This window comes from Xenopus tropicalis, chromosome 9 (assembly GCF_000004195.4).
Source record: "Xenopus tropicalis strain Nigerian chromosome 9, UCB_Xtro_10.0, whole genome shotgun sequence".
Classification (NCBI taxonomy): Eukaryota; Metazoa; Chordata; class Amphibia; order Anura; family Pipidae; genus Xenopus; species Xenopus tropicalis.
In genome coordinates, this window is record NC_030685.2 from 22772506 (window position 1) to 22916684 (window position 144179).

General features: G+C 42.4%; 3 protein-coding genes across 4 annotated transcripts; 1 reads left to right on the forward strand and 2 right to left on the reverse strand.

Moving 5' to 3' along the window:
- Positions 1-17236: 17236 nt before the first annotated feature.
- On the reverse strand, positions 17237-31575 carry scnn1g (sodium channel, non voltage gated 1 gamma subunit). 2 transcript variants are annotated; one of them, XM_004917989.4, is made up of 13 exons: positions 31394-31575; positions 29246-29572; positions 25610-25907; positions 24842-25035; positions 24336-24439; positions 24089-24252; positions 23411-23509; positions 23132-23249; positions 21865-21943; positions 21448-21505; positions 20274-20335; positions 19108-19183; positions 17237-18588 (listed from the first exon to the last, which is right to left on the reverse strand). In XM_004917989.4, the coding sequence occupies exons 2-13, from the start codon at positions 29563-29565 to the stop codon at positions 18172-18174; spliced, it is 1989 nt and encodes a 662-aa protein (XP_004918046.2). In that variant the 5' UTR covers positions 29566-29572; positions 31394-31575; the 3' UTR covers positions 17237-18171. The 2 variants fall into 2 exon arrangements, with proteins under 2 accessions (XP_004918046.2, XP_031749443.1); XM_031893583.1 differs by lacking the exon at positions 31394-31575 and adding an exon at positions 30492-30831.
- Positions 31576-39997: 8422 nt separating this feature from the next.
- usp31 (ubiquitin specific peptidase 31) lies at positions 39998-76071 on the forward strand. The gene is made up of 16 exons (XM_002931991.5): positions 39998-40767; positions 51337-51462; positions 53142-53230; positions 53779-53871; positions 54639-54774; positions 55409-55553; positions 58010-58172; positions 59732-59843; positions 59959-60053; positions 61705-61782; positions 62186-62315; positions 65542-65661; positions 66544-66769; positions 67156-67314; positions 67747-67899; positions 69255-76071. The coding sequence occupies exons 1-16, from the start codon at positions 40243-40245 to the stop codon at positions 70649-70651; spliced, it is 3747 nt and encodes a 1248-aa protein (XP_002932037.2). The 5' UTR covers positions 39998-40242; the 3' UTR covers positions 70652-76071.
- Positions 76072-103549: 27478 nt separating this feature from the next.
- On the reverse strand, positions 103550-129732 carry hs3st2 (heparan sulfate-glucosamine 3-sulfotransferase 2). Its single transcript, XM_002931990.5, has 2 exons — positions 128781-129732; positions 103550-105445 (listed from the first exon to the last, which is right to left on the reverse strand). The coding sequence occupies exons 1-2, from the start codon at positions 129359-129361 to the stop codon at positions 104827-104829; spliced, it is 1200 nt and encodes a 399-aa protein (XP_002932036.2). The 5' UTR covers positions 129362-129732; the 3' UTR covers positions 103550-104826.
- Between the last annotated feature and the right edge of the window lie 14447 nt (positions 129733-144179).

Genomic DNA, 144179 nt, shown 5'->3' on the forward strand with positions numbered 1-144179 from the left:
GGAAAAAGTATAGAGCACTGATCCCCAACCAGTGGCTCAGGGGCAACATGTTGCTCCCAAACCCCTTCGATGTTGCTCCCAGTGGCCTCAAAGCAGGTGCTTATTTTTGAATTTCTGGCTTGGAGGCAAGTTTTGGAGGCAGACAAACTAAGGGGTATATTTATCATGCTGTGTAAAAAGTGGAGTGAAACATTACCAGTGATGTTGCTAGTAGCAGCCAATTAAATGCTTTGCTTTGGTTTTCTAACTGTTGACATCTAATTGCTGATTGGTTGCCCTGGGCAACATCACAGGTAATGCTTCACTCTACTTTATACACAGCATGATAAATATACCCCTAGGTGTGCTGTGAAACAGAGCCATCTTTAGGCTGTCAGTCCACATGGGGCTACCAAAAAGCCAATCACAGCCCAACTCTTTTTACATTTGAATGTGGCCCATGGGTAAAAAAGGTTGGGGATCCCTGGTATGGAGGATGCTGACTGGTGAACGATGAATGAATTTCTTGCGGTGACAAATTTCCTTGTCTTCAATTACCTTTAAGAACTAGAAGGCAGCAGATTCAAAAACTAAACTCCCTCCCATGTAACAAAATATCTGTGGTCATAAAAGATCCCCCAAACCAAAATTACACAATTGGGGAATATTTTTTATAGTGAGTAAAGCCGGCCATACACAGTAAAATCTGCTCACTTGTTAAGGTCACCAAGCAAGCGTGTCTTCTCCAGAGATGCCCACATATGGGTCATTTGGCCCTAGGGCCAAACAATCAGATTAAAACAGCGGGTATAGGTGCCATCAGTTCGGGGACCACTCCGGCTCATTGATGTGGTCCCCCAACCAACGGGAAAAATCAAACCTGCCCAATCGAGATCTGTCCCTGATTTCAGGCCAGATGTCGGCCGGGGAGGCCCGTCTAATAGACCCAAATCAGCAGCTAAAATTGGCCGGTATATGGCCACCTTAAGCCAACATCACCGGTGATGTTCCCCATAGCAACCAATCAGCAGTTAGATTTGAACGGTCACCTACAAGTTAGAAAACAAAAGCAAAGATCTGATTGGTTACTATGGGCAACATCACATCACATCACATAATAAATATGCCCCATACTGTAACAGGCATATTTATCTAAAGTTTTCCAGAGGGAAATTTCACAGCTCTTTTTGCACTTGTGCAGTGTCATCATTTTATAACAAGAACCCATATTAAATATTGTCCATGCCTCTTCCATAGGACTGGCTCATAACCTCAATGTTTATGTCACTGACAAGTTACAACACTTTTGATAATCAGCACAGTAATAGTAACATCCTACCATTGGCTGCATAAGACATACGTAAGTGTTGTTTTTGGGAAATGTTTATAAATGATTCCACATGATTCGAGGTACTGAATGTGCCATGCAGTTGTTAGTTGCATTCCAGTGGGGATAAAAACAAATGTTGATTTATACAGAACCAAAACATCATTTATCATTGACATCACTCTCCCCATCAGAACCAATTGCATCAGAACCCAGTTAACCTGCCTGTGTGTATGTATGTATGTATGAGGGAGGAAACTGAATAACCCCAACCAGACGTACAAACTCCTTGCAGGTAGTGCCCAGACCAGACTTGAACTCAGTACCCAGACCTGCAAATCAGCTGTACTACCCACTGAGCTGCCCAGGTTTATACTTGCAGGTCTTGAAATATCATGGCAGTGGACTGAGCTGTTGCTAGAGCATAAGATCATACATAGCAACTTGATGATCCTCGCATAGTTTTAAAGTTTACACTCTGTCCCTATAGCTTAGCGCTAGCTAAAAATGCAGAGAATCGCAGCCGCATACCTCGCCAACTGAAAACACTTTGGGTCTCTCCGCCGACACCTAACCTGCTTGCGCAGCGCAGTTGAAGCTGATTTCCTGCTACCTCCAAGCAGGTTCATATCGGTGGAGAGACCCGAAGTGTCTTTAGTCGGTAAAAAGATGTCGGGCAGGTACGCGGCTGCGCTTCTGTGCATTTTTAGCTAGTGGTTAGCGATAGGGATAGAGTGCAAACTTAAAAACTATGTGATAAGGGAGAGGTGAGGGGGGTCTAAGCAATGACAGTTAAGGGTGCTTTTTGCACCCAGGGGTATACTTTTCCTTTAAGGAGAAGGATTGGGGGATTTTTGTGGATAACAAACTGTGCAACTCTAGGCACTATCAATCAGCGGCTACTTTTGCAAATAAAGTGATGTCTTGCATAAAAAAGGGCATTGACTCAAGGGATGAAAAAATAATTTTGCCTCTTTATAGGTCTCTGGTAAGGCCTCACCGTGAGTATGCAGTGCAGTTTTGGGCTCCAGTGCTTAAAGGACAATGAAAGGTTAATATAAATTAAAGGTAAGTCTAAAGGCATTCTTTTTAAGTACTTACTGCATATCTAAATTCCCAGATCCCTGCTTGCTTCTCTGAGATATGGTGCTGGCAGCCTACAGCAGTGTGAAGCCTACAGTGACATCACTGAAATCTCTCTCCCCTTCCTGTAGGTGCCAGCGGCAGCCTTCCTATTCTCTGAGCATGTGTGTAACTTGATCCTGTCTCCTGTTCTGAGCTACACATACCCACCAGCCAATCAGAAGCGGATCTGGCAGAGGGGAGGGGGGGAGGGAATGAAACAAATGTGCAGTATGAAGCAAGGAGGGAAAGGAAGGGAGAATACCTTTTTAGAGATGGCTGCCTGTTCTAGAAAATGTGAAGTAAGTGTGGCAGCTCAATTACTCATGTGGCTTGCTAGCTGCACCATGAATGCGTATTATACCGGTACAGGCAAAACTGTTATTTTGCTTTCCCTCCTGCTCATAGAGACTAGGGGGGTGATCTTATCAACATCAGAATTAGACTTTTTTCCAGTATTTGAGTTTTTATGAGCTAAACATTTGAATCATGGTTCAAAAACTTGTTTAGTGCAAAAAAAACCCCAAACTTGAATGTAAAATGTCAACTAAAAGCCTGAGTTTATGTAGAAGTCAATGGGAGTTGTTCTAGGCAAAATCAAGCCATAGATTCAATTCAAGACCTTTGAGTTTCATTCAAACAAGCTTTTTATATTTGTTCTTTTTATAAATAAGCAAACATTCAAGTTTTTTTTTAAAATATGAATCTATTAGAATAAGAAAACCGCTCTCCATTTCACAAACTCGAAAATGAATAAATAAGCCCAATAAACAATAAATTGATAACCTTGCAGAACAATTCCTTTTTTGTTGATGGGGGACAGTGATCCCCAACCAGAGGCTGAAGAGAAAGGCAAATAACTTCAAAGAATTGTAAAATAAACAATAATTGAAAAGTCGCTAATAGGAGATTCTAAAATTCCACTCCAAGTACAGAATATTTAATATTTGCAAGTACAGGTATAGGACCCGTTATCCAGAATGCTTGGGACCTGGGGTTTTCCAGATAAGGATTTCCGTAATTTGGATCTCCTGCTAATAAAATTATAAAAACAGTAATTAAACCCAATAGGACTGTTCTGCCCCCAATAAGGATTAATTATATCTTAGTTGGGATCAATTACAGGTACTGTTTTATTATTACAGAGAAAAGGGAATCATTTAACCATTAAATAAACCCAATAGGGCTGTTTTGCCCCAATAAGGGGTAATTATATCTTAGTTGGGATCAAGTACAAGGTACTGTTTTATTATTACAGAGAAAATGGAATCATTTAACCATTAAATAAACCCAATAGGGCAGTTCTGCCCCCAATAAGGGGTAATTATATCTTAGTTGGGATCAAGTACAGGTACTGTTTATTATTACAGAGAAAAGGGAATCATTTAACCATGAAATAAACCCAATAGGGCTGTTCTGCCCCCAATAAGGATTAATTATACCTTAGTTGGGATCAAGTACAGTTACTGTTTTATTATTACAGAGAAAAGGGAATCATTTAACCATTAAATAAACCCAATAGGGCAGTTCTGCCCCCAATAAGGGTAATTATATCTTAGTTGGGATCAAGTACAGGTACTGTTTATTATTACAGAGAAAAGGGAATCATTTAACCATTAAATAAACCCAATAGGGCAGTTCTGCCCCCAATAAGGGGTAATTATATCTTAGTTGGGATCAAGTACAGGTACTGTTTATTATTACAGAGAAAAGGGAATCATTTAACCATGAAATAAACCCAATAGGGCTGTTCTGCCCCCAATAAGGGTAATTATACCTTAGTTGGGATCAAGTACAGTTACTGTTTTATTATTGCAGAGAAAAGGGAATCATTTAACCATTAAATAAACCCAATAGGGCTGTTCTGCCCCCAATAAGGGGTAATTATATCTTAGTTGGGATCAAGTACAGGTACCGTTTTATTATTACAGAGAAAAGGGAATCATTTAACCATTAAATAAACCCAATAGGGCTGTTCTGCCCCCAATAAGGGGTATTTATATCTTAGTTGGGATCAAGTACAGGTACTGTTTTATTATTACAGAGAAAAGGGAATCATTTAACCATTAAATAAACCCAATAGGGCTGTTCTGCCCCCAATAAGGGGTAATTATATCTTAATTGGGATCAAGTACAGGTACTGTTTTATTATTACAGAGATAAAGGAAATCATTTTTAAAAATGTAAATTATTTGATTAAAATGGAGTCTACAGGAAACAGGCTTTCCATAATTCGGAACTTTCTGGATAATGGGTTTTCGAATAAGGGGTCTAATACCTGTACCGCATTTTCCAATAAAGGTTTAACAGAATTCAGAAAGGTAAACATATTATGCACACAGGAACATTTTTAATCCATTAGTCACATTATCTATGGCCCAATGTCTATATCATATAATAACAGTTCAGAACATATGAGTGTGACAGCTCATCAGATAATAATATATATATAGAGATATTTATATATATTTAGATTTAGTATCAGAATGCTGCCCTACGCGCTGATGAATCATGGGTAATTCTATGTGTCAAGAGGTATATGAAGCAATGTTTGTACCATAGGATATACCTACAGGCGAAGTTATTGTACCAAGGCAACACCTTGGTACAAAAATGACCATAATTATGAGAAACTATGTGGCATCACAGTACCAATTATCCTTTTTCGTTACAGTGCTGAACTGTAACACTCTCACTGTTATGATGGCATCATAGTCATTAAATAATGAAGAAATATTTAATAGATGAAAGTGCCATTTATAGTAATTGCAGGATAGTTGTTCCTTTGAGAGAAATGCGGGGTGTGAAGATCCACAATAAGTTGCACATTTTTCAATAAAGCGCTCTATGTAATTTACTCCCTATATAATTATAGAACCCAATGCACAGAACCGGAGTGCTCTTGTTTTGCAAAGGGTCCAAACAATTTGGGAGCCTCCTATGACTGTTGCTTCACAGGCATGGATAGATAAATGAGGTTGATTTGGTGAGGTTGCCAAAGTGGCTTTTATTACATATGGGGGATACACTTTTATAGAAAGTCTACAGAAGTCAGATCCTTTTCCAGTAATGATGGGATCTAATATGATTGAGTCAGTGCATTACAGTGCTGTCCCACTGATGACATGACTGTGAGATGGGAACCATAAATACCTATAGATTTGAAACATCTGACCCATAGGCCTTGGTATATAAAAATGCAGTCCCTGCATTTCCCTTTGCTGGTCGGGTTGCATAGCTATCAGGGTAAAGGCAAAGAGGCAATTACTAATAAAAAATAATCATTCATCCTTCATTTCTGGTTGTTATGAACAATGACCCTTTATCAAAAAAAAAACCCAAAAAACCATAACAATGAATAGAAAAAACATAAAACATCCCATTTAATAAGGGTTGAACCTGATGATACCATCTAATTAGGACGTTTGATACAGAGAGGAGACTCACAACTTGACCAAACAACTGTGTCTGTAGACGTCAAGTCATAATAACATTCCATACATTAAGATTCAATAAAGCTCTCCTAATGATGTTTATATTAAATGCACGTCATATGACAAACACACCCCTTCCATTAATGCCATTCCTACGCACAAACACACACATGCATATTATGTCTTAAACAGGTGTCATCAACTCTCCATTTCAGTAATTGTCCTATGGAGCGACCTTGTCTATTCAACTTCTGTTCCTTATAAATGGAAAGGGATGGTTCCTCACTTTCCCAGGGGAATTATCCTGGCCTGTGGTGTATAACTAAGCTACTCCTATCTCTGGCCAATGTGTATATCAGAAGTTATTGCTGGGTAATTCAAAGCAAGAAGTCTACCATTGTCCAGGTCTGGTCTGGGATTCAAAATAGGCCCTGGCATTCCAAGTACACAGAGACCCAAACAGACCCCCACCAGCCCAATTAATAGTAACTGTCTATAGCATCTTACAGTAGCCCCTCTGGCATTTGCCAGAACCCACAGGTTGCTTGTCCGGTCCTGCCAATGTCCATGAATGTTTGGCCACTGAGAGCACAGAATGTGTGGGATGTACTGCTTTATCCCTCTGAATATACAGTAGAGCCATACATTATTTTAATCAATTATCACAATTATTAATAATTGATTGTTACCTTGGTTGGACCAATAAAGTTGAAGCCCCGGTAAGGCTGGATGGATCATTATGCATGCCTACTGTATATGTACTCATTGCCCATTCAGTGAACTCAGTCCCTGCATACTTCTGTGTTCTTTAGTGAGAAAGTTGGCTGCTGAAGGGCTGGCATAGAATGGAATGAAAATAACAAGTTTGTTCAGATCTCTCAAGTGAAACTGAACGGAGCCCATTATTAGCCGATCTCAGGAGGATCTCAGTACTAAACGTTCCCACATAATAAACTTTGTTCCTCTGGGAATCTAGCTGTTTTTTTTTGTCTTTTGCACCATAGCAAAATCATTTCAGGGTTTGCCATACATCTCAAAGCTTGGGGAAGAGGTTCTGTTGTGCAAGGTTGTAATGTAATAACGGTTGGAAAACTAGCAGCCGGTCTTATATCCAATAGCAACCAATTAGCAGGTTGCATTCAATGGCCTTCTGTTTGAAAACAAACTAAATCTTTTCTCGGGGTTAGTAGACATGGGCAGACATTGCAACTTCTTTTACTGCTACAGGCTGCTTTACCTTATAATATATATATTTGATATAGAAATAAAGCAATTGTCATATTCCTGCAATATCAGACTGGGATTCCTAGAACCCACCAGAGAACCAGACATCTAGGGTCCACTTTCACAGCAATTTGATTTTGCCAAATGGTATAGAGGTTATATAGGCTATTGGTGGAAATACGAAAAGACTGAATTGTCCCAGACTGGGGCCCACTAGGGACCAGCAGGAGATCCTTTGGTACTATAGCAGGCCAGTCCGAACCTGCATTCCTACAAACTGTACTCTCTCTCTCTACCTGTCTGGATAAAAAGTAGGGTTGGCACCTGTCCATTTTTGACCCGGACAGCCTGGCTTTCGGAAGGGCAGCCCAGATCAAAACCTCCTGCCCAGTTTCCCTAATTAGGGAAACCGGGCAGGACTCAGTAACATTGATGCGGTGATCGCCGTTTCAAAGCCCCGCCCTCCATGATGGTGAGGCCCCCCTTCCGCCTCCTCCCTGCCCCCATGACGTCACCCTTGCCCCCTGTCTGGCTTTCATAGCCGGCTGAGGTGGCAACCCTAATAGAAAGGCAATGTGGAACTCCTTGCAAAGAGAACAATGTACCCTGACAAAGGACTAATGGGTGAGCCTGGCATGCCCTGGCAAGGGCGTAGTGTAATAAAAGCTGCATTGTATGCAACAGATCTAGTAAATCATAGCAAAATGCTGCTTTCTGATTGGTTGCTATTAATTACAAGCTTTGACATATGATATTGCCTTAAGAGTCAACCATTGAGATTTGTGCATATGGTGCAAAACACATGCCCAGAGAGAAATGTCTTTTTTATTTTGCACACTGCCCCACCAAACCATGATTTGCTCTTACCTCCCATAGGATAATGTTTTGAGGAAGGCACATAGGAGCACTTTACCTATCACCTGTCGGGTACAGTATAAGTCTCACTTGTACCCCTGTGTGCTGTACTCTGCCCCTTGTGCTAGATATTTAATCTGCTTGCACCTATCATGGGTTCAGGCACACATGCTTTGGCTATGGACCCTAAGGCACTCCAGTACTTCACATTTAGCTGTGTAAAATGAGCCCTTATATCTATAGTCCCGGATTATGCCATATCTATAGTTCTACGCAGCATTGGGATAAGCTATAAGAGAAGTTTCTAAAGCACCATAAGTCATGGAATGAAAAAGTTATATATTAAGCTCTTTGAAGTTTTCCTTTGTTTTCCCCAGAATAATCCTCTTGTAATATAATTCTTATTCCTCTTTGTTTGTAGGTTCTAACTCTGACTTTGGCTCTGATTTATTGGCCGAAATACAGGAGGTTGTACTGTAGCAACACCTGATAGGTATTGGTTTCTACCACCTGTTACCACCCCCCCACTGAGTCTTCACCAGCAAAAGAAAACTACAGATGATTATTTGTTTAGCGTGTTTAACCGTGAAAGAGATAGAGGGGTTTGTTGTGGGTGTATAATATCATAAACCTCATACGTTTAATTGTTTGTACCCAGTGTAGATATTATAATAAACAAAGGATATCAATTACATATAAATATATTATTGGAAACAATGCTGAGTGATGTAATCAGTTATTATTGGTGCTTAGTCATGTCATGTGTGCCTGAGGTTACAACAATTTTCACTGCTAAAAAAGAACAAGAGAGGTGGGCCTAGATTGCCATAGTCACTGCTACCATGCATATCTGGGCAATTGTGAAATTAAATATCTGAAAAATATGTACAATGACAGCAAATCATATTGCCCAGGACATTAATATTTAGAAAGATTCCCCCAATAACAGTGTTATACTGTATGGAGATTTTCTCCTGGGGTCCAGTTGTTGTCCTAAATCAGAAGTTCTAAACTTGTGGGGGCTATTTCCCCCTGGGGGGTACTTGGAGCAGTGGCAGTTGGACTCATTATGAAGGCCTATTAGGGTGAGCACTGGGGAGAATGGCTAGATGCTCTCTAACATCTCTAAGATATACCTGAAAGCCCAAATTGAAGATCAGTTGAGATTTTGGAAAAATTCTAATATGTAGTGCTGCACACCTGCAAAATCAATTCAGTATGATGGGTGCTCACTGCAGGGGTCTCCTGTGAGATCCCCCAAAAAATCCAAAAAATAAGAGAGGAGCAGGGCACATCCAAAGGAAATAAAAATGACAAACTTTATTTTATATATCAAAAAACCAAATGTGTTTCAACCCCCATTCAAAAGGCCTGCTTTTTATATGTTCCCTTGACAAAGACCCCCCACTCCTTTTGAATGGGGGTCGAAACGCGTTGGGGTTTTTAGATATGTAAAATAAAGGATGAGATTTTGGGTGAATATGTATTTGGTGTCCTAAATATTCTTAAAACTATGACAGAATGACCGATACACTGGCAGGGCCGCTATTGGGGGGAGTTATGCAAACTGTGTACGTTATGTATAAGGTTACGTTAAAACACAGTTTACATAACTTCTAGAAAAGTTGCCTAACTGACGTAGCTTGTCTAGAAATTGACGTAACTTGTGTACTAAGAAAAATGCAATCTATAGGTTGACGGGGCAAACTCCACTTATCACCAATGAATTGAAAACGTAAAGTACATACCACTATTTATAGGGACTGCTTAGTATAGCGGAACATCAGCTGTTTATATTGGGATCTATTTTACTGAATTATATCAGCACCCCCGCAATATAATTGGGCCCCTACACTTACGCAATTAATGTAACTTGTGCAAAAACATATGTTACTTTTGAAGAAACTTGCATAACTTATATATAAACTCCACTGATTCCCCAATTAAAAGACTGACTTATTAGCACATTAATAATTTTTACTATTTTATGAACTGCTACTGACTAGTTATTGGACCCCCTAAACATATACAGTTTATGTAACTAAAGCAAACCTTTCAGATCAAGCGATGTCAGCACAGAGCCGGGGAAGGAAGGAAATTAAACTTAGGGCAAACTCCACTGACTGTTAATGAACAAGCTATTAATTAGCACATTAATAAAAGAAACTCTTGCTATAAATGCTTATTTTAGAGTAACATCAGCTGTTTATAACATACACACAAGGGGCATGGCCAAAAGTTTGGTACTGTGCACTTGTGTTCATTGGGGGCCCAATATAAATAACTTGTACAAGTTTCTGATGGCAGCCCTGTACATTAATATTTTATTAACATTATTATTATTAGCATTTATTTATAAAGTGCCAACATATTCTGCAGCGCTGTACAATAAGTGGGTTTCATACATTGGACATACAGAGTAACATATAAAGCAATCAATAACCGATATAAGAGGTGAAGAGGGCCCTGCCCAAAAGAGCTTACAATTTTGCTATATCTGAGCTAAGGAGGACCCTGACCAAATGTGGGACCTTCAAGGGGACCTTGGGCACAGGTTGGTCTACCAAGTGAGAATTAATGTGAGAAGGCTTAAGCCAGATGAGTGTGATATTAAGGAATATAATATATTTTATTAATAATAAAAAGATACAATAAGACACATCACAAGAAAGCATTAAGTAGATAAATATAAAGCAGTGGAGATTTGATGGGTTTGGTTCAAGTTCCCTGAGATCCTACATCAATCCTTAGTCATAATTAGGGCTTCCCTGATAACTAGGTTATAGATAAATGAAAACATTGCTGTTGGCCATTCAGCCATACTGTGAGTGTCCATCTCAGATATCACTCTAACTGACCTTCAGGCTGGATTCCAGGATTAACTAGGTGATCAAATAGACATTCTGCCTAATGTCTAGCCACCCCCAGCCGTGGCTCTCTGATTCCCTATACACCGGCAGTTTCCAAAATCATTTATATAATTTTGGTCTGAACTAAGGGGGTCCTTGACAAAACGTTGGACCTCCAAAGTGGACTTGAACTCAAAATTCCCAACGAATTTGGGAGTTGCTCTGCTTGAGATAAATGGCAAATCTGAAAGCAAAATATGATCTGGGTTGTGCTTCTGCCCCCACTGGGGAGCCGGCTACTTGTCTAATCCAATTATCTTATTACTATTCAGTTATTTCAGTGCCTCGGATTTGGATCATTTGTGTAAATTTGTTCTGCTTCCCGCACTTATAGCCCTGGTCTCAAGTGACACAGACACTTTTAAACATTATGCATCAAATTTCTAAATGGAAAACCTGACATCATAGGGGTTTTCCTACATTTACCTATGACAAGAATTGCCCTGTAATGGAGCTGGAAGGATGAAAGGGGCACGTATTTACATGAAGAATCTGTTTGGCACAGGGGATCAGTATGCATGGCATTCTTGTAACAAAGAAAAGGAAAAACTAGGCACTACCAGGAACAGTGAATATAGTATTATAGTATGAATATAGTATTAAAGGGGAAGTTCACTTTTGAACAAACTTTAAGTATGGTATAGGTTAGGGATTCTTTGTGGGTCAGGAACTGATGCTGGTAATAGAGGGGATTAATGATCTCCATTTATCATGTACAATTTTATCATACAGTAGGAGGTAATTACTAAAATGGACTGCATGCCTGGTTCTTGCTATAGATTAATCCTTTCTAAAAAAAACAAACGATATTTCATTCTAAATAACTAATGGCTGCCTGGTTGCTAAGGCAATTAAACCCTAGAAACCACATATCAGTTAAAATGCCAAGCATGACAACAGCACAACTAACTGGTGCCCCAGCCCAGTGTTTCTGGACACCTAAGGGTGCCTAACAAATTGTCACCTCCACTGAGACACCCTTTCCTTGTCTTTAAAGGACCCTGTACAAATAGATCCATTAAGTATTTTCTCTTCTGTGATTCAAAACACCTCTGCTCCATTTCTATCTATCATCTATCTATCTATCTATCTATCTATCTATCTATCTATCTATCTATCAGTTTCCCAATGCCTTCACAGGACATACCTACATCATTTGTACCAGCAGGGCACCAGAGCCTCCATGACAACTCAACAGTTGTTATTAATACTTTTTATGGCCATAGGACATTGAAACCCATTAAAGTCATTCTCATTAGTTAGCAAATCGAACCCTGGCTCATGTAGTATAGAATCTGTATTATATTATGTAACTAAGACAAATATGTAAAGAAGATTTAACCTAAATATACAATATTTTAAATGGATTGATAATATATGGCTGCTGAATGCCAGGGTCATGGGGTTGTTTACGTAAAAAGTGGCTCATCCCGTAATTACAAAGGGTTACCCATATTCATTATCTGGAGAACAAAGCCGCCTGAAACATTATAATTCATAGGAGCGGTATTCATGTTTCACAACCAGGCTATTTACAGCTTATAAGTTTAGCCTTGTTATTATTACATTGGGGTTGCATTAATTGGATGAAAAGCAATAGCCAGCTATGGGCTCTAGTGGGTGCCATAGACAGTACTTCTCCCTTTCACATGAATATTAACATGAATATTAAGCCAGGTAGCAAGGTCATTCTGACTGCTGCCACTATCCTTGAGAGGGGCACAGAAGCTATAATGGCCTTGTGCCATTGTGACCACCCTGTTCTTTGTGTATACAGCACCCACAAAATTACTGTAAAAATAATTATGGCAACAAGTGTTCTCTTGCTTGAGTCAGGGCAAACTTAGTAAACATGCATACAGCGAAAAGCAAAAGCCTGCCTATCTGATAGGACACATACAGGCCCATCTGCACAATATGTGGATTCTGGCAAATGCCAGAGGGGCTGCTGTAAGATGCCATAGACAGTCACTATTTATTGGGCTGGTGGGGGGCTGTTTGGGCCTCTGGGTACTTGAAAAGCCAGGGCCTATTTTGAATCCGAGCCCAGGCCTGGACACATGAGACATGTAAGTCCCAGAATTCACTATTGACTATAACTATAGTGCTGAGCAGGGAAACAGCTGTAATATGCATCCCTTGTAAAGCACCATATGGACATTCAGGTATATTGTTAAATAGAGGGTGGGGAATTGTGAAAGTGGTCACTGAGAACTGGTGTTTGGGGAAATCTTTTCTACTGAACCCTTGGGCCTTTAGCTACACCCTTGTGCATAATGAAAAAAACGACTACACCCTTCACAGAGATTGTTTCCAATATTATAAAAAGAGGGTAGAAAGAACATTATAACCATTTTAGCCATCTGCAGCTAGGGAAGTCATCCTTGGTGCGCCACCAATATTTTCATTTGCTGTTGATATAAAACAATCAGGCCCGGATTTGTGGAGAGGCCACAAAGGCCCGGGCCTAGGGCGGCAAAAGTTTAGGGGCGGCATGCCGCCCCGCCGCAAGAACATTTTTTAATTTTGCTCCCATACGGAGCAGTCGGGACCTCTCCCCACTGCTCCGTATGGGAGTTAAAAAGAGCGTTCGCGCATGCGCTGGCGCTTTGCGCATGCGCAATGGGGAGCTGGCGCTTTGCGCATGCGCACTGGGGGCGCGCTTGCGCATGCGCACTAGGGGTGCGTTTGCACATGCGCATGGGGGACTCCCACAGGGGCGGCCTCGGGGCGCACCAAAGACAAATCCGGCCCTGAAAACAATATCTAAATTAAATATGCTGAGCAGGTAACCATACCTGAAATACTTGAGTTTATCCCTTTTAAGACTTTACCAGCAGTTTAATGTCAAATTCATTTCTCAACCGATGGAAGATAATATTACAAATGGGAGCACTCTACTACCAAAATATATTATTACAGAAATCTGAACAGACAGGTCTTTGTGATATATAAATCTGTACATCTTATATTTCTGTGTATGTAGTTATATATATATATTGTGTATTGTTTCCAATGCCATTGCATGTAAACTGCATGTAAAAGTTTTCATGACGAATTGGACGATGGGTAACTATAAAACTGTAATGCTTGCTATGTTAAACTCAATAATGGAACTTGGGCAATGAAACTGGGTAAAATAGACAGACTGCATAAAATAAACAATGTTTTCAATATAGTTAGTTAGGCAAAAATGTAATCTATAAAGGCTGGAGTAGGCAGATATCTAACATAATCACCCGAACACTACTTCGTCCTTTACAGCTCTCTAAGCTGTCAGCAGTCAAACCAATCAGTGACTTAAGGGGGGCCATATGGAACATAACTGCTCAGTTATTTTGTATTTGAATCTGACCTACGTGCTCACAAACTAACTGAACTGTTATGTCCCATGTGCCCCCCCTAAAGTCACTGACTAAATAAGAGAGCAGAAAGCAGGAAGTAGTGTTCTGGCTATTATGTTAAACATCTGCTCACTCCAGCCTTTATAGATTACATTTTTGCCTAACTATATTACAAATATTTTTATTTTGCGCAGTTTCATTTTACTCTGAACTGTTCCTTTTGGTGACGGGGTCAGGTGCAGACCACGCAGCCACCACTCCACCCCTCCTCCGGATGCAGTTTTCACAGCCAATTCACACCGATGTGAGCACCTGCCAGGCCCTGAAGGGGTGCATGCCTGGGTGCCCTCCGGTAGTTCCACCCCTGGTTCAGCTGACAGTGATGGCCATGCATGCTGATATCTTAATAATCGATATCTTAATAAAGCAGTGGTTGGCACCAACCATTCACTATGGACACAGCCCAACTGCTTTTAAACACAGGTAATGAGAGGGAGTCTCACAGTAAGAAATGTCCAAACAATGGAATCTGCAGAACCCATAATAAGTACAACTGCCATCAAGGAAGGCCACTTAGCCAGACCCCATGCTAGTGTACTATCCATAAAACTTAAATAAAATGGAGGCTTTTAGTGTGAACACACCTTTTTTTGTAATTTGCACGTAGCGATATATATACTGTATTTTCCATACACAGTTATTCTATACTGTTACAGCTGATGCTTTGCAGCTATCTACTGAAAAGTATCATTGCAGCCTATATTCCCCTTCCAGCAATGGCAAACAATGGTGCATTGAAGAAGAATCATCTGAAATGTATCTGCATTTAAGGATATACTTTGAGAGGAAAACCCTCCCATTGAGTTCATAGCGGTACTATAATCTCTGGCTGGAAATGAATCGCTTGAAATCTTATCCAAAAACAATAACTGTGGGAGTTTCTCATAGTTTTACAACTGGGCCACAGAAATACTCTGGCCCGCAATGCACTTTAAACTGTCTCACGTGCAGGACTCACGGCACCTGATCTGGTATCCAGGTTCTTCTTGTACAATTACTTATACCCGAAAACATGGGTTCATAATCAGAGAAAGTTCCAGACCAAGTTGGTGGGCCAGGACATTTTAATAGCCACATTTCTCCTTGAAAAGAGTGCAGCAATTTAAAATGCCTGTGTGTCCTTCTCACATACATTTTTAAATTAGAAAGTTGGAATATTGCTAGTCTCCCTTATGGAGATCTCCGGTGTATCCAATTCCGTCCTTGATTTGAACTGAAGAAGCCACTTGGATGAGTGGTGAAATGTTTTCAAGAAAAAACTCAGAAACATCCAGTTGTTTTAGACTTAATTGTACAGGTATCGGGCCCCTTATCCGGAAACCCATTATCCAGAAAGTTCTGAATTACGGAAAGGCCATTTCCCATAGACTCCATTTTAATCAAACAATTCACATTTTTAAAAATTATTTCCTTTTTCTCTCTAATAATAAAATTGTACCTTGTACTTGATCCCAACTAATATATAATTACCCCTTATTGGGGCAGAACAGTCCTATTGGGTTTATTTAATGGTTAAATGATTCCCTTTTCTCTGTAATAATAAAACAGTACCTGTACTTGATCCCAACTAAGATATAATTACCCCTTATTGGGGCAGGACAGCCCTATTGGGTTTATTTAATGGTTAAATGATTCCCTTTTCTCTGTAATAATAAAACAGTACCTTGTAATTGATCCCAACTAAGATATAATTAATCCTTATTGGATGCAAAACAATCCTTTTGGGTTTAACTACTGTTAATAAAATATAAATAATTTTTATTAGCAGACTTAAGGCAGGAGATCCGAATTACGGAAAGACCCCTTATCCAGAAAACCCCAGGTCCCGAGCATTCTGGATAATGGGTCTCATACCTGTACTAGATACTATACTGTATATCTAGACCTGGATGAATGAGAATCTTCATAGACAACTTCTAAACCATTTTGCTTATCAACATCATCGCTCTATTCACATCTATGCCAACCTAAGCCAATCCATTGTGACCCCCTAACCTTTATGGTGACCTTACCTCTCATATATAAATCATAATTTACATTGTTGGGTCAGACTCTTTTCATCCCCCAAAAATCTGCCCCAGTAGGCGTGGGTCTTTGTGGCCTTTCCACAAATCTAAAACTCCTTACTATAAAGTTTGAGTTGTCACAATGAAGTGGTCAAAAGCTGAACATGAAGCCCTGAAATTTTGTTTGTTGCCCTTCACTGCTTTTCCGAGTAGAAAGAGGTAAAGGGGTAGAGTTTCCCTACCCTCCCATGAATCTGCAGTATATCCTTGTTACTGGAATCAACCAGGGCTAATTGCCTCAGTAATCATGCATGCATAGCCAAGCAAAAGACTCCATGCAGGGGAGTAACTGCAAAGGAAGCAGACCCTGCGTTTGCAGAAGGCCATGTAGTGTAGGGGGCCCAGTAAGGTCTAGATAAATTAGCAATTTCAATATATCTTGAAAGAATAGGTCATCTTACCAATGGTTTAGGGCCCTAAATTAAATTTGCTGTTGGGCACAGTAACATATAGTTAAGTCACTGACATTTGTCTGATGAGACCCAAAATGCTAAATAAGTCCCACAACTCAAATGACAATAGTCTGTATTGCTAAGCAGAAGTCGGGGAAACAACTGAAAAATGCATTGGCCCTTGTAAAGCGCCAAATACAAACACTGAAGTATATTGTTGAATAGAGGGTGTGGAATTAAGAAACTGAAGGTCACTAAGGACATAGCTGCTTAGATAAAAGGCCCAGAACAAATTTGTCACTGGGGCCCCTGGCCTCTAGCTACACCCTTGAGTATAATGAAAAATGACTTCACCCTTCACAAAGATCCCTTCCAATATTAGAAAGAGAGTATAAAGAGGATCACAAATAAGCATTTGCAGAGAGATTACACTCCACTCACTTTTTATACGTTACCTGCAGTTTAATATCAAATTAATTTCTCCTCCGACAGAAGATACTATTACAAATAACCAGTGAGAAATCTACTGTCAAAGTATTTTATTACAAAAATCAGAATCTTCGCAATAACATTTTAAATATGATGAAATCAAGTACAGACAGGTCTTTGTAATATATAAATCTGTATGTCTTAAAAAAATCTATTTCTGCGTATGTATTGACATATATATATGTATTTGTTTTTTTATTGTGCAGGAAATCCATGTCCCAAATATCCAATGACATTTTATGTGAACCAAGAGTGGTATGCCCACGAGCCTTGCTCCACGGCCTTATAGCAATCTGGATAGCGGGTACATTTATTGCTGTAATGTTACAGATTGCTAAGTTCCAATGACACCTTAATTGATGGCCATGCATGTTGATCTCGAAAGTTGAGCACTGACGTCTTGATAAGGCCGTGGTTGATACCAGTCCTTCTTCATGTTGGGGTTGCCACTTATTGAGTAGCAGCATCATAGTATGTGCACAGCACAAGTGTCTTTTAACACACAGATAATGAGATGGAGCCACATAGTAAGCAATGTCCCAGCCCTTGGGCTCCTGAACCCTTTAGTAAAGCACAGCTTTTAAAAAATCCTTCAGTTGACTGGCATGATTAAGAGAAGGCAAATATTTGGAAACAGAAGAAAGACTACAGCAACACATTTACATCAGACCATAATTGCTACCTTATAAAACATTAGTCAGAGGACCATGCTACAGTTGCAACCACTGACTTCTGAGGTTGGTCAAAGTGGTTGTGGCACATTGTGAGGGATACAGACCATAAACAAGTCCATAGAGACCTATATTCAAGCACCAAAAGATACCACGTCAGCAAGATCACCTCTCGGCAATGTTCTAAGTTTGAAGAATTCCTGCTGAGCATGGTGAGTGCAACACTTATTATTATAAAGTGTCTAGGCAGTAGGAGTTTCTAATGTAGAGATTGAAGCTTCTCTCCACAAAGTGAATACTTAGAATCTTTCTACATCATCATCATCAGAGTCCATTGTCTCCAAATGAAAAGCAGAGTGTATCCGTAAAGTGTTGTACTTTGGAGGTGGAGTTCTTGGCACTTGTGAGTCCTGGGGCTGAGGAAGCTGTAGAGCAGAATTAAAGGTAGGGGGGTCTTCTTCCCCAAGGCTGATGGGGTTGTCAACACAGAGTGGGTTGTCATGCCCAGCCATGGCTGGTACAGGGATTTCAGGGAAATCTTCTTCTTGATTATCTTTGCGATGCTTCCACCAGTTGCAAAGCTTGCGCCATTGTTGTCTCAGGACAACCCAAAATGAGTCAATAAAGAAAACTTCAACAATCTCAAGCACGCAGATCATAGAACAGCTCATCCACAGGCCAAGCTGCCCTCCAAAATTTGAGAGCAGAGTTACAATCTGTAAGGATAAATGAGAAGTTGAACATTGCCGATATATGCACATCATAAATACGTACAACATGAAGGAGGCTGCCAAGGCTGAAGCCCAGAAGAACATTTCTGAAAATAAGTTGTGGGAGTTGCTAAAACCGTTTGGTAAAAGTCAACTTTGAATAAATCTTATATCTTTATATATGGTGCATAGCGATGTCATGAATTATAATCAGTGTTCAGTGATGTAACTTCTGTCACATGACTCACTTTAACTTGTGTATAATAATAAATAATGTACCCCCTGTTGTAAAATATGATGATAATAGAAATTGTCTGATGTTCCATGGTTATGGAACTCCTCAATGACTTATAATATCCATATATTTTAAAATAGGGGGTATTTTATTCACTATATTATGCCTTCAAAGGTTATAGGCTGCCATCAGGCACAGAAGAGGCAAGGCACTAAACATACCACACCTTCTTACAAATGAAGTATAAGACCTTTATGTCAATGAGTGAAGCTACTGGTGAAAACACTTACATTGTATGTAGGACTTTCAGATATGGATCTGCTATTTAGGTCCTGGTAGAATATATTAAGATTTGCTAGGTCATTCCTGTATAGAAATAAGAAATAAATCAGTCTAAAACCAGATAAATTCTGTGTTCATATTTGTCAAAATATGTTTTACCATATAGATAGTGAGTGAGAAAGGCAAAAGATTCAGGTATATGCTGTATATTCTCTTATATTCTCCAAATATTCTCGTTTCGTATCATGAAAAGCCCTTTAGAGTATGTCATCCATTATACAAACTGACTTTTTATACTGAAAGCAGATGATGTATGGATTTTTTCAGTAAATCAAGGGGCAACCCATGTGTGTAAAACTAAAGCCTAGTACAGCCGGCAGGTATTCTGTCATATTTGGCTGCTGTCTCATTGAGGTGTTTGGATGACAGTACATTTTGCTGTATTTAAGTAGGCAGTGTGTTACATTTTACTCATGCAGCTATACATCTAATAAAGACTTAGTGGCTTAACTCCATGGCTCCATGCCCCCAAGCAATAAAATCTAGGGGGAGGGGCCTGGTGTGCACAGCCACGCCTTACCTGGCTTACCCTACCTACCGACTAGCCTCTCCGCTCACGTGCCCTGCTCCCTGTCCTCTCACAGGTATGAGAGCAGCTGGGGAGGGCGGCTTTCTGTACTGCTATAGAGGAAATAGACCCTGCAGTTTGGGCACCCCCCCAGGGGCTGCTTCCTCTATAGCCCATGGTCTTACTGTGCATATACTGTTAAAGTAAGCACTAATAATATACAGGTATAGGACCCATTATCCAGAATGCTCGGGACCAAGGGTATTCCGGATAAGGGGTCTTTCCGTAATTTGGATCTCAACACCTTAAGTGTACTAAAAAATCAATAAAACATTAGTTAAACCCAATAGGATTGTTTTGCATCCAATAAGGATTATTTATATCTTAGTTGGGATCAATTCCAAGGTACCGTTTTATTTCTACATAGAAAAAGGAAATCAGTTTTACAATTCTGAATTATTTGATTATAATGGAGTCTATGGGAGACGGGCTTTCCGTAATTCGGAGCTTTCTGGATAATGGGTTTCCGGATAAGGGGTCCGATACCTGTATATATATATATATATATATCACCTTAATAGCCTCTCTTAACTCTTTAAAACTTACTTGGTAAGATTTTTGTTTAGTTTCTCCCCCAGTTCCCAAGACAGAACTCGCAGCATCCATTGCTGTGGAAGCAAAACAAAATAGAAATGCACTTATTAATATGGGAAATCTCTATTACTAAGGGCAATGGTAGCAAACACACCTTTTATTACATACATTCATTAAAACCTTGTGTAATCTCAATGGAAATGTGTTATAATTACAGAATAAGAGAATAGAACAGTCTTGTTCAAACCATGCAAGCCAATTAGTTTGCAAACTCGGAATAGAAACTGTTTTCAGGAATGCTTGGGACCTGGGCTTTATAGCTTTCTGTAATGGTGGTACAGGTATGGGATCTATTATCCAGAATGCTTGGGACCTGGGGTTTTCCGGATAAGGGATCTTTCCGTAATTTGGATCTCCAAGTCTGGTAAAAAATCATTTAAATAATAAGGATTGTTTTGCCCCCAATAAGGATTAATTATATCTTAGTTGGGATCAAGTACAGGTACTGTTTTATTATTACAGAGAAAAGGGAATCATTTAACCATTAAATAAACCCAATAGGGCTGTTCTGCCCCAATAAGGGGTAATTATATCTTAGTTGGGATCAAGTACAGGTACTGTTTTATTATTACAGAGAAAAGGGAATCATTTAACCATTAAATAAACCCAATAGGGCTGTTCTGCCCCCAATAAGGGGTAATTATATCTTAGTTGGGATCAAGTACAGGTACTGTTTTATTATTACAGAGAAAAGGGAATCATTTAACCATTAAATAAACCCAATAGGGCTGTTCTGCCCCCAATAAGGGGTAATTATATCTTAGTTTGGATCAAGTACAGGTACTGTTTTATTATTACAGAGAAAAAGTAAATCATTTTCAAAAATTAGAATTATTTGCTTATAATGGAGTCTATGGGAGATGGCCATTCCGTAATTCTTGGATAACAGGTTCCCGGATAACAGATTCCATACCTGTACAGTATGCTACTAAAATTAATTCCAAACAATTGATGTGTTGCCATTGACATGGATTTCTGTTAGCTTAGTTACTATCAGGTACATTTTAAACAAGGCCTCCCTTGTAGCTTTAGTCATAAAAGTTGTACAAAGTACAGAGTAAGAAGGGAACAAGTTAAAAAACCCGTGACCAACATAAAATAACTGAAGAACCCATGCAGAACGTACCTCGGAGTTTAAAGAGGGCCACTTAGCCAGACTCCGTGTTAGCGTCCATTCCTTGAAACTGAAATACCAAAGAACACACTTTTTAAAATAATTTATATGTAATACAGCCTTCTCCATGCCCAGGTTTTCAATGCATTCTAATGGACTAGAACTATTTATTCACCATTATATAATATATATTCCCCTTACAGTAATGGTAAAAAATGGTGCATTGAATAAGAAAGTTGTTAGCGTTCAGTCATATATTTTAAGAAATAAAGACACCCATTCATTGAGTTCATAGACTTTCTGATGATGGTGTTAAAATTTCAGGCTGGAAATGGATCTCTTGAAATCCTATCCAAGAAAAATAACTGCAGGGAGTTTCTGGTAGTTGTAGAAGCGGGACACCCGTAGGTGCCTAATGCACTGTCTCACCTGCAGGACTCACGACATGCGCTCTGGCATCCCAGCTCCTCTTGCACAAATTGCTTATATAGTTTGAAGTAGCAGTAAACTGTAAATTAGATCATGAAAAGAAGTTAATTAGCAGGCTGACAAAGTGTGGTGTGATCCACTTTTATTAGGGCTATGACACACTGAGCTACTTGTAGCCAACTACTTGTTGCAGCTACAAAACTCCAGAAATCCCCTGCCAAAGACAATACTGAGAACTGTATCTGCTAAGGGCTCTGGCACACGGGGAGATTAGTCGCCCGTGACAAATCTCCCTGTTCGCGGGCGACTAATCTCCCCGAGTTGCCATCAGTTGCCATCCCACCGGCGAATGGCACACGCGGTGGCGCGATTTCGGCAAGTCGCCGAAAATGCCTCGCGAGGCAACTTTGGCGATTTGCCGAAATCGCCTGCGCAGCGTGTGCCATCCCACCGGCGACTTACATTTTTGCTGGTGGGATGGCACCCCGTGTGCCAGAGCCCTAAAACACACACAGAGACAATTATAAGTATTTTCTATTTTGTAGCCAGGACAAGTAGTTGGCTACTTGATTACTTGATTACTTTCAAAATTACTGATGGCATGGAGCTTCAGTGCCACTTCCAACAGTCAGCATAAGATAAATACCCCCGCCCCCCAATTATTTCACTTTCCAGGTTTCACCTTCTCTTTTTCTGAGCTGCAGAATATGCATTTTTATCAAGTGACCCAGACCCTATAAAGAATATGGTCACCCGATGGCTGCCTATCTGCTGATAAATTTCCAGAACATGGGGTGCCAGCCAAGGCTAGACTGGGATTTAAAATAGGCCCTGGCATTCCAAGTACACGGAGGCCCAAACAGCCCCCCAGCAGCACAATAAATAGTGACTGTCTTGTATCTTACAAATCGCCAGTCCAAGCCTGGTGCCAGCAACATGCCTTCTGCTCTACAAACCAGCAGTAGAAAGACCCAAAGAAAAGAAGATATAGGTATTATGCTGCATGCTATTCTTATATCACTCCATTATATTAGTCTCTGTAGGATAATAACAATTCTACAGTCAAGGTGGTCCCTTTCACGTCCCTAGGATGTGAAAACAACATCCGAAGGGGGCTGACATTACAGTAGTACGAGAGCCATACATGCCTACGGCCTGCACCTAGTCGCTAGTTCTGTACATCCTACTATGTATAAATAGCTTGTTTTCCCCAGGCCAGCAACCATAAACAGACTGGGCTAGTACTCTCAATTAGCATGCCACTTACTCCAGCTGGGATACTCTTCGTAGTTGCAATACTTTGCACCATTGGGCAAGGGTTGGTCATAATGAGCACAGCCACACGTGCGAACCATCTCTCTTTGAAAGCAGGAGTTCAGGCAGATCTGCAACAGGAAACAGGGTGCATAACAACCATCAATATATATCTCTGGGATCATTTTGTCTGTCCATCTTTGTGTCTATCTTGTGCCCTAACGGAAAGCTATGTTTCCAACCACCCAATAAGTTAAAAACAAGACGATATTAGAATAAAATGGAGATTTACCTGGAGAGTATATTTTTTACTATACAGGTTTTCAACCGAGACATCACTCCCATCCATGGTGCAGTCACTGTATGGGTCGCTCAGCTTTGTAGATTCAGTCTACAATTAAAATGGCACACTGATTAGCAGACTGTCATATAGATGATTTTAGCACTGGATTAGTTTTGTCACAGAAAAATGCTCTGCAAAATCTGCATGGACCAATCAAAAAGGCTGCAAGTAGGCAACATGGAAAGGCTTTCCTTGTCCATTAAAGCAAAGATTCCCAACCTTGTAAGCCACACTCAGATGTAAAAAGTGTTGGACAACATAAGCTTGAAAGAAGTTGTTTTGTGGATGCCAAATAAGGACTGTGATTGGCTATTTGGTAGCCCCATGTGCACTCATGGCCTGCAGGAGGTTCTGCTTGGAGTAAAAATGTGTCTCTGTGCTTCCAAAAGTTGTCTCCAAGCCAGAAGTTTAAAAATCGGCAACTACTGAGGCCACTGGGAGCCACAAGGGGTGGTAAACAACATGCTCACAAGCCACTGGTTGGGGATCACTGCATTAAAGCAACACTGCACAATAGAACCAAGTCCTTTAGTGCTAGCAGCCCAACTGATGCAAAAAGATCCTTCACTGAGAATCCTGCCTGCTCTATTTTGACTAATGTAGCCCTAGTAGGGGCCCAGTACTCACCAGTTGCATCCCTATTGAAGTCTCCGTAGCAGTTTCAAGTTCTGTGCCCAAATCTTCAATAAAGGGATATTCATCCTGGTCATGCACCAGTATCTTGGCCCCTGCTGCTGTGGACAAGTAAGGGTTGTATTCATCCTCGTCAATGTAAAGGACAACTTTGAGTCCTGCAAGAGAGATGGGCTGTAAATAATATGACACCATAAAGCACAGATCAGTTGGAAGTGTATAATATTTATTGTCTTCTCACCATATTCCGCTCCACCCATAGAAGAAACAAGTAAATTTCCCCTCTCTGCGCTGTTAAAGGTATAGCAGTTTCCGTACAAGGGGTGATGGAAGAGGGTGAAGTTCCTGTGGCCAAAATAAATACATTTTTAATATTAATATTGCTATAAAGTTAAACAATCCCTTCTTTTTTACCCTGTACACCTACATTCCACATGAATTGCAGTAATATGTATTGCAGTCATATGGTGATGCTGAAAAGGGGTGTAAAACTGACTTGTACTAACAGCTAACCCTGAATAGGAAGCTAGGCACCCCCAAATTGGGCTAGACTCTTAAGCACCCACTGACCCTGGAGAAAAACATTATTGAACGTTATTGCTTTAAGAATCCAATAAGATATTACAGGACTACAGTTGCCCCATGTGTCATTATATGCTGAAGGCTGTTACAAGTTAAGAATGAAATTTCAGAACAAGACATTTTTACTGGGTGGAAGAAGTAGAAGGAAAGTCTTAAGCTACTAACCGGGCATCACAGGACAGGCCATCAAAAAAGCAAGTGACTATCAACTCATCAGCTTTGTAGCCCATAGCGATCTTGTCTTCCATGGAAATTTTAGCAAGGACGTTGGTGTAGTGCAGACGATACCACTCTTGGATGGCGTTGACTCCAGAGCTGAAGGTGAATATGGTGCAATCAGAGCTGTTGTTGGGGTCACACTGGATAAAATAATACAAAATGAGATGTGGTGATCTATGTGGAACATATTAGGACATTAAATAGGTACTGAGCAATGCAATAATAGACAATTATAGAGACGGCAAACCAAATGGCTGTTGGGGGGGGGCAGATAATTGAAGGTCTCTCTCTCTCTCTATATATATATACTGTATAGTAAGAGAGAGAGAGAGTGAAAGAGAGAGATATTTGCGAGAAACAGATCATCAGTCTTTAAGGGTTGAGGGATTTTGCTGTGAGACCCAGCACCTTCTATTAAGGTGGAACTATCTAGAAAATGATATAATAATATGTGCAGACACCAAATAAAATTTGTTGCACCAGAGAGAACACCCTCAAACCCTGTGCGTCTCACCACACCCTTTGAAACTATATCAAAGTCAAGATATCAAGGTTCTTCTGCATCTTCTTCCTTCTGATAGGTATTACTTTTTGTGTCATAGATACTTTTAGGAGGCTTCTCCAGTTGTAACCAATATGGATTAATCTAAGTTACCAACAAATCCTGACTGCTCTATTCCCATCAATTTATAGTGAAGGAATCCGGACACTTACCAGTTTGAAGCCCACCATATTTCCAGGATCTTGAACTGATTCTGCATCTCTGTGTATGACCTTGGCACTCATTCGGGTCCTCTTTTTGGTTTTAAGGTCACTTACAACCAGCTGGTTGCCTTGGACACTCTCCAGTCGATATAGGGGAATCTGTTTGATGAATATGTCTGTAGAGTTCTCATCGACCTCCACGTCGCGCTTACTGCGGACCAGAGGCTCAGTGAATCCGTAAATGTTTTTAAGAGTCTGGCTGGTTTCCCTTTCGAGTGCAGACAAGCGATCTTTTATTTTACTGTAACTGTAGGGCATAAGCAAGAACAATTCTGAATTAGAACCAAAAATTATTTTTTGTGGGTACCAAATGCAAAGTATAGGGCATCTGGCGGGTTTACTGTTCTGTGCAGAAGGGAACATGTGGTGGTGTGGTAAACTGTGATAACGTACCCCAGGCTAATGGATTCTATAAGGAAGAAGCTCACTTGCCCTGGGCAGAAGGTTAGCAATTTGGTTCACTGTGGGGTTCCCCTTTAAATGGGATAATGCAGGTGAAACTGATCTAATCGACAAGGGCCCAGTGCCAGGATCTTCCATGTTTTCCCTCTAGAATTTTAATGTCTTTCCCAGAATGCTCCATTAAAAAAATATATCAATACATATATACATCTGGTAGTAGCATGTTGGTTAGTAAGTGAAGCACAAAATAATAGAGATCTAGCCCCATCTAACCCCATTTGGGTTATAATGATCCAGTCCTGGAGTTTTAAAAAAACAATTTTTCTTTACTCCAAATTGGAACGTGAAATAAGGTCTCTAAATTGTCCTGTGCGGATCAGTACAACCCTAATAACATGGGCTTAGTTGACTTCCCTGAAGTATTGATGGACTTTCTAGACTGGAGTTCTTTGACTACTGACAACAAGTGCTACAAGAAACCAATTTCAGACATATTCCCACTTGATTACAGGGAACAAATGACACCGCTTGTTCTAATTCTTTGCTGCTTAGGAATGTCCTTAAATGTTGACTTTATAAGGCTGGGCAAATAAGTTGCTTTAATTTCTTTATTTGCAGTAAGAAGGGGAAATCAGAAATGCCAGAAGCAGTAATTACATTATAGAAATTGATCCACTTATCCTAATAAAAGATGAGCAGCATTCTGATTTATAAATTGGGGTGGGTTTTGTGCTTCCCTGGTGAAGTCGCTTTATGGTCGACATGCCCCAGTTCACTTGGTTTTTGTTTTTAGTTTATAACATTGTTTGGTCAGGTTAAAGGTGGTGTGTGGATTGCTTTGTTGTATTTAGGACAGAATAAATTGATCTGATTGAAAGTGAATGGGACCTGTGGCCCTTCTTAGTCTGGAATCTACCAATGCCTCCTCCATGCTTAACAGATGAAATTTTCTGCCTGGACTGGTGAAACGCAAATGTGATTTTATGGGATTCCAGGATGGATCTTTCCCATGAGGTACTTCTATCTTTCTAGGCAGATAGGCAATAAAGTAAAAACTGGACATATGCAGCCATACTTAAATAATCTTACCAACTGACCTCCAGCTATGCTAGCCATGCATGTAATGCACATGTAGGGGGGGGCAAGAAAGTGCTATTGCGTCATACAGTATGTATAAATGGATGTTCCACTGATCTGACCAAAATTACTACAAAAATAAAAAAAGGACTGATAAATGATATATCCTGGCCCCAATGTTATGGGTTATTCTTTTCGGGAATATGATGGCCATGTTTCCTTATTTTTAGTGCCTGCCTAGTTTTATATTCTGGAAAATACATAGTAAGCTTTTATGTCTATATGAAACCTGCCTAAATGCTAGTTGATCCAGGGGAAGGCATCTGAAGCCTCTCTAATTTGCCGCAAAGGGGAAAAAATTCCTTCTTGACTCCAAGATGGCAATCGGACCAGTCCCTGGATCAACTTGTACTAAGAGCTATCTCCCATAACCCTGTATTCCCTCACAGGGTCGGACTGGGCTGCCGGGACACCGGGAAAAATCCCGGTGGGCCCCGGCCCTAGTGGGCCCCAGCGGCCCAGTCCGACCTTTGCCGGCGCTCCCCGCTACTGACTGTTCCTCCCCGACGCGTTCAATTTATACGCGCTCGGGGAGGACGTCAGGCGGGGGCCCTTCGGGGGGGTTAGGGGGCGCGGCTGGGGCACCTGCAGGACCCCTGGGGCGGGAGCCCCGGTGGGCCCTGCACCCCCCAGTCCGACCCTGTTCCCTCACTTGTACTGAGAGCTATCTCCCATACCCCTGTATTCCCTCACTTGTACTGAGAGCTATCTCCCCTACCCCTGTATTCCCTCACTTGTACTGAGAGCTATCTCCCCTACCCCTGTATTCCCTCACTTGTACTGAGAGCTATCCCCCCTACCCCTGTATTCCCTCACTTGTACTGAGAGCTATCCCCCCTACCCCTGTATTCCCTCACTTGTACTGAGAGCTATCCCCCCTACCCCTGTATTCCCTCACTTGTACTGAGAGCTATCTCCCCTACCCCTGTATTCCCTCACTTGTACTGAGAGCTATCTCCCCTACCCCTGTATTCCCTCACTTGTACTGAGAGCTATCTCCCCTATCCCTGTATTCCCTCACTTGTACTAAGAGCTATCTCCCATACCCCTGTATTCCCTCACTTGTACTGAGAGCTATCTCCCCTACCCCTGTATTCCCTCACTTGTACTGAGAGCTATCTCCCCTATCCCTGTATTCCCTCACTTGTACTAAGAGCTATCTCCCATACCCCTGTATTCCCTCACTTGTACTGAGAGCTATCTCCCCTACCCCTGTATTCCCTCACTTGTACTGAGAGCTATCTCCCCTACCCCTGTATTCCCTCACTTGTACTGAGAGCTATCTCCCCTACCCCTGTATTCCCTCACTTGTACTGAGAGCTATCTCCCATACCCCTGTATTCCCTCACTTGTACTGAGAGCTATCTCCCCTACCCCTGTATTCCCTCACTTGTACTGAGAGCTATCTCCCATAACCCTGTATTCCGTCACTTGCTAAAAAGCCATCCAACACCTTCTTGAAGCTATCTTCTTAATATGTTCCCTGGCCATTGTATTATGCTACAGGCTGGTCCTCACCCTCTGTGTCTTATTTCAGGGAACACAACCCCAAAACCAAAGCACAAGACCACCATTAAAGGTGCGAGTTTGGGGTGCTACAATCACACGGATGTTTGGCCTTTCTCCAGTTAATGTTTGATTGAGACATGTTTATTTCACAACTGGCAGCTGGATAGCTCACTGTTACTGATGACTATGGAGAAGGTGTATTGCCCTTCACAAAAGCAATTAATGTGATAAGTTGCAAGTTATGTCTTTCTGTGTATAATAAACTATATAGAGAGACAGGCAGATTACATATAGAAATAGAAAGAGACATCCAGCAGATTATATTTATGATAATAGGGTGTGATGGAAAGTCATATATATACATGGTTAAAATATTGGGCAGTATATAAATGTGTGTATAAACAGGTAAGACTGGTTGCTATAATGTTCTATAAATATATATACAGACACAAACACAAAGGCTGGCATTATACTGAAACCTAAATGACTAGAGAGAGAATTACTGGAGCCACAAGGCAGGAGAGGAGCAGAACTCACCTGTAGGGGTTCAGGTTACAGATGGTGACAGCGGGGAAGACCAGTTTCTGGAATGTGACAGTAATAGAGGCGCTAACGCTATAGTAGGACATCAGGAGCAGCGCACACTGCCAGAAGATTAGCGCCACGGCGCACAGGGTCAGCACAATCCATATCCACCTGCGCAGCCGTCCCTTAGATACAACGATCCTCCGGCACCCATGGGTGTTAGTGTTCAGGCAGTACCATTGCATCAACTCGTACAGGGTGGGGGCTTGCGGGCCGGTCACCGGCAGGTTCTTCTTCAGCTTCTGCGTCAGCTTCTTCCCACTTTTAGACATGACGGACCTGCGGCAGAACAGCAGTGCGTTTTAATCGCAAGGCACTGAAGCGCACATTCAGCCCAAGGTGGCCAGAAACAAATTCCAGAGATAAATTCCCAAATAAATCTTGACGATCGCTTGTTGGAACGCAGCAAAGCTTACGAAACTATAGGTAGAATTAATATGGAATGGAACAAGTCGGTGCGCAAAAGAGAAATGGATATGTATGAACGATATCAATTGCGCGTCGCTTATCCCTGAAATCCCGACTGTAGGTTCTGCTCAATAAATGATACTCTGTGCGCCTTGCATGACAATCTAAACAAGTGACATCGGAAATATTTAGCCCAGATTTAATACAGCATCATGACAAATGCTGTCGCCAAGCTATTTATGATTCATTTCTTTTAAAAGGCGTTTAAGGTAAGGCGGTGACTCTCAAAACAGAGCACTTAATGTATATCCTTATATATATAGGGAATTGGACGCCCCTGTAGTATCCAAATTAAGAAACCATCGATAATGAATACAAATCTTGGAGTTAATGATAACAGAACTGCAAGGAATTATTCTGCATGCTGCAAGAATGCCAAAAGGGTCCATAATGCTGCGTTGGCACCAATGCATTTTATACACGATAGATTCAGATACATTCGCTAGATAAATGGATTGATAGATACAAGATAAATATGAAAAACAGGTGAATATTAATGCAATATGCATATAAATAAAGCTATATATATATATACATATATATATATAATTATAGGTATATATGTGTGTGTATAATGAACTTATATGTGACATTATATGAGATATATATATATATATATGTCATTATATGAGATATATATGTGACATTATATGAGATATATATATATGTGAGATATATAGAAATAAGTCAGAGGGAGACAGGTTGAATCTATGATTTGGGGGTGTCTCACCTGTCCCAGAGATCTGACTGCATTATCCCTGCTGAATCCCAATATCTCACTTGGCTCACAGCACAGAGATCAATTACAAACGGCTGGCACTACTAACAGAGCGCACCCATTCACTTGCTGGCTCTGGCATGGACTGAGCTCTGCCTCTAACCAGAGGAAGATGCCATGACAAGTAAATTAGATCTGGCACTGTTCCCTCCACCTACACTCCTATCAGCCTGAACTCTGTGTTCTGGGAATAGATCAGGGTTGGCAAGGGAAACCCCATTGGCATTTGCTGCCTGTGGCATTTGGAAGGGTCCATAGGTGCCCAGCGCATTAATCCTCAATCATGGGTATTGTGCAGGGTCTCTGTGTATCTAACTACATGGCACAAACTGAAACTCACTAAGCCATCTGGATTCATGTCTAGTAGAATGGAATATTTAACCCATATACAAATAAACACTGACACTGTAATTGGAAAAGAAAAAAGAAATAAAGAAGAAAGAAAGAAGAAAAAAAAGAAAGAAAGAAAGAAAGAAAGAAAGAAAAAGAAAGAAAGAAAGAAAGAAAGAAAGAAAGAAAGAAAGAAAAAGAAAGAACTGGTGAGGGAGAAAATTACCCATATACAAATAAACACTGACACTGTAATTGGAAAAGAAAAAAGAAGTGGAAAGAATAGAAAAGAAAGAAAAGAAAGAAAGAACTGGTGAGGGAGAAAATTAAATAAATCACAGTAAACACAACATACTGACTCCATACTCATTTGTACTTGGCTGTAAATTGCTACACTTAACAGGAAATATAATGGAACTGGAAATTGTAAAAATGATAAATTGTAGGTTTGAAAAGTAAAATGCATTTAAAAAAAAAAAAAAAAAATATATATATATAGATGTGTAAAGTATATGAGGTCTCACCTGTATAGTTCTAGTACACTAAGGTTAGCTGTACACAAGCTCACAGAGGCTCAAACTAGCATCTAAGATTTTCCTCTTCTTTTTTTAAGTAGTATAGGTCAGTCCTGGGAATTTTCCACCTGCAGGCTGTGGCTCTCTTCATCACTGAAGTCCTTTCTTGGCTGATATTCTATTTAGCTCTGCCTACCTGCTCTGCAGATTTCCATCTCTGCCCTCTCTGCCCATTCTTGCTTCAGTCAAAAAAAAAAAAATCAAACAAAATAACTCCAGGGAAATCGCACTATTAGTATAAAGATGGTCTGACCAGTGCCTGAGCGCCACCTTGTGTCCAGAATACAGAATGAAATCTTTAATGTCTGCTGTTTAGAATTTAAGATGGTTTGGTGTTTTTGTACACAGAAATACTCATGTCGCATTGTTATTGGCTACTATTCAGCATTGTGATTCCAGGATAAAATGAGCTATCTGCATCTCTGTGTCCTTAAATAGGGGGCAGAAGAAATTTTTTAAATGCTACTTAAAGTTCAATTCAAGGGGAGCTGCCAGTATACGCACAATTTATTTTCTCAGTGAAAACCCTCTATATTGAAGGCAGCTGAGGCTAATCACTTTCAGGGCCACTATCAGGGAGGACAGGGGCAAATACCATTAGGGACCTGGTTAAAGTGGTTGATCCAGATAGAGAAGATGTTTGATTATCCTCCCAAACAGCTAGAACTTACAGAGTAATGGGTGAGTTTGGGGTGTGTAGGAGCATATTTGGACGTTTTAGGGCAGAATGGGATAGGATGTATTTGGCCAAGATTTAAAATAAATAAATAAATAAATCTACTAAATAGTTTTCAGACCTGGCCTTGCAGATGGCCAAGGGCAGTGGGTTAATAACCATAATAACTATTGGGCCGGCCCTGCACTCAACTACAGACAGCTCTAGTCCAGTAACAAAGCTAAGCTCTGTGAAGAATATACTGCTTTTCCCTCTAATAAAACCATCCCTTCGGGACAAGTATATATAATGGGGGAGGGCCCTGATGTATTCATGTAAAGTATATAAGTATCATTACATATCTATCATATGTATCCTTATATGTAAATATCATTACATATCTTTTATGCCTTTGAAACTGTTTTCTTCATAGGGCCCACAGGGTAATGGAATGGGATGCTAGCAACCAGAAAGTGTTTTAGAAGACAGAATAGATCAGTAAAGCCCATCTTTATTATATTAGTCAATATTTTTATGAGATTAGGCAAATTATAAATATCTCCCAATATTATATAGTGATATGAAGCTGAATGAAATTTTAAAAGATGGTTGTGTGTCATAGAGCGCCATCTCATGGAGGAATATTAACATCTAAGAAAAATCATTTGAATTGGCTCAGAACAGCGGGTGCATATGGCTGTGGATTAACTTGTTAGGTTAGAGTCAGACTGGGCTGGAAGAACACTAGGAAAAATCCCAGTGACCCAGGCCCGATCCCTGCCAGCAACTTAGGCCCTCCACCCTCACCTCCTCAGAATGGGTTGCAACTAGAAGAACATGATGCAGCACAGTAACGGACTGAGAACCCATGGGCCCACCAGAAAACCTTTCTCCTTTTCTCACCCAACCTCTTTATTCTCCTAGTCTCTTTTTTTTCCTGCTAGCATCTATCCTTCCATCTATTTCTTCTCTTTTTTTCCCATTCAGAAATAGGGAACGACCATGAAACAGGCCAAAGGGTCAGGAGCAGGAGGGCCCACTGACACCTGGGCCCACCGGGAGTTTTCCTGGTATCCTGGAGGGCCAGTCTGACACTGATGCAGCATGTGTGTGTGGGGGGTGGAGGAGGCACACCTGCTGGTTAAGGAGTTTGTGACTGGGGTGGGGTCCTTAATGTGGCAGCCCAATGAGTCCCCAACACTGTGTTAGGTAAAGCAGACCTTTCCTTACTGCCTGCCATAGGACAAGTAGTAAGTACAGGGCTCCACTGCAGCCCACACTCATTTGAGTTCCCTATATTGCAGGTCTAAATGATGCACCCCCACCCGCCCCCATGAATAAATTGCTGCCAAACTCAGGCAGCACTGTATTCATGGTGGGAGGGAAAGTAGGTCTCTGGACTCCATTCAGCTACCAAATCAAGTTGATAAATTATTGAAAAGTCAAATGGATTTAATTTGTTGGACCTTCACCAGCCTAATGGACTGAATTTCATGTGGAATGTAAGTAGTTTTGAATAAATAAGATGGCAGGGAATTGTTGTGGAACTATATCATGTCTCCCGCTTTATTATTGTATTAATATGACACTAGAAATAGAAACTATATCTAAGGTCAATTGATGTTATAGGGTGATTAAATGACCAATTGTAATTCCTCTTAACATTGAATATAGAATCAGTATATGAAAAGTTAATTTTGTGAGTTTGTCAGTTTTTTAAAAATGTTTTGCAGCCAAGAAGAGCAGTGGCCAGGGGGCTGAGGTAAGTGATTATAATCACAGGGGGGGGGTGCCTAACAAATTGACGATGAACACTTTCCCCCACCTTTAATCAAGCTAGGCCAATTCATATAGCTGCATCACCCCATTGAACATTAGAGGTGTTTTGTAATTGTGGTTTATGGTCGGTTTGTAGTCAGTAGGTCTGTATGAATGGGAGCAATAGCAGGGGAAGTGCATGGCATAGTGTTTTGTATGGACCTATGGAGAGTCGACTGGTGGTATCCCTGAAGATAACTGCTAATTGCTATTGTTTTTAGAGTTCTGTGTAGATAGCATTGCCAGACAGGAACCTATATAGTAGCTGTAACATGTCTGGCATCGTTTATTTCTAGTGGCTGCAAATAAGATAATGATAGAGTATTAGGACCAAAGCCGTTAGAGATTCAATTAAAAGACACTCCTGCAGATTTTGGCTAGGGACACATGGGAGATTAATTATGCTTCACCAGCATGGCTCCATATCATCAAACTAGCTCTACTGTGACATTATTGTTGATGTTACAAGAAAAGATTGGTTGTGCTGCAAAGAATAAAGGTGCAGACAGAGCAGATATTTTGCATGACCCGGTCACTGGCCAATACTGGTCACAGGGGATCAGCATCTATTGACTGGGAAATACTGCCGGCAGCATCCCCTCACCATTAGGAAAATGCTATGCCAACATAACAAGCACTAAAGCAAAATAACACTTTTAGAGTGGTTGAGCGTTTCTTTGGTGCCCTGGCGGCAAGTGGGGCAACATTACTCATTTCTGTATTGCAATTTCCATCCATTCAGACTTTCTCAATTGCTTACTAACCACTAAAGATATAATTATGAATTTGGTTATATAATGGGAATGGGGTTTCTTGCCACTTCAAATGGTCTGAGCAAATATTTGATGTCATATTTTAGCAGTTCTGTCACAAGCACTTTATTTCTGCACTTATTACATGGCATTACTACCCATACTATGTCTCTAATGAGCTCTTATTGTATTTATTTGCTTGCACTGGCATTTAGCATTCAGTTTTGTAGCCTTTTAGGAGTTGGCTATAGTCTGCAGGCATGCAGAGTTTGCTCTTTATTTTGCTATTAAGGCAATACATTGGCGCTACTGGGATTCTTTGTTTGCCTGGACCTGCTCTGTAAGACTGGTAGTCCCACCAGTCTGCATGGAGAAAACACAGTACGCTGATATCTGTTATACTGTCCATCTTTTGGGGTGTAAATATTGCAAATGTTTAGGTTACATGTAACTACTGGCCAGTACCAGACGCAAAAGACCAGAGTTAACAATCAAAAGGAAATATGAGATATAAGGTTCGTGGTTGGGCAGGAACTGGAGTAAAAAAAGTGGATATCCTCCATTAATCTAGATTTAGTGATTTCTAATTTGCCAGACAAATATTCTTTCTGTTTTGGCCAAATACTGCAGATCATAGGCATATTACTTATTTTATTCAGAGGTTTAAAAAATGTGATACTTCTCCCCGTTTCCAGTTTATTGAATGCATTCCTGTGAGTGCAGCTCTGGCCCCACCTGCTGGTAGGGACAGGAGCACACCCAATTCTCACCCCTGTTTCAAGCATGAATAACAGGAAAATCGACCACGCTGCATTTATCACTTGGATCCTTTAGGAAGCATTGTAGGGGCTGGGATGCTGATGCCTTACCATCTCATTAAACATTTCTAATTACAATCAAGGGATTGTTAAGTATAATGCAAGTAGCCTTGTGGCTGATAAATGAGGCACACCCAGAATGCACCCCCCCATGCCGAGACTCGCATTGGAACAGCAGCTGGTGCTAATGAATATTGTATGTGACATCTGTGCACTGGACCACACCTTACACTATTATAAATTGTAGTAATAACATGTATTATTAAAGCACCAACATATTACTACAGCGCTGTACCACAGAAGGGTGTATACATCACACATACAGATCACATACAAATACTGATGGACATAGGAAGTTAGGGCTGTGTTTCACAGAACCTGAAATTTAAACGGAGAGAGAGGTAGGAGACACTAGGTGCAGGATAACAGGTTAACCCACCAGCCTTGCAGGGGTTAAAAATGAGACAGAAAAATAAAGATCTTTACTAGCCCTGATCTTGTCACTGAGGCCCTGTACTGACGGAGTGCCCATTGGGGTTATAACCCATTATACTCCTTGGTGGATCCTAGGCTGCTTGGCTAGCCTAACTGATCTGGATTCTTCCCAATAAGGTGAGTTCCATAGAACTGTGTTGCTAGCTGGTCTAGGTCCTTGTCATCTTAAAGGAGACATATTGGATAAATGGAAAAAAACCCTTATTTTGTAGGCAATTATGAATAATATATGGTGCTGGTTTCATTTTGGTCTAAAATGTACAGTGGAGGAAATAATTATTTGACCCCTCACTGATTTTGTAAGTTTGTCCAATGACAAAGAAATGAAAAGTCTCAGAACAGTATCATTTCAATGGTAGGTTTATTTTAACAGTGGCAGATAGCACATCAAAAGGAAAATCGAAAAAATAACTTTAAATAAAAGATGGCAACTGATTTGCAATTCATTGAGTGAAATAAGTTTTTGAACCCTCTAACAAAAAAAGACTTAATACTTAGTGGAAAAACCCTTGTTTGCAAGCACAGAGGCCAAACGTTTCTTGTAATTGATGAGCAAGTTTGCGCACATTTTAGGAGGAATGTTGGTCCACTCCTCTTTGCAGATCATCTCTAAATCCCTAAGGTTTCGAGGCTGTCTCTGTGCAACTCTGAGCTTGAGCTCCCTCCATAGGTTTTCTATTGGATCAAGGTCCGGAGACTGACTAGGCCACTCCATGACCTTAAAGGAACAGTAACACCAAAAAATAAAAGAGCTTTAAAGTAATAAAAATATAATGTACTTTTGCCCTGCACTGGTAAAACTGGTGTGTTTGCTACAGTAACACTACTATAATTTATATAATAAGCTGCTGTGTAGCCACGGGGGCAGCCATTCAAGCTGGAAAAAAGGAGAAAAGGCACAGGTTACATAGCAGATAATGGATAAGCTCTGTAGAATACAATAGTGTTTTATCGGTTATCTGCTATGTGCCTGTGCCTTTTCTCCTTTGAATGGCTGCCTCCATGGCTACATAGCAGCTTATTTATATAAATTATAGTAGACTTTCTGAAGTAAACACACAACTTTTACCAGTGCAGGGCAGCAGCACATTATATTTTAGTTACTTTTATACACTTTCATTTTTTGATGTTACTGTTCCTTTAATGTGCTTCTTCTTGAGCCACTCCTTTGTTGCCTTTGCTGTATGTTTTGGGTCATTGTCGTGCTGGAACACCCATCCATGACCCATTTTCAGTTTCCTGGCAGAGGGAAGGAGGTTGTCGTTCAGGATTTCACGATACATGGCTCCGTCCATTTTCCCGTTAATGCGAATAAGTTGTCCTGTGCCCTTAGCAGAAAAACACCCCCAAAGCAAAATGTTTCCACCCCCATGCTTGACGGTGGGGACGGTGTTTTGGGGGTCATAGGCAGCATTTTTCTTCCTCCAAACACAGCGAGTTGAGTTAATGCCAAAGAGCTCTATTTTGGTCTCATCAGACCACAGCACCTTCTCCCAGTCACTCACAGAATCATTCAGGTGTTCATTGGCAAACTTCAGACGGGCCTGCACATGTGCCTTCTTGAGCAGGGGGACCTTGCGAGCCCTGCAGGATTTTAATCCATTGCGGTGTAATGTGTTTCCAATGGTTTTCTTGGTGACTGTGGTCCCTGCTAATTTGAGGTCATTAACTAACTCCTCCCGTGTAGTTCTAGGATGCTTTTTCACCTTTCTCAGAATCATTGACACCCCACGAGGTGAGATCTTGCGTGGAGCCCCAGAGCGAGGTCGATTGATGGTCATTTTGTGCTCCTTCCATTTTCGAACAATCGCACCAACAGTTGTCACCTTCTCTCCCAGCTTCTTGCTAATGGTTTTGTAGCCCATTCCAGCCTTGTGCAGGTCTACAATTTTGTCTCTGACATCCATGGACAGCTCTTTGGTCTTTCCCATGTTGGAGAGTTTGGAGTCTGCTTGATTGATTGATTCTGTGGACAGGTGTCTTTTATACAGGTGACTAGTTAAGACAGGTGTCCTTAATGAGGTTGACTAATTGAGTAGAAGTGTCTAACCACTCTGTGGGAGCCAGAACTCTTAATGGTTGGTAGGGGTTCAAAAACTTATTTCACTCAATGAAATGCAAATCAGTTGCTATCTTTTATTTAAAGTTATTTTTTCGATTTTCCTTTTGATGTGCTATCTGCCACTGTTAAAATAAACCTACCATTGAAATGATACTGTTCTGAGACTTTTCATTTCTTTGTCATTGGACAAACTTACAAAATCAGTGAGGGGTCAAATAATTATTTCCTCCACTGTATCCTATCTGTAAAAATGGCCCCTTTATTGGAGCTCCCTATAGATCTTATCAGTTCTCTGTCTGTGATTCAAATGAAGGGTGGGTGTGTCCTAATGGTCCCTGCCAGAAGCACAGTAGGAGGGGGAGAGCCAATCAGTGCCCTGCACTCACACAAGCAAAGACCGGCTTCAGTTCCCTATCAGGTCAGCCTAGCTGCTGATTGGTTCCTATCCTACAGTGCAGTGTACTGAGAGCCGCCGGCCCCCCCTGCACATCCAGAGAATTCAGCCAGCAGGAAGTGGAACAGATGGGCCGGACTAGTGGGGTTTTGGTGGAATTTCTCAATAAATCAGTCTGAAACGCAACTTTTTTAAGCACAATCCTTCTAAATCTAGAGGAGTATATTTCACTGGTTCATTCTTAATTCTTATACGATATGTCTCCTTTAAAGTTTCCCTGGCCATCAGCCAAAAGCATGTAAGCTGTTTTGGGCAGGGCTCTCTTCACCTCTTGTATCGGTTATTGATTGCTTTGTATGTTACTCTATATGTCCAATGTATGAAACCCACCTATTGTACAGCGCTGCGGTATATGTTGGCGCTTTATAAATAAATGTTAATAATAATAACCCCCAACACCTGTCTCCTTTAGGGTAAGAACCCATGGAGCAGTTGAGTCGCCCATGATAGATCTCTGCTATCAGGGGCAACAAACTGCTCCAAAAAGGCTTTTCACTGGCAACAATAGGAGTCTCCAGTGGAAAGCCCTTCCCATTGCTTCGGTAATCTAAAGTCGTGTGAAGTTTCCTCCTGTGACTCCTATTGTTGCCGGTGGAAAGCCTTTTGGGGGACACCCTCCTGACACACTGTAGGGATACCCTGCTGCCATCCGGAGACTGAAATATTTATTATAATCAGCAGACCCAGACTGGCAAACTGTGGGTTTGGGCAAATGCCAGAGGGGCTGCTGTAAGATGCCATAGACAGTCACTATTTATTGGGCTGGTGGGGGGCTGTTTGGGCCTCTGTGTACTTAACAGGCCAGGGCCTATTTTAATTGCAGTCTGGGCCTGGCAGTCACTTAGCTTTAGTAAGCACAACAGAGACCTTTTCTGCACACCCTGGCTCTCCAAAAATAATGGACGCCCGGTGCACAATGCTGGAGGGATCAGCACCCTCCCAAAACCAACTTGGCAAAAAAATCAAATGGCAAACCCTTTCAAAGTTTTATTGCGGTTCTGCCCCGAAACGTTGCACTTCCGCAATAAAACTTTGAAAGGGTTTTTCCCTAGTTTACAGCTCTGTGTGCCATTTGCTTTTTTTTGCCAAGTCACTTAGCTTTAACCATAAGAGAACATTATGTTTTTCAGTATTTTGTTCCCCTACAGTAATCCCCTGGCAAATTCTCTGAGGAGACAACTATGTGAAGTTTGTGGGGATTATGGACAAGGCATCCCAGCATCCATGAGTTTACAGCTATAGCATCAATTTATGGGTGTCTCCATGTGAGGGTCAAACGTAGTGCTGCCTGGAAACTAGAAGTCTATTTCCTTAATTAGGCCATATAAAAGTGTATGGGACTGTAAAAGAAATATCTTTATTTGAATGTTACAGCCTGTGTTCTCGTCACGGCAGAATGTGACACCTCCGGGCCAGAGAGCCTGTCACATGACTAGTGTGTACAAACAATCCCATCTGGCGGGAATGTGGCTCCAGCTCATTCACTGACAGGACAGTAGCAGTCTCTCGGGCGGAATCAGCCTATCCCTACGGGGAAACGTAAGGGCGACTTTTGCCCTCAACCAAAATGGAAGGCGCGTCGGTAGTAGCACGCATGAGCCCGGCGCTCCCCCCGAGTCACGTGACAGCCCTGCCAGCCCCGGCCCAGGTGCACTGTGTGCGCCGCCCGGAGCCAAATTAAAGGAGAACCCTGCCTCCCCTCTCTGTCCCCCGGTCGCGGTGGCAGCGGGAAGGGGATGCCCCCATGTCGCAAGTGTCGGGCTCCCCCGCTGCCCCGGCGGCCGGCGGGAAGGAGAAGAAGGCTTCCCTGGGGAAGAAGCTGTTCTGGCGGCGCGGCGGATTGGTGAGCCGCTTCCTACGGACCCTCAGCGCTTTATCCCACCTGAATAGCGAGCATGATCATGCCGAGCCCTCCCGCGATAAAGCCGGCTCCCCTGCCCGGGCGGAACCGCCCTCAGCGCTCCTCCTACAGCAGCAGCAGCAGCAGCAGAATGAGCGCAGCCGGCCCCCCAGCCCCCGGGTCCCCGGCCTTTCGGGCCTCAAGAACCACGGTAACACCTGCTTCATGAACGCCGTGCTGCAGTGTCTCAGCAACACCGACCTGTTCGCAGAGTTCCTGGGCCTGGAGCAGTACAAGGAGGCCCCGGAGAGCCCGCTAGCCAGCCCCGGCGGAACCCACGATCGGGGGGAGGTGACGGAACAGCTGGCCAAGCTACTGCGCTCCCTATGGACCCTGGAGTACACCCCGCAGCACAGCAGGGAATTCAAGGTGAGCCCCCAGCATTAACATTGGGGGGGTCGGGATGGGGACCAAGTTATTGCTATTCATCCCAGTTATATATATATTCATTTGGAAGTTGTAGTTTAACAACATCTGGAAGTTGCAGTCTTAATTCCAACCACCACCATTACCCCTGTTTTCAGGACAGGGAGACCAACTTGACAGGTTGTTGGCTTTATAAGTAGGATTATCTGCCTGTGTCTAAGGCTGAACTACATCTCCCAGCATTCTTTTTGTAAATTGTTGCAGCCCAGAGTTGCCCTTTTTGATTGAAAGAGGAGTAAGTGGCCTGTGTGTGTGTGGGGGGGAATTAATATGGGTGCCAGGGGTGTGCTAACTCTTTGCTTCGAAAGAGGGTCCATAAGAAAACATCTTGGACTGGGGTCCTGGTCCATGTAGAACCCACACTGACTTGGGGATGTGATATTTAGGGGCATATTTATTATGCTGTGTAAAAATCGGCGAGAAAATTCGCCAGGCTTCGCCGTGTAAAAATGGCGTAATTGTTTTACGCGTTTTTTTCTTCCACCGGAACTTATTGAAAATAATGGCGTAATATCCGGTGTTTAGATAGTGATCTTACTCCGTTGTTTCAGCGAATTAGTTTTACACAGCATAATAAATACGCCCCTTAGTCTCTGTGATTGACTGTATCTTCAGTCCTGGATGCAGCAGTTTACCTGTTCGCCTCTCCTTAGAGCAGCCCCCCCCCCCATATATCGATTTGCTACAACTCCCTGCATCCTTTTAGTGGTAGTTTTCTAAACATCTGGAGGGCTGCCACTTGGCTTAGAGACAGTGCTCTCTGGTTATCATCCTTATTTTCATCTATGGATGCCCAGCTTTGGCTATTGCCTATTACAAGTTTCAGCCCACATGACAGTAAAGTGCCAAACTGCCACCCCCCAGCCTGGAATATGTAAACAGCTGGAGAGTTGCTTATTGAAGCATCTTTGGTTGTTGGCTTTGCAGTTTGGATGTTTGGCGATAAAGTAAAAATTGGGAGTTTGCTCCACTTATGTATGTGAGGTGGGGGGTTACTTATTCAGGGGGCAATGCATATCTGTTTGGTGTTGGTTAAGCTTTGTGGCCATCATGCACCCCATTTGGCAGTAAGAATGCACTTGTAGATGGCTAAATTGCATTGATTAGTCAACTTACAGACCCAAGGGAAAAATGGGGGCTCTCCAGTGAGTGTTGAGTTGCAGTTGGAATTGATTTTATGGGGATGGAGGAGATCCATTTCTTTCATTTATATGGGGAAGGATAACTCCAAGTTATGTTCTTTGGAGTACAGGGTGTAGCTTTCAAGAAAGCTCCTTCTACCTACCAGCCTTGGTTTCTGCATTAATGCCCTACTCTAGTGCCCTTGGTATGAGAGTTAGCATAAAGGTGGGTGTCACGGGCACATTGTTTCTCTTTGATGGCATTAAGCAAGGATGGGTCTGCTATAAGCTTTTGTTTTTGCTCATTCATTCATGAGGAGCTTTGCAAGGAAATATAGAGTACTCATGTGCACAGTAGCACCCATGTTTTATGAATGAGGGGTTTGAGAGGCACAAATTAAAGTGCAATGCTCTGCCGTGGGCGCGGTGATGGGAGATGTCAGGCAGAACAATGCTTCAGATGAGTAGACCTGGTACCAATGACAGGAGCCATGGAGCATAGTGGATAAAAAATTGGCTCTGAGCTAGGGGTTGACAATTGGTGTTTCCTTTTGGTCAGTATATTTAGCAGTGATCTGTCTTTGGGAAAGCTGCCTGGGACACATCTCCAGTTGTTTTGTGCTTATCTAGATTGTGCCTTTCCTGCCGTTGTCCTTTTTCGTTATCTGAAATCCTGTCCTTGTGGCCCCTGTTGTTCTTTCCATTGCACTGTGGGGTTAGGTAACCTAGCTCATGGTTCTGATAGGGATGGGGGGGGGGGGGATCAATGTCCCATGCCCTTTCCTTTTCTCACTGTGCCAAAACCCACGCTGTTTGTTTATAGTTTAGCAAACTGACAGTCTTGGGGTGTTTCCCTTTTTCTTATTTTTTGAGTGCTAAATAAAAGTAAAACAAGCCTTTCATAGCCACTGACCAAAAACGCCGGTGTCCCATTACACGCAGAGATTTGTTATTCTCAAGCCTTTTGTTCGTGCCAGTGCTCTGTATAGCAGCTGTCGGATACCTTTCATAGAGAAGAACATGTCCAATCAATGCGACTGATGCTTGCGTAAAGAGGCAAAACTAGAAAAACGTGATGCCTGCATTAATACGTAACGCCCACCATGGGAATTTTGTTATTATTTTGTCTTTTTTTTTTAAATGTTTTTTTATCCCATAGGTTAAATATGCCCCTGGGCCCTTAGACATGGGCGTTTGTATTTGTGCAGGTTGTGTGCATTTGGCTCACGTTTGAGCACACCTTTGTGCATTTTCTGACTGATTCCTTTTATTCTGCCTGCTTGTATCCTTGAGCCTACACACGCACTTTAAGGGTGAAGACACATGGAGCTACTAGTAGCAGCTACATTTTCACAGCTACTAAATGGCAGAAAATACCCTGCCAAAGACAGTACTGAGACTTGCCTCTGGTAAAACACACGTACAGACAATGATCAGCATTGTCCATTTTAGTAGGCATGACAAGTAGCTGCTGCTAGTAGCCCCATGTGTCTTCACCCTAAATGGACATATACCTGAATAACTTAATAGCTGTATATCTGAAAGCAGTACCGACACCTTATATCTATTGGACTTCTTACAGTCACAGCGGTATGAGCTATCCATAGGCCGGCATATAATTATAAAAGTTCTCCAGCCCATGGAAGGATCACACTGCTGCCGTCTTAGCATGACTTGGGCAGCAGCTTTAGGGCACTATTGAGACCGCACAACCCTACACCTTTATATTCCTTCTAGTTATAGGAAAGTGTCAGTATTGCTTTAAGGTAAAATTGCTCTTCTGAGCACTTTTGCATCTTGCATTTTGTTATATTGATATATATTTTTTTAAAATATTTCATGATATTGACTTATTTTTATACTGCTAATATTATAACTGTGTAACATAAGCAGCCTTCTGCTGTTGTGTCTACATGGGAACTGAACAGAGTGGCAGAAGTTTTGTTAGTGATGAGTGAAATACCTCCTGACATGTCTTTGCTCAGTTCTATTGCTCCTGTCACACTGAGTGATAGAACTAAATACAGAAGTGTCAGGAGATGCTTCCTGCATTAGTAAACTGGTGTTTTGTCTGGCCCCTGCTCTTAGGGCTCTGGCACACGGGGAAGATTAGTCGCCCGCGATTAACTCCCTGTTCGCGGGCGACTAATCTCCCCGAGTTGCCGGAGTCTTTTTCGGCGATTTGCGCGAAATCGCGCCGCCGCGTCTGCCATCCCGCCGGCGACTTACATGTTCGCCGGTGGGATGGCAGGGCTAGGCAACTCGGGGAGATTAGTCGCCCGCGAACAGGGAGTTAATCGCGGGCGACTAATCTTCCCCGTGTGCCAGAGCCCTTACACACATTCATGATTAGCAGTTCAAGACTGATAATAGCATGAAATCTAAAAAAGGGGGAAAAAGTGCAGAAGTGCTCAGATGTTCCCTCTAAAGCAGTGATGAGCCATGATTTTAAATTTGCCCATGTGTAGGGACCCTTACATTGCTTAGATAACGTTACACGTTACAATTACAATCTTTCCTGCAACCAAACAATAGGTTTTGCTGGTCAAAATCTTCTGTCCATCCCGATCATCAAGATGCCCTATATCCAAGGCTTTTGCAATATAGGTTGCCTTGTCAATCCACCATACACGCACCGAATATCGTATGAAACCTCGTGTAGCGGTGAGTGTATGGCCAGCTTTAGGCTAGTTCCACATGGGGCTGATTCTTGGCCTGCGGAAAAACACAGACCCGAGAATCCGTCCCTACGCTGGCACCATCCCGCTACCTTGCCTGCACTCGGAAGCTACCTGCCTTTGCCCAGGGCCGGCAGATGTGGCAGATATCGGTAAAAGATGCAAGAGTTTGCATTTCACAGCCAATATCTGCCGCGCCTGCATGTGCTTTTTCCACAGGCCAAGAATCAGCCCATAAAAAGACCACTGTAAGGGCTGCCGTGCATTATAATTGTCACTACCTGTGGCCATCAAAACAGAACAACTCGCTGCAGATCCAATTTATCTAAACAGAAAGCTTGATTCAGACAGGCTCTCGGTGTGTCCTTCTGCACTGCCGGTTTATGATTCTTGCAATAGTGTAGCTGAATTTAGTTCTTCTCCTGGTCTGTTCATCTGCTGCATTGTTTTAGGAGTTAAAACCAGCAGTGCAGAGCCGGTCACATTTAGAAATAACTTTAAAAACCATTGAAAATGTTTATTTAATGTTGCTAAGAATATTGTTTTCTTTTCTTTTTGAAGAGGAGTTGCCCTTTCTTTCTGCTTCTTCAAAAGTAAAGGGGCCCCTTCTTTAGTGTATGCTACTGTAACTTTGCAGCCATTAGGTTCTCTGCCTTGCAGCTTTGTCTTTATCCATGCTAACGTGTGACATTTATCTCCAAGAAAGCATTGACTTTCTCTGTAATGGAATTGGATTCCACTTCAGCAGATTCTATTTGTTTATTGGGGTAGAAACCCCTCCGCATATCGGCATTGGCTCTTTACTCCCTTTGCAAGTCTCTTCATGTCAAACATTGCATTTCCTTGGTGCTGCCAAGCTGGCTGTGCCACTCCTTCCTCATTTATTGATTTCTTTCTTCTTATTTTTGGAACACTGGATATAAAACGCATTTGCTGCTGTTACACAGAAACACTAATCTTTTCTTATGTGCTGGGAACTGTAGGGTATTAGGTTCCACCTCCAATGCAGAAACCTCTGTATGGTCACTCCCTAGTGCCATATTCTGCTGACTTGCCCGCTTTCTTTTTTCATGGAATTACCCCAATGCGGCTGAGTTAGAATTTCAATCACTTCTGTAAACTCTGTAGGTAAGGAATGAAAGTGCACATAAATGCTTTTTTAGATGGAAATATTTTTGTATTTTTGTGTATGGGACCACCATTTGCATCTTTCCCAAACCTGCTGTTTTGAAGCACTAATCTATGGCTTAATGGCATCCCTCATTATCGACATCCCTATTGCCAATTACGTGTCCTTCAGCTAAAATCAGTATAGATGGGATGCTGTGTTTGGCGCTATTGATGGTTCCTCTACAGATATATTAGCTGTCTTTGTGCTGTAGGTGCAGTGACAACCAACACGTACCCTCCTTTGCCACTGAACTATAGCTCCCAAATGTCTCCATTTTTTGTGTGATAATGAATATCCCTGTTTAGCAGGTTGTACCAGGCTTTATGGGTTTTTTTTCTAGACCCACTGCATTGCTTGCCAATCATATTGGATAAAGGGTTTTGGCCCTTTGTCAGGTGATTTGTATCTATCCTGAGTCTCAAGCACAAAGCCAATGTAGACTGTAAGCTCCTCAGGACTCCAGTGCAATAACATGATATACGTAGGATTTTGGAGCTTTTTTTTTCACTTTGGACAATGTAATGGGTGCAGCTCCTGCTGCAATAGGCTAATGTCAAATATAGCACATTCTCCAACACACTCCACACCCCATACTGCAGGCTTCATGGGTGGTGAGAAGTTTGGGGTTGTTTCCCATTTTAAGTGACTGGAAATTGTTTGGGGTGGAGTAGGGGCATTTTGTCAACAGCCCAAAGTAGCATTGATAATAATGCAGTGTGCACAATAGTGCTGAAAAGTGCCTCCACCCTGTCATGTCTACATGGCCCACTCCTGATGTACCTACTATACCACCTCTACCTTCTGGTGTCTGTGGTTGAAAGCGAAATAAAGGTGGGAGGATAGTAACATAAGTTAGGTTGAAATAAACACAAGTTCAACCTTTCCTGTCTATATGAAACCTGCCTAACTGCCAGAGCCAAGGCAAAACATCCCTTCTGAAGCTTCTCCAGTTTGCCTCAGATGGGGAAAAAATTCCTTCCTGACTCCAAGATCACAATCGGACCGGTCATCGGATTAACTTTTACTAAGAGCTACTTTCAATAATCTTGTATTTTCTTACTTGCTAAAATCCATCCAAGCCCTTCTTGAAACTAATGTATCAGCCAGCGCGACTGATTATGGGAGGGGATTCCAAACCCATTTGCACATATTCTAGATCAGTGATCCCCAACCAGTGGCTCTGGAGCAACATGTTGCTTGCCAGCCCCTTGGATGTTGCTCTCAGTGCCCCCAAACCAGGGAGTTATTTTTGAATTCCTGACATGGTGGCAAGTTTTGGTTGAATAAAAACAAGATTTCCTACCAAATAAAGCCCCTGTAAGCTGATAGTGTACATAGAGGCTACCTAATAGTCAATCACAATCCTTATTTGGCTCCTCCATGATCTTTTAAGATGCTTGTGTTGCTCTCCAAGTCTTTTTACATTTGACTGTAGTTCACGAGTAAGAAAGGTTGGGGACCCCTGTTCTAGATGGGGCCTTACCAGCACTCTGTAAAGTGGAAGAATGACCCCCTCCTCCTGCGAATCTATGGGGGTGGAAAGTTTTCTTTTTTAGCAATTTAAGATTACTCCTTGTTATGACAAAGCAAATATTGATTTATTTTCCCCCGGAAAGCAGTACTGACACATTGGTGGAAAAACATTCTTTACATTACTTGTGCTTTGTAACACTTGTGTCTCACATTGTATCCTTAGAAAGATAGAGTTGCAGTGCGTTATAGGTAGAAAGTATCACAATGTAACACACAGCTGTTACAGAGAAATATAGGTAAGCAAGGGATGTTATTAAGTACAATTCACAAAGAATTCCAGATGTGCATGCTTGGGGCAGGCTGCAACGTATCCAAGCCCCTATTGAACTTCCCTATGTATTATTGCTTTCAACGCTGTCCAAAAAGGAAAAAAAAAAGATAGTAGTGTGCAGAACCATGGGGTGATGTTCCTTTGTGTATCTGCTATTGGGGTACGGATACCTGAATTTATTTAGTTTTGTTCATTAAGGGCACCACTTATTATATAAGAACTGCAATTCTGAAACTAAATATACTACATACATATAAAACACCTCCTATGGCACTGGTATGTTGGACCCCTGTAAATATGCAGTGGATCCCAAATTTACAGTAGAGGGGTGTTACTAACTGCACATCATAGCCAGGCCCTCCAAAGAGTTAATCCCAAGCTGCAGGCATACCTTCAGTTGTCTCAATAGTGCCCTTAAGTCTCCCCATACTTCACCCGTTCAGAAGATCAGAAGCCAAACAGAAAAAAAACCCACTGAGCTGGGTAGAGAATATTCCCATAATGCATCGCTCCTTCAAGACTTGGCGACTTGTTACTGCAGGTGGCGCATGCGCCAAGGGCAGGAGCATCTGGTTGCCATGGCAATGCAGCGTCGCCGAACTTAGACAAGGGGGGGGGGCAGGGGCAGGTGCTGCGAGTGGCGGGGGGGTTTGTGGAAGGAGCGGGGAGTTGCAAAATCTTTGTGACAGGAGCAGGGAGCTGGCTTGTGCTTTTCAGCCCATACAGACCTGCTGGACAAGATGGTGGTGCCGTTCACTGAAACAAGTATATAGGTTCTAGTATGTGTATCTCTGTAAATCTTTCATTAGGCAAGCCAGGAATATAGCGTTTTTACACAGCAATCTAATAGTGTGCTTCATAGATTTTGACTTTCCTTCTCCTTTAAGAGATATAAAGTAAAATACAGCACAGAGAACAATACATGCCCAACTTTTGGCCATGAAGTCAATAACTGAATGCACAAACCTAAGTTCAATATGGAAATGTTCCATTGCTGAAAACTGATGGTCTATGTAATACACTGTACAATATTTGTGCCAGAAACTGGTGCCTTTATTTAGCACTAAAGTGCCATAACTTATTCCCAAAACGCATCTACAAAGGTCCTGCCAGCTATTTAATTATTATTTTCTTATGTTATCTGTCCTCTTGCATGGCTTCTTAGACTGCCCTCCTTTGGCTTCCCCTCTTCAGACAGCTGACATGATCCTTATTGAAGCCTCAATTTTTTTCATTGATTGCTGCCATCACAATAAAGATCTATAACACCATCTTGGAAAGCCTGAAGGGTACTTAACAGAGCTGTCTGCTGCTGCCTGATTGGGATTAAAACAATGGCAATTTACTCAAGTTGGCCAGGAATAGATTCTCAGGAAGTCTGCTGTGATTGCTGTAATGGGTAGAGCTAGACAGTGACCTCTTAAAGGAGACCACTCATAGTGATCCATGGTTAATAACAATGCAGTCAGCAAGGATTATCTGACACCATATCCACATCTTCCCAGGCCATATTATATTTAACATGATTTAGCTCAAAGAAGTCTCCAGCCAGTCTGTAACTCTAAATCATAAATAATAATTGCATGTCTTCCCTGGCCCCCCGGTTGTGCCGACCTAGTCAATATTCTAAAGGATAATACCATGTATTTTTATCATGTGTATTGGATTATACCTGTCAAACTTGCTGCTGCTTCATTATTTATAGTATGCAAAGGTGTAAGGCAAATTGTGAATCATCTTTTCTGTGCAGCCATCATGTGGGGCATATTCCAGGCAATTTACTCAAAGGTTTGAATATGTAGAAGAAGGCCTATGATATCTTGCAGTGGATGTTAAGGGGCTTAGGCTGGTAGTCCAGTGTTATTAAAGATGAACAGCCTAAAAAGGTGCATCATTTCTTGCTTCATCATATTGCCTAGCCCTAGTAAAGTTTCTTGTCTCCTTGTATATCCATAAAACTCCTTTGGGTGGTCATCTCTAATGGTATGGCCACTCAGGCTTAGCAGCCAATGACATGTAGGGGACTTGGTCACTTGACATTGCCCTGATGTAGGTAGCTACTGTAGTCATAGGTTTGGGTGTATGTAAGCGTAAATGTGCAGTGCAAGTATCACAGTGCATTTCCAATTGATATATTTTGCCTACCAAAAGTGTTAGTACTTTGAAGTACCACCTAGAGACTGTCTGCCCTTAATCTTGCCCTTCTGGCAGGGATGATGGGCACACTATGAAATAGGCCATATGAGCTTACATTGACTAAATAAATTTAATGTTAAGCCTAAATCTCAGTGGCTAGAAAAGCTACAGTTTGGGTCTGAACATGCTGGAGAAACCTATCTATTGGTTTTTCAGAAAAAAAAAACCCTATAAAACCAGCATGCTGCAGGGCAGAATCCTAACCAACAACAGTGTAGAAAGTATATTGTTTCTGTGCAGAAAATAGATTGTTTTCTGTTCAGCTAATCAAAAGAACTGATTAACATTGAAAGTATTGAGTAATAACCAGCGGTGCCAGTGGTTTCCCAGTAACGGTTTCCTTTCAGAGAGCAAGCACATCAACATTTTTAATTTGCTTATGCAGCTTGACTATATGATTGGTATTTCCTAACAGATATTTAAGGATATAGCTATATTTTTGTTTTTGGTTTTATTACTGGTATGGGATCCCTTATCCGGAAACCTGTTATCTAGAAAGTTCCGAATTACGGAAAGGCCATCTGCCATAGATTCCGTTATAAGCAAATAATTAACATTTTTAAAAATGATTTTCTTTTTCTCTGTATTAATAAAACAGGACCTTGTACTTGATCCCAACTAAGATATAATTCCCTTCTAAACTTGCTTACTGTACGTTCCCTAATAAATGTGCCCAAGGCAGATGTGTCAGACGGGAGGATTGGCTTATTGTAAGTTTAATCACTGTGGCCAGTGTCTGAGCCTTTATGGGATGTCAGTACTAATATCCTATGGGCTTTTCTCTTGGCACACCTCCATGCCTGCCAGTCTCCCAAAAAGGATAATGGTGACGCAATTGCAGCAGTAATGGTAGTTGTTGTGCTGGAGTGATGTTAGCTGTGGGTCCTTACTTTATTGCTTACAGACTTTTATTTTAAATTGCTACACTTATTTGGAGTTAAGGGTGTTCCTTTTTTACTTTTGTTAAGCAGCAGCTACAGCCATGCCTTTCAAATAGGGGCACTTTGGCTTTCCCCTTATATACTGAGGTACCTTGTTATTCTTTCAGATATTATTTGCCATCATAGTGACCCTCCAGTCAAGAGAATTAACCCAACTGTCTCTTACCATTCTTAAGGTGGCCATACACGAGCTGATTGTAGCTGCCGATATCGGTCCCTTGGACCGATTCAGCAGCTTATCGGCCCGTGTAGGGGCAGGAATTAGGGGCATGCCCGAACTGATTGCCCTGTTGCCGCCATTATAATTCGATTGTTTGGCCCCAGGGCCAGATGATTGAATTAGCCTACATTTTCCCCAATATCGCCCACCTGAAGGTGGGGATATCGGGAGAAGATCCGCTCGCTTGGCGACCTCGCCAAGTGAGCGGATCTTCACGTGTATGGGCACCTTTAGTGCGTTTGAGCCACTTAGCTTGGGGCTGATGGACAGGGAAATAAAACATCCTAAAGGGCTACTAGAAAAAAACATTGCAAGAAAAATTCTACTTAAGTAATATCATTTTCTGTATGTGCTTGTAGGCTCAATGTTTCTCTTTTACAGGCAATCGTGTCCAGGAACGCTCTTCAGTATCGAGGTACCTCCCAGCACGATGCACAAGAGTTTCTTCTGTGGCTGCTAGACCGCGTGCACGAGGACCTGAATGTAGTGGTCAAACACAAACCTCGAGTGAGTAACACAAGCATATTCCAAGAGAGATTGTAGGAAAACCATTAGGTGGTTGTGAGTATTGACAGAAAAGTCATAAGGGCTCTGATCAGCCATCTTGCCCTTAGGGGCATTTTGTACACTACAGTTATGCTAATGTCCCACAGGGCATACATGTTGCTAGGGAAACTTCAGATGACTTGGCTATCTGTATGTCTTTCCACCGATGGTACACATTATTGCCAGAGGGAAGGGATTATGGGGAGATTAGTTGCCCACAATAGCAGAGATATATCACTGACCCATGGGACAGTAGCCTTAAACTGGCCATACACATTCAGATTTTAGTCTGCTTCCAACAAACATTTGTATAACAATCGTGTGTGTAAATGCAACGATCTGAAACTAACATTCAGACTGAAATTTTAGGATAAAGCCCTAATAATAACTAACTGGAGGATTTTCTAAACAAGAAATAGTTGGCAGACACCAGTACAAAAGTGACTTCCTGGAAATGTATTGTAGGTCCCCCAAGGATATCAGATACACAATACATGCGCAGATTTGTTATCCAACTGAAATTTTCTAACCTGTACGATTGACTAAAAGACAGATCGCCATGGTACGAAAATTATAGGAATGCTAATTTGGAGTGCACACACTGTCCAAAAATCGCCTGAAACGTAGTTTTGTACAATTGTATCGTTGCATGTATGGCCAGCTTTAGATGGTGTCTGTGTGTGTATATTCTGTCCCTATTGTTTTTAGGAACTGTGTTCCTTCCTGTTAAAGAAGCTGCTCAGGAAAGTGCATTTCCTTGCTGCTATTAGCCATCGCACTTGATTATAAAACATAATGCATCTTAAACCAGATAGCTGCAGAGTCTCCCCTAGATCATATACAAACATACACTGCATATATGTTATACCTGTGACAGTTTTCTTTTAAGTGTGGTGTCTCATTTGGTGGTTTGTAGCTGTGTTTTATTTATTTTCTCTAAGCAAACAGTTGTGGTACAAAAAAACAGTAGCTGGAATTATTATACCCTAGCCTAGGGCAAGTATCAGCCCAAACTGCAGAGACTGGTGTGCCATAAGGTTCTTTTTAAAATTAGCAATGGATTCCAAGATTTGGTTTGTCAGTTTAGCCATTTTCAACCATACTGCTCAACCATATTTGCATTTATGTCGGAAGCTGTTTTAAGAGATAATACTGTCGTTCTTGTGGATTATCTGTCCTGGCATTGTTGGAAGGCAGAAAGGAAGCTTCTCTTCAGTTCTTGCTTCTGTGCTTGTTCCGGAAGCCTGGCTGAACAAATGGAACAATTAATACCTTATCCGCCTGTTTGCCCATGGACTAATCAGTCAGTTAGAGCACAGGGACTAGCCCATGAATGGCCTCTGTAGGCATATTTAGTATTTCCTTTTTACTCTTGGGGAGGTTCAGATTCTCTGCCAGGAGCTGAACCTTTCTTGGAGGCATTATTTGTCTGAAAAATGCTGAAGAAAACCAAGATATGCTGGCTTCCTCTCATATTTTTGACTAGAGGTGTGTAGACAAATAATGCTTTATACAGTCTCCTAAATTATGTGATGAGTGGAAAGATTTAGCAATATATGCTGTTCTGCCCAATGTAGGGTTTGGTTTCCTGTAACTGACAATAATGGACTGACGTGAAAACTTTTTATCTATTCATGCAGCCTCCTCTGGAAGAGGATCTGACAGGAGAAGGCCCTACGTTCCCATCCAGTGGGACCTTTGTTCAAGAGCTTTTCCAAGCTCAGTACAGGTAACCCTGCTAACCCAGACATGTCTTTTCCTTCAGTTTGTTTACCTTGCTGTGTTGCTGGACTATAATTCCTATCATCATCCAACCTCAAAGATAAGAACTCTCTGGGAGATGAAGTTCTGCAACATCTACAGACTTAAAGTCTCAATGTGTACTGATCCCTTGGGCTCTTTAAAAGGGCATGCATGTCAAAATTGTATTATAGTTATCTCGGAACTCAGAGTATTGTTTCTAATGGTTTGGCCTCATTTGGATGCCATTGCTGCCAGAGATGTTGATGGAGACCACCATACTGTCCACTTTATAGGAGGTTAATAGTGAGGGATGGCTTTGTCTGATGAGGATGAATGTAAGCTAAGTCAGTAACCACTTCATAGAAGAGAAGAAAAAGCGAGTGTAAAAAATTTACGTTTTCAAATAAAGAGTATAAGAGAGAAGAAAATGTTATTATTGTGGTCCTTTTCTAATGTTGCTAACAACTCCTTTTTTCTCTTAAATCTGTGTTTAACCTGCTTTTAACTCTGTTGTTGGCTTATTGTCCCTTGTAGGTCTTCCTTGACATGCCCTCATTGTCAGAAACAGAGTAACACCTTTGACCCTTTCCTCTGCATTTCTCTGCCCATCCCCTTGCCCCACACACGGTAAGAAATATATGAAACACTTTGTGATATGAAGGGCCTACTGATCATGTCAGAAACTGTTCTACTTTTATCTTTTCGTGTGCTTCTATATGGTAAAATTAGGTCCAATATTTTTCAATGTAAACCCAAGATCCCAAGAGTACGTTGGGGCCAAACAAATACCTTGGTGGTTTGCATCTGGCTACAGAGTTGAAGTGTTGGGTTGCCCTTTGTAGTGGGACTTTAAAAAGATATAGGGCAAATGATTATTGACTACTTTACAGTAAATAATGTCTTAGGCCTTGGGTATATATATATATATATATACAGGTAAAAAGTGTCGGCACTCACAGGATTTGCATAAAATACTCACAGACAGCAAGTCATAGTCAGATGCAATAAGGTGAGGTTTATTAATCATTAATGGATTAATAAACCTCACCTTATTGCATCTGACTATGACTTGCTGTCTGTGAGTATTTTATGCAAATCCTGTGAGTGCCGACACTTTTTACCTGTATTCCAATAATATTGCTCTGGCACCCAGGTATCGTCAATATAGTTTGGTGTGCTCTCCATCTGGCATTGCATATATATATATATATATATATATATATATATATATATATATATATATATATATATATATATATATATATATATATATATATATATATATATAGGGACTTTAAAATCAGGCTTAAAGTGACAATATCGAACATAGAGCTGTTTCTACCTTGCCTGCTATCATGTTCTAAAACTATGCCTTTCCCTTGTCGTTTATTCAGACCTTTGTATGTGACGGTGGTTTACCAGGGGAAGTGTTCCCACTGCATGCGTATTGGCGTTGGCATACCTTTATCAGGCAATGTGGGGAGGTTAAGGGAAGCCATATCCCAGGAAACCAAGATTCCATTCGATCAGGTCAGTGGAAGTTTGCTTGCAGTGATTGTAATACATTTAAGGTGGCTTTACACAGTAAGATTGGCTGGCTTGGCAAGGTCGACACCCTACGGGTGGGCGATATGGGGCTAATTTGGTTGTTTTGGAAAAACCAATCAAATTGGAACGGTGCATATAGGCGCCGTCTGTTCAGGGACTTCATCAACGAGCCGATGCGGTCCCCGATCCGATGGAAAAATCAAACCTGCCAGATTTTGGTTGTTCAGACCTGTCATTCGTGCCCATAGACGGACAGATAAGCGGCCTTTGTATGGCCACCTTTACACCCTTGATTTCCTTTTAATATGAACCCATTATGCCTATAACCATGGCCCATCCCTGTATCTATGGAAGGTGGGATTTTGTGATGTCCACTGAATCCCCAATATAAATTGTGGATAAAATAGTGGTATAGCAGCTGCCAGTGAGCAACGTGACATTTATAATTTGTTCAGTCTGTGCATGTGCTTCAATTAAGAGGTAAATTAGGGACTTTCTTATTGGGAAATTTCTTGAAATGTAGTTTAGCAATGATGACGGAACAGGATTTTGGTGTTGAATGATTCATTGTGCCTGTAATTAAGGTTGGCCTCTCCTTTCTTTGCTTTCTCACTAGATAGTAATCACTGAAATGTATTTTGATGGGTTCCACCGCTCGTTCTTTGACACAGATGATTTAGACACCATCCACGAAAGTGACTGCTTATTTGCCTTTGAGACTCCAGAAACTTTCCCATCGGAAGGAATTTTGAGCCAGAGAGGTATATTTTATCCCTAGACAAACATTCTGTCCCTGCAGATAGACCTGTACATATTCACCATATTCCTTTTTCTCAAGTTGTGTGGTAAATGCCATGTGAAGGTGTTAACTGACCCCATTGTTTTCTATGGGAACTGTGCCCACCGAAAAGTTGAATGCAGATGAAAGACTATAGGGGTTATGTAATTAAAAGCACTAAGTTGGCCCAGAAGTAACCCATAGCAACTGATCACCTGTTTAAAGGAGAAAGAAAGGCATTTTATTGCCAGCAGATTAGTCACAATAGTGCAAGCTTGGAACTCTGTAATTATTCTGCAGAAAGTTTTAACCTAGAAGCTCCCTCTGTTTGTTTAAAGTGGTAGTTTACCTTTAAGTTAACTGTTAATATGTTCTAGAATGGCTAATGCAAAGCAACTTTTCAGTCGGTCTTTTTTTTCATCTTTTATACTTTTTTTTATTTATTTGCATTTTTCTTTTGCCTCTTTCCAGCTTTCAGATGGGGGTCACTGACCCCAGTAGCTAAAAAAAAAAACTTGCTCTGTGAAGCTACCATTTTATTATTATTAATATTTTTTATTACTTTCTTTTCAGCCCCTCTACTATTCATATATGAGTCACTCTCTTTAACCACTCCCTGGTTACTAGGGTAAATTGGACCCTAGCAACCAGATAACTGCTGAAATTCCAGTCTAGAAAGCTGCCTAACATAGTAAAATAATTGAAAATCTAACAATTATTAATTATTGCAAATTTTCTCAGAATAGCACTCTCTACATCATATTAAAAGTTAACGCAAAGGTGAACAACCCCTTTAAGATAGCAGCTGCCATTTAAGCTTGGTGTAAGTAACTTCTGTGCTGCAGCTCTGGCTGCTGGTAGCTCAGATTACAGCACAGTTGGGGGGATGAGAAGGAAGGGGAGGGGGAGAGAGGAGCAAACTGAGCAGCTGCCATTTTAACTTGGTCTTAGTAACTTCTGTGCTGCAGCTCTGGCTGCTGGTAGCTCAGATTACAGCACAGTTGGGAGAGGAGAGATCGGGGGGGGGGGGGGAGAGGAGAGATCGGGGGGGGGGGAGAGGAGCAAACTGAGCAGACCGTGCCCTGAAGGATTTTTCTGAGAGCAGGAAGTCCGACACAAAAGAACATATATAGGCAAAAGAAGAAAAGAAATCCTGTGTTTCTTTTGATAGAGGACTTGGTGCAGCTTTTCTGTGAGTGCTTATGGCTGTATTTACACAGACCTTTCTGATAAAGCTTATTTAGGTTTTACCTTTCCTTCTTCTTTAAAAGCATTTAAAACATGTTATTGGTTGCTATAGGTCACCGCTCCTGGGCAAACTTAGTGCCTTTTATTACATACATGCCTGCAGGAGGAAACTTGCTTGGGACTTTGGAAATCTGAAGTGATGCGTAAGCCTTTCCACCTGTGATTCCCTTTATTGCTGGTGAAAAGGCTTTTCAGGGAGATTTATAGCAGGCGACTAATCTCCCTGTGGGACATTACCCTAAAGAAGCATGTTGTCAGTTGAAAGGAGACATATCATGTAAAATTTAAGAATGTAACGGTGAATTATACTCCTCTAAACATAGATGGACTATTCTTAAAAAAAAATGTTGTGTTTCAGACTGATTTGTTGAGAAATTCCCCCAAAACCCCACTAGCTCCGCCCAGCTGTTCCACTTCCTGCTGGCTCATTCTCTGGATGTGCAGGGGAGCCGGCGGCTCTCAGTACGCTGCACTGTAGGATAGTAACCAATCCGCAGCTAGAGGCTGACCTGATAGGGAACTGAAGCCTGTCTTTTAGAAAAACATAAACATGGGCTTTTAGCCAAATGATTACTCCGTGCAGCTGCATTAATGGTGGAGCTAGGGTTCATTTGCAATTGGGTAGTGCTTTTGCTGCTGCCACCCAGCTTTGGCACCAATCTGGAATTTGCAAACGAGTTAAGGCAAGATGTTATAAACTAAAATCACTCTTATGGGCAAAAAACACTGCTGCTGGGCGGCTGTAAATGAATGTGTGTGTAAATGTCAGTATGCCAAATAAAATTACAATTCTTCATAATATCCCTACTTAAGTAATATATAACGAAGGTTGAAGCATGCTGGGAGCTGTAGTAACATCAGGGTTGTATTGCTAAAGCAATATTGCACAGGAAAACTTTTCAAAAAATGTCCACAGCCAGTGACTACTTTAAAATACAAAAAAATCCTCCAATGAGAATCCCAGCTGATCTGTGTAAATAAGGCTCCCTGTTCTTTGTTCCTGCAATTGGAGTTGGGGGCACTGAACAAGTCTGTTCTTTATTCCCATTTTGCAGCAAAATTGTTTTTGGTGAATTTTATTACATCTGTAATTAGATTTTTTGACAACTTCTATAGATGACTAGGGGACAGCGTTGCAGTTGGGTTTACAAACTTTTTAATAGAATCCCTCTGCAACATTTTTTTACCCAGCAATCTGTGTAAATAACAACCAAAACTACGTGAGGCATGGGACAGATCAGCACAGGCTTTACTCCTCTGGCTCAGTGCGGAATCCAGTAAATCGCTGCTCTACCAGTGACCGAATTGTGCTGCTGGTGTGTAACAGAGCCTACAGTGGGCAGCATGGCAAGAGGTAAGACGATTTGTTATCTTTCTCCCACTGTAACGACAGTAGCTGGGGCCTTACTTTAGGGCAGGGGTCCCTAACCATTTTGATCTGTGAGCCATATTCAAATGTAAAAAGAATTGGGGAGCAACATAAGCATGCAAATATATCCTGGGTCTGCCGAATAAGGGCTGGCAGCCCACAGACACTTTGTTTGACAGTATACTTGGGTTTTACATAGTAAGTTGGGTTGAAAAAAGACACCAAGTCCATCAAGTTCAACCTTAATGTCTATATATACCCTACCTAACTGCTAGTTGCAGGATGGCATTCCGACCAGTCCCTGGATCAACTTATTGCCCATAACCCTGTATTCCCTCACTTGCTAAAAGGCCATCCAACCCCTTCTTGAAGCTATATAATGTATCAGCCAGTATGACTGATTTATTCCACAACTTCACAGCTCACAGTAGAAAATCCTTTCCAAGTATTTAGACAAAAACTTCCCTAATAGGAATGGGTGCCCTCGTGTCTGGAGACCAAAACTAAATGGCATATTCTACATGGGGCCTTACTGTAAAGTGGAAGAATAACCCCCTACTCCTGTGAATCTATGCCCCTTTTAATACAGAGGATATACAGCCAAAAAGGAAAAGGAGGGGGTTATTATTGAACCCAAAACAAATTAGTAAAGTAAACTTCTTAATAGTCGGTGGCGGTAAGACAAATAGAGAGTTACAAAGGTCAAAACCAGGGAAATTATACCTAAAACGTTCATAAGCCCGGGTGTATAAACCCCAGGCCCGCCACTGTTGTGTATACTCTCAATGGAGGTAAACAAAATACATCTCACCAAAGTTGAAGTATGGTCCGGGTGCTGCCAGCCCCGAACCCGTAGCCTGGGGAGCAAATTTTCAGTCCACTGCAAAAACGGCTTCATCAGCACTCGGAACAGCCATGGTATTTAAAAGAAACCTTTATTTATTCCATTTAAAAGCACATAGAGGCCTCTATGTGCTTTTAAATGGAATAAATAAAGGTCCCTTTTAATACAGCTCAAAACTTAGCAGCTGCCTGACATTGCTTGCTACAGCCACGTTCATTATCTACAAGGATTCCAAGGTCCTTCTCTATTATGGATTTGCCAGTCTAAGTCCCATAAAGGGTATAAGTAGCTTGTGCATTTTTATTACCTTACATTTATCTACATTAAATCTCATCTGCAATTTAGCTGTCCAGATTGCCAGTTTGCACCTGCTTCAAGGCTCCTGGGAGCATCATCCAAGGAGAGCGAGCAACATGTTGGTTGTGAGCACTGGTTGGGGATCACTGCTTTATAGAGGAAAGATGCACAGGACATTGCCTCTGTGCCTGTTGCCTGTGTGAAATTGTTCTAAAATGTCTAAGAAATGCCTTCCCATAGCGACATAGCCAATTATTTTGTTTTCTGACATTTTGTCTTCTGTGCGGGAAGAAGTTATTGCTTTTGTGACCGAACATACTGTGTGTCACTACCCTAATGCACATATCTCTTACTTTTTATCTCCCAGCCTCAACTTGTACGTAACCTTGTTATTTTTCTCCAGATTTGGGCAGCCATTTGTTTTGCACCTTGAGAGGAATATCACATGGGACATACTTCAAAAGGAGATCCTGGAAAAGATGCAGTATTATCTGCGCCCTACAGCTTGTGTTCAGGTGTGTGCAACTGTGGGAGCTGGGAGTGGCGATTTTATTGCAGCAATGACTTCAATTCAGAGGTCAGTCTTGCATCATTTCTAAGAAACATGCTTCTACTTGTGCTTTCCTGCAGGTTTGCCCGTTCAGCCTCCGCGTGGTTACTGCTGTAGGGATTACATACCTCTTACCTCAGGAAGAAAAACCTCTGTGTCACCCCACGGTGGAAAGGTAAATACATCCACACCCCCACACATCCGCTAACAAACAGCCCACACCTTCAGTCTGCCACGATTCTCACCTTTTTCTTATTCATATTACTTGCTCACTGCGCACACAGCCAGTTTAAGTTACTTTCTACATTTGTTTATCCGTTATCTTTAATTATATTAGCAAATAACAATATTCAATGAAAAAGAAAGTTCAGCTTAACTGAAATATTTGTTGTGTGGTTTGTTTTGTGAAAGTTTGTGAACCCTTTAAAATTTTCTTTATTTTTATGTGAATGTGAATCATCTGATTTTCAAACAAATCCTAAGAGTAGACGAAGAAAACCTAGTTAAAGAAATGAAACAAGAAATATTATATTTGGTCATGTATTTATTGGGGAAAAAAAAAGACGTTTTGGCTGTAGCCACAGCCGAAAAGTCAGTTTTTTTTTCTGTTGTACTTAAGTCCAATGAGTGCGGATTCCTCGTCAATGGATACATATCTATACAATATTTTAGGACTGCACCCAGGCATATGATTGCTCCTGTGTCATGAGTGCCGACATTCCATACTTTTATTTTTCCGATATATATAGATATCAGTATCTTGGCCAAGTGGTATGGCCAAGATTAACCTTAGGATATACATACCTACATTACATGGTTTTAAAAGTATGTAGACATCTCTTCTAATCAGTGGGGTAAGAAGTAGACTCTGCAGTCATGGATGGATGGGGTGGGCAGGGGTGCCTGGACCGTGAGGTCTGCATCCTCTATAGCTGTAGAGAAATCCCGCCTCCCTGTCTGCTATCCTACCTGAGAGTGTGCGAGCGGGGTTTTAGGTCACATTCATATAAAATATAATAAGATAATAAAAAACTTTAAAGCTTTCCCAAAGTTTCAGTAGCTAGTATTTCCAGCACCAAAAAAGGTTCATACCGTTGAGGCCTTAATTTGAAATTCAAACACTAAGCAACCCTGGATTCATGGATTTAGCAGCCATTTGAGCCAAGAAAGTTAGCCCCAGGAGCGAGTTTGGACAGGCAACTGGTCATACCTCAAGCAGAAAGCCTTAATTTTAACAATGTAGTAACTCCAGCGCTGAAGGTGCATGGGGGAGTAACACATTCACCCAAACCAGATGATGTTGTAGTTGGGTGAGTGCTGAATACATGCCTGGTCTCCCTGAACTGAAGTCCAGTGTTTGTGTCTTATATCTGTTTCATTAAAGTATAATATTTAGTCAGCACAGGATTATATGAGTAAAGTGCAGCAAGCCATAACAAATATATTGCTATCTGCCTGGATAACATTCATTTGCTTATTCTGTATGTACTATCTATCTGTGAATACATTCTGTGTGCCCTCTGTTTCTCTGGGTAGTGTATACCTTTAGTAATTCGCTTGTACTACACTGTCTTGTAAATCTGTATTTACTCATTCTGTATTGTCCACTTATCTTGCTCTGCGCCTGGGCAGGGTACATTAATGGCTACTTGGAGTAACCACCCTCTGGTCAGCGCCAGACTACTGATACTCATTCTGTGGCCACTTTTTGGGTTGCATTTATCTATAGTTACTCATAATGATTAGTCTTAGTGGCACATAACAGTATATTGATAACGAACAAGAGTAATTTATTTTTTAAATGTATTATTGTCATTTGAATTCAGGGCTTTAAAATCCTGTGGTCCCGGTGGAGCAGCCCATGTGAAGTTGGTGGTGGAATGGGACAGAGAAACTAAAGAATAGTAAGTATTACTACTGAAATTCTACACTAGAGAGACTCTAAACAAAAAGCTGATAAACGAAAAGCATGGAGATCCAAACTACAAAAAGACCTCTTATCCGGAAAACCCCAGGTCCCAAGGATTCTGGGTAATCGGTCCTATACCTGTACCAGTATAGTTACTGTCTTGGGGTGGTCTTTAAATCAGTAGATCTCTGTCAACGTTTCAATGATTGCATCACATGGAGTAAGACGTGGATCGGGGGAGGCTTGTTGTTTGGGCCAATAAGCTGGTAGCACTGTGTGTTAAATAAATCAAAAAACCCTGAGTTAGTGAATGAGCCATAACAGAACTAGTGGGTAAAACGAACAAAATAATTTCTCAAAATATGATGTGGGTGGTTTATCTGTTCTTCCCCCTGCAGTCTTTTTGGTAGCACAGAGGAAGAATATGTGCCAGATGCTGAGAGTGTGCGGCTGCAGCGCGAGATACATCACCAGCCTCAGTGTTGCACTCTTGCCCAGTGCTTTCATCTGTACACCAAAGAGGAGCAGGTAGGTTACATGCCTCATACAATCATTTCCTATATAGAAGTCAAGGGGAAAGAAGACCTGAGGGTATATCATATCCCAGTGCTCACAAGTTATGCTTATACCAGTGCATGCTTGTATAGTATTACCTATAGTTTTATAAGCTAAAATATCCCACATGCACATTTATAAAAAGCTGATGGCTATAAAGCGAATGATCAGTTATTTATCACACCAGCCGCTGTGCTATTAATGGGGCAGCAGAATTTACCCTCCACTTGATCCTCGTGAGGCAGGTAACAGGTTAATGCTAATTTCCGAGGTGTAAGGGTATTGGCACACTGATAGTTTTTGCTATCGCTGGCAACAAATCTCCCAAAAATGCCTTTCCCTTCACTCACCTTTGGATCTCTGCAGGTAAACCGCATTACTTGAGGCAATCTAGCTCAATTGTGGGAAAATGCAAAGAGAGCAATTTCCAGTGATTAAGCCGTATTGCTGTGAGAGTAGTGTGTTCTACTTGTGGCAATCCAAAGGTGAGTGAGTGGAAATTCATTTTTGGGAGATTTTATTTCCCCCCCCGCCTGTAGCTCAGATTTACCAAGGGCAGTACTCAGGTCCAAATGTGCACCTTTTATTACATTGCCACTTGTATCCCCTAGGTCAGTGGTTCTCAACTTTCCTTATGTCACAACCCTTTAATACAGTTCCTCATGTTATGGTGACCCCCAACCATAAAATTCTTCCTAAGACCATCGGAAATATGTGTTTTCTGATGGTCTTAGGCGACCCCTGTGAAAGGGTCGCTCGACCCCCAAAGGGGTCCCGACCCACAGTTTGAGAACTGCTGCCCTAGGTGCAAGTGTTATTTCTTTATAGAAAGGCAGCTTGCAGTTTAATTAGCAGCATTGGATAAAGCACTGTAATTTCCCTCGTGTCATCTCAGCAGCCTCAGAATTTGTTTCTCCTTTAAAACCTACAGTATTCCCAAATATATACCATAGGTCAGTGCTGTCCAACTGGCGGCCCGCGGGCCACGACCCCCCTCTGTGTGGCCCCCCACCTGTCTGGCTGCTTTGATGGCTTACCTTTGAGTAAGCATTAAATGGTATCAGTACTGTGATTAACTGCCCCCTGCATGGTTCTCACCTCAGATTCAGGCTGTAATCCCTCTGTATTGTTTAAACATGTAATCCCCTGTGTTTTTCACACCTTTTAATCTCTGTATTGTTCACCCCCTGCAGTGTTCACACCTCAGGCTCAGGCTGTAATCACTCCCATTGTTCATTTCTTCACACCTCAGACATAGGTACTGTAGGCAGAGTATGGCACATACAGCCAGCATAGGGCAGGTAGAGTAGGCACACACAGGCAGCATAGGTCAGGGAGGGTATGGCACACACAGGAAGGGTAGGGCAGGCAGAGTATGGCACACAGAGGCAGCATAGGGCAGGCAGAGTATGGCACACACAGGCAGGGTAGGGCAGGCAGAGTATGGCACACAGAGGCAGCATAGGGCAGGCAGAGTATGGCACACACAGTCAGGGTAGGGCAGGCAGAGTATGGCACACACAGGCAGGGTAGGACAGGCAGAGTATGGCACATACAGACAGCATAGGACAGGCAGAGTGCTGCCTATGTGTGCCATACTCTGCTTGCCCTATGCTGCTTGTGGGAGGTGAACCTGGGTTTGTTGTGGGAGTTTGTTAGCAGTTGGAAATAGCCATTAAATGGTCCCTAAGGTGTGTAATTATGTACTGGGGGTTGCTCTGCTATCCTCAGGGGAGGAGGAGGCATATGGAATTTAAGGGTATATCTTAATATGACATAATTCTTTCACATATGAATGATGGTTGATATCCCCACAGTAAGGACCAATCATTTGGGATTTTGCTGTGCTACCACCATTGTGATAAAATAGGTGTGGTTTGAAGTGGGTGTGGTTTCAAAAAGGGGAGTGGTCAAAACTGGCTTCCATTAGCGGCCCTCCACCATGTATGCTAGAGAAATTCCGGCCCTCGGCACCGTAGAAGTTGGACAGCACTGCCATAGGTGAGTGCAAAGACAGCCTGGTGCAGCCACCCAATACATCAAGTTTCATGAGAGCATATTGAAAGTTACCTCCAGTTCGCCACCTAGTGTATGAATATTGCACAGCTGCACATTTCATTAGGGTGCCCTCAGATTATTTTATTCTGACCATAGCTTGGAAGTTTCCTTCTACCTCTGTATTTCAAGGTAATTACGGATTTAACAGGCTCTCGATAAATGTAACAAGATTTTCGTGCCTCTGCCTTTTTTGGCCCTTAATTGAGAATAAAAATACAAAAGGTCAAGCAATGAATAGCAAGCCCATAATCTTCAGGATGCCCTGTTATCCATTTTATGCATGATTTCCTAGACATTATAAGATTACATTTCACTTAAAGTCATCTATGTTACTTCAGAGCCTGGCAAAAGATTGCGTGGCAGGGAACCAGGAAAGCTCTTAAGAAACATTAGTAGCAAAGCCATTGCTTTAATTTTGTCTGATATATTACATTTCTTGTTTGGCATATCACAAGCCAGCATTCAGATAGGGGCTCTTTATTATATATGACAGCAGGGAACTATATCCTGCCGTTCTCTCTGTAGATCAGATGTGTAGTTAGCCAACTATTCACAGGCAGCCAGTAGCAACAGATAGACGAGCACCAACTGCATGTCAGGTATGCTTGGTTGGGGTGTTTATTAGGTATCCCACAGGAGGTTGTGGTAGCAAGCATAAAAACCATGTGGCCGATGAACTCCAGCTCATACTATTGGGCTTTATTTATCAACACTGGGCAAATTTGTTCATGGGCAGTAACCCGAAGCAACTAATCGGTTATGCAACAAATTAACCCACGTGGGTCGTTCCTCTACATTCTTTGCCAAATGCATTCTGGAGGTCACGTGGAAAAATAAATCCGATCCCCCCCCCCCCCCCCCCCCCCCCCATATTGACTGACTTTTTAGTGAATTTGGATGTTTGCATGCATGCTGCAGCTTTAGTGCAACAGTGCGAGTGGGAAATGCAAACATTCCAACTTAACTGCAGTGAATGTAACCCCTCGGTGTGGGCAAAGTCTGTCAGATGCCGTTTACTTATACGACATTGTTTCTGAGGTCGCCTATCATGCATAAACTCTTCACTGGTCTGTGAGCTGCCTCTGCTGTGCATAGCGTGTCTATATGTGTGTGCCCTAATGCTTGTGCTGCCTCTTTGCAGCTGGCTCCTGGTAATGCCTGGCGCTGCCCTCACTGTAAGCAGCTTCAACAGGGCAGCATTAAACTCAGCCTGTGGACCCTGCCCGATGTGCTTATCCTGCATCTGAAGAGATTCCGACAGGTAAGACCTTTCTTCGCACCTAGAACCATTGCACCTCATACTAACTAGCATTGGCAATAGCCACTAGGGGAATAATAGCCCCACTGACATTAGGGTTAGGGTTGACATGTAAGGCAAGCAATAATAGTCATGTTAATTGGATGTGTGATCCTTAGTTCTACTGTTGTTTGCCTTACATAAAGCACATGGATATATTGGCTAAGCTGTAGAACCAGCTTGCCAGTATTTTACCTTCATACTTTTCAGGCTCATTGCTTTAATATAGTACAAGTAATGTAGAGATGGATTGGCTCATCAAATATAAAAGTAGGGCTCAGGTCCATGAAAAGCAATTTTTAAGGCAATCTAAATCCCTTTATGTATTTGTATATGTCCCAAGTATGCATAATATACCTGCTTTCTAGTATTCCTACACAATATTGCTTGCAGACTGTACCTTGCCCTTTGCTTCTGTCTATTTACAATTGAAGGAGGCGTAAAGGAAAATCGCTGGGGCTACCCCAATTTTATCATATCACTATCCTCATGTCCTGGCCTTGTTTGCTGGTTTGACGAGTGCTGTGCTGTCATGTTGGATACAATTACCTAAGCATCCCCATGGCATGGGAACAGTACAGCGATTGAGTTTACTGATACAAGATGGTGGTGCAGTGCTATTCAAGAAAGAATTCCCGGTTGCTGCAATTTTTATGGAAGATGCACATGGGTCTGGGCCATTGGGTCAGCCAATACATTGTTTTAACCTTTACTTCACCTTTAACTGTATACATTCAGCAAGCTAACCTGTATCTTAATGTGTAGTAATCTGCAGCAGTTCCAGTTATGAGACACTCCATAAAGCTGATTTTGGAACAGGCACTGAGGTCTTTTGTTTTTTTGTAGGATGGTGATCGGAGATTAAAACTGCAGAATATGGTCCGTTTCCCGCTCACTGGACTGGATATGACACCCCATGTTGTAAAGCGCAGTCAGAGTTCCTGGAGCCTCCCTTCTCATTGGTCTCCATGGAGGCGGCCTTATAGCTTGGGCCGTGACCCAGAAGATTTCATTTATGATCTGTACGCAGTGTGTAATCACCATGGGACAATGCAAGGGGGACACTATACAGGTAAATAGCTGGAAAATGTTATCTGTCTCTGTAGCTGCCCTAAAGCTAAGCACATATTCACTATATAGGCAGGAAGACTGGCGTCAAAGCAGATTTTATTTGACCAAGCCTTCCAATAAACCTTGGTGGACACATTTGTGGATGTAATTTAATTGACAATAACAAAATTATTGTTGGAAGTACATATAAATGTCCTTGTAGCCCCTGTTTTGAGCCTGTGAGTGTGTTTGGGGGCAGATGCATCACAGTTTATGCCACCACTTCCCCTGCACCAGCACTAGATTCAAGTGAGGGGTGGTCAGAAATGGTTGAGGGATGTGGGATATGGTTCATGGGTCCTTACCGGTCACCCTATGTATGTGTTAATCTATGTACATTTATTTCAGCTTACTGTAAGAACTCTGTAGATGGGTTGTGGTATTGCTTTGATGACAGTGATGTTCAGCCCTTGCCTGAGGATGATGTGTGCGCTCCGACTGCTTACATCCTGTTCTATCAGCGACGGGCAGCGGTCCCATCATGGTCAGCAAACAGCTCTGTTGCAGGTAACATAGTCCAAATATTAGCTATGTCAGTGCTGAATTGGGCACACCTGCTCTTTTAATCCACAGTGGTCATTTAATCAATTTGTGGGCCAAACAGATTTTGCTGTATTGTAATTTTTTGTATTTTCATGGACCTCTTTGTTACAAATGTATTTCTTTACTGTCATCCTGATTTACTTTGTAAGGTGGCAAGCTTTATCCTCAGATCTCCCCTATATTCAGCCTTAAGGCTGGGCTTTCTGTAATATCTGGACAGCATATTTTTCCAAATCTTAACCTAACTGCCCTTCAATCTCACCCCCCCCCCCCCCCCCCCCCCCCGACTTCACTGCTTGGAGGAGACCAAAAATAAGTTCAAAAATTACAAAGCATAAACAAAAGGATTGCAGGTTAATGGTGCTAGAGCTGGTATTTAGTTTTACTGTATTCCAGGTTCTACCAGCTCGTCCCTTTGTGATCACTGGATTTCTCGTCTCCCCGGGAGCAAGCAGCCCAGTATTGCTTCTGCGGCTTCGTCTAGGCGCACGTCTCTTGCATCATTGGCAGAATCCGTAGAACTGACAGGGGAGCGAAGCGAGGATGATGGTGAGCAGATTGTCTCAAGTTTATATTTACCACAGAGCTAACTAAACAAGTCTAGCGATACAGAGTTAACACCCCCGCAGAGAATTAATGGTGTCTCTCCTTGAAGTATCGGCTGTGCCAAACACACACCCTTAATTAATGTAGCTAAGCCTTCACACTACAGAAGGATCATATACACTTTATTCACACCTACACATAAACATATCCCTCCTACCACCATACAGAGCTAGTCACAGATGCCCTACATATATATACACATCAAACTAACTAAAGAACTAAACATCTCTTGTGTGCTCCTATAAAAACATCGCTGCCAGGTGGTGGCCAAGCGGTCTGGGTGCTGGAAGGTGGTCTAGATTATCAGTCAGTAGGCAAACTGTACAGTGGGATGCAGTGCAAGAAACGAGGCAGACCATGTATGGAAGAGGCAATAAAAACAGTTTTGGGGGTGGGGAGAATGAATAAAATATGTAGGAAAGATAGTTGATGAAAAGAAGAGTAAGGGGCTGATTTACTAATCCACGAATCCGAATGAGAAAAATTCGGATTGGAAAACGAACATTTTGCTACTTTTTCGTATTTTTTGCGATTTTTTTCGTCGCTGTTGCGACTTTTCCGTAAATTGTCGCAACTTTTTCGTAACTGTTACGACTTACGCGAATTGTCGTGACTTTTTCATAGCCATTACAAATTTCGTCAATTGTCGCGACTTTTTCATTGCCATTATGCCTTTGGTGAATTGTCGCGACTTTTTCATTGCCATTATGACTTTCGCGAATTGTCGCAACTTTTTCATAGCCATTCCGACTTTCGCGAATTGTCGCAACTTTCGTATTGAGAGCTTGAAAAAGTCGCAACAATTCGCGAAAAAGTCGCAAAGTACCGATCATTATGAAAAAAACGCATTCAGACGCTTTTCGGACGTTCGTGGATTAGTAAATGTGCCCCTAAGTGTATTGAGATGAGTCAAATGGACAGCTGTTAACTTCAAATGAGAGGAAAGAGATTTGCAGATTTTTCTGGGAAACAGGAGCTTACTACTTTTGTCGGGTCAGCTCCCCGAACATAGTAGAATAACACAGAAGTAGGATAACAGAATCACAACCAGAGGTTAAGAATCTTTCTTTAAATCTGCACAATTTCCTTGAGTGATAGGGTAGAGGTACTAATAGGCTACAGTAGTGTTGAAACATTTCTAAATCCTTAGAAACCAACCAGCAATTACCTCTGATTGGTACACTGCACTAATGACCACAAAAATATGATTGGTTACTACAATTACTTAATTCTTTCTCCCCAGTAAATCCTTTTTCTGTTTTTATACAGAATCTGATGTTTCTTCTTTTCCCCACCAGGTGGCTTTTCCTCACGCCCGTTTGTTCGCAGTGTGCAGAGGCAGAGCATGTCTTCTCGTTCCTCTGTTACTAGCCCTCTCGTTGCCAATGAGAATGGATTCCGGCCATCTTGGTCCCTGTCAGCAAAACTTCATCTAAGGGCAGCCACTTCCTGCCGTCATCCCTCTGACTCTCCCATCCTTGGATCGGCCCTCAGCAAGATCGGAGAAGCAGATGACAGTGTGTCAACCTCTTGCTTTGGAAGCCTCCGAAATCTGTCCGGCAGTTTCCACGATCACATTGACGGTGGAAGACGAGAGAATCGAGCATCTTCTCGTGCACCACTTGCTGTAGCAGAAGGCGGATCACCTGCAGAGCCAGTTCCTAAAAAATCCACTCCTATTGAATCTTTTGGCAAGAGTGCAGCAGAGCTTGTGGGCCGGAACCCACTGCTGGATCCTCTGGACAATAATAATCATATTGCCTTTGTGGATCAGAGTGATTCTCTCAGCTCCTCCCCAGTTAGGGAGAGCCCCCAGAGCGATGAAATGCTAGGTAAAAATACTATAGCCAATAAGATAACAGAACAAGAAAAAGCACCGCGGGAAACTGAGAAGGAGCAGTCTACTCCAGCCATGGCGACATGCGTTACTAATGGAAAGCATGCGCCTAAGAGCAAAAAAAGTGAAGTAAAAACTCCTGTACGTCGTGCATCAACACAGCACCGGAAGGAGACGGGGAGGGCACAGGACTCTCCTGTATCTGCTTCTCAGCAAAGGCAAAAGTCTATAAGTTCCACGAATAGTAACTCCCCAGCCCCTAAAAAACCAACCCCATCTACCAGAACTTCTTCAGCAGCCTCCACTTCAAGTAAACATCGGGTACCCGAAAAGACTCTTAGCCGAGAAGGGTCCAAAGTAAGCCTGGGCTCAGACAAAGCCTGTGCATCAAAAGCCAGTAGCACTTCTCAGCCTGCACCTCCCAAGCCAAGTGAGGCTGCTGCAGATAGCCGAACGGTTCGAAGTTCTTCTATGGCCAGCCTCCGCAACCCTCAAAGTGGGACCCGATCCAGTCTAAAGAGGGACAGCAAATCTGAGGAAAAAGGACTGAGCTTCTTTAAGTCCGCTTTGAGGCAGAAGGAGAGCAGGCGATCAGCAGATTTGGGTAAAACGAGCCTTTTATCAAAGAAGGCCACAGGAACAAAAAGCTCAGGCCAGGAGAAGCCAGAGGTGGCCCCATCCCCAAAGTCCACCGAGGTGGCTCCAAGTCCAAAAAAACATTCTGCCTTACCTGCACATAAAACAAAGTCTTCCCCAGACGAAAGAGCAGTTCAGCCATCTCCCTCTGGGAAAAAGACTGCTGAGAAGTATCTCAAGCGGTTTCCTTCAACGGCAAAGCCATCTCCCAAGGCTCAGTGACCATGGGTGCAGGGGCAGCTTGTGGGGGGCACAAGGAATGCAAAAGGGCTGTCCCTGCTAATAGTGGTTTATTGGAATGTACACACTTTCAGTTCTCAGCCTTTTTGTACCTTTGGGGAGTGGGGGCTATTCTCCTTGTTATTCTCTAACCTTATACTAGCTGCATGAACGTAATACTGTTGATGCAGTAAACAGCAAATCTGCTGGCTGGAGAGGGCCGCACAGGTCACACCAGCAGATAAATCTGTTGTCCAGCAGATACTGCAAACGCTCCAACGCCTCTGTGAGAAAGGGGAACAATAGCTCTCATGAGAACGGGGGAACCACCGTCTCTCGTCTACTTAAATTGCTGCTTTTATCTTCATTAACTTCCTTACCAAAGCCCACCCGTGTGTCTGGTAGATAAGAATGTCAGGATGAGGGTTGCTTCCCTTGGCTCCAATGGAGGGGACATACGGAAGTCATTTTCTGGGGTAGAAAGAAAGAAGCTGCTTAATACACAGCCTTGGAGGCTATTGAAACATCGCAATACATTTCCATCTCGTATCTATGTGGCAAAGCACTTCCCAGCCAAGAAAATCTCATAACATTTCATCTGAAAGAAACTGAAGTATCAGTGGGGATAGGCCTATGTTTGTGCCAAGCCAATTTCTCATTGTAATTTACTACTAAGGGATTCCTGCCATATAAGAGGTGCTGGCCCTTGTTCTATGAGTTAATAACCATCCTGGCCTATGTCCCCGACCTAACTTCTTTGTTCGTAAGATGATGGGTATTCCTAGGTGGCACATTTAGCTTCTCTGGTTCTGGTGTGGCAGGCAGTCTGTAATTGCTTCCTTATCTGTCCATATGATTGTGTCTCTCTTCGCGAGACTCAAGAATGCTCAACGATCAAATTACTAACCAGTCACACTTAGCAATGGACACAAACCTCTGTGGAACGCACAATGATAAGCGCAGCACATCACATGCAGATAAGAGGATACATTGTCCCTTATTTTAGCACACGCTTTAAAGCAGTTAGGTGCTTAACCTTTCAACATGGCAGTCTATTTATTACCAGGACATTGTTAATTGCCTGCTTCCTGGCATTGACATTATAATATCCATCCTTTCCACTGCAGTCGTATTAAAAAACGATAGGCATTATATCCTACCATTCCATGTGTCATTAACATCGAAATCATAATATGCTCTTTATTGGCTTTGAAGACATTTTAAATCATATCTGTCCTATAAGACTTAATGACTCTTTATAATGGCAAGACTGGTAAGATACATCGAGCGGTCTATAGGATTATGTGGTTAGTGCTCGATGCTGTGCGCTTGCGTTGTTTAGATTTATTCGTATCTCCAATGACTAGTTTATATATTTAATTTTTAAGAAGTTAACATTCCAAGACAATTTTCATTCTCTCCCAGACCTTTAATGAAACTACTCAGCTTGCAGTATGCATGCTTAAAACAAAAAAGGCATTATTTTGGCATGACAACTGCCTACCAACAAGTGGCCAATTTAAACAACTTGAAAGGTGTTGGGTACGTCTCATAGTTTTTTTAAATTAACCCTAAGGTTACACTTTTGTTTTTTTAAAGGGAAGATATAAACAAAACACTAATGTTCTGGTTTAGACAAGAGCAAATCTGTGTATATAGCCTAGGAATATATATATTTTTTATGTAATTAGTTTTAGAAACTGCTGTTTACTCATTTGTCGTGACGTTCACACGGCTAGTTTGTTTTCTGCTTTCTGTTGCAGATTTCATGGCAAAAGCCCTGTGTTCACTTGAGCGCTGGGGAGGTACGCGGCACAGTTCCCTCTTGCTCTCAAAAAGTCAAATCACTTTTGAGAAGTAAGCAGATGAATGAGTTGGCTCCCATATTTGCTGGCAGCACGACTGAACTTACCCTTATTCCACCCCTGTGCCCCGGCTAGCAAGTTTTGCATGGCAAGTTATTAATGTAATGCGCACGCACTTGTGACTATGCAAGCAACTGATAGGAATCACTTTGGTGCTCTTATGCTTAGCTAATGTTGTACAATAGTTTGATGTTCTTCTTGATTTATATATATATATATATATATATATATATATATATATATATATATATATATATATATATATATATAATATCTCCAAAGGTGGGGAAAATTCCGGCTGAATTAGGGCTTTTATCTTAAGTGGTTTTCGATTGGATGATCGCTAAGTATTTCTATATAGGGGTGCACTGAATCCACTATTTTAAGATCAGGCCGAATCCTTTAAAAAAGATTCAGCTGAATACAGAACCGAATCCCAACCCTAGTATGCGAAATTAGGACAAGGAGGGGTGAAAGAAAATTTTTTTACAAATATTCAACTTGTTTATGTGACAAAGCCATGGGATTTTAAGAATTCGGTTTGGCCAGAGGCATGGATTCAGCCGAATCTGGATTCTTCTAAAAAAGGCCCAATCCCAAACTGAATCCTGGATTCAGTGCATTCTTACTATATAACACTGATAGAGAAGCTTTCAGCTGTCCTTTCCAAACACTAACTCTAAGTGGAGAGCCTGCTGGTTTTGTTTTGTACCTATATGTGGGCACTTTGTTGCACTTTAAATGTAGATGAGAAAGCAGTCCTGAAATATTATGGTCTTCTAATGCAAGTATGGTGTTGTGAAGCCTCATTAGATAGCCAGCACCTGTTATCCTTTCCATGTTGCCATGTTTACCCAGACATTCTGCTTCCACTGAGAGGCTATTGCTTTAGTTCTGTGGCTTCCAAACCTGTAGCAGGGGGATAGTATACAATTGATTGTACAGTAGGTTTTCTGGCTTTTCTGTGGTTGGTGCTCTGCCAGCCATAGCTTTTTACTCAAGTTATACTTTTTGGGTTTAGGTTCCTTCTATCTATAATTAGGTGGCCCTGATGCCCCCAATCAATAACGTAGCTCAGGATGGAATTGCTGCCATGTCCTGTCAGATGCCTTTTCTGCATCACCCCCTTGTTAGTCCACTGTTTCTCTTCAGCGTATTGGTTTCCTAGATCTGAGAGAAATGTTACGCTGATCTCCAAGCTTTCAGCCGCTGTGGAATAAGCTGATGTTTTAATGCCGTGGATCAAATTGTTTCAGTCTGCCTCTCTCTGACCTGTATAAACCTGGGGCTGGGTTCTAAAGCAGATCAGTTCAATGGATTTTCTCAGGTGATGATCTCAATGTTTCCAAATACCTCAAGGTCGTGCTCGGGCTGAGCAACAAAAGCATCACATCCATCTCTTGTTTCGTTGTGGGACGGAACTCAATACGGCGAGAAAAAAAAATGTATAGAAATAATTAGTGCTGCTTTCTCTAACAGTCTTACACTACAATGTCTGATCTGCCAAGTATATCTGTGCACGAAATGGAATTTTCCATTATTTCTCAACACTAAATGATGTAAAACTGCAGAAATAATGACCGGGATTGCTACAAATTTGATATATTCCATGATTAGTTTTGGAAATATGTATGGAAGTGGTTTCCATTCTAGGGCTGGGTTCACCACTCAACACGTCTAGAGTTTTTCTGACCGTAGAATGAAAACAGAATGTAGAATATTACATTTCATGTCCCTGTTAGTGTTTCAAACGGTTATCACCTGGAATATTCTCAGAATCTGCCTAAGCATTCATTTTCTGACATTCATTTTTATACCCATGTTCTTCAGCAGAGGGGAATTACTAGAGTTGATCTGTATTTTAAAACTTGGGGAAGCACCGAATCCACTTTTTTTTTTAAATTGACTAAATTCAAACCCTAATTTGCATCATTAAATTTAAGAAAAATTTAATCCAGTTGTCCAGAGCTTTAAAAGCTCAAACCCTAAAAATTCATCAGAATCTTACAAAAAGTGCTCGGAATTCGACTGAATTTTGAACCCAATTGTGGATTCAGTGCATCCCTTGTACAAAGCTTCCACCCATGGCTGCTTGGTTGTCCCCTAGTTTATGGGCTGTATAGATCCACAAAACCTGTAGATATATATATTATATATAACCCAACACAACAAATTCTTAATCTAAGGGCAAGAAGTTCTTTGGTGTAAGTTATTTCAGCGGTTTCGGTATGTGGCTACTGAAGGCTGTTGAGAACTTCCTAACTAAGATGGCCGTTCATGTTGTGTTGACTGCATGACTGCCAGCCATTAAGTGCCACTTTGTTCACTGCCGTTTTCTTTAACTGTATCTTATTAAACATTTTTCCAAAGGTTGGAAGTTCTGTAAGACCCCTTGTTTGGGGGTGTAGATAAAGGCTTATGAGCCCTGGTGCAGATTTCATGCTGGATCAATGACCACAATGATCGCCATTTTTGTAATCCTATCCTCTATCAATCTATACCCCTTAGACCATGTGCGTTGGATTTTGACACCTCTCCTTATTTCTTCTATGGTGAAATACCTTATTGGTGCCCTTAAGTCCCAGGGTCCAGGTGCTATTTCAGATTTTGTAGCTGTTCCCCTGGGGCCTATTTTCTCTGGTTTGTATCATAACCAGAACCTATTCCTCGCTCCATATGTAAGTGTAGACCCTAGACTCCATCTGCTGCTCCTCCTACTCCTTTACTTGACTGCATGTAGGCTTGTACCAAGCTCCTTCTACAAACTTTGAGATTCTTGTGGAATTGTTTATAAATAACCTTTTTTTATTTGACACTACCTGCATGTTGCGACGGCTGTCCTAGCCTGGCAAACTTTGCTGCTAAATGGCGTGCAATGCTTATGTGCCACGTTCTGGGTTGATTGCATTCGATGAAAGCTTTTGTGCCAGGTCCATTTTTAGCACCGTAACGCCCCGCACCCATTGCCTGAGAGACTGTGTGGCATTGCTGTATCAATGAGTCTGTTTAAATATGATCAAAACCACATCATGTGTTCATTTTTCGCTGCGGCGGTTTCAGGATAATGCTGGTTGCCATGCACCTGAAGGCCCATCGGTTAGGGTACCTGCCTTGCCTTTTACACTGGTCTATCCCCCCCCATCCGTAACGTCCCATGACCTGTGGTGCCCTAAGCTTTTTGCCTTCACACTGCCCAACATTCGCGGTGTTCTCTGATGTCCTTGGCCTTTTCATTGGATTCAGTTCCTGTACTATTTTCCTACTCATGGGTTTGGGGGAATGTAGTGAGTGTAGATAATGTCGAACCATTGGAGGTTGAGCTCTTTCTCTTTGGGAACACTGGTTCTTACATGTGTCTGGCCTGGTGCATGATGATGTCATTGCCTTTTTTTTTTTTTTTTTTAATTTATTTTCATCTTTTATTTTTCCAGGTGTATGCACTTTTAATATGCAGAATTTATATTTTTTACGTTCAAGAATGCTTCTCTGTGGGAGACACGTTTGATAACCTGTAGTTAAAGATATTATAAAGCAAAAATAAAAGTGCTAAAAACAAAACTGTCCGTGCTGTTTTAAATGCATGAGCGAGACATCCATATACTAAGGCCACTGGTTATTTACTGTAAAAGGGGCGCTATACCCTCAACTGTACATATACTGCCAACCATCAAAGGTTATCAAGCATTTAAATAGTAACCCTGAAACAGTCAGGCCCTATAGTAATATATAGTCTGAATGCTTGGTTTGACTACATTACAGAGGTCTATTTCCCTTTATATTTTTCATCTTAAATGTCTTCATAAGTAATAGCTGGTACTGCAGGTTAGCCTTGGCCAAAGCATTCATTATGGGCAACCGCTGAACCAAATCCCATGTTATATAGAACAGTGTCTGCCAAGGCAAGGAACATACAAGGAACTCAGTATGTTCTACAGCCTTTCATCATCCTACAGCGCTGCGGTCTAGGCTGTATTCTTCAATCTAGCTGTTCCTTGATGAATGTGCTTGAATTTAAATAGAAAAGCTCTCTGCTGGAGGCATGCCTTCAGGCTACACACACACACATGAGCATGTTTAAGTGTATAGTGTGTCATGGGTGTGTTGTGTAGTTAGGTGATCATCTTATCAGCCAAGCTGTAGACTTAAAGGGGTACTTAAAGGAACAGTAACACCAAAAAATGAAAGTGTATAAAAGTAATAACAATATAATGTACTGTTGCCCTGCATTGCTACAACTGGTGTGTTTGCCTCAGAAAGACTACTATAGTTTATATAATTAAGCTGCTGTGTAGCCATGGGGGCAGCCATTCAAAGGAGAAAAGGCACAGGTTACTTAGCAGATAACAGATAAACCCCCCCATTATATGGGGCTTATCTACTAGTTATCTGCTATGTAACCTGTGCCTTTTCTCCTTTTTTCCAGCTTGAATGGCTGCCCCCATGGCTACACAGCAGCTTATTTATATAGTAGCTTTTCTGTAGCAAAAACACCATTTTTTAGCAGAGCAACAGCACATGATATTTTAATTACTTTAAAACACTTTAATTTTTTGATGTTACTGTTCCTTTAATCCTGCTGCACTGCTCAACCAAACTTTACTCAACTGTTTCTGGACTGCAAATCCCAGAATAATGTAACATATAATAAGGTTGAGGCATGCTGGGAGCTGTAGTCCAGCAACATCAGGGTTGTATTCTTAAAGCAATATTGCACAACAGAACTTTTCCTAAACTTTTCACCAAATCTCCAGGGCCAATGGCTGCATTAAAATACAAACAATCCTCCAATCAGAATCCCAGCTGAGTTGGGAGCAATAAGCACAGTTTCCCAGCACTGAACAAGTCTGTTCTTTATCCCCATGTCTGATTCCTGTGCCATATAATGAAGGGAAAAATGACATAATTATCTCTATATGTAAGGTGCCAGCAAGATGCCTGATGTAGTGCTGGGAATCGGTGTTCTCATTGGTCACTTCTCTTGCATTTATAATAAGGTTTTTGCTTAGTAGAATGCTCATTGGTAAATTTCCTTGCATCTATAATTTATCTATAAGGAGAACAACCCCTTTAAATGGGCTTTAATGCTAGTGTTCGGTGCTACATTATCATTCCTGCCTCCTGCTCCGAATCAAGCACAGTTGCACCTTCTGATGCAGAGGAACCATGGAGCTACTAACCCTTCCAGACCAGGTGGCAGATGTGCCCTGTATCTATGGGTGCAGCTCACTTGTGCGTAAGATTAGGGTGCATGTCAAACGGCAAACACTGGAAATTCCGTCTGATTTGAGACCAAGTGCAGTTGTGTAAGACCCAATGCCCCATTGAGACTGCAATAATGATGGAATTCTGGGAAAAAAATGCTGCATTATGGGAAAAAATGTTGCTCTTGTGCTCAAAATTGCACTTTGCTCACTGCATTAGTTGTAAATGACCCTAAATTGGGTACTTAATACTCTGCCTTATGGTTTACTCTATCTAAAGCAAATGGTTATATGTCTGCAATACAAAGTGTTAGTGAAGCCATCTTGCCCTGCTGCTGGCATTTAGTTGCTTAAGTTGCTACCTATTATTATTTGTACCTATCCATACTGCTCTTCTGGGCTAAAGTTCCCCAGCAGTCCCTTCTTTCCACCCCATGAAAGGGAAACTATACCCCTAAACACTGTAGGTATCACATAATACAGCCCATATATAAAATGCTGTTTTATATAAATCTTTCCTGGGGAAAAATGCACTTTTCTAGTAGTGTGTGCCAATGTATAGTCCTAGAGAAGAAAATGCAATTTTAAAATGCATGTACTGTACATTGTGTTTACACATACACTTGCTATGTTAGAGCTGTATTATTTCCTGTCAGGTGATCTGTAAGGAAGCACACAGCCCATCACAAAATGGTGGCTCGATGTAAGGGAAAAAGGCCAATATTTACAGATATATGCCATTTGGTGAGATTTTGTGATAGCTCACTTATGATATAAATGAATTATCTGTTGGTTAAGTATTCATTCTGAAGGTATCTTTTCCTGGAAGCCACCTCACAATATAAACCAGTATAATGCCAGGTTTGTCCAGTGATTCAGGAGGAACTTCCAGCTCCCATGTAACCCCGGAGGGGAGGGGGGGGGGGGGGGGGGGGATACAGATTTAACTGTATGTGTAATAAAGGGGCTATTCTATGCAAGTAAATTCAATATATTTGTTTTTGCCCAGAGCCATGATCAATTGCTCCCTTCGTTTACAGCGAATGGGGGCTGCTTTATTTTTCCCTTTCATGCTTCAAGGATCAGGGCATCTGTTCTGCAACTCCCTGCAGTCCTCTGTCCGTCCTGGACTCCCACCATCCTCTGAGGCTGCCTCAATTACTGGGAGCTGCAGCTGAGAAGAGCGAGAGCGCCAGACTGACATGAGGTGAAGGTTTCTGTGACTGGAATTAATTGCCCTCATACACGGATATTTGTATTCTGCCGGTGAGTCTGTGAGCGCAGCGGATTCTCTCGGTGTCCGTGCGCAGCAACCTCTGCCGCCCTGAGTATCCGTGGCCGTGTAAACATAACACGTTAAGGGAAATGAGAAAATAACAAATCCCTGGTTTACGCTGAGCCCCCCTCCCCGGGCTCTGGCCGATCAGAGGTATAATCTCCTGAGAAAGGAATTACCGGCCCATGAACACCAATCTGATTAACCACTGCGAGCACAAATGACTTGTGACAAAGCTTTCACCGTTCTGGTAAAAAAACCAAAAAAACCAAAAAGGCAAATCAGGGCCCACGGGAGTGAGCCAACTCCCTGCCGGGCAGAGCTGTGGGGCAACGTGTAATGGGCTGGCAAAGGAACTGTCGCGATCACGCCACTCTCAGATGCACGTGACACCGCGACAGGAAAACAAAGGGTTACACTCAGTCACCTTACACACAGGTTAGACCAGGGGTAGGGAACCTATGGCTCGAGAGCCAGGTGTGGCTCTTGTGAAGGCTGCCAAATTTTTAATAAAAAAAAAAATAACGGGGGGCATGGCCTGCGCTCGGTGGATAGAAGACTTGTTCTAAGCCTTAGCATCTTCTATCCGCCAAGTGCAGGCCACGCCCTACTCCGCATCACATCCGCATCCGGCATCCTTACCGGGTTGCATTTGAACCAGGGCCCAGGGAACTGAGAGGGAGCAGAAACCTGTGACAGTTCACGCTTGAAATTAAAATAAAATGTGTCCTATATGTCTCTGTTGGGGCTACAAAGGGAAGCCAACTGTGCACTGTGCTAGGTAGCCCTCTAGTTATACCACTAACAAGCCATATTGAACAGCTAAGGATGACACCCACCCTACCTTGCCCCGCAGCATCTGCGGCCGAAGGGGCCTGAAGCCGCATCGTCCTCAACAAGGTAGCCGAGGCCCTGGCTTCAGCCTAGCTCCCGTCGGCCATTGTATGGCTCTCACGGAATTACATTTTAAAGTATGTGGTGTTTATGGCTCTCTTAGCCAAAAAGGTTCCCGACCCCTGGGTTAGACTAATGTCAAACACACCACCGCCCCAAATAACTATTCGCTGCCATCTATCACTAACAGGCGATAGAAACCTAATCTGAATATCTCCCTGCTCTCTGCAACAGGTACTATTCCCTAATACACAAATGTATCACCCACACACTCTCTCTCACTATAGTTAGGGTTAGCTTCTACTAATTCAACAAGCACTCTAGCAGCCAAAGGGTTAAATTACAGTCAAACACACTCCCCTGCTAGCAGTCAACTAGTCAATTAGCATTTACACAGACAACTTGCCCTCTACCCACAGACAAGCAGTTAATACATTTTAGGCCTAAATGTCATACAAGCACGTGAGTCTTAGAGCCAAAGGACATAACTTATTTAATTTTATATTTAATATTACAAGGGTAAACAGTGCGTTTACAAAGCTATTACAAAAAGAGACATACACATACAAACACTAAATAAAATAAAAGGGAATAAAACACAGAGAAACCCTATGTACGTTACCAGAGTTTGGAAACCTGAGCCCACACCCCAACAGAATTAGAACCCTACATATGAGCTGTCAGTACCTGGGTCTGTTGCCCTTTTATCCCCTGCTGGGACCCTCTCTCATTACCGTATGCATGAGGGGGGCGTGCCCAGGAACTTGTCCCTTGGGACCCCCTGTAGAGAGCTGCAGGCCAGTTGCTGTTTTATAATATTGGCACTTGCCCGTATCCAATATTATTATGAAAATATGGGCTTGCTTTAATCCATATGTGGGCTTGCTGTATGATACCAAACATGAGGGGTGTCTCCTGTTCCAGTCCCCCAGAAACTAGCCCTCCTAACTGGTGGGTATAGGCAGTCCCTGTTTGGTATCATTAGGAAGCATGGGACCTCCTCATAACCAATATATGATTTATGAGGATGTGAACCCTAAAGCAAAGGAGATATATATCCCCTTCTATAATCCATATTTTTTCCATAGCTGTTCCCCCCTGCCGTTATAGGTCCATAGCCCACTTTCTTTGATCAACAGATCAAAGAAACCAATTGCCCCAGCTTCATTGCACAAATGGCTGCCTCCGAATTGTCTGATAAGTTTGTTGCCTTCCACAGTCCCTTGTTGCATATTTAATTAATTAAGGGTCTCTTGTGGACCCAAAGCCAAATGTTGCCAGGTTTAACTCTGGGCATGCCAGAGAAATATTCTCCTGGCATGACAGGAACCCTGCCTCTTACTGCTCATTTGTTTATTTTAAAAAAATATGTTGCCATCTGTAGGACACCATCCCTAATTCATTATATTATATGAATAGCAGCTCCAGTTAAGGGGAGCAGAGAGACAGTTTTGATGTACAGGCTGGCCCGTAATCTGCGGGACCCTGCTGCCCACAACCTAAGTGTGCCCCATGTCCAGTCAGGCCCGCATTTGTGGTGAGGCCTAGAGTGGCATGCCGTCCCGCCGCACCAAAATCTTGAAATTATGCTCCTATACAGAGCAATGGAGCCCTCTCCCCACTGCTCCTTGTGCGAGTGTAAACTTCTGTGCACTCGCGTGGGGAGGGCGGGGTGCTGTTCGCACATGCGCGTTTGCTGGGGATGCAAGAATGGGGGTGGCCTTGGGGTGCCCGGATTAGAAATCCGGTGCTGCATCCAGTGGCATCTAGTTATAGATATGTGCCTGCCCCAGCCCTTTCGTGATGTCAGAGATGGGGCGGGTGCAGGTATAGTGCAGGTTTTAAGGGGCAAGGTCAGGCGTGGGTGCAACAGACCTGATTTATGAGCAGAGGCCACAAGGACCCCGCTCCTACGACAGCAAAAATCTAGGGAAGGGGCTTTTGACAGCTATTTGAATCACCCAATCCCCAGTGGTGGCGATCGCACTGGAGGAGGAGCAGCTATGGTGGCAGGGGTGAAAGGTGGACTGAGATGGTGTGTGAGGAGCGTGATCGGGCCATGTGGCCTAAGGGTGCAGATTGTTTAAATCCAGCACTGCGGGTCAATAACTATAAAGAAATACGGGGCTCTTAAAACTTAAAGAGCCAAAATTCTGATTGTGGCCCCCCCCCCGATGCTGAAAAGTTAAGCAGGAGGAGAGGTGGCTTCAAAAAGGCCACCTTAGGCGGCACAGGGGCCAGGCCAGAGTGTCATTTCATACAATTATATTTTTGACAATTCGGTGCCTTCTATTTTGTGGTAACAGATAAATGCCCGCCAGAAAATACAATTCCACACGCATAAACAAAAAGTGATTCTAATGTTTACTTCACATAGAGGGACCATTATTTCCAGGCACATGGAAGCATTCATTCCGATGTTTCTTTCATTCCAATCCCTCCGTTGCATGCCGATGTGAATAGCCTGGAAATGGAGGCCATGCCTGTGCATAAATGGCTTTGATCTATATGTTACCATTCCCACTCATGCCCAAGTCTGTGTACAACCATGAAAAAAGTATTTAAAAACCAGCGGCGTCGAGCACGCCATCCGCATGCTGTTTTATATCTCGGAGCCGGCGCTCTCTCTCCGGAAAATGAGACTCTTTATGCATTAAACCGTCCCTGGTGCGCAGGCGGTAAATCTTGCAGCAGTCAGACATACCTTTGATACATGGCTCTCATAAATTAGTCAGCCCATTATTGTCACTTAATAAAATCCTTAGCGGTAATTTTCATTATCCTAATGTATGCACGACTGGGAGGGAAAAGGAGCGGCAGCCTCTCTGCCCAGAATGGATCTGACTATCAGACCCTGGAGAAGCCGAATGAATGGATCTGAGGCTAATGTGCTCCGACATGGAATGTGAGCAGATGCAGATTTATCACGCTGAGAGATAAGCATCTACTAATCCAACAAGGGTTCTCATTAGGATTTCAGCCCCTCCATCTCCTACTTGTGCAGCCCCAGATTAACTGAATGAGGCTCATGTGCACCAGCATGTCATTTAGGCTTAAGTCACATGGGCCTGTGTTATTCACAAGTCGGGAATCAGCTCCTACGCTCCAGTCGCTTTTGGACATGCCACCCGGAATGCATTTTGGGGCCATAAGTATGAATTTTAGCTCCAAAATACGCTGTATGTCTGGACCTGGGCTAAAGCAGTGGAGCATAGGGGCTGATTCTCGCCGTGTTTTTTTCTGCAGGCCAAGAATCAGCCCTGAATGGTTGTAGCCTTAAGCCAGATAGAAGTCGCAGATGGAAAGCCCTTTGCATCACTTTGTTTTCCTTCGGCAGGTAACTTCATGCGACTTTGGATACGAATCGATGCAAAAGGCTTTCCACCGGGGACTTCTATTGTTGCCAGTGGAAAGCCTTTTCAGAGCAATTACATGCCCGCCATAGCAGCGATCTATCACGGGCAAATAACTCACTCTGTGGGTTCCTAACCTTATCCACAGGGCTATAAATAAACAGGGCTGATGGTCATAGAAGCAAACTGGCCTTTCACATTTGTGCAATATCTGGACTTGTGTGTGCCGCCACCTTTCCACTTTCCGCATACATTACCGAACGTTATTTTCTGCTTTGTGTGTGGGTTAGTGCCAAGCGATAGTGATAAGACAGATAAGCAAGGGCAGGCCAAACAAAAGCACAGGACCTTTAAACGATGTCATGTAAAGGTGGCCATACACAGGCTGATGTAGCTGCCGATATTGGTCCCTTAAACCAATTCGGCAGCTTATTGGCCCATGTAGGGGCAGCAACGAAGGGCCTGAAATCAGCCAGATATCGATCGGGAAGGTTAAAAAATTCAGTCAGATCGAGGACTGCATAGGCTCGTTGATGTGGTCCCGAACCGACTGCACACATTACCGACTGCGCCCATTCGGTTGTTTGGCCCCAGGGCGAATAAGCCTAAATTCTCCCCATATCACCCACCCGTAGGTACCTTTACAAACGGGTGCGTGGAACAGGAAATATAGCAATTTGTAAACCAATGTATAGAACTGATTACGCAAAAGGGAACAGTGATCTGCTTCCCCTTGCCCCAAGGTGGGCAGCCAAACACTTTGGGAACAGTTTCCTTTAAATCAGAATGAAATAAATACACCTTGCTTAATGAAGCCATTCTCTGCATTATCGGGTAAATAATTGAGCTGCCTACTAACCTGAGGGCAGATATCTCCGTATGGAATAGAGATGTAGCGAACTGTTCGCCAGCGAACTAATTCGCGCGAACATCGGGTGTTCGCAAGTCCGCAAATTCGCGAACTTTTCGTGATGTTCGCAATTTGGGTTCGCCGGCACCAAAAAATCGCAAAACTTACGATAACGGTACGAATGCTCCGAAAAAGTCGCAAAACTTACGATAACGGTACGAATGCTCCGAAAAAGTCGCAAAACTTACGATAACGTTACGAAAGCTCAGAAAAAGTCGCAAAACTTACGATAACGTTACGAAAGCTCCGAAAAAGTCGCAAAACTTACGATAACGGTACGAATGCTCCGAAAAAGTCGCAAAACTTACGATAACGGTACGAATGCTCCGAAAAAGTCGCAAAACTTACGATAACGTTACGAAAGATCCGAAAAAGTCGCAAAACTTACGATAACGGTACGAAAGCTCCGAAAAAGTCGCAAAACTTACGATAACTTTACGAAAGCGGCGGAAAATACGAAAAAGTCGCAAAATTACCGATCATTTCGAAAAACAGCGTGTGTCAATTTTTCAGAGGTTTTTGCCCTTGATCCCCCTCCTGCATGCCACTGTCCAGGTCGTGGCACCCTTTAAACAACTTTAAAATCACTTTTCTGGGCAGAAATGGGTTTTCTAGGTTTTAAAGTTCGCCTTCCCATTAAAGTCTATGGGGTTCGCAAAGTTCGCGAATATTCGCAATTTTCGGCGGAAGTTCGCGAACAGGTTCGCGAACTTTTTTTTTGAGGTTCGCTACATCCCTAGTATGGAATGCAGGGGAGCCAAGTCTGCTGCTGCCCTGAGTGATAGCATTGGATTTCTTGATGGTCGTCAGTAAATGTGTCCCACGTACTTGGCACAAAGAGCCAAGGTTTGGGCAGTATTCCCGCTCTCCCTCTCTGGAGTAGGGATTTGCCAGTTTTGGCACAATCAGATGTGCGAAATTCAAAGTTCATTTTAAGAATGAATTTATTTGCCATGAACGTGAGATTAAAAAGGGCTTAGTTCCATTCAAATAACAATGGGGCACTATACACCTATATGCAGCTTTTCTTTTAAAGCATGCTTATGCTGGAAATCTATTTTACGTATAGGATCTATTATCCAGAATGCTTGGGACCTGGGGTTTTCCAGATAACGAATCTTCTGTAATTTAGCTTACCATATCTTAGGGCAGGGATCCCCAACCTTTTTTAACCGTGAGCCACATTCAAATGCAAAAAGTGTTGGAGAGCAACACAAGCATGCAAATATGTCCTGGGGGTGCAAATAAGAGCTAATATTGGCTATCTGGTAGCCCATATGTGGACTGACAGCCTACAGGAGGCACTGTTTGGCTTTACACTGGGTTTTATGCAACCAAAACTTGCCTTCAAGCCAGAATTTTTAAAATGAGCACCTACTTTGAGGCCTTGGGGAGCAACATCCGTGGGGTTGGGGAGCAACATGTTGCTCATGAACCACTGGTTGGGGATCCCTGTCTTAGGGCTTAAAATCATTTAGGACAAAAAAAATGCACAGAGCTACTTAGTAGCAGCTACTAAATGCCAGAAAATCCCCTGCCATAGACAATACTGAGAATTGCCTTTGCTAAAACACACATAGAGACAATTATCAGTAAATAATCAGCATTGTCTGTTTTAGTAGCCGTGGCAAGTAGCTGCTACTAGTAGCTCTGTGTGTCTTCACCCTTAAACATTAAGGGGGTATTTACTAACCTGCCAATCATGAAAAAGTCAGGGGGCATTGGGGTTGCTGGAAAAAAGTCTTCACTCCTTTGAGACTTATTATGCGTTTTTTCCCCAACAAAAGATGAATCCAAAAACTCTCCACCTAAAACCTGCCGTGGTCCTATAGAAGTCAATGGCAGATGTCCCTTCCTTTCTCTGGAAAATTTTTCTTTGCTTCGAACTTTTCGAGCTCTTCAGATTTTTGACGCTGGTTTTTGTTTGACAAAAGTCACAGTTATTGTGCGACAAGTCTAAAAAGTTGTGCTTTTCGCAGATAATTGTCATGCATGGAAACGAGTTTATTCGTCGGTTCGAAAAAAAAGAAAACAAGATAAATTCAAGTTGTATTTTTATATATTGTTTTTATGCTTGTGACCTCCGTCAATGTTTCAATTGAGATGAAGAGCTCTGTATAAACAACCCCATCTGTTTTCCATCCTTTGTCCTTTAGGGAGGGGAGTTTATTTGCATGGAGAATCCGATTGGCTGCCTCACAAGAACCAGGAAGTTGCATACTTTTAGTCTTGCTGTGTGCCCTGTTTAGTTTAAGCAGTAACACGCACATATATCGTAATGAAAACAATAGGCAAAAATAAGCATACACCCTATTCATTGCACTCATGTTGAATAAGGGGGTATCCTACCCCTCCAAATACCCAGATACAGCAAGGATCGAACTGGCACCTGGCAGGATACTAAACAACAGGCATATATTAACCAGTTATGGAAAGGCAGCCATTGATCTAATTGTTCTATTGACAACATAAAGGCTAAATTGCCCCTATATTCTGTGTTTTTAGCTCAGTAATGTTTATATATTTTATTGCTTGGTGTCTTTGAGTTCAGTCCAGTTGAAAAGCAGTTCATATATAACGTTTAATTAAACATACAAATGGCAGTTCCTAGAAAACACACCATTGTACAACATTCAGGAAACTGTAATTATGCCTTGATAAAAGTCTGAGTAAATTCACATAATGGCCACAACAAGTTCATGTGGAGAGTAGAAACGTGGCCCTGTAGGCAGTCTATTGAAGTGAAAAACTGGAGAAATACGCCCCCCAACATTTAGCTGGGGGGGGGGGGCGGGGTGAGTCATTGACTCTACTACCTCTGTAAGGAGGAAGGAGAACCTATACAATGCCTCAGGAGTAAACCCAGGCATTCATGAGTCTAACTGGACTGGACTGGGATTCAAAATAGGCAATCAATAAACACTTGTGTTGCCATGGAGAGGAACACATGAAAATGGACCACCGTGCCAATGCAAGTGGATTGCCCATAGGTACAGTGCCTTAGGATCTTGACGAATATAAACAGGAATGCACAAGCTGCAGTCCTCATTCTGTTGTATATAGTTAACCTATACTTAAACTGCAGGTCGGGTGAAATAGGGGTGTGGTCAAGGTGTAACAGGGCGTGGTCAGATGTTAACAGGGAATGGTAAAAAATCTCCCAAGAGGTTGACATCTCCAAACAAATCCTATCAGAGGATGGTGCCTGTCACAAGTTGAAAGGAAAGTCTGCCCAAAAACAGTTTATTGCATTATGGAAGCAAATAGAATAAACTTTCCATTATCTATTCATTACACATTTTCCATGAATTTAAAGTTATTCTCAAATGTAATTGCATTTTCTGTATCTCTCTCTTATAATTCCTTTTAACAATGCAGGGGTTGGACCAAAGCCCATGGAACCCGCAGATGTAGTATCTCTAGTAGCAAGTCAGGTTGTCAGCCATAATTCCTGCATGTCCCACCCCCCAGGTGACATCATGGCCCATTTCCCGCTCTCTTTTGTGATGTATACATCATGCCCCCTACTGTCTCTGACATCACCAGAGGGGGGCGGGATGGGTGTGGATCCATTAAATATTTAGAAAACTTGGGCTGGGATCTGATAGAGGTCATTGCTTATTCTCCATTGTATCGGTAGTCAGCCGTCCTCCAGCCAAGACTCTAGCTACCATAATGCCTTGCATGTTCTGTGATAACCAGACCTGAGAAAAAGAATACCTGAAGAGATCAAGGTAGGGTTGCTGCCTGTCCGGTTTTGGCCCACACAGTCCAGGTCAAAACTGCCTGTCTAGGTTTCCTTATGAGAAGAAGAATAACCAAAGAGATCAAGAAGAAGACCTGAGAAGAATAACCCAGGTAACCTCTCAGGAGAAGAAGAATAACCAAAGAGATCAAGGTAGGGTTGGCCCAGACAGCCTGATTTTCGGAAGGGCTGTCTGGGTCAAAACTGCCTGTCTGGGTTTCCTAATTAAAAAAAAAATTGACGAGGTGATCGGCCAATCACCATGTCATAGCCCCGCCCTGTGATGTCACCAGTCCACCCACATGACATCATGTCACTGCCCAAAGTTAAGTCTGCCAAAAAGTGTCAACCCTAGTGCAAGGCATTGTGGGAACTGGCTTTGTTAGAGGAGAGCTGATCTCTGATACAGTGGTTCAGACTGAGAAGCAAAGGGCACACAGAAACTGCTCTCCATTGCAATTTCATAACCTTAAAACTATTCGTAATTAATATATATATATTGAAAAGCCAAGAATTCAATATTTATATTTTGCAAAGAAAATAAAAATGTTCATTTTAGAGGTTTCTGCTGTATGGTCACTGGCTGCCACTCTATGAACAGCATATCCGAGGGCAAGGCTTGTAAATCAAGGTGCTTCCGATCCTGGGGTACCACTTGCTTCTCAGACCCGACTACCCCGCGTATGGCCTTGTTCTGCTGTAGGAATAATCCATGCCTCCCATAGGTCAGACTGTATTGCTGAGAGTTGGTGTGGGCTGTTTTAGACGGTTCCTGAAGCCGCTGCTCTTCCAAAGCATCTGGAAACCCAAGTCAGTGATCAATAAGAATTGATTTCCCCGAGAACCTAGGGAGCGCGTTTAATAATCTCGTTTAGAGCTTGTAAAAAAATATTTGATTTAAAGGCCAGAAGAGATGAGGCTGGGAAGGGAAAAAAAATATCAAACCTGAAAAGAACCTACGTTCAAAGAGTCTGGACCTTGAAAGGAAGCTGGGATGGAAAATCAGAAAATATGTTGTGCTCGCTGTGAAATATTGAATAGGTTAGAAATATACTGTGATAGCGAGCCTCAGTGTGAGTCTGACGCAAGTGAATACGCCAGCCTCCTCTCAGGGGGCTTATACAGGCCAGAGAGGCAATAAAAGTGCACAAAGTTTTCAGCAGGTCTGGTTATTAGTGGAGAATAATGAAGATTTAGGGAGGCTTGACCTCTTCAAAAGTAAATCAGCCGCTGTTTGTTACTGTATAAGTATTATAATGGAAAGCCTTTTTTTAGAAGCCCCCCTAAGCAAAAATTGCACCCCCCCGATCTAGTAAACTATAGCAACCAAGCTCAAAAGAGCACTCTGATCAATTTTATATTTGTTTTGAGGGTTTATTTTTCCTTTTTGTACCTAGACAATCTGTGTTGGGAAATATGGTCCCAAATTTTTTTGGGGGGTCTCCTACACATAAAGAAGATAACATGGGCATCTATATCTGATAGGGACCTTACGCTCCACTGAGCAGGGGCTAATGGGAATGGTGAAGGCCCTGCAGCGTGTCAGTGCTATATACAGTACATAAAGATAATTCTAATTCTAATAATAAAGTTATAATTAGGCTGATGTAGCAGATGCCAGAGTTAATGATGTATGTAATGGTATGGCTACCCCCATTGCAGTAAGTAATACATGCAGCTTTGACGCGCTTGATGTAAAATGACCTAAATGTTCTCAGTGCCAAGTTCTTTGTTGCTCTGGGAGTAGTAAGGCAGGCAGATAACCCCTAGGGTTGCCACCTTTTAAAGTTATATTTACCGACTGGCCAGAGGGCAGTGCCAAAAGGGGTGGACTATGGCGTAAATCGGGCATGACAAGAAGACAATGATGTAAAAAGTGGCAGGGCTATGTGATGGAGTGCTAGAGGGTGGATCAAGGGGAGATTGAGAAAGAGAAAAGGTAGGATTGGGGGGGGGGGGGGGGCAAGGGCTTAGGTGGGCAGGCCAGGGGATTAATTTGAGGCTATAACAAATTTGCCACCAACTATATTGCCGGTAAGTTTGTAATACCGTGATGTAATGGGGAGAAGTATGGGCAGATCAGGGAAGGGCTAGGGAGATGTATGTAGATCTATCATCAACCCTTATGTCAACTCTGCCGTGCCATGCTGCCTGCTATCAGGGCTGCTTTAATAAAGGGGCAAAAGGGGAATCTGCCCAGGGCCGACTGTGCCAAAATGTCTTTATTTTTTAAATGTAATTCTTTTCCCCTTTCTCCCTACTCCCCTTTCCACCACCGGTGCCCTCCTTACCCTGGCCATGTTGACTCTTCTGAGAAAATCTAACATGGCAGTGTGTCCCACTGTGGATTTAAAATGGCTGCTGCTATCTAACAAACAAAAGGAGCTTCTATGGCTGTTTACTGAAATATGGTAAAACATTCTGCAGAATAGACATAGCGTTCTTGCTTGCACTATTGTGACTAATCTTCTTCTAAGTAGGGATGGGCGATGTGCTGAATAACAATAAATTTGTAACCTCTAAGAGCAATAGTTTTTTGGCTGCCAGTGTAAGTCACCCTCATTTGACAGCAGAAAGAGGCACAAGAATGAAAAAAAAAGGATATAATTAGAGCATTCTATAATGGAGTGGCTAAATATTATCTGAAGAAAGCGACGCCACAGTGGTGGCCGCAGATTACTGACAGGCAACTGTAGTGCCGCATCACAACCAAGCGGCCAACTTTAACTTAAAACAGAGCAGCCCATTGGGAATTTACCCGACGGACAGATTGCCAGTCTGGGCCTGTCTGGAGTTAATGGAGTACCTATTGGTCATTTTCTAGTGATCTTTCTGAATTTTCTGGGATAAATGGAGTGCTCATTGACCATTATACCGGCACAGCTGGGGTTTATAGCCTGATTATTCATTTTCTGTAGTAATTATACTAGCACCTCTAGGGTTAATATGCCGTTATATCCATTTTACTTAGGGTAAGCCTGGGCAAGCCTGGGGTTAATATGCTCGTTATCCATTTTGTGTAATAATTATACATCTGGTTTATGTTTTGTTAAAATGGGTGTTGTATTTAGGGGGTCTGGACAAAGTGGGAATGGTTAAATAGGTGCGACACAATAATAGAGGCCTGTCTATTGGATCTATGACCAGGTTGTACCATAACGGCCCTGCCTGCTATCGTTAAGTACAGGGGAATGGGGCTGGTTTGCATACACCATTTTGCATTTCTAGCCAAGTTCTTTATTGAGGGTTACTGCCTATATTTTAACAATTAAGCTTTTCTTTGTCAGTGATTTTACAAGTGACGGAGCACGACCATGTGCAGGGCTGCCTGTTTGCAAAGAGAAATAATGCATAGAAATACTATAGCTGGGGTATATGTGGGTCATGATACATCTCAGCTATGCACACTGAGAGGCTTACACTACCCTTTGTTGTGTATATATACAGTATATATATATTGACATACAGATATATGAAGGTAAGTATGCGGAAAAAGAGCTCATTATGGTACTGCGAATACAAGGAAATGACAGGCACAATCAATATATATCATACCTGGAATAAAATGTCAGCAGAAAGCTCTGTGGGAATGCTCTTTACATACTATACTCAATAAAACTTACTAATGCATCATCATTAAGGGACCCAATGGAATTCCTACCAGTGAGAAAGCCATTGCCTGACCCAAGCATCCCTACCCAGCACTGAACTTCACCTTACGTCAATCACACTCTTCATAACTCATTCATACTCACACATTCTTATTCCCCTATCATCCTCAGCAGAACTCAAACTACATCTCCGATCATACTTGGTCATAGTCTCCACCTACAACTACCCACTTTCTTGCCCATATTCCCCAACTTCATCTCCAATTATCCTTCATCATATTCTTAAGCAGCTACTCTGATCATCCTTGACTATATTCTACCATTTCAACTCCCATCATCCTTAGCAGTGCTGTTGTACTGTTACCAAACTACAAATTCTGCTACTGAGAGGAGACTTTGGAACTTTTGGGACCTTTAGGAAAAGGTGTGGGGTGAGTATGATCAGTAGTTGCTGTACTAAGGCAGGGGATAGAATGATTGTGCACAAAGCTCTTTAGATCAACAGTATCCCTGTGCATATATTTATTTCTACACTGTTTCTTTAAAGGGGCTGTAAACCCAATCATACACTGTCCCACTGCGCCCCCTAGTTTTGCTATAGAAGTTGTCAAAAAACTTAATTATAGATGCAAGAAAATTTACCAATGAGAATTCTACTGACCAAAAACCTCACTATAAATGCAAGAGAATTGACCAATAAGAACAATGATTCCCAGCACTGTGTCAGGCATCTTGCTGGTACCTTACATATAGAGATAATGATGTCATTTGGACTTCATTATATGACACAGGAATCATGGGATTCTCATTGAAGGATTTTTTGCATTTCAAAGCAGTTGCTGGCCCTGGGATTTATAGTCCAGCAAGAATTGAATAAAGTTTGGTTGAGAAGTGCAGTGCAGCAGGGTTTAAAACCCCCTTAATTGCCAAGCAACAAGATTTTCCTTAGTGGTGGTTAATTGTGGGGGCAAATTCCTTCTGAGGACTGCCATCGCTATTTCAGTACCAGGTGGAGGCTGCATGGTGGCAGTGCTGGACTCCTAGGTTGAATTGAGTCTGTATGTTCTCCCTGTGTTTGGGTGGGTTTTCTCTAGTTATCTTGGTTTCTCCCAAACTCCAACCCCCAGGCAGGTTCCTTGGCTCCTGATACTGTACTTTTCCTCTACATACAAATGCTACCTTTGTGGCCCTGTGAGTTGTCAAGTCCTGTGTTTATGTACTTAGCCAGGACGTACATAAAAGCAGTTGGAAGCACCCGCTGTTATTCTAAGGAAAAACACATTGCTGGGGGAAAACATGGCTTTCACATCTATACAGTCAATTCTTTGCACTTCCCTTAGTAAATGAGCCTTTAGTTGGCGTTCAGTAATATAAAAGCTCAGAATTAGTGATGGGGGAAATGTCTCGCCAGGCATGGATTTGCGGCAAATTTCCGTTTTGCCATTGGCGGTTTGTTTCGCGAAATGGATGAAAAAATTTGCCGCAGAAAAATTCACCAAAAATTGTTGCCGGCGTCAAAAAAGAATAGTCGCGGGCGACAAAATAATAGCCGTGCGACTAAATAATAGCCGTGTGACAAAATAATAGCCGCGGGCGACGAAACAATAGCCGTGTGACAAAATAATAGCCGCGGGCGAAGAAATAATAGTCGTACGACAAAATAATAGCCGCAGGCGACGGAAAAATAGCTGCGGACGACAATTTTTTTTTGTCGCACGACATTTTCGCCGCTTCACGAATTTTTCGCCATTTCGCGGATCTTTTGAAAGATTTGCGAATTTTTCGGCGAAGTGAAACGGAACAGATTCGCTCATCACTACTCAGAATACATCTCAAGAGAAGTGCAGTATGCCTGGGGGCCACTAGGGGTCTGCGTCCCACTACAGAAAGAAAGCAGCTAATGCAGATACCCATATGCTGAATATTGTAAGGCCCATGTAAAGATACATAAAGGGTCCTTTAGGTCATTGTAAATGCAGATCTGATTGGGGGCTGGTGTAGAATACATGGGATATATGCACCACATTACCAAAAAGAAAGAATAATATTAAATGGGGTATTGATGGAGATGGGGAGCCTTGATTTAGAGCAAAGGAGAAGGAAAGGCTAATAAAGAGTTAATCCCAAGCTGCAGGCATACCTTCAGTTCTCTCAATAGTGCCCTTAAGTCTCCCCGTATTTCACCTGTTCAGATGATCAGAAGCCAAACAGGAAGAAAACACACTGAGCTGTGTAAAGAAAGTTCCCATAATGCCTCACTCCTGCACAGAGACCCAGACCAAATGTACATGCTCAGTTAGACTATGAGTCAGCTTCCTGCTGATTGGATCCACATTCCTAAGGGGGGGGGGGTGAGTTCTTAGCCTTCTTGAGGGAGGGGGGAGCAGGAGAGGTGAGATAGCAGAGAGCTGCGTGTCTCTGGCACAGGAATTACAGACACAACAAATCTTTTGACAGAGTAGTCAGTGCAGCATTTCTGTGAGTGCTTATGGCTGTATTTACATAGACCTTTCTGATAAAGCTTACTTACAGTAGTTTTTACCTTTCTTTCTCCTTTAAAGGGGTTGTTTGCCTTTAAATGAACTGTGCTTTGAGCTCTTGCGTATTACTTTAGTGCATTTAAATCCACAGCTTCCATATTTATCTAGTAGCTGACTGAATCAAAAATGTACCCATATCATCATCATCATCCATGGGTATTAATGGGATTTTCCTATAATATCATAATTAAATCTCGCTCTCCTTGGCTGAACAAGGGGCTTTTCTGGGTTGGGTGGGCGGAGGAATAGAACTCAAGTTGTAATCAGACGCTGCTCAATTCTTGATTCCCCTCATCCCATATTTAATTAAGCCTGACATATAAACATATAGACAGCAAAGAACGTAGCTTATCTTCCCTGCCAATTATTATTTGTTCCCTTCACTGTTTGCCAGGTTTAAAGAACGTTTTCTGGCTGCTGCGGGAGCAGGGATAAGCATCAGTAGAGGAATAGATCCATTTATCCATGCACCAGCTAATGGAATGGTTCCCAACTCATATAGCCCCTGCCCTACAGACTGCAGTATCAGCAATTCTATTTGTCCTACACAGATGGCGCTGTTGCTATTGCTGTCTACAGTGCTGAATTTATTGCTTATTATTGCCTTTCCCCTTGCAGTGGCTGCCCCGGTAGACATGCCTATAACATGATTTCTCTATTACTGCAAATAACAGATTGAATGACAAGTCTGCACCCCAAGAGCTTCTGCTATACCTGAGATCTTCATTTGCCTACATATAGTCCTGTGTTTTATAAAGTGCACATGAAAAGGCAACTAATGTTCTCACATGGGGATAGGATGCTGGAAGACCCTGCCTATATGGTATTTGGGTCACAGAGCCAAGTGGGTTTTGAGCGGTTGTTTTGTTTGTCCCTAGGGCCTTGACACACATGGTGTTTTGATGGGCCAATGGAATGGAAACTGCAGATAATGAATATGCTAAGGAGACCAGGGACATTCTGAGAAGAAAATATGGTTTATATTATAAGATAGGTCATAAATAACCGGGCCAGGATTAGGGGTGGGCAGTAAAGAAATCTGCATAGGGAACACTCATATTAAAAAAATGGAGGGGGGCAATTTTGTAGTGTAGTGCCCAAACCTAATACCAGCTCCATGTTGCTCCTCAGGCTTCCTAAACAGGTGGGTCTACATCTGTCATTAACTCTGCCGAGTAATGGAGTAGTAGTACCCCTCAGGGGGCAAACACATGCCCATTCTTGCAGTGGGTACCAGAGGTACTTGGGCCAACTTGGGCAAAACTTCTTAGCAAGGGTTATCATGCACAGAACCCTATGTACAGAGTGAAGTTACTCTAAATCCCTGCGAGCCGAGGTACAGGATGAGCAGAGATGGAATAACTGGTAGTTACTTGGGGCCCCACTTTTGGAGAAACATACAGAAATGTAATTTAGGGGTAACTGCCCTGGGACCCCAATGTACCAGGATACCCATAGAACAGCAGATGTAAGTAGGAGTGAGGGACAACAGGTAAGGCAAAATGGAGCCAGTAGGGCAAGATGTCAACAATAGGGTAAAATGTAGAATGTAGAGCATTGGAACCAGAATGGCACTGCGCCCCCTAGTTTTGCTATAGAATTTGTTGAAAAACGTAATTATAGATGCAAGAAAATTTACCAATGAGCATTATACTGACCAAAAACCTCATTATAAATGCAAGAGAAGTGACCAATGAGAACACTGATTCCCAGCACTACGTCAGGCATCTTGCTGGTATCATACATATAGAGATAATTATGTTATTTGTTTTCTTCATAATATGGCACAGGAATCAGACATGGGGATAAAGGACAGACTTGTTCAGTGCTGGGAAACTGTGCTTATTGCTCCCAACTCCAATTGCAGGAACAAAGAACAGGGAGCCTTATTTACACAGATCAGCTGGGATTCTCATTGGAGGATTTTATGCATTTTAATGCAGTTGCTGGCTGTGGGGATGTGGTGAAAAGTTTTGGAAAAGTTCTTTTGTACAATATTGCTTTAAGAATACAACCCTGATGTTGCTGAACTACAGTTCCCAACATGCCTCAACCTTCATTATATGTTACATTATTCTGGGGGTTTTAGTCCATCAACAGTTGAGCGTTTGGTTGAGCAGTGCAGTGCAGCAGGGTTTACATCCCCTTTAACAGTAGAGCAAGATTGAGACACCAACGCAAGATTGCAAGACAGGAGGGAAGGGTTAAGATGAAGACAGGAGGGCAGAAAGGTGACATTACTACAATGTGACAGAGCTAGCAACAGTATGACAAGCTGTTGACAGTAGGGCAAGATGTAAATATTAGGGCTAGATGGAGACAGGAGGGTAAGATGAATAAAGTAGGATAAGATGGAGATAATTGTACAAGATTATGACACTTTGGCAAGATGATGATAGTTGAGCAAGTTGGCAACAGAATGACAAAATGATGACAGTACAACAAAATGGCCAAAGTAGTACAGGATGATAGCAGGGCAGGCTAGTGATAGTAGGGCAAGATGGCAACAGTAGGGCAAGTTGATAACAATAGTACAGAATGGCAGCAGTTGGGCAAGGCAACTCTGGTAGATCAAGAGTGACATTTGCTCAAGTAACGCTTCAGATTAATAGGTTTAACCTGTCTGGAATAAGTAGTCACTAAACTTCCATTTCCAGTGGCCTTCAGCCTCGACCCCACCTCAGTCAGGGGATTGGATAAGCAGCCTCCTGCTGTTACTATAGAAAGTAGCACAGTACTATAAAACCCACACAAAGATTACACAAAGGGCATGGGTGTATGATGACAGTATAGCTTTAACTAACACAATCTAACAATTTTGTGTGAAGCTGCTGCCGCCTGGCTCCACACAGCACACAAGCGCAGCGTCTCCCCACAAAAGCTTTCAGTGAGGCGTCTGAGGACAATGCACAAAAGCCGATTCAGACAAACAAAAGGAGGTTGGAATTGCGGGATGACCTGATTCAATCTCTACCTGCTTTATATCTGCTGTAATATTCAGGAGAGACACCGTGTTATTTTATTCACTCAGCTCAAAAGGGAGAGGCAGAAAAGGAGGCTTTTCAAAAAAAAAGACAACACAAAGTTCTGACAGGTATAATATTCATTTGTAAAGAGAAAATATAACCTATTTAGGGGTATTGTTGGTTTTCCATTCTCACTATTGTAGCTAAAATTGATCCTGGCACATTACTGAACAATGCTGCTGTTATGCACTGGAACATTTGGCACCCAATGAAGAGACTAGCTCAGCCAGTAGCTCAGCCAGTAGATGCCTGTGTTCAACAAAGCCCTCATGGGGCCCTGACATTCAGGCGCTACACCTCTGGAGATCTGACCCACCTCTGGCGACCAGAAGAAAACAGCAGCTGCAAGGAAAGGATAAACCAGAAGGGGAGTGGGGGGCAGATAAAAAGTCAACACAGGTAAGATAAGTACGAATTCATAGTAAGGCCAAGACCCAACACTCTTAGTAGGCATTGTAAGCAGAATCCATAGATCATAGTCAGAAACTATGGCCACCTGTGCCATACATTACAGAACTAAATTGTTTTTCGTGGCACCTGCAAAGACTGGCTCTTCTATACTTGTACAGGTATCGGACCCCCTGGAAACCCATTATCCAAAAAGTTCCAAATTACGGAAAGGCCATCTCCCATAGACTCCATTTTAATCAAATAATTCACATTTTTAAAAATGATTTCCTTTTTCTCTGTAATAATAAAACAGTACCTGTACTTGATCCCAACTAAGGTATAATTAATCCTTATTGGAGGCAAAACAATCCTATTCGGTTTAATTACTTTTTTAATAATGTTTTTAGCAGACTTTAGGTAGGAGATCTGAATTACAGAAAGATCCCTTATCCGGAAAACCCCAGGTCCCAAGCATTCTGGATAATGGGTCCCATACCTGTACCACCTGCATTGGCAGGACCTGGCAGGATCTATTACTTTCTAAAGCTTACGCAGGCAAATTTAAGTTGATTTGAAGGGCTTATCTGCCCTTGAATGGGGACCCCCAACAGGACTCCCTGACGGATATCTGGCTACAAATTGGCCAAGTGTTGATTGGACAGGTTTGATTTTCCGGTTGGATTGTGGACCGCAACAGCTCACTGATGTGGTTCAAGGTCTGACAGCTCCTATACCTGACACTGTAATTCAATCACTTGGCCCTAGGGCCAAACAATCGAATTAGCCCAATATCTCCCACCTTATGTGGGCATATCAGGAGAAAGATCCGTTTGTTTGGTGACCTTGGCAACAGCACCCCATACCTGATAGAAAATGCAATTTTCCCCTTTCCTCTCTGAATTTCTGTAGGCAAAAAGTGGAAACTTTTGGGACAACGGGAGTGGTTATTTACAAAGGCATGGATCAGGGCATGTTTTGGGCTACTTGGCAGTGTAGCCTAAGACTTTTCACTCTCATATAAACAATGATGTGGTAACTGTCAAAACTCTTGGATACCGCTCCATTCCACCATAGTCCTGCACAGGGGATTCACAGCAGTGGGCGGCAGCGGCCTCCCTTTACAGGGGGCTTTTGATTGGAAATGCCTCATGCAAAGTTAAAAGGCTCTTGTCTTCATATTGTTTGAATTTTAAAATGATGTGCCCTTTAAGGAAATGAAAGTCCGACCTTGGTGTTCTTTCTCCTGTTCGAGCCACCATTCTCTGATTAGGGGTATTATGCTTACTGGAGTGTGGGTCATAGGACCGTGACACACGGGGAGATTAGTTGCGCCAGCTAGAAGGCAAATCGCTGGTGGGATGGCATACGCGGTGCCATGATTTGCCGAAGTTGCCTTGAGAGGAAACTTCGGCAACTTCGGCAACTTCGGCAAATCGCGGCGTTGCGTATGCCATCCCACTGGTGATTTACATTCTAGCCGGTGGGATGGCATTGCGGGAAGATTAGTTGCCCCCGAGTAAGGGGAGATTTGTTGCGGCACGACTAATCTCCCCGTGTGTCACGGCCCATAAGAGACACATGAAACTGAATTTGTTTTGTTTAAAGGGATCTGAAACACTTATACATATATATATTTATTTTAAAAAGTTCTAAATACTCTTGTCTGCTTTTATTGTCTGATTGTTGGGTAAACAAATAGCCTCATTCAGGCCCCTCTCTGCCTGTCCTCCAGATGTATTGCACAAACACGGGAATTGCTGTAAATAATCTTGAAGTGTTTCAAGTGGATTTCAGGCTTAGTATAACCATAATACTAATCCCTTGAACTGAGAAAACTCCATCAGACATTTCCCTAAACCCCTCTGCTCACAGGAGGCTCAGGGGGAGGATGGCAACCAATACCAAACGGCCTGGAATGGAAGGGATTTGTATTCATGGCGAAGAAAAGAATTCTAGGGCACACAAATCATATAGAAGAATTCCATTGGTTCTGCTGTTGGTTTTCTTTAGCACAACTGCTTCAATGTATCTGAAAACATAATAATAAAAAAAAAAAAAAAATCAAATTAAAATCCTAATACAAGCTATTTATTAGGACATGGGGACATAGCTAGTAGGATAATGCCAATTATGTTTGACCATTGTTTAGGTGAAACATAAACTGGTTAAAGGAACAGTAACACCAAAAAATGAAAGAGCTTTAAAGTAATAAAAATATAATGCACTGTTGCCCTACACTGGTAAAACTGGTGTGTTTGCTACAGTAACACTACTATAATTTATATAATAAGCTGCTGTGTAGCCACGGGGGCAGCCATTCAAGCTGGAAAAAAGGAGAAAAGGCACAGGTTACATAGCAGATAACAGATAAGTTCTGTAGAATACAATAGTGTTTTATCTGTTATCTGCTATGTGCCTGTGCCTTTTCTCCTTTGAATGGCTGCCTCCATGGCTACATAGCAGCTTATTTATATAAATTATAGTAGACTTTCTGAAGTAAACACACAACTTTTGTTACTTTTATACACTTTCATTTTTTGGTGTTACTGTTCCTTTAAACCCTCTGGCAGTGCCCCAAGGTCTTCATATTAACAAAAATAGTGTTCTACTCCTCTTCAGAGCATGTCATGGTAGTGTGCAATGTGGAAGGTTGCAGAAGGAGAGTGAGGCTGGCAGAACATGGAAGGTAAGTAGCACTCTTGACTATTCATGGTTCCTACGTTGTGGAAGCAGTTTATGGGAAGACTGTACCCTGTTCCGGTGCAATAATGCCCCCATACACTAGCCAGCTTTGTACGGAATGGGTTTGGAGTGGAAGAACGTGAGTAGCCTACGCAAAGCTGTGACCTCTCAGCCCAGCTGAACATCTGTGGGATGAATGGGACCCTAACTGTGATCCATCCCCATCATAAGTGCCCAACCTCACCAACTTGTGGCTAAATGGAAGCAAATCCCATCAGCAATGTCCCGACATCTAGCGGAAAGCCAGAGCAGCAGAGGCTGTAATAATGGCAAAGAGAGGACCAACTTTATATTAATCTCCTTGGTTCAAGAAAAAGAGGTTGGACATTGTAGGTGTTCAGATACTTTTGGCCACATAGTGTATTTTTAGCATTACTATGTGTCAACAACTTTTTAATTAATCAAAACACATTCAAGACACGGGGGACTCTTTGCAAAGCAAGATAATAGTGCACCCAATCTATCATTTTACCCACAATGCACTTTATTCCAGAGTCAATTTATGTGCAATGTAAGTGCAAATTGCAACATTTCCTATCAACACACACTACGCACTATAGTGTTTGTGTGCTATAGGGACTTTAGAGTGTAAGCTCCAGAGGGGGCAGGGACTGATGAGAATGATGAATAACCTCTGCAGCCTGTGACAGTGCTACATAAAAATAAAGGATAATAATACATTGTTTACTTCAGTATTCCAGCTCCTCTAGAGCAGTGGCAGCTGAGTGGTTGCCACAGGGCAAGCAACAAGGACACTTCTGCCAGATTTCTGTTAAAGGTTGATTCAACGAAAAAGCAACGAGTGAATCAACTGAGATAAATCTGGGAATGAAACATACTGATTTGAATTAAAAAGAATTGTTCCAAATCCATGAAAATCAATGTGCAAATTAATTCAAGCCAATATACCAACTGCTAATCTTGCATATCCCTATTACAGGTATGGGACCCGTTATCCAGAATGCTTGAGACCTGGGGTTTTTATTATTTAAACAGTAATTAAAGCCAATAGAATTATTTTGGCTCAAATAAGGATTAATTATAACTTAGTTGGGATTGAGTACAAGGTACTGTTTTATTATTACAGAGAAAAGGGAATCATTTAACCATTAAATAAACCCAATAGGGCTGTTCTGCCCCCAATAAGGGGTAATTATATCTTAGTTGGGATCAAGTACAGGTACTGTTTTATTATTACAGAGAAAAGGGAATCATTTAACCATTAAATAAATCCAATAGGGCTGTTCTTCCCCCAATAAGGGGTAATTATACCTTAGTTGGGATCAAGTACAGGTACTGTTTTATTATTACAGAGAAAAGGGAATCATTTAACCATTAAATAAACCCAATAGGGCTGTTCTGCCCCCAATAAGGGGTAATTATATCTTAGTTGGGATCAAGTACAGGTACTGTTTTATTATTACAGAGAAAAGGGAATCATTTAACCATTAAATAAACCCAATAGGGCTGTTCTGCCCCCAATAAGGGGTAATTATATCTTAGTTGGGATCAAGTACAGGTACTGTTTTATTATTACAGAGAAAAGGGAATCATTTAACCATGAAATAAACCCAATAGGGCTGTTCTGCCCCCAATAAGGGGTAATTATATCTTAGTTGGGATCAAGTACAAGGTACTGTTTTATTATTACAGAGAAAAAGGAAATCATGTTGAAAAATTAGAATTATTTGCTTATAATGGAGTCTATGGGAGATGGCCTTTCCGTAATTCCAAACTTTCTGGATAATGGGTTTCCGGATAAGGGGTCCACTACCTGTACTTGTACTAATTGCAAAACCAGTCCTCTCTAGTACAATTAGCCATATATAAAGGGATGGAACCTGTTATCCAGGATACTCGAGACCTTTTCCAGATAAGGGGTCTTTCTGTAATTTTGATCTCCATACTAAGCCCACCAAAAAAATCATTTAAACGTTAAATAAACCCAATAGGATTGTCATTTTTTGTAGTACAAGATACTATTTTACATACAGAGAAAAAGAAAGAAATATTTAATACTTTAATATGATTATATGATTACTATTGAAGATGGGCTTTCTGTAATCCAGAGCCTTCTGGATAAAGGGTTTCTGGATAACAGATCCCATACCTGTATTTGCAATGGTCTCTATCATTGATCAAGCAATATAAGGTACAATATAAGAGATGAATAGTATAAATTACACTCTCCCGTGTTTCTTTTCTCTCTAGGAAGGGCCCAGAATGGCATTTTGTTTTCTGTTGAGGAAACACAAGTCACAACGTCACATCGATATTCTGTAAGGTATGGAATTTTATTACACAAATAGATTTGCTATTGTTCCAGTCTGCTGCCCCCACAGAGGAAATATAATCCTTATCTATCGGCTTCCTTAAAGGTGAAATATAGCACATCTGTATGAGGGGGTTTATCGTCCATGTATTTGCCATAAATAGACTCCGAGGGGATAGTTTACTGAGTGGCTGATCCTTCCCTATATTCTGCAATAGAACTTCACCACACTTATAAGGCCACTAGGGGTGCTGTTCTAATGTAAACGGTTTGAGCAACATGGAAATCACTCCCATCCATATGTATAAATGCAAATACCCAGATAGAAGGATCTTTTGGGCACTAAGTAAGCTATGCCTTGGTGCTTTACTGTGTACTTAATGGAACATTTCAGAGAATATTTTGCCTTCCAAATGCGGCTGATTGACACCTGTTCCCAAGTGAGTGATGTGTTTGCCCAGGGTCAGATCCTCTTTCCTTTTAAGAACGCCTCCCCGGCTTAGAAATGTGTTTGTGATGGATCTTCCCATGTTGTGAAAATGTTATTTTGCTAATCCGTTGCCATTGTTCTGGAAGTAAATTGCTGTATTCTTGCTGCTCACCTGTTGCTGCATGATGGGCATTAAGATGCCCCCTGACGGGCTGCTTAGTGCCGGCTCTGCCGCCCCGTAATACAGTGTGTGTCAGCTGTCTGCTAATGAAAGTGCAATCAGAAAGTGCAGGCTGGGCTCCCATGGTGTGCTCACAGCGCCATTCCCTTCAGTTCATTCCGTCTGGGCAGTTGGCCTTCAAAGGCAAGGAGCCAGAAAAATACCTGTGTGTATAAACCAGTGGGAACGGATTCCCATTAACCCTTCCTTAACCCGATCACTAAATTAAAGCGGACGTAAACCTTTCCTAAAACTTATTTATAGAGTCCTAAACTTAATTAGGCATAAGGGTGAAGACACACGGAGCTACTTAGTAGCAGCTACTTGTCATGCCTACTGAACACCCAAAAATACCCTGCCATTGACAATACTGAGAACTGCCTCTGTTAAAACACACATAGAGACAATTATCAGTAAATGATCAGCATTGTCTATTTTTGTAGCCATGACAAGTAACTGCTACTAAGTAGCTCTGTGTGTCTTCACCTTAAGAGGGTTCTTTAGTTGGAACCATCCTTACTAGCACTATCAGTCATTTCTTAAGTAACATATTAAGATTACATTGTAGCAGGGCAGATATAATGCTGTTTGGGTGATCTGTGCTAGAAAAACTATTGCCTAATGCCTATGGGAATGATTGTATGAGAGGAGAGAGTCAAGTATCAGTAGAGCAGCCAAGACTCTCATTGGAGGATCCTCTTGCATCATCTGGGCCACTGACTCTGGAAACATTTATATTATGCATCGCTGCTTTAGGAATCCACCTCTATGACTGCTTGACTAGCGTCCACCATGTTTTAACCAAGTGGTTGAAGAACTTACACGTTCAAGCTCCTCTTGGAAGCTGCTGATGGCTCCCTCTTTGCTCATTACAAGGTTACAATATATGAAGTCTGTAACAGTCATTTAGGCAAAGTTCATAGAGCAGCAATTGCTGCTTTAGCCCCTGATAATATGATGGACAATGCTGGAAGCTGTAGCTAGGCAACACAGGGATGGAGCATCACTGCCATGGAAGGTTTATGCCCCCTTTAAAATGTTGGCCTTGGATCTCTACGTGTTATCCTTATAAATAATGAATAGTAAAGTAACACTGTGTGTACTGCCTACAGTATTGTATAGGTGAGCTGTAGAAAACATTTATAAGATGATTCATGAATGACGACTTTGTAAGGCCCTTTACTAGCATTGCACCGGTGTGTAACCATTAGTAACCAAATAGCTTTGGCTAAGCTGGAGACTAGACCAGGTATTGGCAACCTGTTGCTCTGCATCTGTTGCCAAACTAAACTGCCAGTATCCCACAACAGCCTCTGGGGTTTGTAGTTCAGGAACAGGTTGACATATACCACCATCATGGCCAATAGATGATTTGTTCTTATGGGTAGAACTCTAAACGTGGTATTTTCAGTGTTTTAGCTATTTTATCATCTCCACTCAGTCCAGTCAGCAACCGTGACTGAATACAATCTAATTCCCAATTTCCTATTTTCTTTTCCTGCTTTAAAGGACTCCTCATTGGCCAAGCTATATGGCATTCCATCTGAGAACCCATTCATTAGAAAAAATGCCCTTTTGTTTCTAGCTTCTTAATCTCACTCAGCATTCCCTTTTCTAGCTCTCCCCTGTTCCTTTTGCCCATCAGCATTCTTACTCCTTCCCAACCAGAATTTGTGCTATCAAATACATTCCACTATTTTTTCCTATTCCCAGTGAAAGTCCTGCCCAACAGTCTCATAGAACTTTATATTGTGTGGTCTGTAAAAGTCTCTCAGTTGTTCTATATCCTCTGGGTTAATCTGTACGTGAGTTCGACCTTTCGATTTGCCCAAGCAACGAGGTGCTCCGCCACCTCCAGGCTTTTTGAGACAGGGAAATCCCTTGGTTCTGTTGAAGTAGAAGTGTTTGTCAGTGACCAGACGTTTTAGGCCAAGGAAGTCTTGGACTCGTGCCATTTCGCCAGCAGGGTCGGTGATGAGGCGCTCTCCACTGACAAAGTGCATCTGGGATATGGGGAAATGGCTAAGCCAAGGTTGTAAGTGCAAAGCATAGAGTCCAATCCGAATGGCATTCCAGGCAGTGTCTACCTCCCCACTGGTCCTGTTGCGGAAGGCCAGTTCATTGAAGCTAGGAATGTCAGGTTTTTTGGACAAGGTTTGGGTGTAGTCTGAAATTGCACGGGTAACTGGATTCCGGACAACCACAATCAACTTGACTCGGGGGGACATGTGTGCGATCCTCCTAGGGGCATCCCGAGTCACAAAGTAGCTGGGAGTTTTTTCCACTGTTATTTGTTGGTCCAGAGATCGAGGCATCAAGTTTCTAGGTGAGAAGTCAATAAATAAAGTATTAATGAAGAATGCAGATAACATTTTATGCCACTATTACACTTAGGTATGTTCTAAAGCTTGGGTTGTGTTTGAATGATCATATCCAGAAAAACAATGGGCTTTCAACTTGGTCTCTACTAAAGGTGAGGCATCAGCCTATTGCCCACTGAATTCTAAAATCTGTGGCCACCATTAGCAATATCGGATAGGTGCTTGTCACATATCTACTGAACCAGGAATAAAATCCCAAAAGCAAAGGCATTGGACCAGGGTTACAGTTGAAGGTGTTGGTCAATTTTAGTTAAGACTACATATTAACAGTAACCACATGCAACCAGATGCCCCGATTATATGGTTCTCGGCATAACTGGGTCCATAGTATTGTCTCACCCTCTATTCTCCACTGCTACTACCAGGTCCACTTGCTCCCCCTGATGCTTTCCATAACCCTGCAATCACTACCCCTACTATTGTACTTGCCCTCAATTGAACCCGAGGCTTACTTATTGTACAGCACTGTGGAATTTGTTGGCACTTTATAAATAAATGTTAATAATAATATAACTCTTCTGCCTACTAGTGATGAGCGTAATTTTTTTGCCAGACATGGATTTGCAGTGAATTTCCGCATTTCACCATCGGCGAAACTTCCGTGAAAATTTGCAGCGGAAAAATTCGTTGCACAGGAATCTATTGTGGCGCGTCCAAAAAGGCGGGGGCCCCGTCAAATTGTGCGCGGTTGCATCAAAAAAAGGAGGGTGACAAAAAATTAGATGCGGGTGACAAAAAATAGACGTGAGCGACAAAAAAAATTCGTACGATAAATGTTTTTCGCAAAACGTGAAATGGGACAGATCCGCTCATCACTACTGCCTACCCCTAAATACATCCCTGGTTTAGAGGTCAGACTAATTGTAAGAGATTATATTATTTCCATGCAATTTAGTATATTTGTAGCCCTTGAATTAAGAAATACATGTAAAAAAACAACAGACAATTCTAAACAATTATACAGGTATAGGACCCATTATCCAGAATGCTCGGGACCAAGGGTATTCCGGATAAGGGGTCTTTCCGTAATTTGGATCTCCATACCTTAAGGCTACTAAAAAATCAATGAAACATTAATTAAACCCAATAGGATTGTTTTGCATCCAATAAGGATTATTTATATGTTAGTTGGAATCAATTACAAGGTTCTGTTTTATTTCTACATAGAAAAAGGAAATCCGTTTTAAAATTCTGAATTATTTGATTAAAATGGAGTCTATGGGAGTCGGGCATTCCGTAATTCGGAGCTTTCTGGATAACGGGTTTCCGGATAAGGGGTCCGATACCTGTAACAATTACATTGCTTTGTTTGGTTTCCTTGCCAGTTGTATGATGGTTCAACATGGCCATAGAAATGTATCTTTGTAACCCTAGTTTTGACTACAGGTATCCTTTGGAAGCTATTGACTGTTTCCAAAAATTAATACCGGCTCATTCTGTTAAGGAAGAAATTGGTGTTTTGGGGCTTATTTCCTAAGGAACATGATAGGAATAAGGGCTTAGGCCCATTGCTGCATCAGGTTATTATTGCCTATAACAGCAGTCGTGCCCTCTTGGTGCTTACGTGATAATGAGCTCAATGGCATTTCATCTTCATCCAAATTACAGTACTGTATTTAGCGCCAGGCCTCAGTGTAAAAGACATATTTTTACAACTTGTCTAAATGCTTCATTTTTTTCCATAACAATTCGTCCCTGGCTGCTGTCACTTCCCAGCTTATGAAGACGTGCTGACGTGCTGACTAGTTGCTAGGGTTGCTGACCTCAGCAGATGCCCTCCCTGGATGCAATTCAGTAGTGACAACTGCTGGTAAGTGACAGCAGCCAGAGCTATAATATTCTGTGAAACACAACAAATAGAGAAAAACTAAAGATAATAACAAATGTATTTAGCTGATTCATATCCATATAAGGTGGCTTTCTCATGTGCCCATGAATATTATTTAATAGGTAAGGGATGGCATTGCATTTCAAGTTGTCAGTACAATATCTATCTGCTGATTCTTGCATGCAGGATACCCCCTTTTACAACATTGGCTCAATGAATAGGGCTAGTGTTAAACATACTTTTCGCCTATTGCGTTAATTATGAAATATGTATTACAGTCCAAAAAATATTCTTAAGCACTTTTTTTTGTATTTTTGTATCAAAATTGTAAAAACATTTTCTTTATTATGTCAATGTTTCGACCCCACAGAGGGGTGTCTTCTTTTTTTTTGTCCTGAGGAAGACGCCCCTCTGTGGTGTCGAAACGTTGACATAATACAGAAAATGTTTTTACAATTTTGATACAAAAAATCCTGAGTGCGTCAGAATATTTTTTGGACTGTGGTAATGGAGGGGGAGTATTGAGATTCCCTGTCTGATTTGCACCCGGTGAAAAGCTTTGGACAAGGAGTGCAGGCCTGTTCTTCAAAAAGTATGAAATATGTATTTTATTTCTGAAATTGAAAGTCAGGTCACATTCAGTTCTTTGGAGCACAGGAAGTGCTGTTGCTGAAAACCAGAAGTGACATCATGAGAAATGGGCAGGGGCAGAAAAAAGTTTAAATTTTTTTTAAAGCAGTAAAAGACCCCCAACTTACAGACCCCCCAACCCCCATCTATAACTGTACTTGATCCCAACTAAGATATAATGAATCCTTATTGGGGGTAGAACAGCCCTATTGGGTTTATTTAATGGTTAAATGATTCCCTTTTCTCTGTAATAATAAAACAATACCTGTACTTGATCCCAACTAAGATATAATTACCCCTTATTGGGGGCAGAACAGCCCTATTGGGTTTATTTAATGGTTAAATGATTCCCTTTTCTCTGTAATAATAAAACAGTACCTGTACTTGATCCCAACTAAGATATAATTACCCCTTATTGGGGGCAGAACAGCCCTATTGGGTTTATTTAATGGTTAAATGATTCCCTTTTCTCTGTAATAAAAAAAACAGTACCTGTACTTGATCCCAACTAAGATATAATTACCCCTTATTGGGGGCAGAACAGCCCTATTGGGTTTATTTAATGGTTAAATGATTCCCTTTTCTCTGTAATAAAAAAAACAGTACCTGTACTTGATCCCAACTAAGATATAATTACCCCTTATTGGGGGCAGAACAGCCCTATTGGGTTTATTTCATGGTTAAATGATTCCCTTTTCTCTGTAATAATAAAACAATACCTGTACTTGATCCCAACTAAGATATAATTACCCCTTATTGGGGGCAGAACTGCCCTATTGGGTTTATTTAATGGTTAAATGATTCCCTTTTCTCTGTAATAATAAAACAATACCTGTACTTGATCCCAACTAAGATATAATTACCCCTTATTGGGGGCAGAACTGCCCTATTGGGTTTATTTAATGGTTAAATGATTCCCTTTTCTCTGTAATAATAAAACAGTACCTGTACTTGATCCCAGCTAAGATATAATTACCCCTTATTGGCAGCAAAACAATCCTATTGGGTTTATTCAATTCTTAAATAATTTTTAGCAGACTTATGTTATGGAGATACAAATTACGGAAAGATCTCTTATCCGGAAAACCCCAGGTCCTGAGCATTCTGGATAACAGGTCCCATACCTGTACCATTAAAAATAATAGGCAAGCGAATGGGCTCAAAACTATTGCCACTTGAACTATATCTCATAAGGGGCTAGTTACATACTGATTGGACCAGGCAGAAAATCCCATCAGCCACTGAACCTGGGATGTGGCCAAGGGCTATGGCCAAACAAGTAAAGCCAGATTTCCCCAAATCAGAGCAATATTGGCATAAACCTGCCAGACATTGTGCAGAATAAATAATAAACAGTAAAATGTAGTGTGAAACCTTTTTACTACTTATACTTTCCCTCTCGAAAATGGAAAATACGAAGCAGCAATTTCAGTCGCCATTAAAACCTCCAGTAGCCATTATACGTAGGTGCCTTTCCCATCACATACATTCCGATCCTGTCTCATTTATGCAGGCATTTAAGTTCAGTTAATTTGTTTTGAAGTAATTGGTCTAAGGTGAAATTCCAAACTAGATACAGAAAGTTGCATTCATTAAAAATCTCATAATAAGCTACAGCTGCTGCAATTATTTCCTAATCAAAAGCCTGTCGGGGGAAGATTTATCTGTGCATTGTGCAGCCGCACTGAGCGGGGAACTGCCAGAAAGCAGAGCCGGCGCTTACGTGGTTGAACATTTAGGCTGTTTGCCCTTAATCAAACTGAACTACAATTTCAGTGTTTAAAGGCACACTGACCCCCCCTTTTTTGGGGTGGGGGGATTATCCTCCATCTGGATATAAGAGTTGAATATATAATTCTATTCCTATATCTATTCTTGGTTCTATTATCCACTTTATGTCAATTACCTTCTATTTTCTATTGTTTGTATTGTTATATACAGTGGGTAACTGAATAGGGCTAGGAAGGAAGGCGGTAGGGAGGTAGGGATAGAGCAGGCCAATAGCAGGTAGAACCAGTTATACAGTCATATCCGGCCGGTATTTGACTGGCCCAGCCTATAAATCACTAGCTAGGGCTGGGGCTACAGTGACAATTTTTGGTAAATTTGTAATTCCCTATAAAATTTCCACATTCCCTGACTCCCTTTGCTACCTGATTCCCCCTTATAAGGATAGTCCTGCCTATACCCTGCCTAGGCCCTGCCTATTCCCTGCCCAGTCCACCCATTTCCCTGCCCAGTTTGCCCATTTCCCTGCCCAGTTCGCCCATTTCCCTGCCCAGTCCGCCCATTTCCCTGCCCAGTCTGCCCATTTCCCTGCCCAGCCCGCCCATTTCCCTGCCCAGCCCAGTCTGCCCATTTCCCTTCCCAGTCCGCCCATTTCCCTGCCCAGTTCGCCCATTTTCCTGTCCAGTACGCCCATTTCCCTGCCCAGTTCGCCCATTTCCCTGCCCAGTCTGCCCATTTCCCTGCCCAGTCTGCTCATTTCCCTGCCCAGTCTGCCCATTTCCCTGCCCAGTCCGCCCATTTCCCTGCCCAGTCTGCCCATTTCCCTGCCCAGTCCGCCCATTTCCCTGCCCAGTCCGCCCATTTCCCTGCCCAGTCCGCCCATTTCCCTGCCCAGTCTGCCCATTTCCCTGCCCAGTCCGCCCATTTCCCTGCCCAGTCCGCCCATTTCCCTGCCCAGTCCGCCCATTTCCCTGCCCAGTCCGCCCATTTCCCTGCCCAGTCCGCCCATTTCCCTGCCCAGTCCGCCCATTTCCCTGCCCAGTCTGCCCATTTCCCTGCCCAGTCCACACATTTCCCCAACCCTGTGTGACATCACCTCCTACTCCCCCACACAAAGCCCAGTATTACATTACAAAAATGGTGGCAACCCTACTCTTATCTAGTTATGAGAAAAAGATCACCAATATGATCAACTCCTGGGATAATACACCATAAACTGGAGGGGGGGGGGGGGGGGGATATCTGTCTTTGTTGCTGGAACTCAATCTCACATCAGACTTTCACCAACAGCCAATGTAGAAGTTAAAGCCAGAAGCAATACTGATATTCAGCCTCACAATACAAAGTGAAGCCACTTGCAGATCTCTCTATCCCTAAGATTATACATTTGAGTCCCTACCTGGTTGGAGATGCCCAGGGTACACCCTTCTGGTCATCTTGTTGGAGCTTCTACCTGTAGTTCTAGTTCTAGCTGTTGGAGCTTCTAGTTCTAGTTCTAGCTAGCTAAAGCTTGGTGCTTACTGCCACAGAAAGTTACTACAGGAGTTATAACCCTCACTCACTCATGGTGTCCCTTTGCCCAAATTTACTGTGTGACTCCTCACTTCTTAATTATTAAGTCCTGCTTTACCTCAAGCCCCGGCACCATCTGTCCTCTCTAGCGAGTAAAGTCTAATGGGGCTCCTTTCTTTTATAAAGCAGGGAACCTAACTTACACTCCTGGGCCAATAGGGAGCTCCCTTCTCCCCTAAGTCATGCCTGACCTAGGCCCTGTCTGTAATTAATTCTAATTAAGGAAATGACAAATGGGGTTATGTAATAAAACACACTAAGTTTGCCTAGGTACAGTAAACTATAGCAACCAATGAGCAGGTTGCCTTTATAGGTCCTGTGTTTAAAAGCAAAAATAATTTTGGTTGCTGCACCTAGGCAAACTTAGTGTATTTAATTACATTTGGGGGCAATGCCTACATCCTTGGTTAAGTCAAAATTAATAGCACCGCTGTGTCAAAAAACAAGGCTAAATACATACAAACCAAATTGCATTAGCATGCACAGATTCTATTATGCCCACAATATTTTGGGTTAATAGCATCAAACTCAACAACAGGAACTCAATAACTCCCAACTTTCTCCTGTATTTATTGTCCAACACTAATTCACACACATTCACCAGCAAATAAGACTGAGCAGCTACCAATCAATCAGAATTGCAGCACATAAAACATCCAAGAATCCTGTTTTGGGTTCAACAATCCCTCAAAGGGGTTGTTCCCCTTTAAACTAACTTTTAGTATGATGTAGACATTGATATTGCGAGACAGTTTGCAAGTGGTTTTCATTTTTTATTTTTTGTGGTTTTTGCAGTTATTTACCTTTTTGTTCAGCAGCTCTCCAGTTTGGCATTTCAGCAGCTATTTGGTTGTTAGGGTTTTGTTTACCTTAGCAACCAGGCAGTGATTTGAATGAGAGACTGGAAGATGAACAGGAGAGGGCCTGAACAGAAAGATAAGGGTTAAAAAGTAACCATACCAATAAAATTGTAGCTTCATAGATCAATAGTTTTTTTGATGCTGGGGTCAGTGACCCCCATTTGAAAGCTGAAAAGATGTAGAAGAGGAAGGCAAATTATTCAACAACTAAAAAAATAAATTATGAATAGTGATGAGCGAATCTGTTCCGTTTCGCTTCGCTGAAAAATTTGCGAATTGGCGAAAATGTCGTGCGGCAAAAAAAATTGTCGCCCGCGACTATTCTTTTGTCACCCACGGCTATTATTTTGTCACCCACGGCTATTCTTTAGTCACCCGTGGCTATTATTTTGTCGCACAGCTATTATTTTGTCGCCCGTGGCTATTATTTTGTCGCCCACGGCTATTCTTTAGTTGCCCACGGCTATTATTTTGTCGTGCGCCTATTGTTTTGTCGCCCGCGACTATTCTTTTTTGACGCCGGGCGACAATTTTTGGACGTGCGGCAAATTTTTTCATCCGTTTCGCGAAACAATCCGCCAATGGCGAAACGCAGAAATTCGCTGCGAAACCATGCCTGGCGAAACATTTCGCCCATCACTAATTATGAAGATCAATTGAAAAGCTTCTAGGAATAGGACATTCTACAACAAACTAAAAGTTAACTTAAAGGTGAACCACCCCCTTAAAACAAAACTCATAGATCTGGCAGCCTTGATTTACCAAGAGGAAACCAGATGTAACATAAACTGCACTTAATGAATAAATAGGGTATTATCTTCCCTTTACCTTCATACATTCTCCTGCAGTCTTGTAGCCTCTGAATGCTCTTTGCACAGATTCTGAATAACATTTGATCATATTACTATGCACACCCTACATCTTTCTCTGCATATATGAATTGGCACTCAACAAGGCCCTTTGATCCTTGGATTGCAGATCTATTTAGGCTGCCAGGCACAGCTCGGAACAATATGAGGGCTGTCAGAATGAGCTCAGAGATTTCTGTAAGCTAACAGCTTGTTCTAGGCTGCGAGACGCATCTCTTTGCTCCCAGACACGGCACCAGAGAAAGAACAGGTGTAGCAAAGGTTACTGGCTTCTGCATGCAAAACAGCACGCCAGCTCCACTTCCCACCACAGACAGGTTGCTAAGATGGCGCACGTCTTGGGCATAACAAAGAAGGCAGAAGATACACTAGCTCCTGTGGAACCCAAAGGTACAGAGGTCTTAGCAACTGGACTCATTTAGGTAGTGGTGTTTCTTTTATATGCATGCAAAGGTCATCTTCTGCACGGCACAAAATGATTTGGTACCAGTAATACCAATATCTTCTTTTTTAACTAAGTTCTATGTGTGGCGCTGAACTTTATATATTCATTGCATTGCCGGCAGTTGGCACAAACTATGTCAACAACTAAGGAACCAGACAATATCTATCATGTTGGTCAGGAATGTACCAACCTGCAGCTGGCATCCATTGGCAAGTTGAAGGTCCTGCTGTCTGCCATTAGATCCAGGAGGAACTAGACTAGGAATGACACTATAGGAATCCCATCTTCATCAACCAACCACTATGAGACATGCCTGAAGGCCACATGCTACTCTGCCCTTATCTAAGAGAAAGTCCTTTGCAAGTATATGTAGCCATACATGGATGACAAACCTTATATATTGGTTCCTTCATCTCCAAGCAAGGAGGAATGTCAGCTGCAAAATGTTCTCATGAACCTATCAGGCAAGTTCATAAACATTCTCCAAGCCATGTCTACCCAGTTTGACATCCTAACTGGCCTACAAGAAAGGTAGTCCAGCCATGTTGGGATTTTCTTCAGAAGAAGACATGGGGTATATTGTAACATAATACATTATTTTTCAACTTGACCAGAAGACCTATCCAAAGATGAGGGCACCAGTTGAGATTAGAAGAAAGAAGGCTTCATATGCAGGTGTGAAGATGTTTTCTTATAGTAAGAAGCTGGAGGATCAATTTTTAAAGCATTCACTCTGGGAATTTCTTAGGAATGATTTTTTTATCCTTTGTTTTTACATTCCTCTGGATCAGCTGGGAAGCTAAGGAGGAAGTATTTGAGGGAAATGTTGAACCTAATAAACATTTGCCTTTCTACAGCTTCAGCTAAGAGGACAAATTATATTAATTGCGTTCAAGTGATCACCTATAGTGAACTTGTCCTATATTATCAGTAGTGTTCCATGGGTTCCAGATTCAACACTAAAAAGGCTGCAGTTGCAAGCTCCTCACCCGAGTGACTGTATAGCCTTATTCTGCACTTGTAAAGACCTTGCCTTTCATTAGAATTTCTCATATCTCTTCTAGAAATAAGCTCCTTTGTAGCTTTAGAGGTTACCATGCAAGGCTCGAGGGCTCAATGTGCATAGTATATCACTGGAAAATCATTTACAAGGCAGTGACTAATACGGAAGAGGTAAAGGCTTTGGACCACGCACCATACTTATCTTTGTTTTCTTTAAAGGCAAACTCCACCTCAAAATGTTTGCAAATGAAAGCAAATGGAATTCAAAACAACTTTCCACTATACATTCATAAAAACATTTCAGTGGGTTTCAAGTTATAAATAAAATTGCTATAGAAATCAGCTCATTCTATGGTTCTGACTCCTTGAAACTGTGTAGCAGAAGTCATTTCTCCTGCAGGGCTTCAGGCTTCCACTGAATTGTTTCTGGAGTCAGAAGAAGAGAATATAAAAACAGCCAGAGAACAATAAACTGTTTTTCAAGGGAAGTTCCCCTTTAAATAGAGAGTTGGGAACTAGTGATGAGCGAATCTGTCCCGTTTCGCTTCACCAAAAAATTTGCGAATCTTTCAAAAGATTGTCGCCCACGACTATTTTTTTTGTCGCCCACGGCTATTCTTTTGTCGCCCGGCTATTCTTTTGTCGCCCACGGCTATTCTTTTGTCACCCGGTTATTCTTTTGTCGCACGGCTATTCTTTTGTCGCCCACGGCTATTCTTTTGTTGCATGGCTATTCTTTTGTCGCCCGGCTATTCTTTTGTCGCCCGGCTATTCTTTTGTCGCCCACGGCTATTCTTTTGTCGCCCGGCTATTCTTTTGTCGCACGGTTATTCTTTTGTCGCACGGCTATTCTTTTGTCGCCCGGCTATTCTTTTGTCGCCCGGCTATTCTTTTGTCGCCTGGCTATTCTTTTGTCGCACGGCTATTCTTTTGTCGCGCGGCTATTTTTTTGACGCGGGCGACAATTTTTGGATGCTCTGTGAATTTTTTCATCCGTTTTGCGAAAGAATCCGCCAATGGCGAAACGCAGAAGTTCGCCACGAATCCATGCCTGGTGAAACATTTCGCCCATCACTATTGGGAACATTATCCATAAATAGATTGTGCTTTTCCCACTTATGTCCCTAGAAAATGCCTCTGTCTAGGCAAGTGATATGGTAGCTTCTACTCCTATGGATAACTGAAAGAAAAGTCTAAGATTGTTCTGTGCACATGTATAGATAACCTGTCTCTACATGCCAGATAAATACTAGTTTTACATAGGGTTTAATTTTAAAGGATTAATTGCCAGTCCAAACAGACTTTGTTTTGACAGTTACGACATCCTAACATTCATTTCAATGGAAGAGGGTCTAATAATGATCTGTTTAAATGAGGCAACATGGACATAGTGAGCCACCTAGAACAAATGTCTAGATACAGTTGGCTCTATCTACAATTACCCCAGTGGTCAATAATTCTATTATTTAGGGAATCTTTAATAGTCTAGCTCTAGCGTTATATTCAGCTTGCATATTTTTGTACACCTTAATAGTTTAATGATTTTGTTTTCTCTGCTTCAGTTAAGCTTTCTTACTTCTTTCATTCTCCTAGTTAAATGAGTTGCGACTGTACATATGAATAAGCCTTTGAGAGAAATGACATTAAGTACTTTAAAGAGACACCACGGCTGAAACAGAATCCTTGTGCTTGTGCCTGATATTGGTGAGTAATATTCTAACTGAACCTGGACGCTGTGGGCTAAGCAAGAGAGAAAACCAAACCATAGTCATTTAAAAAATATCTAGTTTTATGAAGACTGAATATTTGAAGAAAACAGCAGGATTGGGGTAGTTTGGCAGATATACAGTGGAGCTTAGACAGCAGTGAAACCAGGGGTAGGCGGAAGTGTTATGTGCCTTGGGCACAACTGTTGGGGGGCACTTACCTCTTCTGCCCTGCCTGCCCCTAGTCCAGCCTGGGTGAGAGGGAAGGAGTGTCTGGTCCCTGGTCCTGCAGTGCAATTTTTTTGGCACTATCAGGACTAGCTGGGGAAAGTGGACCCCCGTGCTTGTCCCCCCGCACCAGTTTGTGTATGGGGGGTGGAGGCGTTCAGTCCAGGACAGCTCTGCCTAGGATTAGCCCAATACTGAATGCGGAGCTCTGTCATTTAAATCTGCAGGGAATTGTCCCGCTGCTTCCGAAATGGCAGAGATTTCTCGGCACAGTGGGGGATGTACAATGCAGTTACAGCAGCACAATGCATAGTATAGAATCGTTACCCCAAATCCTCAGAAGCAGTGGAGCAGGGAGAACAGTTGGGGTGCAGGACCTGGAAAGAACAAGGATGATCTGTGGGCAGTTCTGGGCGAGGTTGTCGGAGTCAAAATGCAGCCGGATATGGACCCGGATAATTCCAATCTAGGTTGCCACCTCTGTACATGATGTACAAGCATCTCTGTCACTGGCAACCATCTCTGTATTGGACTTGGATTTAAAATGGGCTCTGAATTTTTAGGTACACAGAGGCCCAAACAGCCCCCCACCAGCCCAATAAATAGTGACTGTCTATGGCATCTTACAGTAGCCCCTCTGGTATTTGCCAGAATCCACAGATTGCCAGTCCAGGCCTGGACCAGATTCAATTTCCTGAGATACATATATCTCCTAATTCAATTCCATACTGTTCTATGGACTTCTATAGAGTTTTCACAGAATAAACAATGAGATGAGTTGTTCTTCCAAAGGGACAGATTTAATATAAAGAGCAAAACAAGTAAGTTACTGATTTTCCCATAAACTTCTATGGTGCTTAGTTTTTTCTCATTGAATTGTATCTGGTTCATAGTGAGATTAACATGGAATATTTTGGCTTGCCAATATTACCCAGTAATCAAACTTCTAAAGGAAGAGTGCTTAGAGTTAGAAAATATTGTTTAATGTCTTTGGCAAGTCAAGAGTAAACAGAGCAGTGGATGATTTTCTTGCACTGATGGGTCGGTGGCCCTGGAGGACTTGGAACAAAGTTAATTGTGCAAAGTAGGCTTGAGAATCCAGCTCTATGGTTGCAGGACTAAAGCACTTATCATTCATTACAACTCGATTAGATGCTGGGATGTACAGTCCAGCAACATTTAAGCATGGAACAAAATTGCTATGGAAGGAATATGCAGGGTTGCCACCTTTCTGTGCTGTTAGGGGTTGGGCAGTAACGTAACATGTGGGCAGGTTGGTGATGTAATGGGGCAGGAAAATGGGGAATAGGTAGGTAGAGGGTTTAGGGTGGGGAAATAGTCAGGTCTTCACTACCTGATGAAAAAAAGGGGGTCATCACTATGGAGATGGTCAGGGAAGCAGTGGCGGTAATAATACCGCCATTGGCCCTAGCTGACGATTTGCTGCCCAGGCAGGTCAAATACCAGCTGGGTGGTAACCCTAGGATTGGGCAGTAATAATATAATCTATTATTGTGTCCATCTTAACCTGATTATTTTACCTGTCTTATCTACTGCAGCACTGGGGTCCTAGGTTCCAGCCAGTAACTATCTGGAAGGAGTTTCTATGTTCTCCCATTCTGCATTGGTTGCTGATAAAACTGACTCTACTGTGTGTGACTGTAATAGGGACCTTAGATTGTAAGCTCCCCTGGGCCAGTCACTGATGTAATGTATAATTCCTGTAAGAGCACTGCAGGAATAGGTTGCCTTAATATAAATAATGGATAATGACAATAATTACAGCCACTGATCTGCTGGGTCACCATACATAAGGTGCTGGGCAGCTACCCTTATTTGGATTCCCAGAAGATACCTCTAGAGAAACCACAAGATGCCTAATAATTACAGTGCTATTGATATCAAAGGAACAGTGTGTCGCTATCAAATAACCATGCGCTGGCTGAACAATGTGCAGTGTTAGGTGTTTGTTACAGGGCTATGCATTGCTTTCCCTATGCTGCTTGGTGCACTCAGAGCTGTGGATATGTGGTTTTCTCTACTGCTAGGAATCGCTGTTTGATATTTCTACAAGGACCAAAACATTTGGTGTTTGTGGCACATTGCACCGCTCTGCATTGCATTACAATACCCCTACATGCATTTATCATAGGAAGTGAACTGAATCCAGGGTTTGGATTGGGCTTTGGCCGAATTCTAGTTATTTGGTACACAACAAATTTTCCTTAGGACTCCAAACCCAATATTTGGATCATCCCTAATTCATAGCTTTTGATGTGGTCCTGTCTTTGGAACTTCACCATCCAATTCTAGACATGGCCCTTGGTCATCAGTGCTCCAGCAAACTCAGACATAGATATGTAGTTAAATAGTTAAGTTGGCCTTTAGAAGCTTATCTCATATTGAAATGCTGAGCATCTCTTTCCTGCTCTCACTGACTCATTTGGAGCCTTAGTGGGCCATATTAAGTTGCTGTGCGTGGCTTTCCGACGTCCATGCTTCGGCTGATGCATTTGAAGCCCTATTAGGTCAGCCTGACAAAGCTCCCAGCTGACATGTCACAAAGAGCTTGGAGGTATTCGGCGCACCTCGCCACTCAAAAGATGAAATAAATCAAAGAGCCAACGTGAGCGTTCGAGAAGCACAAGACACCACTAGAATCTAATCACAACTCTCCATAGATTTTCTCATTATGTGTCTGATCACAATTATTGATCTCTTTTAGAGGACAGTCTATTAATTACAATCCAGGTGGATCCATTTCTTCAGCTTTCCTATTATGGCTCTTACCCACTATAGTCTCGGCATTTTAAATATAGCTGCGTATGAAATGTGAAAGGAGGTGATGTCTATGCAGCTGAATAAATTGCTGTGTGCATTTGGGGGACAGGGATTTCTTTCCCAACAGCCTCCGTTTGTCTAATTATGTGCATGGTATCAGGGCCAGATTTACCTTTGATGGTGCCCTAGGTCACCTTTATTGCGACAACCAAGCAAACCCACCCCCAGCCATATCCTATCTATATTAAAAAAAATATGAGTAATAATAAAAATATTTAACGCCTTAGCCTTGACTTTTTTAGTTGAGGCCCCCCTTGTAGGCTCAACCTTTGGTCTTGGCCCTCCTTATCTCATAACAAGGTTAAAGATATAGGAAATCATTGATATATCAGTCATCTAAGAATATCGTAAACATTAGATAAGTTTTCACCCCATATCGCACCCTTTAAACTGGGATTTAAAGAGAGCAAATTGACTTTCTGCTCTGATCTTCCACCATACTTACCTATAGTCTGAGCCCCATCTTCCAGGCTTTTGCTTCACAGTTTGGGAACCACTGCCTCAAACTTCAATCTCATTTGACGAAATGAACCTAATTGGTCAGATGACATCACAGTTCCAGGCAGCATTCATTGGCTATGTTCCCAGAGATGTCAACCATGTCATTAGAGTGATACTGCGGAATATGTTGGCGCTTTATAAATAAATGTTAATAATAATAATAATGCCTGAGTGATAATCCGTGCATTTTTGAGATCTTATTTCAGACTTCTGAGAACTGGGTTTTATAAAATCTAGGATTGGAGCGTTATTGCCCTAATGCTTGGTTAATAGTTGGTTAATAGACATCTCTGAGATCTCTCAGGGTCCTTCCTACAATTCCAAGCCTGCATGTAATGTACTGTATGAAGATTCTTTACGTCAGTATCTTATTGAGGCACTTACAATAATATCTACTACATTTCCATTGCACTGGAAGTTCCAAAGACCTATACCTACTGTCATGTAGCAAATGAGCCATGTAGAATGCCTCATTGGAATCCATAAAAAAATCACTTGTGTTTTGTGGCAGACAAACAAATGCAAGTCATTATGTAATGTGGCCCTAGAAGAGTAAATTCACCTAGAAATATATATAAAGATAATATTATATAATATATAACATGTATTATATATTATCTTATTGACACAAGCAAACAGAGGGCAATCAGAGAGAGGCAGAACAGAAAGAGAAAAGGCAGTTATCTACCATTCATACATTTTTTGGGTGATTTTCATAAGATGCTTCTGGTTTCTGTCATAGTGACTTCTAAATGTGATTTTCTAATCCCCAATAGGACTACAGGCAACGATGTCCACAGAACAGAAGAAATATTTCAAAAATCTAGATTTTCCAGCCAGAAGTCCCTTTATTCATTAGCATGCAAAGGAAAAGAAATATTGCAAATGAAACTCCGTTTTACTCCCTATACGCTAAGGCCTGGGTGTGCTTTAAACCCCAGTGGGTAACTTAGATTGAAAAAAGACACATGTCCATCAAGCTCAACCTTTTATGTCTCGATGAAACCTTCCTAACTGCTATTTGATCCAGAGGAAGGAAAAAAACACCATCTGAAGCCTCTCCAAATTGCCTCTGAGGGGGAAAATTCCTTCCTGGCTCCAAGATGGCAAACGGACCAGTCCCTGGATCAACTATACTAAAAGCCATTTTCATTAACTCTGTATTTTCTCACTTGCTAAAAAGCCAATCAACCATTTCTTGAAGCTATCTAATGTATCAGCCAGTATGATTGTTTCAGGGAGAGAATTCCATAACTTCACAGCTCTCACTGTAAAAAATCCTTTATGTATGTTTAGATGGAACCTACTTTCTTCCGATCGTAATGGGTGCCCTTGTGTCTAATGAAAGGACCTACTGGTAAATAAAGCTTTAGAAAGATTATTATATGATCTCCTTATATATTTAAACATAGTTATCATATCGCCCCTTTAGCTTCTCTTCTCTGGCATAAAGAACTCCAACTTGGCCAGTCTTTCTTCATAACTGAAATGTTCCATGCTCTTTACCAGCTTAGTTGCCCTTCTTTGGACCCTCTGTATTTCAATAATATACTGTTAGAACCATAGAAACAAAATTGCATGGAATATTCTAGATGAGCCTTACCAGTGCTCTGTAAAGTGGAAGATTAACCCCTCCTCCAACAAATGTATGCCCCAGCTGCTGACTGGCAATACTTGCTACAGCCAAGTTTATTATCAACAAGGGTGAGCTTTAGGCCACGGAGCAGGGGGTCCCCAACCTTTTGCCATATTCAAATGTAAAAAAAAGTTGGAGAGCAACACAGGCATTTAAAAAGAACCTGGGAGTGTCAAATATAGGCTGTTATTGGCTATTTGTAGCCAATCCTATGTGAACTGGTAGCCTATCGGAGGCCCTGGTTGGCAGTACTCATGGTTTTTATGCATCTAAAGCTTGCCTTCAAGCTCGCACAAACATGCTGCTCACAAACCACTGGTTGGGGATCACTGTCATAGAGTGTTGAAAATAAAGATTTTAGGATGAAAAACTGGGTTTTTTTTCTTCTGCCTTGTCTATAAATAAGGAGAAGGGCTCCTCACTCTATATGTTTTTCTTGTAGATTCATTTCCCTGTCTTTACCATATGATGGGCAGAAAAAACCTACTATATAGCTGATATCAAATGAGTATGAAACTGGTCTGATCAGCAACTGCCATGACTTTGCTTCAAATCCCAGTGGGTGAGCTTTAGCCTAAAGGGCTTTCTGTGCAAATATTAATAGGAAAATTAGGATTCCTTTGACCAAGATATGTCTCCAAGCCAAAGTATTAGGTCATACATCTCTAAACACCGTATTTTGTGTTTTATTGCTCAAACCCAGCATCAGTGCCACCCAACCTATTTCCATGTTCCATGCTTATAAGCAGAATCTTTAAGAGATGCAATATACTGAAATGATAATGTCATACATCACAATTTTCCCTTTTTTCTTAACTTCAACTTTCCACTGAAAAAATTATTCCTAAGGGATTTGTATAAGAAAAAGCTGTCATCTTTATCAATGGTGTTTCAGACAGCCATGATATATAAAGTGTACAACGATGCGTAGGTGTATTAACTAGACTCAGAATAATGTAGGGAATAGCTTTCCACTATTGTTGCCAGTCCCCAAACTTGCTCTACAGTTTTGAATAGTAAGATTTGTGTCAGCAGAAGTGAAAAGAGGTGGTGTAACTCCATCTAGTTGTAGGCAAGGGTGGAATACCCAGTGTTACAAGGACAGTGATCCCCCACAAGTGACTTGTGAACTACATGTTGCTCATCTCTCCCTTTGATGTTGCTCCCAGTGGCCTCAAAGTAGGTGCCATTTTTTAATTTATGGCTTGGAGGCAATTTTTGGAAGCACAGAGAAACAGTTTTACTTCAAGGAGGCTAGGAGTCCACATGGGGCTATCAAATAGCCAATCACAGACCTTATTTAGCATCTCCAAAGAACTTTTTCCATGCTTGTATGGCTCACTAACACTTTTTACATCTGAGTGTGACTCATGAGTAAAAAAGATTGGGGATCCCTGCCCTAAAGGTATATAAGGAAGGGGTTAACCATGCTAGTTTTCTTGAGCTTCCAATATGGGGGAGAGTGGATGATACCAGAAACCTGGAATAGGGAATCCCCCAGCGAAGGGAGAGAGTCCCAGGGTACGATCTTTGTAGAAACCGGGGAAGAGGGATGTTATGACTGAGGGCTAGTTAATGGCAGGATAGATCCTAAATGTAGTTATTCTAGGTGCAAGATATAGATATATTTATAGGAGCAGCCTGATGTTTCACAAAAAAGTTAAAGGGATAATACCTGCCATGTTATTCACTATTGTAGGGTTGAAGATAATCCATTGGAGTTGAAGTTGAACTTGAAGAACAATGAATCAGCTGGGTTTCCATAATAGTATTATAATAATACTGCCACAACATTTTGGGCGTATAACAGAGACCCCTCCCAAAGGAGGGGGCCATTAAAGTCTCTTGGTGACCACATCTTACCTATAGACTTCCAGCTGGACAGCTCTAAGATATATCAAGGGCAGCAGTCAAAACAATTTCAGTACATTTAATGAATTAAATATCCAAACAGATATTAACAAATCTTAGCATTCTTAAAAAAATGCAATGCAGGGGGTTATAGTAAAGTGAATCAAAACCCCTTACACAAATGGGTCATCTACAAGTCTATGGGAAGAAGTGCAAGGACACTAAGGGGTGCAAGAGGGCCAACCCTGTCCTTACTGCCTGCCATAGTGGCTTCTACTGCTCCCTTGTAAATGACAAGCAATTACCAGGCGAAAGGGGGGATTCCTATGTGGTAACCCCCTGCATGAATACAGTGCTGTTAAACCCAGGCAGTGCTGTATTCATGTGAGCAGCCACAGGCCTCTGTGCTCTGAAACATTTCTGTGATATCAACAGGCGGTGTGCAAAGTGCAAGAGACAGGTGCAGTGTACCCCTTTTCCAGTTGAAAATAAACTTTTTAAAGTAATGTATTAAAAAAAAATAATATCCTAAAAATGTAAAAAATGTTTATATCTGTGCAACACAATGAAGAACTTTTTCTAAAGCATTAGGAGATGCTATAAGAAACAGCTTGTCTGTGCCAGATGCAGGGCAACAGTGCATCCCTCAGTGCCTGCTGCAGGCAAGCGATGTGCTTGGAAGGTAATTAAACCCCCTTTGCACTTAATGTGTGCTAAGCTGGCAGAAAATGTGGCAGGCTGTCAGAGCACTTTCTGTGGGGAAGCACCATTAGGTCGGTGGGACTGAGTCCCATTCAGTGTGCATGGATATTAGAAAGTTCAGCTGTTTAGGTATTTTAACCCTGTGATGGTGTATATACTGTGGGTCCCACTGCAGCAAAATAATAATAATCTGTAAACCATCAAATCAGGTTTGTGATAACTGCCCTCCATCTCTCCTGAAGAGAAGCCCCCACTGGTTTAGGATGCTTTGAGTTATAGCTGATAGTAGCTGGGGGCCCTAGCTGTGCCATGCCTGCCATAAAGCAACGCTCCTGCCTGCAGTGCCTAGTGGTGTTTGTGGGCTTGGGGCTGCCGTCTCCATCCCCACTCAGAGTCATTTCACTTCTCTAAATTATCTCTGCCTATCTCACATATTGATTGCTGGGAGCACCACAGGACATGCACCGTGCACCCTCCCAAACATTCATGCGGGGAATTCGATAACAATTACTGGAGTGACTCAGGCATACATATATTGCATCTAGAACTTTGCACTCTCGTAAAACTACAACTCGGGCACAAACATTCATTCTACATTGTTGGGTTTTTACTAGAATATATATGGCTCACGTAAGCATAATACATCTGCAATGTAGGATTCATATTTAACCCAGGCACGGATATTACGTCCTTACAAGAGAACAACTCACACATGGATATTAACTCTAGAACTTAAGACCCTTACAAGAGTACAACTCAGACACACATATAAACTTTAGAACTTTGGTTCTTTACAAGAGTACAACTCAGACATGGATATTAATGGATATTAACAACTAGAACTTTGGTTAATTATAAGAGTACAACTCAGACGCAGGTATTAACTCTAGAATGTAAGACCGTTACAAGAGTACAACTCAGATGCACATATAAAATCTAGAACTTTGGTTCCTTACAAGAGTACAACTCAGACATGGATATTAATGGATATTAACAACTAGAACTTTTGGATACACCTCAGACACAGGTATTTACTCTAGAACTTAAGACCCTTACAAGAGTACAATTAACTCTAGAATTTAAGACCTTTACAAGAATACAACTCAGACATGGATATTAAATCTAGAACTTAGGTGTTTTTCCGTTGTACAACTCAGATATGTATATTAACTCTAGAGCTTAAGGCCCTTACTAGAGTACATGGATATTAACTCTAGAACTTAAGGCATGTAGGACGGCACTGGAACAAAATACAGCCCTGCTTAGGCCCAAATATTAAATCCAGAACACAGGATTCTTACATAGACACAACTACAATCTAGAATGAGGAACGACTACAATCTAGAATAAGGAAGCCAGAAGTGTGATTAATACAGCATTGCACACTCAGTCAGGAGTCCTACTCTTGGTATAAAGATTATAGGGGTGATCATAGCAGGCTCCTTGCTCTTTATGGGCCCCCACAAAGCCACCACTGAATGCTAAAGGGAAGGCAAAAGTGAAACCCTCAGATTTATATTAAGGCTGCCCACGTGCTCTTGTTGAACTAAATGGCTGTGACAGAGTGATGTAGTTCAACAACAGATGTAATGCTACAGGTTTGATGATCCAGGAGGATACTTTGCCCTAGGAGAACTGGAGAACTTGGATTTACCATAATTTTTCTAAATAGTCTTTTCTGCCTTGAATTGAGGGAAAACACAGCAGAATGCTGCCTAATGCCATTGATGCTGATTAGCAAACCATATGACAATATGAGATTTATATAGAAGGAATGATAAATATATCCGTATCTATATTGAGTGTTCTCTTAATATAACTATTTAAGACTGCTGGCAGATGCCCACTTGTGATATGTCACATTTAGACGAGGCCGCCTGATGCAAAGAGCTTCCTATGAGGCAGAACTGGGGCACACTTGGCAGGCACTAAGGAGAGGAGACAAAAAACCCACTTATTACTGAACAGACAGGAATTCTAGGCTGATCTGGAGGACTAATGATAAAGCTTCAACAATGTGAGATTCTATGTTGTAAACCATTGTGGTAAAGGTCACTGGTTATGTTAAAGGGTAATTACATTGTGCCGCTTCACACCGGCTTCTGTATGGGATCTGTTATCTGGAATGCCTGGGACCTGGGGAATTCTGGATAAGGGATCTCATCTAAAACCCATACTTGTATTTTAAATGTAGTAACAGGAGAGAACCTGGACTCAGTTGGCACTTTAGCAGGGATGGCAAATAGCTTCCCTTGGTAACAGGGTTTTTATTAGGAAATCTGGCTCGTTTAGTGCAGAGAGCACAATTGCCCTCTGACCCCAGTGCCGGTGTAAGAGGGGTAATTGGGTGAGCGAAGGGAAGGAGGCAGATAGGACAGTGTCTATGTACAGGTATAGGACCCGTTATCCAGAATGCTCAGGATCAAGTGTATTCTGGATAAGGGGTCTTTCCGTAATTTGGATCTCCATACCTTAAGTCTACTAAAAAATCAATAAAACATTAATTAAACCCAATAGGATTGTTTTGCCTCCAATAAGGATTATTTCTATCTTAGTTGGGATCAATTACAAGGTACTGTTTTATTTCTACAGGGAAAAAGGAAATCAGTTTTAAAATTCTGAATTATCTGTTTAAAATGGAGTCTATGGGAGACGGGCTTTCCGTAGTTCGGAGCTTTCTGGATAATGGGTTTCCGGATAAGGGATCCCATACCTGTATTTTATTCCTTTTTAGTGTCTTTTGGAGGCTGGAATCCTAATTTTTATTACCCCAGGACGACCCATGACAACCCTGAGACTCCATAGAGACTCCATAGCGAGAGTGTACTGGATCAGATCGAACCCAGGACAGCAGTGCCACAAGGTAATGCTAATGACCTTCCAGTTTATATCTAGAATTCAGCTGATTTGTTTCAGATTAAAGGGAGAGTTCTTATATACATCAACTATTATTCAATTCCTCAATTTCTATTCTTTTATCCATTCTAATTATTTGCCCTTCGTCCCCAGCAACCAAAAGAGCCAAGTGATAAAAATAAAGACCAACTGCAAACTGTCTTACAATATCATGGCCTACATTATACTTAAGCTTAAGAAGTAAAATTCTATTTTAATGATTAATTTCAGATTATTGAGAATAATGAGCTACCCTTACTAGCAAGGTGAGTGATAGCTCAGTCCCTGTTCCAGGTGTTGGACTGCAACTCAAGCCTTTGGCTGTTGGGGATGCTGGGAGCTGTAGTTTAACAACAGCTAAAACCCTTGTCTCCTGAGTTCTCTTCTCAAGGGGCCACAGCAGCAATAAATGATATTGTACCTATTAATACTATAAACGAGAAATAAAACAGTTTACATTCTCTAACATGGTGCATTGGTGCAGTAACCCATAGCAACTGGTCAGTTCCTTACATTAGTACATTAACTGCACTAGACTGATGGAAACAAATTGCTGATTGGTTGCTATTGGTTAGTTCAATAGAGATAATATGTATCATTAAACTCAGCGGCCCTTGGCTCTTTTCCCCCATAGACATGCATGTGGTGTGTTGTATGGCATAGAGGAATGCAGGCAGTTCCCATGTTTGATGAATCTGAGTATGGGATGGTGTTAGGAAAATGGGTTGTGTATAATGTGTAGGGTAATGCACGATAGGACCAGGGGTTCATGGGTTAATTGTAGGATATGTATATAGGAAGGCAAGAATGTGTCAGTAGAGCAGCAGTAACTTTGGAATAGTGTGTATAGTAAGGCAATTCTGCCAGTATAATGTATATGTTGCTCTGCGCTTATGTATTTATCAAGTTATAGTTGCCATATGGATAAACCCGTGGGCTCGGACACAGATCTGCTGATGGGAGAAGGTTGGCATACCCTTTCCTTGCTCAATGAGCCCTGAATCTCCCAACTTTCCTCTCCCTTCTACTGTAATTGGGGGCCTTTAGGCTGTTACCCCCCTGCACAGCACCCAGGTGCCCCGTTACACACACAGGAGAGACCAGAGGCACAGGAGCTGGATTGGGTTATGTAACTCAGGATCCATTCTTGGGTGCCTTCCTAATGCTGGGAGCGCATCTATCAAAGTCACCGCGCTGGCACCAGTTCTGCCACCGTTGCAGTGCTTCCAGGGAACCGGGTCCCATTAGGCTCAGCAATTAGCGTTTCAAATGGGATTTTCTTTCCTCGTTTTTTTTCTTTTAGAGATGTGTCGGGTTAGCAACTCCCTGACTCCTGCACCTGCCTCCGGCTGCTAAAGTGGAGCTGAGGGAAAGGTGCCAAGAACTGGCTTTATTCAGCTCATAATACCCACGCATAACCAGAACCACAGCAATAATCAACAGGGGGATGGATAGTTAACCCATTAGTGCCAACCAGTACTTGACTTCCCCTTGCACCAAGCACCCCAGTATATAATTGCACATGATTTAGGAATTGATGTGAAATGAGACAGAGAGATAGGGTGCTGCTACACTATATTAGTAACCTGCAAAGGTAAGGGAGGAGGCAGTTCCCAGTAACAGCATGGTTAATATATATATATATATATAGTGCAAACATGTAACATAAAATAAGGTTTGTTTAGTTTATTCGATTTGGGGATTTAAATCTCTTTCAGTTTTAGTTTTACCTTTTATAAAGTCCTATAGGTGCTGCAGTTATACATACATATGTAGATAGGTAGATATAGATAGATAAATATATATATACAGGCTCTGGATATTGGAGAAGCAAGTACATAGAAGGTAGTGATGCTAATAGTGGACCCCCATAAAATGCAGCTAGTGGGGCTGTCTAACAACTCACATTAGCAAATGGGGTGCCCTGGAATAACTGGGGCTCAAGTGGGTGAGAGGTAAGTTGCCCTTGAAAGCTCACTTACCTGTACCAGTCCAGACCCCTTTCGTAGTTTCTATCGAAAAAATGTGGTTCAGTTCCCATGGCCCGCACTTGGGGGTGCACCCTGATAAATTCCAGCACAGCCCTTGTTCCCCCCTTTTTCACCCCCACAATAATAGCCTGGGGGAGCCTCTTCTGTCCGTATCTGGGGGTAGCAGTGCAGTTCCAGGGGGGAGACGTTGGCTGCTCTGTGGGTTTGGATGGGGCCCTTGTTACTTGGGTCGGTTCCGTTTGGTTCTTGCCCTGTATGTCCGATACTGTGTGGGTAAGAGGGGCGCTGCTTGGAGGGGCAGTGGTGGCAGAGTGGGGGCACGGAGGGATTTTCTGCAGCAGTTTCTTGCTCCCTATTAAATGGGGCAGGGGGCAGCTGAGCTGCTCATAGCCTTGCTGCATGCTGGACTGGTCCCGGCTGTTCATGCTGGACTGGTCCCGGCTGTGCATGCTGGAATGGCTGCGGAGGATGAGGTTGTAGCAGAGCAGGGTGCAGGACAGGCACAGGGTGCAGACGAAGAGGTATTTCCGTGCCCTGCGGGGGCTCAGTCTGGGTGCCATGCTGTTATACATTGGGGCCACATCGTGCCCACCCCGGGCTGCTGCATGTGCGACTGTCCCGGCCGGAGCGGCACACACAGGCTGCCAGTACTGCCCGGCACACCCCCCTGCCTGAGATCAGCTGGGGAAGGAGGGCTCTGTGCATCCCTCCACCCTCTTACCTTATCCACCTCCCGGTGCGGGCACTCAGTCTCTGCGCTGCTGCTGCCACAGCGGGTCGGGCGATTGTAGCTGCGTCTGTGCGATAAGCAGCCGCGACTCTCCTGCCCTCTGCTCTGCCCATAGGCACCGACCTGCCCCTCTGCCAAATGCAGCCGCTTCCTAGGGGCATCCCATAGCCATTAGCACAAAGGGCACTGTCCGGAACCTTTAACTTTATATACTGAATTATTATTCCGCAGCAACGGGAGCTCTTACTTGCAGCCCTCCAGCTGTTGGGCAACTACAACTATCAGCCTCCGTGTTGGGACTGGAAATAGCAGAACAGCTGCATGGCTGTAGGCTTCAAGTCTCTGATCCATCAATGCTTTCTATCTCAATTTAAACAGCCTACCGAGAACTGGTGTATTGAGTGTAGCAACCTGAGCAGCATAAATGCCAGTATTATTAACCCTTGCATTATTGCTCATTGCCAGGCACCTGTAATCTTTCAAAGGGTGCAAGGGCCACACAAAGCTACAAGCCTGTTCATAGGGGGAATAAAGAACTTTATTCTACCCAGCAGATTTCTCTCTTTCTGGCAACTAAGTGTGAATAGTAAGTCAAAGACTGACAATTGTCCGTGAATTTCTGCATTTTGCCATTGGCAGATATTTTTTGGTAAATGAGCACACAAATTCGATGCTGAAAAAATGTGTGCGTCAAAAAAGCGCGTTTTTTTAGCCACTCGTCATTTCACGTGTTTCGCCAATTTTTCACCGTTTTGTGCATTTTTTCACAGTTTCGGGAATTTTTCGCCAAAGCAAAACAGTACAGATTTGCTAATCACTACACATGTGTGCACTTTAGGCTCATATCTGACTCCAACAGAAATCACTGGGGAAAAATGACTGTATCTATGGGGCTCTCACCCTCTTATCAGTATATAATTTGTATACATACCCAGCCAGGCCTGGTCTGTCCTTCAAAATAGGCCCTGGCATTACAAGTACACAGAGACCCAAACAGCCCCCCACCAGCCCAATAAATAGTGACTGTCTGTGGCATCTTACAGCAGCCCCTCTGGCCAGAATCTACAGATTGCCAGTCATTGCCAGCCAATGCCCAGCCCTGAAAGGCTTGATAAAAGCCCTAACTAAAGAAACTGCTACTATTGCCTCCCTGTGTATCTGTTGAACTGACTCTGAGATGAAGGAAACTCTTCAGCAGCTGGAAGGCCACAGGCAATGTGTCCCACTAGCAAGGAAGCAGGACTATACTAGTACAGTATATTTCATGCATAGGTATCCCTACCCCTTGCCAGGTATTAGGGCACCCCTTTTTGTATTATCATTTTTTTCTGGGTGCTTTGCTAAAGCAACTGACCACCTACCACCAGTGGTGTAACAGTATAGGCAGCAGAACCATCGGCTGCTGGAGATGCCAGTTGGAGTACTGATGCGCAGTCTCCATACCAAGGGTGTCGCTATAGACTCATGAACCCCTACATATATATATTCCCCAAATGCCTATGTCTCCAAATGGTCTTCACTTTCTTCCTTTCACCCCTATGTACCCTCACCCCATGCATGTGTAACGCAGAATTGCTTCCTGTGGGTCTAACAGAGAAGACCTGTGTCTGGCCTGAACCTACAAGGGATGTGGTTTTGCCACCACCACCTGCCACATGTTTCCTTATATTCTAAATAAATCAAATATGGAAGGTGGAAGAGAAGGGAACACTGGACCCCACAACCAGGTAACTCTCCATGTAAAGTTGCCACAGGGTTGGAAATAGATGGCATTTCTGCTCAAACCCCAACTGCTTTGTGGGCATTTTATGGGTACCAACCATTGCAGGACCTTGCTTCAGACTGCATAGGGGTCCCTCTTAGATCCCAGGTACAATAGCAACCCCTAAAACCCCCGTAGCTATCCCTGCTCAGTACATGGAACACTGGTGATACCCCCCAAGGGCATAATGTCCTAATCCATGGTGTCCATGGATTACATTGTCCCATTACAAATGTCTGTCCTGACAGTCTTTATATTGCTAGCCCAAGATATCAGCATATATATATATATATATATATATTTTTTTTTTTTTTTTGGCATGATCTGTAGAAGCTTGTAAAGAAAAGACAGAAGGAACAGTGTGGAAAACACCTCAATATGAGACAGAGGATCATGTGCGATCTGCATGCGTCTGTGCCGGGAGGAGAAAACACGCGTGTGTATTTCTGCGCCTTTTTCTTAAGTAGAGCTGTCAGTCAGTCTGACTCCTGAAAGGGCGCTGGGCTTTATGAAGCAGAGCTCTGATTGACATCCCTACTTTCCTACAGGCTGGAGAGCGAAGGAATATTGCTCCAGAAAGAGGTGGATGTTTCCTCCCATGACAGCTCATATTAGAACCTTCTCTGCGGCTTTAGGGGTAGCTGCCCCCGCCTGTTTGATTTACAGTTCTATGAGAAGCTTCATGTTGATCTCTTGCACCCTGGACTATTTGTACAGCACCCTGAGGGTAGAGCTGCCTGGCTCTGTCTGCGTAAGGGGTCATTGCATGGGGCACACAGCTAAAGGTTAGGGGCTCAGTCACCAGCGCCACTTGATTTTATTGGTTCATTATGAGTGAGCCCCTGGGAATGCCAAGTGCAAGTGAGGACTGTCAGCTGATGTGTATATCATGTCCCTGTCTGGCCAGCTTTTTGTTTGCTGCGCCTTCGCTCTGCACAACATCCGCCAAGTTGCCTTCAACACAGAGAATCAGTAATGAGAAGGAGAAGAAGGGGTCATTAAAAATATTGGTCTCTGTATGTGCCCCCTAGTAGTAATGAGTGAATCTGTCCCATTGCCAAATAATTCACAAAATGGCAAAATTTCACAAAACACATTGAAGTTAATGGACATTAATTGCTGCTACTACACAACTTTTTGTGTTGTGTTTGGTGTTTTTTTCGTGGCGAAACCTGGTGAAAAATGTTGCTTCTCGCTCCCCCCTAGCTCCCCAGAGTAAGACCCTACTCTTAATAGCTTAATGACGATCCGCCCTTCCCTAAATCTCTCTCGTCTGTACCCCCTAGATAGATCCTAGGGTAAATCCTAAACTTATTAATGATCCATCCTTTCATAAAACTCTCCCATTTGCAACCCTTAAAGGAACAGTAACATCAAAAAATTAAAGTGTTTTAAAGTAATTAAAATATCATGTGCTGTTGCTCTGCAAAAAAACTGGTGTTTTTGCTTCAGAAAAGCTACTATATAAATAAACTGCTGTGTAGCCATGGGGGCAGCCATTCAAGCTGGAAAAAAGGAGAAAAGGCACAGGTTACATAGCAGATAACTGGTAGATAAGCCCCATATAATGGGGGTTTGTCAGTTACCTGCTAAGTAACCTGTGCCTTTTCTCCTTTGAATGGCTGCCCCCATGGCTACACAGCAGCTTATTTATATAAACTATAGTAGTGTTTCTGAGGCAAACACACCAGTTGTAGCAATGCAGGGCAACAGTATATTATATTGTAATTACTTTTATACACTTTCATTTTTTGGTGTTACTGTTCCTTTAACTTCAAGAGTCAAGTTGATTCTCCAATGGGAATCATTCATTTTAGTATTACTTGTTATCTAATACAGGTATGGGACCTGTTATCCAGAATGCTTGGGACCTGGGATTTTCCGGATAAGGGATCTTTCCGTAATTTGGATCTCCATAATTTAAGTCTGCTAAAAATCATTTAAATATTAAATAAACCCAATGGGACTGTTCTGCCCCCAATAAGGGGTAATTATATCTTAGTTGGGATCAAGTACAGGTACTGTTTTATTATTACAGAGAAAAGGGAATCATTTAACCATTAAATAAACCCAATAGGGCTGTTCTGCCCCCAATAAGGTGTAATTATATCTTAGTTGGGATCAAGTACAGGTACTGTTTTATTATTACAGAGAAAAGGGAATCATTTAACCATTAAATAAACCCAATAGGGCTGTTCTGCCCCCAATAAGGGGTAATTATATCTTAGTTGGGATCAAGTACAGGTACTGTTTTATTATTACAGAGAAAAGGGAATCATTTAACCATTAAATAAACCCAATAGGGCTGTTCTGCCCCAATAAGGGGTAATTATATCTTAGTTGGGATCAAGTACAGGTACTGTTTTATTATTACAGAGAAAAGGGAATCATTTAACCATTATATAAACCCAATAGGGCTGTTCTGCCCCCAATAAGGGGTAATTATATCTTAGTTGGGATCAAGTACAGGTACTGTTTTATTATTACAGAGAAAAGGGAATCATTTAACCATTAAATAAACCCAATAGGGCTGTTCTGCCCCCAATAAGGGGTAAGGGTACAAGGTTCTGTTTTATTATTACAGAAAAAAAGGAAATCATTTTTAAAAATCAAAATTATTTGCTTATAATGGAGTCTATGGGAGATGGTCTTTCCATAATTCGAAACTTTCTGGATAATGGGTTTCCGGATAACTGAAAAAAGTGTTTTAATGCTTTTAGAATTAGCTGTATGAAACCAACAAGAGAGAGAGGCAATAGAACAGGCCCTGAGGGAAGTGGGAAACATGTTGCTCCCATGTCTTTGGTTGCTACACTACAGCTCCAATCATGGTTGAACCTTTAATTATATCCTGAAGAATTCTTGGAATCATAGGCATGAGTGGGGGACCCCCAAAAGGTGCATGTAAACAAGCCTACCAGCCTCAGTAAAGCTGGGCATTCATGAAAATATCTGCCGACGTGGGGAGGCCCTCAACAACAGATCTTTGTCTGATTTTGGATAAATTTGGCCAATGATTAGATCCTAACAGGAGCCTTAGCAGACCCACTGGTAGAGGACACATCAGTGTTAGGTTTGCGATGTGCCTGGTTCAGTGTTGTTTGCCCATCCGTGCCTATGCTGCACCCCCTCAAGCTCATTGCCCTCCCCTTGGCATGCCTACTCCACATCACCGTCCAGTTTTAAAAACTTGCAACCCTAATTAACCTACCTGATGAGACCATCTGGCTAATTCTTGGGGCAGATATTGGTTGCTCAGGCCCTTAGATTTACCCCATATATAGTGGGTCAAACTACCGGGTCAAAGTGGAGAAGTTATAGGAAACCTGTCACCTATTTTTGGGAAATAGCCATTGGACCTGTCTCCAAAGGCAACCTTAGGCATGGCTGAGATTCTAGCTACCATTGGCCGGGGTGCTTGAGACAATAAAAAGATAAGAAGAGTGTAGAAAAGCAAAGAAAACAAATGCATAGCTGGTTACAGAACCTTTATAAACCTGCCCAGCATAGTCATAGAAATGAAACAGAAATATGAGTGGAAACCATAGTATTCCTTTAATCACTGGAAATACCAAGTACATTAGCAGCCCTGCACAACCAGAGGTATATACATCAATAACAGAATTATCTGTGTTTTGCTTTACACCGGGATGCACCATGTTTGCTTTCCTTTGAAAATAATTAGCCCCTAATCATCCCCAAATGATGGTGTCTTCATCCAATTGCCTTAGTAAAAAGTCAGTAATAACCTGGATGTACAGCTGTAATTGTTGTTAAGAGCTGCTCGTCTTCACACTGTGCTCGGCCGTGGAACGAACCAATCCCAGAGTCGGCACACAAGGGCAATTTAAAGAGCTGCCAACAGGGCACGTTTTAAGGATTTTGCCACGTTGAGCTCCAATGATTCAAAAACACAGAGCAATTATCTATCTAGTTAAGATCAGTTGGATCAGATAAAGTTCTACCTGTAAGCAGCAAAGGCTGGCAACTTTAGCTTTGCAATGAGGCTAAGGACTCTCCAGCAAGTTGGGAAGACAACAAGGGATTCCCCGGCCAGTTCCAGGTATCAGTGGGCGCTGTTATTTAGTCAATTACAGCTCAAGATATCACTTTCCTGTCGGCACTGTAGTGCATTACCCTTAGTAAGAGTACAATAAGCTTCATCCAAGAAGACTGTGAACATATTGAATGATGGATGTTCATATACACTACATGGCAAAGGTATAAACAATTACATGTCCTTACATGGAACACTCACTGCTGAATGTCCAAGTGTTGGTGGTAGCAATAGCAGAACAAGAACCTTTTGTAGGGAATTCTTATGGGTGATCAGAATCAAACAACCCTAACATTAACAATCTTGGTTGGTGAAAAAGCTACCACCATTGGAAATGCATCCTCTTTAGTCATAAATGGCATCTTGCCATCTAGCAGTCTTAGGGCTCTGGCACACGGGGCGATTAGTCGCCAGCGACAAATCTCCCTGTTCGCGGGCGACTAATCTCCCCGAGTTGCCATCAGTTGCCTTCCCACCGGCGAACATGTAAGTCGCTGGTGGGATGGCACACGCGGCGGCGCGATTTCGGCAAATCGCCGGAAATGCCTCGCAAGGCAACTTCGGGGATTTGCCGAAATCGCCTGTGCAGCATGTACCATCCCACCGGCGACTTACATGTTCGCCAGTGGGATGGTAGTTCGGGGAGATTAGTCACTCGTGACAAGGGAGATTTGTCGCGGGCGACTAATCTCCCCGTGTGCCAGAGCCCTTATAGAGGAGTCTGGATTTGGCAAGTGCCAAGGAGAACACTATCTGCCTGAATGTCCCATGCAAGCATGGTGGAGAAGAAGTAATAGTTCTTGGGCTATTTTCCATGGCTTGGGCTAGGGCCCCTGGTTCCATTAAAAGCAAACCTAAATGACACTTTGACATGTTTCCTATTTTCTGCTAATGGTTTGAGAAAGGCTCTTTCTTTTTCCAGCAAAATAACAACCCCGTGAACAAAGCATGTCCATTCATAATGGGTTTGCTGAGATTAAAAAGAACTTTACTGATCTACACAGAACCCTGACTTCAACCCAGCTGAGCACTTGTGGGATGATCTGGAATGCTGACTGTGGGCCAGGCCTTATTGCCCAACGTCACTAATGGTCTTATGGCTGAATGAAAGCAAATCTCACCTTCAACATCTAGTGGGACCTTCCCAGAAGAGCAGAGGCTGGTATAACAGCAAAGGGCAGCTTCATATTAATTACCTTGGTTTGGGAATGAGCTGTTGGGCAGGCAGGTGCCCAAAAATAGGGAGAATAAAACAAAATATGTGTGTTTTGAAATTTAGAGACCAACAACTATATAATAATAAGTTCTCCAATAGCAAGCCTTGTATTAGTAGCCTCCCAAACAAAAGTTTGCCCCTCCTCCTTCTGCAGCCAATAAGATGCACTCTGTGCAGTAGGCCTTTACCAGCTGATCATTCACACAAACAACAACAAATAATTAGAATTTGCCATTGTTTATATGTTGTTTTTATTTCAAAACCAAGATCAATCCCTTTTTTACAGCTCCTCCTCCTTTTTTCTTGACATCAGTTAATGAGGATACTGTCCCTTTAAGTAATCCTTTATAATGCAGTTGGCTTTATTTATCAAGGCACGCTTGCCTGTTCTAGTTGCCCTATCAAGGCCTGTCACTTCATTGCATACACGCAGCATTTAAATGAGCCCAGGCTGGCCCGATATTTCTGAAGAAATAAGAATCGGCCGCCTCATGTGATTCGGTGAGAGACTCCACACTCCCCCGCAGTGCACCTGTCAGGGACACACATCCCTTTATTCTTTTTATTTATAGCACTTTGCGCATTGCTGTAAAAAGGGGGCATAGTGAGCACAGGCGTTCAGTCATTCTGACATGCAGATAGATAGGAATAGTAAACACATAGGCAGCATGGGTGGTGGCGCTGAATGATGCATTGCACTTGTGTGCCAACTCTCTCTGCATATTGGATCAGCAATGACGCTTAGGTGCTATGGCTCTCACTATACAGGGTGCACCTGGGCCCACCCATGATGCTGACGTCGGTGGCGCTGTATGGTTGGATGTTGCAGATTGGGTGTAGGGTTGCCACCTTTCTAGAGACTTTTTACCAGTTGGTGGGGGCGGCACAAAAGGAGGGTGTGGCAGCTGGAGGGAGGGTAAGGGCAGGGGTACACGGTTAGATTGCCTTGAGAGAAAACTTTGGGCGACTTCGGTAAATCGCGACGCCGCGTATGCTATCCCACTGCGATTTACATTCTAGCGGGTGGGATGGTATTGCGGGGAGATTAGGCGTCCGCGACAATGAAAATTTGTTGCGCACCGACTAATCTCCCTGTGTGTCACTGCCCTAATGGAGTGCATCCAGGAAGAAATAAAGTAAGATCTAAGCAGATTGGGGTGGTTCGGGGAGGGCAGGGGTGGGCCAGGGGCTAATATTAAGGGCATTGCAAATTTACTGGCAAAAATTTGCAATACCAGCCCAGGCCTTGGCAGGTGTTTTACCAGACAGGCTAGTAAAATACCGGCCAGGTGGCAACCCTAATTAGATGTGAAGGTAGGTGTGGGAAAATCTGTATAGGTATGTGTATGTATATGCACACAGGGCTAATATCAGCCAATGGTTGGACAGTGTTTGGGCTGGGACAATGTATTTGTGAAAATTCCGAGAGCATTTTATGGCACACAATTAAAACAGAAGCAGGATGATTTTTATCATGGAAGAAATGAGCAGCTTTATTTTGTGAGTATTGCGCCGCTCAGCCAACGAGCGCTCATCAGATCTGTAGCTGAGAATTGATTTATGCCTAAAGGATAAACCATAACGCGCTCGCCTTGGCCTTTGTGGAACACCCTTTATGATTTTGTGATTAAACATTGATTCCCTTTATTGTATGGCTTATCGTTGCTTTATAATTCACTTACACATCTTGTGCTTTGTCTTGAGCATTCTTACCCAGACAGAGCATGTGTTACAGGGATGGCGCCGACGGCCCGCTTTATGCCAGGGTGCAGGGAGTTGTAGGCCAGACAAACTGAGACAACCACTATTAGAAAGCTTACCAGTGTTATTCTGTCAGTATTCACTTTCTAGTCTTGCGTTTGAGCTCTAAAATAACTGAAATGACAGGTTCTGTAATGTAAGCAAGTAATTAAAGTTCCCGAAAAAAAAGTTCTTCATGCATGTTACACTGAGAGTTGTAGCCCCAAGGCATGCAGATAGGGCCCCATGAACACAATATTAGATCTTTCATTATAATGAAAAAAAAAACAGTGCATGGGATGAGGGATATGGATATAAATGCTTCCAGATTGGCCTAATTAAAATGAAATTGATAAAACTGCTAAAATGCTCACTTTCCATTACCAAGTAATAGCTTCAGAACCCTGTGTTATGCTTCAGATACTGCTGTACCCTGGCAGGACAGAGAAACACAGAGAAGAAAAAGTAGGGAGAAAGAAGGAGGGTACAAGCAGTCACAGGCAGCAAAAATAATAATAAAAATTTAAAAAAAAAGAGAAGTAGAAAGGAAATAAGACAGAAAAGTGGAAGATGGGAAAGCAAGGAGTTTGTTAGAGAGAGAGAAAGTGAGAAGCAGAGATGAAGGGAAAGAAGGAATGAGTAAAAGAAACAGAGAGCAAAAGAGGGTGAAAATTGATAGAGTAAAGGAATGAGACTCAGGGAAAGCCTTGTGCCCTGGAACAACTCATCAGTACCCTGCCCACCCAAGCCTCCCACCCACTGACTAAAGGCCAAGTAATACAAACAATAAACCAGTCTAAAAAGCAATATGTCTGTGATTGGAGGGATGAGATAGCAAACTCCCAGAATTTTACTATCTACCAATCACTAGGGAGGAATTACAGACTGGCCCCATACCTGGAAAGACTACAGAACCCCAGTACAGACTGAGTGCCCACAGCCTGGAGATTGAACTGGGTCGGCACCGACAGACCTACAGGCCCAGGGAGAGCCGGCTGTGCCAGCGATGTGACCAGGGGGCAGTAGAGGATGAGACCCACTTCCTGCTACACTGCCCCAAATACTCAGCACTGAGAGACACCCACTGCCAGAGACTCTCCCATCACATCCCAGACTTCCCATCAATAGAAGAAGAGAGAAAACTCTGCATCCTACTGGGAGAAGAGGCACCGACAGTAACAACGGCAGCACAATACATAACTGACTGTCATAGACTGCGAGAGACAGGACTTTCCCTTGTCCCCATATACTGACCCCATAACCCCACCCCCTTAAACCCCTCCATTTTCCATATACTGACCCCATAACCCCACCCATTACACCCTTTACCTGCTTTGGCAATGCTAAATGTATTTGGTCCTGCCAATAAAGCTCATTTGATTTGATGAGTGAGAGGCTGAGCCACAGAGAAAAGAGAGAGACAGAGACTGAAGCAGGGTAAAAGAAAATCAAGAGAATGAGGGGAAGGCAGAGGGTTTAGGCAAAGCAATAAAGGGAATAAACAAGAGACTGAAGTATAAAAACAGAGAGAGAAAAGTAATTATGGGAGAGAGACTGAGAAAGAGATGGAATGTGTGAGAGAGATGGGTAAGATACAGAGATAGAGAGAGCTAATTGAGAGACAAGGGCAGAAAAGGAATTAGTGAGAGACCGAGAAAGAGAAAAGTGGAGAGTGAGAGACAAAATCAAAGAGAAGTGGAGAAACAAAGAAGAAATTAGTGAGAGACAGAGGCAGAGATGATGAATGATTGAGAGACAGGGGTAGAGAGAAGGAGTGTGAGACAGGGGCAGAGAGAAGGAGTGAGAGACAGGGGCAGAGAGAAGGAGTGAGAGACAGGGGCAGAGAGAAGGAGTGAGAGACAGGCAAGGAGTTAGTGAGAGACAGGGACAGAGAGAAGGAGTGAGAGACAGGTAAGGAGTTAGTGAGAGACAGGGACAGAGAGAAGGAGTGAGAGACAGGCAAGGAGTGAGTGAGAGACAGGCAAGGAGTGAGTGAGAGACAGACAAGGAGTGAGTGACAGACAGACAGACAAGCAGTGAGTGAGAGACAGGCAAGGAGGGAGTGAGAGACAAGCATGGAGTAAGTGAGAGACAGGCAAGGAGTGAGTGAGAGACAGGCAAGGAGTGAGTGAGAGACAGACAAGGAGTGAGTGACAGACAGACAGACAAGCAGTGAGTGAGAGACAGGCAAGGAGGGAGTGAGAGACAAGCATGGAGTAAGTGAGAGACAGGCAAGGAGTGAGTGAGAGACAGACAGACAGACAGACAAGCAGTGAGTGAGAGACAGGCAAGGAGTGAGTGAGAGACAGACAAGCAGTGAGTGAGAGACAGGCAAGGAGTGAGTGAGAGACAGACAAGGAGTGAGTGAGTGAGAGACAGGCAAGGAGTGAGGGAGAGACAGACAAGGAGTGAGTGAGAGACAGGCAAGGAGTGAGTGAGAGACAGACAAGGAGTGAGTGACAGACAGACAGACAAGCAGTGAGTGAGAGACAGGCAAGGAGGGAGTGAGAGACAAGCATGGAGTAAGTGAGAGACAGGCAAGGAGTGAGTGAGAGACAGACAGACAGACAGACAAGCAGTGAGTGAGAGACAGGCAAGGAGTGAGTGAGAGACAGACAAGCAGTGAGTGAGAGACAGGCAAGGAGTGAGTGAGAGACAGACAAGGAGTGAGTGAGTGAGAGACAGGCAAGGAGTGAGGGAGAGACAGACAAGGAGTGAGTGAGAGACAGGCAAGGAGTGAGTGAGAGACAGACAAGGAGTGAGTGAGAGACAGACAAGCAGTGAGTGAGAGACAGGCAAGGAGTGAGTGAGAGACAGACAAGGAGTGAGTGAGTGAGAGACAGGCAAGGAGTGAGGGAGAGACAGACAAGGAGTGAGTGAGAGACAGGCAAGGAGTGAGTGAGAGACAGACAAGGAGTGAGTGAGAGACAGGCAAGGAGTGAGTGAGAGACAGACAGACAAGCAGTGAGTGAGAGACAGACAAGGAGTGAGTGAGAGACAGACAAGGAGTGAGTGAGAGACAGGCAAGGAGTGAGTGAGAGACAGACAGACAAGCAGTGAGTGAGAGACAGGCAAGGAGTGAGTGAGAGACAGGCAAGGAGTGAGTGAGAGACAGACAGACAAGCAGTGAGTGAGAGACAGACAAGGAGTGAGTGAGAGACAGACAAGGAGTGAGTGAGAGACAGACAGACAAGCAGTGAGTGAGAGACAGACAAGGAGTGAGTGAGAGACAGGCAAGGAGTGAGTGAGAGACAGACAAGGAGTGAGTGAGAGACAGACAGACAGACAAGCAGTGAGTGAGAGACAGACAAGGAGTGAGTGAGAGACAGACAGACAAGGAGTGAGTGAGAGACAGACATGGAGTGAGTGAGAGACAGACAGACAGACAAGGAGTGAGTGAGAGACAGACAAGGAGTGAGTGAGAGACAGACAAGGAGTGAGTGAGAGACAGACAGACAGACAAGGAGTGAGTGAGAGACAGACATGGAGTGAGTGAGAGACAGACAAGGAGTGAGTGAGAGACAGACAAGGAGTGAGTGAGAGACAGACAGACAGACAAGGAGTGAGTGAGAGACAGACAAGGAGTGAGTGAGAGACAGACAGACAGACAGACAGACAAGGAGTGAGTGAGAGACAGACATGGAGTGAGTGAGAGACAGGGGCAGACAATTGTCCGTATGTATCACACAGCCCCCTCAACATTGATTGCCAGCTAAGAGCTCCACTCATTAATCTCTCCCAGTAATATAAAGTTTGTTAATTACTCTTGATTAATTAAGGTTCTTTCTGTAATTGTGTCCCTGAGCTGAGTGTTGCTGCTGATAATTAGTGACCCAGAAATTGGTATTCAGGCAATTAGCAATGTGGAAAGAGCAGGACAATTCCAGGCTCCCAGACACATGGATCGGAGCTGGAGGTTCTATGGGGACTCGGATCCTAATGCTAATTACTGTGAAATTGATACTTAGCTGTCGTTAGACCCTTTCCCAGCCAGCAGGGAGTGTGATGCTTCGTATTGCCCCTCAGCCTCCCCGCTTGTCTGTGGTCACTTACACTTTATGTCTGTCACTCTGTGGCGGGGGGGGGGGGGGCACGGGGGGCTACAGGAATGTCCTACTCAGGAATGCAGTTAACTTTTAGTATGATGTAGAGAGTAATATTCTGAAACAATTTGCAGTTGGTCTTCATTTCTTGTTTTTTGTAGTTTTTTAATTTTTAAAAAAAAACATTTTGTACAGCAGCTTTCATGTTTGGAGTTTTAGCAGCTATCTGGTTGCTAGCATCCAAATTACCTTAGAAACCAGGCAGTGGTTCAAATGAGAGATTGGAATATGAATATATGAATAAAAGGTAACAATAACAATAATATTGCAGCCTCACAGAGAAATAGTTTTTCAGCTGCAAAGAATTAGAGGAAGAAGGAAAATAATTCAATAATATACAAAATGAATAATAAAGACCTATAGAAAAGTTGCTTAGAATTAGCCATTCTATTGGCTGATACCAACGGCACAAGCAATATTGGACATTTGTGTGGTATTAACCTGTTGTTCACTATATTAGTGAATCCTACAGTGGAGTCAGAGTACTTCCAGGTTCAGTATATGGCAAAGAATTGGTTGCACCTACAATATAAGCATCTGGTTGCTAGGGTCTCACCTCACCTAGCAACCAGACAATGACTTGAGTGACAGTAAGATAAGTGATAAAAATTGTTATAACAAAATTAACAGGAGAGATGGGATCTGCTTTCTAGTTGCTAAATATCTCTTGCCCCTGGCAACCAAACATAAATAGACAGGAGCGAATAATCTGGACCCCCCCCCTTCAATAAAAAAGTCAATTTAGTCCTATAAATGGCACCAGTTCAAATACTGGCAGTGCTGAGATGGAAGCACCAGGTGTCGGCTGAACCCTAGGTACAGAATGAATACAAAGTGCTGTCTGTAAGTGATATAGCTGGCGCTTAATGGGTTAAACAAGATTTTTTTTTTTCCCTTTTGAATATCTGTTGCTTTATGTTACTCTGTAAATTTGACCTGTGACAGCGCATGGAATAGTTACATTCTGATTATTTATTTGCCGAGGGGGCACCGATTTCATCTGGGGGGCACGAGGCTCCGGTTAACCCAAAGCCAGCCCAGAGCTCTAAATAATTCCTAAAGAGATTTATATTCACAGTCAGAATGTTCCTGGGTTGCCTTTTATTTAAGGCTTTATGGAGCCGGATTAAATTCCATGTGGCACAGACTGGGAAATGCAGTGCGCCGCGCTGACACTTGGATTGCTTGGAGACGGCACAGAGGTAGGGAACTAAAGGCAGGCAAATGTGCTGCTATCTCCACAGTGAGATTGCACCGGGCCCCCTTGGGTATAATGTGGGCACCCCCTGCTATGGCGGCAAACTGTTTGCCCCACTGAATGAAAGGAAGCCTGGCACATCTTCTCTACCTTTCATCTGGCTCTGTGAGAATGAAAGATGCAGAGTACTTCTGATGAGAGAGGAAACATCTTTAGCTTTAGCTCTTAGTACAAAGAGAGGAAATGTTCCCTCGGACGCAGCGCCTAGCCCTCCATCTGTTGGCGCTTTGCTGTGTGAGCAGCACCTGCAACATCTGCCAACTCAGTCGCTCTTTCCTTCTAAGATGTCTCTAGAGGATCACATGACAGCGAGCGGTGCCAGGGTACCATTAGGCTAATGCCAGTCTCTCGGCAAAGAATCATCAGCATTCGCTCCCAGGCAGGCCCTTTGAGGTCCTTAAATTATAGCGATGATAGAGTAAGTCTTTAGAAAAAAAAAGCTGGTATTTATAAAACAAGCAGCAATGTATATACTAAAGGAAAACAAGCCAGCAACGTATATACTAAAGGAAAACAAGCCAGCA

Bases quoted from the DNA above. Each gene is read 5' to 3' on its own strand.
- usp31 (XM_002931991.5), top strand. From the start codon at position 40,243: ATGTCGCAAGTGTCGGGCTCCCCCGCTGCCCCGGCGGCCGGCGGGAAG. The intron at 53,231-53,778 runs GTAACCCTGCTA...TGTCCCTTGTAG, and splicing joins CTTTTCCAAGCTCAGTACAG to GTCTTCCTTGACATGCCCTC. The intron at 67,900-69,254 runs GTGAGCAGATTG...TTTCCCCACCAG, and splicing joins GGAGCGAAGCGAGGATGATG to GTGGCTTTTCCTCACGCCCG.
- hs3st2 (XM_002931990.5), bottom strand. From the start codon at position 129,361: ATGTATAACAGCATGGCACCCAGACTGAGCCCCCGCAGGGCACGGAAA. The intron at 105,446-128,780 runs GTAAGTGAGCTT...CTTCTCACCTAG, and splicing joins AGGGGTCTGGACTGGTACAG to AAACTTGATGCCTCGATCTC.
- scnn1g (XM_031893583.1), bottom strand. From the start codon at position 30,514: ATGCAGTCAGATCTCTGGGACAG. The intron at 25,908-29,245 runs GTGAGTTCTGCT...TATGCCCTACAG, and splicing joins TGTAACCTGAACCCCTACAG to TTACAGTAAAATAAAAGATC. The intron at 21,506-21,864 runs GTGAGACAGTGC...TTGGTATTTCAG, and splicing joins GCATGTCGTGAGTCCTGCAG to TTTCAAGGAATGGACGCTAA.